At 43.3% G+C, this 118691-nt stretch overlaps 3 protein-coding genes across 5 annotated transcripts; 1 reads left to right on the top strand and 2 right to left on the bottom strand.

Annotated features, from left to right (window-relative positions):
- Positions 1-12913: 12913 nt before the first annotated feature.
- On the top strand, positions 12914-71864 carry PCMT1 (protein-L-isoaspartate (D-aspartate) O-methyltransferase). Of its 2 annotated transcripts, none has more exons than XM_054022161.1 (8): positions 12914-13098; positions 35535-35639; positions 37523-37554; positions 49285-49389; positions 57424-57544; positions 61225-61310; positions 63565-63734; positions 69498-71864. In XM_054022161.1, exons 1-8 carry the CDS (start codon positions 13044-13046, stop codon positions 69508-69510), a joined length of 687 nt encoding a protein of 228 aa, XP_053878136.1. In that variant the 5' UTR covers positions 12914-13043; the 3' UTR covers positions 69511-71864. The 2 variants fall into 2 exon arrangements, with proteins under 2 accessions (XP_053878136.1, XP_053878137.1); XM_054022162.1 differs by having other exon boundaries at positions 12920-13098; positions 63565-63787.
- Positions 71865-75174: 3310 nt separating this feature from the next.
- Positions 75175-117419, bottom strand: LRP11 (LDL receptor related protein 11). Of its 2 annotated transcripts, XM_054023563.1 has the most exons (9): positions 116845-117418; positions 108792-108949; positions 90861-91002; positions 86902-87027; positions 84662-84865; positions 83518-83688; positions 81503-81559; positions 77867-77965; positions 75175-76883 (listed from the first exon to the last, which is right to left on the bottom strand). In XM_054023563.1, the coding sequence occupies exons 1-9, from the start codon at positions 117371-117373 to the stop codon at positions 76729-76731; spliced, it is 1641 nt and encodes a 546-aa protein (XP_053879538.1). In that variant the 5' UTR covers positions 117374-117418; the 3' UTR covers positions 75175-76728. The 2 variants fall into 2 exon arrangements, with proteins under 2 accessions (XP_053879538.1, XP_053879539.1); XM_054023564.1 differs by lacking the exon at positions 83518-83688 and having other exon boundaries at positions 116845-117419.
- Positions 101834-104078, bottom strand: LOC128834629 (myb/SANT-like DNA-binding domain-containing protein 2). Its single transcript, XM_054023565.1, has 2 exons — positions 103399-104078; positions 101834-102460 (listed from the first exon to the last, which is right to left on the bottom strand). Exons 1-2 carry the CDS (start codon positions 103955-103957, stop codon positions 102420-102422), a joined length of 600 nt encoding a protein of 199 aa, XP_053879540.1. The 5' UTR covers positions 103958-104078; the 3' UTR covers positions 101834-102419.
- Positions 117420-118691: the final 1272 nt, after the last annotated feature.

The following is a 118691-nucleotide window of genomic DNA, read 5'->3' as shown; positions in this document are numbered from 1 at the left end:
CCTCACCCAGACGCCCAAGAACATGCGGGGGGGGGGGGGCAAGGCTCCGTGCACCCTGCCACTCCACCCCAGTGGACAGCCCAAGCAAAAGGCTGTCATTACTCTGAACTTTTGAAATGGCCTTTTCCTTCCCTCTTCCCCTCCTCCAAAACCCCACCCAGGCTACCTTGTCAGTTCTCTCCCTCTTTTTATAATCAAATAAAGAATACATGATTTTTAAACGACAGTGACTTTATTTCCTTTGAAAGCAAGCTGTGATCGAAGTGGAAGGGTGGGTTGCTTATAGGGAATGAGTCAATCAAGGGGGCGGGTTTTCATCAAGGAGAAACAAACAGAACTTTCACACCATAGCTTGGCCAGTCATAAAACTGGTTTTCAAAGCTTCTCTGATGCGCAGTGCTTCCTGGTGTGCTCTTCTAAGCACCCTGGTGTCTGGCTGCGCGTAATCAGTGGCCAGGCGATTTGCCTCAACCTCCCACCCCGCCATAAACATCTCCCCCTTACTCTCACAGAGATTTGGAGCACACAGCAAGCAGCAATAACAATTGGAATATTGGTTTGGCTGAGGTCTGACTGAGTCAGTAAAGTGCGCCAACGACCCTTTAAATGTCCAAATGCACATTCTACCACCATTCTTCACTTGCTCAGCCTGTAGTTGAACAGCTCCTGACTACTGTCCAGGCTGCCTGGGTATGGCTTCATGAGCCATGGCATTAAGGGGTAGGCTGGGTCCCCAAGGATAACTATAGGCATTTCAACATCCCCAACGGTTATTTTCTGGTCTGGGAATTAAATCCCTTGCTGCAGCCATTTAAACAGATTAGTGTTCCTGAAGACGCGAGCATCATGAACCCTTCTCGGCCATCCCACGTTGATGTTGGTGAAACCTCCCTTGTGATCCACCAGTGCTTGCAGCACCATTGAAAAGTACCCCTTCCGGTTTATGTACTGGCTGCCCTGGTGCTCCAGTGCCAAGATAGGGATATGAGTTACATCTATCGCCCCACCACAGTTAGGGAATCCCATTGCAGCAAAGCCATCTACTATGACCTGCACATTTCCCAGAGTTACTACCTTTGGTAGCAGCAGCTCAATGATTGCTTTGGCTACTTGCATCACTGCAGCCCCCACAGTAGTTTTACCCACTCCAAATTGATTCCCGACTGACCGATAGCTGTCTGGCGTTGCAAGCTTCCAAAGGGCTATCGCCACTCGCTTCTCAACTGTGAGGGCTGCTCTCATCTTGGTATTCTGGCGCTTCAGGGCAGGGGAAAGCAAGTCACAAAGTTCCATGAAAGTGCCCTTACGCATGCGAAAGTTTCGCAGCCACTGGGAATCGTCCCATACCTGCAACACTATGGGGTCCCACCAGTCTGTGCTTGTTTCCCGGGCCCAGAATCAGCGTTCCACGGCTATAACCTGCCCCATTAACAGGATTATCTCCAAAGCACCAGGGCCCGCGGTTTGAGAGAATTCTGTGTCCATGTCCATGTTCTCATCACTGTCGTCGCCGCGCTGCCGTAGCCGCCTCTTCCTCGCCTGGTTTTTCAGGTCCTGGTTAAGCATAACTTCACGATAATGCGCAAGGTGTTTACAATGTTCATGACTGCTGTCTTGAGCTGAGTGGGCTCCATGCTTGTTGTGGTATGGCGTCTGCACAGTTCACCAGGAAAAAAGTCACGAAACGGTTGTCTGCTGTTGCTTTAATGGAGGGAGGGGTGAGGCTGTACCCAGAACCACCAGCGACAATGTTTTTGGCCCCATCAGGCATTGGGATCTCAACCCAGAATTCCAATGGGCGGGGGAGACTGCGGGAACTATGGGATAGCTATGAGATTGCTACCCACAGTGCAACGCTCCGGAAGTCAATGCTAGCCTTGGTACATGGACGCACACCGCCGAATTAATGTGCTTAGTGTGGCCGCATGCACTCGACTTTATACAATCGGTTGCCAAAAATTGAATTCTGTAACAACTTCTGCTGGAAATAGAGACAAGCTTTTGAGCCACTCACAGCTCTTCTTCAGGTCTGGGAAAGGAACTCCCAGCATCATAGCAAAAGGCAAGGTGGAACAGATTGTTTAGCATAAGTAGTTAGCACATATTGTAAGGGACCATTCAAGGTAAAGTGGCCTTACCTGTTAAGACCTCTGCAGTCATAGGACAAAAGAGGGGGTTAAGCGGTTACAGATTGTTGTAATAAGCCATAAATCCAGTGTCTCTGTTCTGTCCATGATTATTAGCATCTAGCAGCGTAATGAATTTAAACTCCCAGGCTCATCTTCTGAAAGTGTTGTGCAGGTTTCCTTTGAGGATGAGGATTGAGAGGTCAGAGATGGAGTGATTGCTTTGTGAAAAGTGTGTACCCACAGATGATAGGGTGTTTTTGCATGTTATTGTTTTCCTGTTTGAGTTAATTCAAGAGCATAGTGTTTGTATGGTTTCACCCACATAGTTGTGGGTGCACTAGATGAGGTTTACCACATGTTTTAATAGGCATAGGTAGTAACCCTGGATCTTGAAAGCTGTGTTGTGTGGGGTGTTGATGACTGTACCAGTGGAGATATGTCTGCAGGTTTTGCATCTGTTGTTCTGGCAGGGTCTGATGCAACTTTGAGTTGGTGTGTCCTGGTGTGTGGGGAGCTTGCCTATGATGATGATCTTAGAAAGGTTGGGAAGTTGTTTGAAGGCCAGAAGTGGGAATTCAGGAAAGATATCTTCCATGATGGGGTCCCCATCGAGTATGGGTTCTAGTTGTTTGAAGATACCTGGTCTGGGTTCCCATGTGGGGTGTTAGGTATTGATCATTGTAGCAGTGAAGATATGTCAACAATCTGTAACCCACTCATTAACCCCCTCTTTTTGTCTTATGACTGTTAACAGGCCACTCTACCTTGAATTATCCTTTACAATATTGTGACACTGACAGGCCAGACAACCTGTGTATGACCCATAAGAATTTAACAGAAGGCATTATAATTGTAATCAAGGCAATCTACTTGCATGAGAATTTCAAAGAGATGTACTAGACTAGCAATCATCAACTCATTTATTTGTACTAATAGAAATCAAGGATAGATGCTAAGGGTATTCATCTGTGTTTACCTGTATCTTGTTAGAAGTTTAACAATGTAACCAGATTAGTTTGTAGATGCTAATTCCCTTTCACATCTTAATTGCCTTAATTATATATGGGACTGTGTCCAGTTAACTTTAAGATCAAAGATGTAAGATACTGCAGGAAAACTAATAATATTATCTACATTGTCTTCAGTTTAACTATCTCTGTTATAAGGAAGGACTGGTTAATTGCCTTATTTGAATGAGTGTAACTAGTTTACCTGTGTATGCATAGGAAATAGAAGATTAGCTTCAAAGCAAAGGTCGACAGTGCCTATTCTTCTGGGGGCGGGGGGAGGGGGAAGAAGGCCCTGCTGTGACAACGAGGCGTGTCAGCCTGCTAGAAGAGCTATAAAAGAAAAGCCCCAAGCCTAATCCTGTCATCTCCCATCTGCTTAAACTTTGAACAGGGAAAGCATACCTGGTAAAATGGAGATCTTCCAAATAACTATTGGGAATGCCCTGAAAAATGCATGGAAAGACTTTAACAAACTTTACATCTAGCTGCATTTGGATTCTGACCTGTTGGGATGATTCCAGAGAGATTTTTACAAGCCAGCAGTTCACTCCATCACTGCTCTGATCCTGAACTATGAACATTGAAAGTCATTTTTCTGTATATTGATCTTTTAACCATTTGTACCTCTCTTCTTTCTTTTTCCTTTTATTATTAAACCTATAATTAGGATCTTTAGTTCAGTGCAGCTGCACCGCTGTTAGCTCTGCAGTGTACCCATAGCTTAAGACTTCAGAGCTTGGTCCAATGTAAATTTGGCATTTCCTAATTTTGCAATCTAATTTAATGTAGATTTTTTTGTACGTTATTTAGAAGCAGAAATCCTATGTTGCCCTAGTTTAGCTCTCAGTAAGCTTCCTCTAAGGTACACCAACTAAATTCCACATCATAACCTTCACTCACAAAAACCTGTGAAAATGGATGGAGCTTTATGCTACACTCTATACGAATGTTTTCTAATGAAAGATCTTTGATGTTATAATTAAAGCAATGAGTTGATATGCTGATGGATCCAATCACCCTCATAGCCCCTCATTTCCCTCCCACTGTTCACTATTGTCACCCTCTCAGTTTCCAACCTTGGGAGTCTGTTATTTTTTGTGTGGTGTATTTTAGGGCACGTCTACACTGGCAAAGTTACAGAGCCGGCAGTTACAGTGCCACTCAAAGAGCGCAGAACGAAAACCGCTGTTGTGTGTTCACACTGACAGCTGCCTGTGCAATAGCGTGTTCACACTTGCAGTGCTATTTGGAGCGCTGCACTCTGGGCAGCTATCCCACAGAGCACCTCTTTCTCTTTGCCGCTAAGACTTGTGGGAAGGTGGAGGGGGTCGCGGGACATCCTGGGTCCAGTCCCAATGCCTCGTGATGCATTGCTTTGCATCCCAGCAGACCCTGTGCTTCCATCTGCATTTGGTGCCATCTTTCAATGGTTTGTGTAGTGAGCACCCTGCCTCTTCAGGCTGCAGGAATGGATCCCGAACTGTTGACCAGCGTGCTGCTCACTCTCAATAACACGTCATGAGTGGCAGTGGAATTATTTCTTAAACTACAAAGTGAAGAGGAGTGCAACGTTGATCTTGCCACCGTAGTAGCTATGACACGAGATTGCTTGTGGCTTTCACGGAGGTGCTGACCACAGCGCTCCAAATAGTGGAATGTCACTTTTGGCCTCGGGTGGGATCAAATCATGATGCACGTCTGGGATGACGAATAGTGGCTGCAGAACTTTCGCATGAGAAAAGCCACATTCATGGGACTGTGTGGTGAGCTCGGCCCAGCCCTGTAGTGCAAGGACATGAGAATGAGAGTTGCCCTGTCACTGGAGAAGCGCGTGGCAATTCCACTGTGGAAGTTGGCTACTCCAGCCTGCTACCGATCGGCTAACCAGTTTGGAGTGGGAAAGTCAACCATTGGACTCGTGTTTATGGAAGTGTGCAGGGCCATTGATCGCATCCTGCTCCGAAAGACTCTGGGCAATGTGCGTGACACTGTGGATGGCTTTGCACAAATGGGCTTCCCTAACTGCGGAGGGGTGATTCCACGCACATTCCAATTCTGGCAGCAGACCACCTAGCCACCGAGTACATTAATCACAAGGGGTATTTCTCAATGGTTCTCCAGGCGCTTGTGGATCACCGTGGACGTTTCATGGACATTAATGCAGGCTGGTCCGGAAAGGTGCATGACGCATGCATCTTTCGGAACACTGGCCTGTTCACGAAGCTGCAAGCAGGGACTTTCTTCATGGACCAGATGACCACCATAGGGGAAGTTTAAATGCCCATTGTGATCCTTGGAGACCCCGCCTACTCCTTAATGCCGTGGCTTATGAAGCCATACACAGGGCAACTTGACAGCAGCAAGGAGCGGTTCAACAACAGGCTGAGCAAGTGCAGAATGACTGTTGAGTGTGCATTTGGATGTTTAAAAGTCGGCTGGTAATGCCTGTATGGGAGCTGGACATGGCCAATGACAATATTCCTGTACTTATAGCCGCGTGCTGTACACTCCATAATATTTGTGAAGGGAAGGGTGAAAGCTTCACTCAGGGCTGGACCGCAGAGGCTCAGCGCCTGGAGGCTGAGTTTGAACAGCCAGAGACCAGGGCTATCAGAGGGGCACAATGCGGGGCCATAAGGCTCAGGGATGCCTTGAGGCAGCAATTTGAGGTTGAAAGCCACTAATATTTGTGGCTATACTCGGAATTGCAGTGCTTGTAATGCTAGGAGGTGATTGGTGCACATGATGCAAGAAGGGGCCTTAACATAATTGTATGTTGCTTTGCAGTACTCTTTTTGATTTCACTTAATAGAATAAAGATTGCTTTCAAACAAACACAATTATTTTATTAAAAGACAACAACTGGAGGAGAGAGTCAAACAAAAAAATTATCAGCAGGGAGGGGAATGGGGGAAGGGAAGGTATCAAGAGGAGGGGGGTCCAGGGACGGCTACAGATTTGTGTATGTCCAGGGATCATACCCAACCTTCTCCTTTGGAGTACAATGAAGCAGATGCTGTACTTCAGCAGGACCAAACTGCAGAGGGATGGGTGTTGAGTGCAGTGGGTAGTGGGAGTCCACACTGCTGGACTGAGAGGAGGGAGGAGTGGAATGCTGCGGGTAGAGAGTGGAGCCAGGAGGTTGATAACAGTGTGTTGGGGGTGTGGTGGGGGCGCATGGGAAAGAGTTTTGTGACAGCAGCTGCAGGAGAGGGCAGGCGTGGAGCTGCTCGGTTTGAAGAGCTAGTATTGCCTGGAGCATGTCCACTTGGCACTCCATAACGCTTAAGAGCCGCTCCATGGCTTCTTTTTGGTGTGCCACGTTCTCCTTTCGGTCCCTCTTCTCGCTGTCCCGCCACTCCTTCAATTCCTGTTTCTCAGCGGCGGAGTGCATCATAACCTCACGCAGAAAGTCCTCCTTAGTTCTTCGTGGCCGCTTTCTAATTCTGCGCAGCCGTTCAGCCGCCAATAAGGAAGGCTGGCCTCCCAAGGTCATCTCTGTGAAGTTTAAATGCAACATTTTACAGAAGCAGTATTGTTTGCAACACAGACAACACTGATTCGGTCCTTTAAAACACAGCCAGTACTCAAACACCTGTCACTAACTGGCTGACCCCAGGCAAGCACACATGAGCCACAAGACCCCCAAAATGGTGAGTAGCCACAGGGTCAGGGTGAATCACTCTTTCCAGACCCTGCTGTACACTGGGCACATGGCTTTTCGGGAGAGCCAGCACTGTAGGGGGGGCTTGATAATCATTCCTGTCCCCATATTTTCCACAGGATGTGATCATTATGGAAGATATCTCGCTGCTGAGAATGAGCAGGGAATCAAGGAAGGGTCTTCTCCAAGTCTGCGGCTTTCGTCCTGGCCCCTACGCGGCTCACCTGTGTGCAGCAATGGTCCCTTCCTCCCCCGTGACAGCACAGTGGCACGGGAAAGTTACTGTTAATGGGGGAGAAACAAAGCATCTCTGCCGAAGAACCTGTGGCAGCGGATTGCCCAGTATCTCCACAAGAGTTTCCAGAAGATCTCTGAGGGAGATGCCCGTGAAGTGAGGGAGTCTATCTGCCGCTCAGAATAGGCATGCGGTGGGAGACAAGCCTGATTTCTGCAAGTTCCTGCCCCCAACAAATGGCATCAGCAATTCCCCAAATCAGATCCACTTACCAAGGGCCTCCTCTCCTGTTTGCACTTCGCCAAGGTCCAATTGCTGTGACTGGCTAGGCTCCTTCAGGGTAGAAAAGAGCTCCTGACTGCATGCACCTCTGGCCTCCGAGCCATCCTCTGCCTCGGGTCTCCTCCCACTCTTTGTCCAAGATTTCCTTCTCCTGGCTCGGTCCACTCTAGACTTGCACATGAGCCAACGAAGTATCCACAGGGGCCTTCGCAGTGGAAGTGGGGTCGCCACTGAGTATCGCGTCCAGCTCTTTGTAGAACCGGCAGCTCGTGGGCGCAGCACCGGAGTGACGGTTTGCCTCCCACGCCTTGTGATAGGCATTCCACAGCTCCTTCACTTTTACCTGACACTGCAATGTGTCCCGGTCATGGCCCCTTTCTATCATGCATCGTGAAATCTGTCCGTAGGTATCATAATTACTATGACTGAAGCACAGCTGGGACTGCACAGCTTCCTTTCCCCAAATGCTGATGAGGTCCAGCAGCTTGGCATTGCTCCAAGGGGGGGATCACCTGGTGCATGGAGCAGGCATGGCCACCTGGAAAGATGCTCTGAGAGCAAACAGGAAAGGGACTTTCAAATTTGAAAAGGAATGTATGGGGTGGGGATGACGGTTGGTCACCAGAGGGCAGGGCAGTAGAGTTCAAACCGATGACCAGAGAGGTGAGAACAGGCATTGTGGGACACCTCCCAGAAGCCAACTGCAGAACTGTAATCCCCACGGTGTCTACACTGGCTCCGCAGCGCTGTAGCCCCAGCACAGAAAGCTCTACGCCTCTCATCGGGGTGGTTTTTTTAGAGACCTATAACTGCGCAGTTTCTGTGCACTAAGTGGCTTGGCAGTGTGTACACCTCGGGAATTACAGCGCAGAAAGCTGCTTTACTGCGCAGAAACTTGCCAGTGTAGACGGGGCCTATTAACGTAAACTCCTTGGAACAAGGGCTGTAGGCCTTAATCCAATGTCATACCAGTATAAATTCTCAGACAAAAAGTACGTTAAGGTGTAGTTAAGGCTGGGAGTATGTATCAGTAATTTAAGAGTGAAAAAAAAATAACACAGGACTATTGTAATAATCCAAGGAACAAGCATCATGAACTCTGTAAATTCAGAGTTAAGTTTATAAGAAAAAATCCAAACATGTTAAGGTAAAAAAATGCAGTTAGGCATCCAACCAACCTTAACTTTACCCTGTAGTGACATCATGCAATAATCATATGGTTATGGAGGTGTTTGAGGTCCCAGATTAGATTCAACTGATTTCTGTTGACACATTAGTTTTTTTTTTTTACATATTTTTCCCCTTGTAGTATCACTACAAGTCAGCCTTAATGTTATATTCTGAGAATTTCCTTAGTTTTTACAAATATTAAAATTTTCATATATAAACACTAAACTTTTAATTGACAAGGGATACTGGTTACTCTGACACAATTTGCAATTGGATTATTTGTTTAGAGGGCTGTGTTAATGAAACCTGTGTTATGTGAAGGAGGAGCAGGGAGAGCGTATTCCCTAAAGCCCATTTTGTGTGTGTGCACATGCTTTAAGGTATCTCCCATGCACCTACCTCAGTGTGTCTGCTAGTGGTGCCTCAGTGTGTGGTGGGGGCAACAGCAGTGCCATAGTGAGCTTTTCAAATACTCAGGTCCAAATAGCATGCAGCCACAGAATCTTTAAAGGGCAGTGACAGGTGGACCAAGTAATCTATCAATGAGACAGGTTTCAGAGTGGTAGCCGTGTTAGTCTGTATCAGCAAAAAGAACGAGTACTTGTGGCACCTTAGAGACTAACAAATAGGTGCCACTAACAAATCTGCGTTCTTTTTGCAGATTCAATGAGAGAATCTGTCACGTATTTAACCTTCCTCATACCACTCACTCATTACAACCAAATAGAATTGTGGCACACAAATTAGCTATAGAGGATAGGTGGTGATTGATTGAATTACCTCTAATGTCACACTGGCCCCTCTTAAGTGTTACCTGAACAACTGACCTGACCTGTCTGTACCCTATATAATATAGTAATTAGATACAGCAATCAATAATGTAGTTTATTGGCAACCTAATTTATTCAAAAATAGCGTATGTAAAAGATTTCAATTAATTTTAACAATATGGAACATTTAAAGTGTCATTTCATTGTAAAGATCATTTGGGACAAAGAGCAGATGTACACAGATGTTAAATTTTTAAATAACCATTTAAACTTATTGGTTAATTAATAAAATTACTTAAATTCCTTCTGGACTCTAAGAGTAAGCAGTGTACATTTAGGGAGGATATCGTATATTTTTCAGACAACACAAATAAGTTGAATCCTGCTTTAAATGCAAAATGGAACTCAACCTTGACTATGGAGTTGCAAACAGCATTTCCATAATCACATCAGTAATAACTCTACTGAAGTCGGTTGAGTTATATGGGCATAAAACTGGTCAGAGGAAAAGAATCAGAGCCAGTATGTATTTAAAACAAGTCAGGCTCAGGAAACCGGGTTTCTATTCCTGCTAGTGACACACTCTGTGACCTTAGGCAACTCATGTAATCTCTGTGCCGCGGTTCTTGTGAGTGACAACTTTATAGGGGTGTTGTGAAGAAATACATGAACAGGAGGTGCTCAGTGTCACAGTTTAGTGGCACCCGTATTTCCCCCTCTGTGGTCCCTCAACGGCACTCACTCTAGGCTTCTGGCTCCTCAGTTGTAACCTGTCTTGGATAGAGACCTGCATCTCTCTCCCTCCTGACAGGCTGCCAGTTCCCTGCCTATGTTGTGATAGCGTCAGTGAATGGTGGAGGAACAAGCAAATTGTCTTATGTTAATTCTATTGCTAAGTACCGGTGATGGACCTCCTTCAAAGTCATCCTAATTGCCTTGTGTTCCTGGAGGAACTTCCAACTTGTCAAAGAGGACATGAAATTGTGTAAAAGATCCTTGGGAACTGATTCTGTCATCTCAGATCTGCTTAGGTTTCCTCAGGGGAAGTTTGAGTCGCAAGACTGAGGTCCCAGTTATGCTGGTATGCCCTGAATATGATATTTGGACATTGGACTATAACCTATTAACTATTTCTAAAAGAACTCTTTGCAACTACAAAAGCTCACCATCTCTTCTATAAAAACAACAAGGAGTCTGGTGGCACCTTAAAGACTAACAGATTTATTTGGGCATAAGCTTTCGTGAGTAAAAACCTCACGCCCAAATAAATCTGTTAGTCTTTAAGTTTCAGAGTAACAGCCGTGTTAGTCTGTATCCGCAAAAAGAAGAACAGGAGTACTTGTGGCACCTTAGAGACTAACAAATTTATTAGAGCATAAGCTTTCGTGGACTACAGCCCACTTCTTCGGATGCATATAGAATGGAACATATAATGAGGAGATATATATACACACATACAGAGAGCATAAACAGGTGGGAGTTGTCTTACCAACTCTGAGAGGCCAATTAATTAAGAGAAAAAAAAAAAAAAAAACTTTTGAAGTGATAATCAAGCTAGCTGAGTACAGACAGTGTGATAAGAAGTGTGAGAGTACTTACAAGGGGAGATAGAGTCAACGTTTGTAATGGCTCAGCCATTCCCAGTCCTTATTCAAACCGGAGTTGATTGTGTCTAGTTTGCATATCAATTCTAGCTCTGCAGTCTCTCTTTGGAGTCTGTTTTTGAAGTTTTTCTGTTGTAATATAGCCACCCGCAGGTCTGTCACTGAATGCTCTCTGTATGTGTGTATATATATCTCCTCATTATATGTTCCATTCTATATGCATCCGAAGAAGTGGGCTGTAGTCCACGAAAGCTTATGCTCTAATAAATTTGTTAGTCTCTAAGGTGCCACAAGTACTCCTGTTCTTTTTTTAGTCTTTAAGGTGCCACCAGACTCCTTGTTGTTTTTGTAGATACAGACTAACACGGCTACCCCCTGATACTTGACATCTCTTCTATGAATCTGCACCTAAATTAATTCAACTCATTTCTATATGTATATTGATCTTTTAACCATTCTCTCTTTTGTTTTTTTAATAAAGTTTAGTTTAGTTAAGAATTGGCTGTAGCGTATATTTGGGTAAGATCTGAAACATTCATTAACCTGGGAGGTAATGTGTCTGATCCTTTGGGATTAGTAGATCCTTTTGTGTTATATAATGAAAAAAGATTTACAGAAATTTTCATCATATTTGACATGGGAACCTGGATGGAGGCCTGAGGCTGGATCATTTTAAGGGAACTGTGTTGTTTGGACTTCTGAGTAACCAGTAAGGTAATAAAGAAGCTGTTTTATGCTGGCTTGGTAAATCTAAGTATCGGAATATTCACCATCTGTTTGGGGATTGTCTGCCCCATTCTTTGCAGTTCACCCTAATTGAGTGACCATAGCTGGCTCCCTACTAGGACCCTGGTCACACCTTCATTCAGCTTAGTTCTCTGACATTGAGGCTATATCTACAGTACTGCGGTAAGTCGACCTATGCTACGCAATTCCAGCTACGTGAATAACGTAGCTGGAGTCAATGTACCTTAGGTCGAGTTACTGCGGGGTCTACACCGTGGGAGGTCGATGGGAGAAAATCTCCCATCGACTTACTTTACTTTTCTTGTCGGAGGTAGAGTACAGGGGTCGACTGGAGAGAGATCTGCTGTTGATTTAGTGGGACTTTACTAGACCCGGCCGGTGGATTGATCTCGGAGCCTCGATCCCTGCCATAGCGTAGACCTGCCCTGAGAGTCAGGGAACAGGTAATCAGCAGATTATGGTTCTCTCCTTAGGGTGCAGCTTCAAAAGGCTGGAAGTAAAGAATTTGCATTCACCTCCTGCTAGAGATTCCCAGGAAAACCACTTAACATTGTATGTCCCTTAAATTCCTTCTTGTCTGGCACATTGTCAGCACAATCCTTTGAAGTTCATACCACTTCCCAGGGTTCACATCTACCCCCCCAGGCCTGGTATATATAATACTGACCTACAAACATACATAACTTTTGTATTTAGTACAACTGACTCCAAAGATACTTAAACTTAATTGAATCAGGTTTTTCAAGGACACTGCAGGAAATCGCCATATTTGTCACTCAGCTATTGAAACGACAGAAGCCATAGAAAAAGCTACTGTTAACGTGCTATACATTTAATAGCGAGAGACAGGCGAGAACTGGGACCACAGCACTCTGCGGAAGCCTGGCTTTAGGTTCAAACTTCACAGCTGCCCTTTTCTTTAAAACAGGCCTGAACCAACCCTCCCACACATCCCCAAAATCCCAAACACTCCAGCCTTTGCTGAGGCGGCGCTGTAAAGCAGCATGCTGCTTGTGGCTCTCACTGCCTCTGCCAGCTCCCCCCTAAAACCGACTGCATACAGCCTCTCCCCAAACAGATCCCACATATCCTCGCCTGTATATATAAGTTATATGTGTGCGACACCTACAGTGACGCAGCTAGAACGTTGCGACTTCTACTTCCCCCGATCCCGCCAGCCCCCAACGAAGATATTCGACCCCTCTTCCCTGCCCTTCTCTGGGTGCGCATGCGCAGAGCTAGCTGGCGGCCGTTGAGAATGTCGGGCGCGCGGGGCGGTGGGCGCGCGGCCCCTCCCCCCGGCGGGCGCGCGGCAGGGGAGGAGGCGGTGCCTGTGTCGGCGCTAGAGGTTGTGTCGTTCCTAGGCAAGCTTCTCTGCGCAGTCGCGGCGCTGAAGGCGGCTCTCTACCTGCTCCGCAGAGTGTGTCTAGCGATGGCCTGGAAGTCGGGAGGCTCCAGCCACTCCGAGCTCATCCACAACCTGCGCAGTGAGTCTGGGGCCGGCCAGGCGAGGGAGGGGCCCCGGCGCGCACGGCCCCAACAGCCCCTTCCCCCGGCCGTTACCGGCCCCTCGGCAAGACGCACGTCACATTCCGTCCTGGGCTGGGGAGAGACCCACTGTCACTGAGCGGGCCGGGGAGCGCCGGGAGGAGCCCGGCTCTAGGGATGGGTTGTCCGCTGGGGGCGCGGGGCCACCGCCGCCTCTGGGTGTGTGCGTTGGGGGGACCAGCCCCGCCCCTGCGGGTAGGTCCCCGCGCAGCCAGTCTGAGGGCGGCGACTGCCGCTGGGGATGCAGCGGCGGCTCTTCTCCCGCTCCAGGCTCGGCCTGGGCTGCAGCCGCCGGGGTGGGGGCGTGCCGTGCGGCGGCGGCTGTCACCCTGCCTGCCGGTGCTGGCCGCCTCGTGTCCCCTCCTGTCTGCCCCGTGCTTCGGGCGGCGCGTGCCCGGGCGGGATCCCCCACCGGGCCGGGGAGGGCTGTGGCGGGCAGCCGTTGGGTCCGAGTGATAGCGGGGGAGACTGGCTGGGAGCGTTGAACGGCCTGAGGCCATTGCGGGAGGCGGTACTTCACCGTGTCACGGTCCCTTTGTATCGGTGTCGCTGGACGTTGTCCGGCGCGTGGCTTTTAGCGGCTTAAATCCCGGGGGGAGGAGTGGTTGGTTGTGGCCGCGATGCACAAATGAAATCCAGGGCGACGCGCGGGTAGGAGTCCGGTCCTCTCCTCCTCAGGGAGCGCGGGGCTCAGCTGGTGCCTGTGGGCCGTCCAGGTTACAGGCTCCTCTGGAAAGTGCTGCGTGGCTGCTGATATCACCCCACCTTCCCAGTGCCCATCTGAGGTGCAGTTTTTCTCTCACTTTTCCCAGGGCTTGCACTGCTCCTGTGTTGGGTGCGGCAAGGTTGGGACTGATGCCCATAGCTGTGTTCTGTTTTAGTGACCTGCAGCCCAAGGGGGAGGTGTGGGCTGGTTTGTGTGTGTGATCCAAATTGAGAGGAGGTACGGTAAGGAGTTAAGATCAGGAGCCTGGTAGGCTTAAGTTCCATCATTTTTCATATTAGCCTTTGACTGATACATTTGTAGTGCCCCTCTCCTAGCTCCTGGAACGGGAAAGGATCTCTTTCCTCCCAGAGTCTCCTAAACATCGGGAGGCGAGGGTGACCACAAGAAGGACATAATTTTTTTGTAAACTGCGTTAGTAGTTTGCCTCCATTGTTTTACTTCTGTAATTCTGGGTTCTGCAAGGGTGCTTGTTTCTCAGTCACTGTTTCACAGGGAGGGAAGAATGTAGTTTTTGGTAATATCTCCTAGCCCCTTTATTTCAGAGCCCTTTCCCTTTCTCTAGTGTTTACCTTTGTCATTGCTCATCGCTAGGCTTGGCAGAATTTGATTTTTATTATTTATAATTTTGATGGATGTATTTATTTTTAAACACTGTTTCAATTTTCATCAATTTAAACATTCACAGTTCTAGGAAATTATAGGGTTGTCAGGCAATAATTATTTAATGATGATAGAAGTTGATATTCAAAAAGTTAAAAGCTTGTTAACCATTAAAACACAAATTTGCAACATCACATGTCAAAACATACAAAGTAAATATCTTTAAATCAAACTCCAATAAGTTGTCAAGCAGTATTTCCCGCTCTGCAAACTTCAATGATTATTGCTTGAAGTATTTTTTTTGTCTATTAGTAAACATTGATTTCACCATACACACACTGACATTTACTGATAAAAATCTAATCCTTCCAAACCTACTCATATCTTACCCATACTGCATGCAGCACAGTATAGTGCTGAGATTATTTTCAGTTTCCTACTGACTACTGGGCTCTGGATAAAGCCTGTGAAACTGGCTACATTAGGAAGGCTATGGGCAGTTAGAGGCACTGGAGCTGTCTCTTCTGCCGATGCAGTAAGTTAACACTAGGTTTGTTAACATTTCGAAGATTATCTTTTCAATTCTAAATGCTAAAAATGTTTTTAAATGAGTTTTGGCTCTCCAAACGCTGATAGTGTAAGTCTCCTCACTTGTCTGGGAAGGCTTTCAAAGGTAGACATGGATTTTTCAAGCCTTAAAACCATATATGCTCCTGCAGCATTTACTGCTCTGAGAACGTGAAGGTGAAATTGACTTCATTGCTTTGCTCTCTCTAAGATGAGAGAATTGCAAAAATGTCAAACAGCGTAAAAAGTAAATTGGATTTTGAAACTTCTACTTTGAAGAAGTTGGAATAATAGTAATATAAAAATACATATGTGTAAAGAGATTTAAGTTGTACTTCTATTTTCAGTGCTTTTATTAAGATATCTATTTAACACCACTTAAATAGTATTTTTGTAGAGAATCTGAATTATATAGTTGATAATTTATTCAAAGCTATTATGTGCAATGAGGCCGTATGTGCCATTGACTTCATTGTTCTCTGTGCTCGTACAGAGATCTGTCTGAGTGGAGCCAACTTCAGGATTGAGGCCAGAAATTCTAAATAGGAAACAACAATTAAAATAAGTCTTAATATTGTATTGACCTAGCATAGATAAAACAGACTTTAAAAAAAAATCTGCAGAGTCACATACAGTTTAATTCCATTATACACATTTTATCAATAGAAATAACTTAGATATATTTTTCTGATTTGCAGTGAAGGAAAATGCATGCAGGCTACACAAGAAAGGGTTCTAGACATTGCTTCAAAATTAACATTTGGGAAGGAATTCAGCTGTGTATTGTGTTTTTTAAACTTTATTCTTTTATTTGTATAGCTTTGTTATCAATACAATGATGTACCTTTTGTTAAGAGACAGAATGGCAAAACACAAATGATCCAAAAAACTTGATGTTGAGTTAAATTGTGTGTTTATGCATGTATGTAATCCTAGGATAAATAAAAAGAAAACAAATATTACTCTGTCAGGCTAGTGTGTAGTAGCTGAGCTGGTTCTTAAATAATTTTTAAACGGTTAAATGTCAGAACATGCTGTTAGTATGAGAAAACGTGACTTGTTAGTATAATTTTATTCAATTATAAGCTCCCTTACTCAGTTGCGACCTTAATTGTAGAACTGTCATTGGCCTATAATGGTATTAATCATTTATAGTAGGAGATCAGTCCTTGGGTTTTTGCTTTGTGTACTTGCACACTGAATCTGGCTAGAATTTCTTCTGAGGCCTGTCTTACTGGGTATGTCTTCACAGTAGCTTGCAGGTGGGATTCCTAGTGCAGGTAGACATTCATGTGCTAGGTCTGCTCGAGCTAGCGCACTAAAAACGCAGTGTGGCCATGGTGGCTTGGACTAGCTGCCCAAGTATATACACAAGGGATTGGGAAGGATCATACATGAGTGGCTCGCCTAAGCTGCTTCAGCCACGCTTTTTTAGGGCACTAGAGCAGAGCTACTGTGTGTGTTTACCCACGCTGGAAATCATGCTTTCCAGATGGTTTGTAGACATACCCACTGGTTTCATACCTTTAGAAGGTGCAGACTAAAGGGGGAGGGCCCCAGAGACCTGTTTCATATTCGGTGAACAATAGTACGTCTAAAGATGCCCTCCGATTGAACAAGAGACTTTGCAGAGACCAATGCCTCATGCACTGTAAACCTTCAGTAAATTTTTGCCCAGCTAACTTATTACGGTTAGCTTGCTGTACCTTTTGCTTAAAATGTTATGCAGGTTTTCTTTAAAAACAAACAACAGAAATGCTGGTTGTGAACAAACAGATTTCAACTCTACTAAATTAAAATAATTTTTGATGGAACATTCAAAGGCATTTCTCATTGAAGGCTGGTTTTTCCCCATTGTTTTCCCACAGCTCCAATGTTAGTGCCATCTTAAGAAATGCATTTTTTAACCATTATGTTGCCGGCACAGAGGCCTGAGGATAGCAACAGCGGGGTTCGTTGCCCGGTGTGCTTCGCGCCAATAAACACACCAGGGTGGAGAAGCAAACAAAGTTTATTTGCGCTCTCAAAGTGGTGCAAGGAGACAGGCAAGTCTCAGATCAAGCACACCAGCAAAAACAGTTTTCCTCTCTTTATACGTTTTACAACTAAGCCCCCCCATCCCCGTCTTCCCCTCTCTCTACCGAAGGCATGTTTATACATTTAAGCAATTAAATCATTCTAGGGCTATAAGTCTAGTTTGTTAGTAACACTCCTCTAAACTGTTACCTGGTCCTGTTTACCTCTTCAGCCAGAAACATGCTAGCCTCATCATTATCGCTTGGTACCTGGTATGGGGGGGCGGAGGGAGATTGTAACTGATAATCGGCTGTTTACACATTCCATGCATCTAGCTTTCGAGGTCGATTAGAGTTAAACATTGAAGAACTTTGGTTCACTCAGGCCTAGCGATATAAACAATTCCCTCCTTTGAGAATACTCAACAAGCTTTTGGCTGAGTTTTCCCATATTCTGTGGACAAGATACGATTGAGTGCCATGGAGCTGGGGTTCTCAATGAGAAGGTATGCTGGGATTTCTGGGGAACGGGGGGCACAAAGCTTACGAAGGAGCAATTTAAAATAAGCAATCAGGAGGAGGTGACCAGGCACAGTACCACACCTGTGAGGAGGAGACGCACAAGGCCATTTCCCAGTCCTCCTAGGTTGGGCAACCAACTCCAAAGGGAATCAAAAACTGTGGGTTCTCTTTCCTGGGCTTTCCACTGCTCGAAAGCCTGTTCGGCTGACAGGACGTGCTTGTTAATGTCCTGTGAGTTTTCCGGGACATAAGTACAACATTCACTCCCAATAAGGACACACACCCCGCCCTGGGAGGCTAAAACATAATCTATGGCCTGTCTGTTTTGCAGGGACAGCAACCGGAGCTGGTAAAGCTCTGAGTTAAGGCTTTTCTCTATGGCCAAGGTCTCATTGGCATACTTGGTGAGAAACATAGAGAGCCTATGATAAAATCGAGCCAGTCGTCCCACGCCATAGGATGGGAGGAAAATCATACCCAACCTGTCTCCTTCTGTAATGGGCTCTGGGGTGGCATACAAAGATCTGCGCTGCCTGGAGCGGCCAGGGGGCAGTTTAGGGAGGACACAAAGGGGAGGGGCAAGGTATCCTAGAGAGCAGCTTCCATACCACCTATGTGGTAGCCACTTATAGGCAGAGGTACCGCAAATATAAAAGGAGTGGCCATTCCCTACCAAGCCATTATAACCGCTACTCCACCTATTTGTTTGGGTGTCACTAAACGATCCGAACCGGTAGAGTTGGATTTGCCATTAACATAGACAGGGATGGAAGCGTCACTGTCAGGGGACAAATAATACTGACAGGTGCTATTCCCAGCAAACCAAGTGTGATTGCTGGACTTGAACTGTCGATAGCACACCAACCCAAGGGCCACTGACCGCAGATTAATAGGGGAAGGGATATACGTTGTGTTGGCCTGCGGCTTCCAGGGGTCGTCCCTTAACGCATACTGGGACTATCAATGGTACAGTTTTGCGACAAGGGGGTACCCGAGGCATTTTTCCCCCTACTGAACCATCCCCAACAGATATCTGACCAATTTTGGGGAACTAAACTCCAGGGTAACCCTGCTGCGTGGTGCGGGATTTGGGAGCATACCCAGCAGTTAGAGAGGTTAAACTCTTGGGCAAAGCAAACCTTCAGGGACTCATATGTGTTTGTCTCTAAGGCTAGGTTTACACTACCCGCCTGAATCGGTGGGTAGAAATCGACCTATTGGGGATTGATTTATCGCGTCCCGTCGGGATGCGACAATCGATCCCTGAATCGACGCTCTTACTCCACCAGCGGAGGTGGGAGTAAGCGCCGTCGACGGGAAGCCGCAGAGGTCGATTTTGCCGCCGTCCCTACAGCGGGGTAAGTCGGCTGCGATACGTCGAATTCAGCTACGCTAATCGCATAGCTGAATTTGCGTATCTTAAATCGATTCCCCCCACCCCCTCCGTAGTGAAGACCTGCCCTGAGTTAGTAGGGATTCCTTTCCCTCCCGCATGTGCCTGGGGGGAAACGGGAGTTAACAAGTGTCCCTATGGCAAAGAGCACTACTGTGGCAGACCCTGGACCTGAACTCATATTGGGCAGGTGACCCTAGGGCCTAACAATCACAATTCCCCAAATACCCACAAAATAACAATTACCAATAGCAAGCAGATTAAAAACAAAAGGGACCAGGCCACCAGGTTAGGCCGGCCCTGTGAAAATAAACACAACCAATGCTCAAAATTCTTGCGGGGAGTGTGCTGTGACTGTCAAAAGAGATCACAGGGCATTCCCAGCAGACACTATTATCGCCTGAATAACATCTTAAGTCCCAGATCGTTGCTGGCAGTCTTCTCTGCAGGCTGAATGGTCCACCGTTCAGGAGCGGGCACTGCTTTCAGACGAGAGTGATGAATCCAGTTTTTGTGTCCCTCAACCTTTGCTGCTGTATAGGAGACCAGCAGGACGGTGTTGGGTCCCTTCCACTTCTCTTGGAGAGGCTCGTCCTTCCAGGTCCGAACGAGTACGGAATCACCTGGCTGCAAGGAGTGGATTGGGGCATCCAGCGGGAGAGGCTGCAAATCTTTAGTATACCTGTGGAGAGAACAGAGAACAGCAGACAGAGAGCACATATACTGAGATAAGAAGCCACACCCCATTTCCCACTCCCCTGCCAGAACCGGTGTACCATTCATAGGTCATGCCCTTCGAAACATAATCTCGAAGGGACTGAGCCCTAACCTGCCCTTTGGGAGAGCGCGAATGCGGAGCAAAACAAGGGGCAAAGCATCAGGCCACTTAAGGGAAGCCTCTTGGCAAACCTTTGAGAGGTGCTGCTTAAGTGTCTGATTTGCACGCTCCACTGGCCTGCGGTCGCCATGGCGTGTGAAGCTTCCAGGGGATATGTAGGGCATCCGATATCTTTTGAATGACCTGGGATGTGAAGTGTGTTCCGTTGTCAGATTCCATCCATTGGGGGAGTCCGAAGGGAGGAATGATCTCCTTAACAAATTTAAGAGCCACCATTTTGGCAGTGTTCTTACGGCATGGGAAGGCCTCAGGCCATCTGCTGAATCGATCCACCAAGACGAGGAGGTATCTGAATCCTTGGATTCGGGGAAACTCAGTAAAATCTATTTGCCAAACCAATCCCGGGCCTGAGGTAGGCTCCAGAGTGGCTGGCAGCACTGACACTCCTGGTTGAGGGTTGTTCTTTTGGCAGACTAGACATTCAGCCTGCACTTGGGAGGCCAGAGGCCTAAGTCCAGAGGTTAGAAAATATTTACCCATTAGCTGAGAGAGAGCCTCCCTCCCTGCATGAGTGGACTGATGTAGTTTCTGTAGTCCACTGGCCGAATTAGGGCCTTTGGTAGTAGGATCTTTCCTTCCAGGGAGTGGAACCATCCCTCTTTTTCCTGGAGACTGAGCCTGTCGGCCAGGTTCCTTTCCTCGCCAGAGTACTGAGGGGTTGGGAGCTCCCCCACTGATGGGATGAGGGCATGCATATGGGCATCTTCAGCTTCCAGTGGTTCCAGGGTAGCAGCTCACTTGGCCTCCCTATCCGCCCTAGCATTACCTCTAGCCACATCTTGATCTTCCTTTTGATGAGCCTTGCAGTGTACCACTGCTACCGCTGAGGGAAGCTGTACCGCTTCTAACAGCCGGAGAATTTGAAGCCCGTGCTTAACTGGAGAGCTTTGAGCTCTTTGTTTCCATAGACCAGCATGAGCGTGTAGTACTCCAAAGGCATATCTGGAATCAGTAAAAATGTTAACTCTTTTCCGTTTTGACAATTCAAGTGCACGGGTTAAGGCTACCAATTCAGCCAGCTGGGCTGATGTCCCAGCAGGTAAACCCTCTGCTTCCACGGTTTCGTGGAGATTTACAACAGCATAGCCAGCCCTCCTTTGCCCGTTTACAACTGTACTACTGCCATCAATATACCACTCATAATCAGCATTTGGGAGGGGTTGATCTTTTAAGTCTGGGCGGCTGGAGTATTGAGCATCTGTGGTCTCCAAACAGTCTGTTCCTGCTCCTCTGTCTCCGGTAACAGGGTAGCTGGGTTAAGGGAGGGACAGGTCTGTAGGATAACTTCAGGATTTTCTACAAGCTTTGCCTGATACCAAGCAACCCGAGCCTGTGTAAGCCAGAGACCACCCTTAGTATCCAGCAGGGCTTGAACCATGTGAGGGGTATACACTTGCACAATTCTCTCCAGTGTCAGTTTCTCAGCTTCCCCAAGCACTAAGGCAGTTGCTGCGACCGCCTGCAAACATGCCGGCAGTCCCTTGGCAACTTGATCCAGTTGTTAGAGAAATATGCCACGGGACGTTTCCAGGTGCCTAATAACTGAGTAAGCACCCCCAGGGCCACCCCTTTCCTTTCATGCACATACAGTTGGAATGGCTTAGAGAGGTCTGGCAGACCCAGGGCTGGGGCTTCCATCAATTTCCTTTTTAAAACCTTAAATGCCTTGTCGGCTTCTGGGGACCAGTGAAAGGGGTCGTAATCTGCTCCCTTAACACATTCGTACAAGGGTTTAGCCCACAGTCCAAACTCTGGGATCCATATCCTGCAGAAGCCTGCCATACCCAGAAACGCCCTGAGCTGTTTACGATTGCTTGGGATAGGAATTTGGCAGATAGCTTCGTTTCTTTCATTTGACAGCTGACGTTCCCCCTGCCTTATGTAAAATCCTAAGTAGTGTACTTCTGGGAGAGCAATCTGAGCCTTACTCTGTGCTACTTGATATCCTTGGAGTCCAACAAAGTTCAGGAGGCTCACAGTGGCTTTAAGGCAAGAGGTTAGACCCACAGCCGCAATTAACAAGTCATCCACATATTGCAGGAGGAGGACTTTGTCCTCGTTGTCCCACTCCTCCAAGTTTCTGGCCAGGGCCTGGCCGAAAAGGATGGGAGAATTTTTAAATCCCTGGGCCAGCACTGTCCAGCAAAGCTGCTTTTTACCCTCCTTTTGTTCTCCCACTCGAAGGAGAAAATCTCCTGAGATTGGGGGTTGACCAGAATCGTGAAGAAAGCATCCTTTAAACCTAGGACCGAAAAATGGGTATACTGCCCCCCTATAGAGGCCAACCGTGTATACGGGTTTGGAACAAGGGGGGTGCAGAGTCTTAACCCGCTCATTAACCGCTCTCAGGTCCTGGACCAGCCGGTATGCGCCATTGGGCTTTCATACAGGCAAGATAGGAGTGTTCCAAGCTGACTGGAATTCTCGAAGTACCCCACACTTTAGGAACTGGTCTCTAGTTTCCTGCAGTCCCTCTCCGGCTTCCCTTTTGATCGGGTACTGCTTGATTCGCACTGGACCTTTTCCTGGCAAGAGCTGAACAGTAACAGGGGGTTGATGGGCTGCCTTTCCTGGGATCCCTGATGCCCATACCAAAGGAAGAACCCGCTTCTCCCACTGACTCCACTCTGGGGCTTGCATGGTTGAGGGCTCAATTGCAAGGGTCATTATCCAGGCATTCTCTGGAGGTAAGGTGAGGCTTATTTCATCTTGAGTGAAATGCAGGGTGGCATCTAAGCGACAAAGCAGATCCCATCCTAATAGTGGCGTTGGACAATCGGGGAGGTAAACCAGTTTGTGAGATAGAGTTCTATTTCCCAAAGCACATTCCGCTGGGGCATATATTGGGCACTTAGTTCCTTTCCCTGTGGCTCCCACCACAGTGAGAGAAACTGCCACAGGTAGCTGAAGGGGTTGGTTTACAGCGGTTCGTGCATCTCCAGAGTCTATTAAAAAGTCTGTCTGAATCTCCCACCCGCATTTTTACTCAGGGTTCTGGGGGCAGGATAGTCCGTCTCCCCTGACACCCCAATTCTTGATCCTCCGCTGCCATCATAGGGGTACCTTCCCTTTCGGGGCACTCATTTTTCCAATGTCCCTCCTTTCGGCATATGGCACACTGGTTGCAACCCAGAGCCTTTCCTGTAAGCCAGGGTGGCCGTGTCCACGTCCTCTCATTCCCCGGCCCCTTCCACCTTCCTGAAATTTTCCCCTGCCACCAGCCTGTACTGCTGCAACCATCATTTTCACTTGCCTCTTTTCCTTTTCTCCCTTCCTAAGGCTGTAAGCCCTGTTTGCAGTTTCCAAAATCTGTGCCATTGTCAGGCCCATCAAATCCTCCTTTTTCTGCAGTTTCCTTTTAATATCAGGGGCTGCACGGCTGGTAAAGATACCCTTTATAACTGCCTCAGTTGCCCGATCATCGGGATTGGCATTAGTAGTTTGCCTGATGGTATCCCGAATACGCTGCAGAAAAGCAACCGGACTCTCTTTTGGCTCCTGTACTAGCTCATACGGCTTAGCCCAATTGTTATGTCGGACAGCTGAGTGTCGGAGACCATGTAATAGGAGCTCCTTGTATACAGTGAGACGGGTGAGATCCGTCGGCACGTTGGGATTCCACCGGGGGTCTGCTGTAGGGACCTGAACTGGAGCAACAGGGACGTTTACTGCGTTTGCCTCATGTCTAAGCTGTGCCTCCTCCCGTGCCTTAGACAAAACCTGATTACGCTCCACCTCGGACAGCAGGGTCCGCATAAGGACATTACAGTCATCCCAGTCAGGCTTATGGCTAGCCAGACACCCTTCAAAGACCAAGATAAACTTGCTTGGATTCGTAGAGAATTCCCCTGCCTGTGCCTTAAAGGCTGCTAGGTCCACTGGGTTAAAAGGCACATCGGTGTAAACCTGCATTGTAGTGGCTGGGTGATTTTCTGCTTCTGGACGGGCTATCAGAGTCTCAGTAATCAATGGATAGAATCCCACCGAGGGGCAATTTCTGGGACCTGAGGCACCCTATCTTTATATGGTGGGGGTGTTGGAGCCGAAGGGGACACCGACTCTGCCATCACAACCGGGGGAGGGTTCTGGGGACTAACAGTAGTTACTACCGAACCTGTCGGAGTCAAATTACACCTTTGCAAAAGATCTGATCTATCTCTTAACAACATAAACAACTGTACATACATATGTTCATTCCATTTACCCGTTTGCTGACAAAACAGAAGCAATTGAAGGATCGTATTATAATTAAGTGATCCCTCTGGTGGCCACCTTTCCTGGTCCTCTAGCTGGTATTGAGGCCAGTCTATTGTACAGAATCTTTTCAGTTTACTTTTAATCAACGGATCCGATCCAAACACTTTCCAGTTCACCAGAATGCTTTCTAAGGGTGTACACCTTGCCCTGCCTGCAGTACTCTGTCCCTGCCCCATACTCTAGGGAGACACTGGGCATCCCCAGGTCAAAACAGGTAAAGTCCCCACTGGACTGTTCCTACCTTATCCAAGGGTCCGGTTCTGCACCGTCGCCCGCAGCTGCTTCTCCACTACTCGAGCGCGTTGTACCCTCCGGGGTCGACCAAACCACGTCTCTGCCGAGGCCCCCGTTGAAGTCACCGGTGCACGCTGGGCGTCGAACTCTGAGAGGGGTCCGGGCAAGGCTAAATTTCAGCCTCGAGCCCACCCAGGGACGCCAAGACTGTTACCGGCACAGAGGCCCGAGGATAGCAACAGGGGGTTCGTTGCCCGGTGTGCTTCGCGCCAATAAACACACCAGGGTGGAGAAGCAAACAAAGTTTATTTGAGATCTCAAAGTGGTGCAAGAAGACAGGCAAGTCTCAGATCAAGCACACCAGCAAAAACAGTTTTCCTCTCTTTATACATTTTACAACTAAGCCCCCCCCCTACTGAAGACATGTTTATACATTTAAGCAATTAAATCATTCTAGGGCTATAAGTCTAGTTTGTTAGTAACACTCCTCTAAACTGTTACTTGGACCTGTTTACCCTTGGTTTATTACCTCTTCAGCCAGAAACATGCTAGCCTCACCATTATCGCTTGGTACCTGGTGTTGGGGGGGTTGTAACTGATAATTGGCTGTTTACACATTCCATGCATCTAGCTTTCGAGGTTGATTAGAGTTAAACATTGAAGAACTTTGGTTCATTCAGGCCTAGCGATATCAACAATTATAAAAAAAAATTCTCAATTTGTTTTCTTTCTCACTTGAAGTAGCTGAACATTCTTTCCCCAAATGTTCAGAAAACAGTTTCCTCTTTGAACAGAGATCAGTCCTGGACAACTTAAGCCCAGTAAGTATAATTTACTGAAAAGTTACAGTAAACTGAAATATTTTTGAAATAGATATACTTAGTCAATCTTTAATAGCTTTAACTGGCATTTAATTTACTAGTGTATTAAAGCATGTAGTGATCCTAGAAAAAGGGAGAGGAGTTGCATAATAGTTCATAATTCATTGATTGCTGCTTGGGTGAAGTGCTCTTTGTAGGATTCTGAACTGGTTCTCTTCCACTTTTCTCATTCTGTTGACCAATCTGCTATCCTCTCAGTTGCTCAAGCTTATAATGTTGGGGTCATCCTAATTTCCTTCCTATCTTTCATACCCAGGATTGTGTCAAATCATATTGCTTCATGCTATACAACTCTTCCAAATTCTGCCACCTCTTCACCATTTCCACAGCTAAAATGTTGGTCCCTGCCCTAGTAATGTCTCACATAAGTTATTGCAATTACCTCTTTAACTTTCTTCCCGTTCTATCCTCTCCAAGCAATACAGTATGCTGCCACAAAAATAATTTTCCTTGATTGCTTCTTTTTGCAATATGCCACTTACGTGCTTGCTGTTCAGGCCATAACCCACCCCACACATTCTCAGATCCCCACCACTAGTTTCCCATCTGATCTCTCATCAAGCTGCTTCATCCTTGCATTCAAGGTTCTGTCTAATACTGATCTCTATATCTTTGCTTGCTTCCTGTTATTTTCCCTCCTGGTTCACATTTGGATGGTTTTCGTCATAGCACTATGAAATACCAACTTAATTTAAAAAATATAAAATTTAAATGAAAGCTCAGATTCTGGAGTAGCTGATGACACTCACTTGAGAGAGATTTCTGCTTTCCCTGATTGAGTGGATTTTTCAACCCATGCTTTTACCTGAGTAACATAGGCAGGCTGTTGACAATTGTCACTCTGCTCTCAAGTAAGCTAAAGATAACTTATCTGAAGATTTTGTTTCTCAGATGTTAAGCTTCTTAAAATCACTTCAGTGTCTTTTGAGAGCAGCAATTTCATCATTTTAGGGATTCTTCAGTAAAGAACCTTCCATCTTAGTTGCTGGCAGATTTCTGAACATATTTCCTGACTTCTATGGTCCTCTCTTAAGCCTTTTGTGAGGCATATTTTAAGATAATTTCCCATCTGAAGCCACAGATGTCAGATATCTTGATTTTAGTAAGTCTTTTGGCACAGTCCCACATGACAGTCTCATAAGTAAACTAGAGAATTGTGGTGTGGATGAAAGTACTATAAAGTGGGTGCATAGTTTGTTCAAAGACTGTATTCAGTAGTTACCAATGGTTTGCTGTCCATCTTTGGGGACATATCTAGTGGGGTGCCTCACGGGTCTGTCCTGTATCTTGTACTAGTCAGTATTTTCATTAATGACTTGGGATAATGAAGTGGAGAATATGCTTATAGAATGTGTAGATGACATCAAGCTGGATTGCTAGCACGTCAGAGGATGGATTAGTATTCAAAACAACCAGGACAAATTAAAGAATTGGTCTGAAATCAACTAGATGAAATGTAATAAAGAAAAGTGCAAAGTACTACACATAGGAAAAATAAAATGCATTACTACAAAATGGGACTCTAACTGGCAAGGAAGTAGTACTGCTGAAAAGGATCTGGGGGTTATTGTGAATCACAAATTGAATATGAGCCAATAACAGTTAATATTATTCTGAGTGTTAATAGAAATGTCACAGAATGGATTGATTTCAACCATTATTTAAGTCACCAAGTTGAAATTCTTGATTAAAATTGCTGATTTTAATCAAGTTTTTCATTTTTGCTTTTTATTTTCTGAAGAAAGGTACATTCTCATTGGTTGATATAAACATTACATGTTGATTTACAGCTAAATAGAGCCTTTACACTAGATTTGATACATCTTTTTGCGGCCTAACAGGGTCCACTATAAACTATATACATTTATTTAAGTAATTATATATAGCTTAACATTTTCAGATTCTCATTACTTAATTGTATATTTTTAGTATGTTAGAAAATTATGAATGATATATTGCTTATTTACTGGATTAATGTTTTGTTCATCTTTTGTGTCAAGCTGCATTGGAATGATAACTGGAATTTAATTAAACACACAACAGCTATAAAATTATTTTTATTGAACAAAATAAACCCTTAATACACTACATGGCCTATTTTGCCATATTTATAAAGCTTGACCTCAAAAGTTAGATTCCTCCGCCCCCCTGCTCTCCCCCCCCCCCCCCCTTGCGATTCTTTCTTTACATAGAAAAGGAGAGTTTGTTGCAAAAACAAACCGGGCAATTTTTTCATCACTTACCTCTTTTTGTAATCTGCTGCTTCTTATCACAAATATATCTATGGTTGTTTCTGGATGATTTTTTTTTTTTCTTTTTGCTATGGGTGATACTGTGGCTATGTAACATACATGATGTGACTGAAACACTATCATTGGCAGATAACTCTGAAACTATAGAAAATGATGGTGATCTTGAAGGTGGATAGTCTTCAGAATCCTGTATGTTGAGGATGGATTCTTCTAAACAAAATAAGTCAATGCAGTTATTAATTATTATTACCATACTGCTCATTTAGTATTACCCATTGCATTCGCTGACACTCAGTACTACTTTAAAGGTGAAATTGTAAAAGGAAGATCTGCCTATTTCAGCTATTTATTTTTTTTATTACAATTGCATCTAAAATTATAGTACCATAGAGTAACAGCTATATTTTTTGCTCAAACATGAGAATTCAAGAATAGTCCAGAAGGAACATACAGTCCTTAAGAAAGAAGTATGAAATAAAAAAGTTTACCAACCTGAAGATCCTGCATGTTCAGACATGTTCCTTTCATCATCTTCAACGCAGCTTCCTCTTGAGAAGGAACACTTCTCATGATGTTTCATTTGGGCAACCAGGCCTCGCATTTCTTTGTTGCACTGTTTGCATTTTGCACACATGCCTGTCTTACCCACAGGTAGAGGAACTTCATTAAAATATTCCCAAACTGGGTCTCTCTTACGGCCTGCTGCCATTATAGTTTTCCCTTCTAGTGAGAGAATGGTATGGTAGATCTCAAATCAATGAATGCTACACTCAGAAAGACTTCTGGAATATGCTGCTCAAATAGTTTCACTTTTGTTTCTACTGCCTGTCCCTCCCATCTCACATTTATCTCCAGAATTCTTCTCCTTGTCCAGATCTATTCCACCCCCAACAATCTTCTATTCATTGAACTTTTTGAAACTTTGCACTTTTAGAGAGAGGTAAGGGATTGACTCTGTGTACACAAATTTGCAGAGGGACAATAGTGTTGAGGTCTATTTCTCACCTCTCTCTATATATTTAAAAACAGTTTTGCTGTTAACAAGCATATTTTCTCTGGAGACACAAATCCACAATTTGAGAACTGCAAAACTAAGCATCTCTGATGATATCTTCTAGACTGAGCACTGGGTAGATAGAAAGACTAACCTAAATCTATACAGAAGCCCCTGGAACCCCGTAAGATTGGGTCCCTAATCCATGAGCTATTGGAACTCATTTACAAAACTTTTCTTTTAAACATTACATGAATATATTGTCTCATATTATAGAATTAGTATTTATAATCCCTATTCCATGATGAGATACATTATAGCTCAAAGATATCTTAATTAAAACTATCTTTACATTGCTTTTTTCCTCAAAAAGCATTTTATCAAAAAACTCTGATATAAATAAAAAATCCGATTTCAAAAAAAGAATCATTGATTTTTATCCACAATGGCCATTGATGAAAGAAAAGTTAAAGTAACATCAGGCCAATTTAAAATCAACATGTTTTCCTCTTAGTAAGGAGTTCTTCAGAATTTTCATTGAAATCCAAAATAATTTTTTTCTCCAAACAGCTACATCCTCCAAAATATACATCCAGTGATGGCAAATGGGTAAATTCACTGTCTGTGTGGGAAAAAGATAAACAGTGTTATGTAAACCATAATACAGGTCTTAATTATCAAAGTCCTGTTTAAATTATTGTCTGTTAAATATTCCAATACTTTTAAGTGGTTTATACAGGATAATATTGTGGCAAACTCCTTAAATAGATGTTCAGTTGCCTGCTCTCACTGTTGATCATCAGTTCAGATGCTTTGGTTGTTCCTTAAATTGCTTCTCTAGTACACTTATCACATATTAGTTTTTCTGAAAATGAAAACCAATTTGTGATGTTTGAAAAATTTACCTGTCATTTAGCCCAGGGACTAAGCCTGCTAATGTGAGTGAAAAATGTTTGTGCTGCCACATATACTACAGACTACACTCCTGCAATTTAATGGAATGAAAAAGTTGTGTTCTGCCTTTAACATAATCTTACTTAACACATTTTAAAACATGTAACTTACTACTTGGAGTAGCCTAATAGGAAGAAGAAAAAAAGGTTAATATCTTGTTCATCACCTGTGAAATTCATTAAATACATTAATCAAATAAGCTACTAATGCATCTTGTGCTCTTGTTATATCTTCTTCCCCTTTCTTGGCTTAACTTTACTTTTTTTTTTTTTTTTTTTTTTTTTTTTCATCTGAGTAACTTGTTTTATTTGTCCAATTCTTTTGTTGGTTGAATATAACTGAGTGAATATTTGCCAAATACCAGTTAAAGTAATAATATATAAAATACACCTCTACCTCGATATAACACTGTCCTCGGGAGCCAAAAAAATCTTACCGCGTTATAGGTGAAACCGTGTTACATTGAACTTGCTTTGATCCACCGGAGTGCGCAGCCCCGCCCCCCCGGAGCACTGCTTTACTGCGTTATATCCGAATTTGTGTTATATCGGATCACATTATATCGAGGTAGCGGTGTATTTGATTAATTCATGTATACAGTCAACATTTTTCTGCTATTCAACCAGCCTTAGTAATTGCACTTTTCAACGAAAAAATAATAAATGCAATACACAACACTCTAAATACTATACATTTCAGAGTTGTGGCTTTGGGGGCTTTGGCAGCACAGATATTTTTCACCCTGGGTAGCAGGCTTCATTCTTGGGATACTGCATATCAGGAAGCCTGGGGATCAGTTTGGCATACTCTCTTCCCCAGCTCCACTACATATTTTCATCTCCCATTTCTTTCTTCTGCCTCCTCATTTCTCTCTATTGTACTTATATTTTCTGGTTAATTCCATCAGTATGTCACTTGCTTATTCAGGCTTGGGTAGCAACAGTTTTGATACCTGTTTCTGGAGGGCAAAAATTACTAGTCACAGGTCTATATGAAAGCTAGAGGGATAGTAGGTAGAAACTGTTTAGGGGTCTGGAAGAGATGCCAAACCTTTTCCTCCCCTGTTGTATCAGGCTTTGCTTAGGAGGTGTCTGAAACTGAAGCTCCCCAGCACCCCACTTAGAGCTACAAAGCAGCGTTTTTCTCCACTTCCTGTCTTCTGGCTTTTATGAGGATGCTGTGTGTGAGTCTTTACCTTGCCCCTCTGCCAGCCTCCTGGCTGTCATGTTTGGGGGATATCTCTGTTACTCTCCTTTGGCTTTCTGGATGCTGTGAAGATATTTTTACTGTTCTACCTTTCTAAACCCCTCTAGCTTGCCTTTCTTTTGTTTTTTTCTCCTCAGCGAGTAGTTTTAGTACCTTCTGCTTCCAGCTTTCCTAAGTAGGCGTAGAGTGAAACTGACTTCATTCTTGTAAATTTTGTGGCTGCTCACAGGATTCTGTATATACCGTATATACTCGTTCATAAGCCGAATTTTTTTTAGTAAAAGGAAGCATCAGAGAAGGGGGTTGGCTTATGAACGGGTATAGAGAAGGAGAGGTGGGACACAGCCCCTCCCCCCAACAGAGGGGGCAAGGAGAGGCAGCAGAGCCAGAAGGGAAGAAGTGGGGCCAGAGTCTCTCTGCTTCTGGCCACGCTGCTCTCCGCCTGGCCTCCGAAGCAGCTGCAGCTCCGGGGCTGGCATCGCCTGGCCCGCCCACCACAGCATGCTGTGGCTGCGCCGCTCGGCCCCGCCCGCCTGAACACGCTATGTCCGTGACACCCGGAGCAGCTCCGGCCAGGCCAGAGAATCCTCCCCTGGCCCGCCCCAGCTAAGGTGGGAAGGGATGGGATGGGGAGAGTGTGGGGATCCCGGGCTAGTGGTGGGGTCATGTGAGGGGTGGTCACAGGGGTTACTCCTCTGACCCTCAGCTTCTCCCCCTCCCCCCCCCCCCCCCCCCCCCCGCAAAAAAAATTTCCCCACGACTTACTGACACTTTTGTTTACGCTCAAGGTAAACCGTCTCAACCTGTCAGCGGCTTCTCCTGATGGCCCGGGAGCCAAAGTTTGCCAACCCCTGAATTATAGGGTCGGCTTATGAATGGGTCATAAAAATTTTCCATTTTTACTTATCCATCGTGGGGGGAGGTGTTGGCTTATAAATGAACCGGCTTATGATCGACTATGTACAGTAATTAAAAATGACCGTATTCTGGTCAATTTTCTGCATCTTGCAGTTTGAAAAAAGTTATGAACAACAACAGACACATGGGAGCTGTCTGCATAGACAGAGGAAGACAGCACTGTATTAGCTAATACTTCCTGTTTAGAAGTCTCTTTTTCACAACTATAAGAGCTAGGACATTTTTTTGAAATAAAGCTTAGATTCAGTAGAAATTGAAGAGACTTACCTGGAAAACTTTCTTGCTCTCCTTGGGGAAAACTAAAAAAAAAAAAAAAAAAAATCTCTGGTTATATTTTCTTTTCCTTTCTGGTTTCATTCAGCTTCTTCTTTCCTGTATTATTGATAATGGTGTCTCTCTTTTTGTGTTTTTACAGTGTTTGGTTTCTTTTTTTCCTTATACCTGTATTTTCATATTTTATATGACATGAAATATGTCTAATTATAAAAAAGTAAAATCTGTTTCACATCCCAGGGACATATATTAATATCCCTTTTAAAAGGGAAACTCAGTCTAAAATAAAATTTGAATTATTCTACTTCACAGAACAAAAAATTTAATTATAAGTCTTAAATATAAAAAAAAGCAAATAAACTTAATTTGTATATTTTAATTATATGTACTCTAAAGATATAGTTGAAGGAGATTTCCATTCTTGGCTCTGATCTCTTGAAAGAAATCAAAGTGGGAACTTTTCAAGTGCAGTCGCTTCCTGGAAGAAGCACATTATGTCAGTGCTGTAATGCTTTATCCACAGTTGGTGAAGGAGTTCCTGAATTGCTTTGTGCCTGTTTGACTCTCCTGGCATCTCACTAGTTCACCAAAGATCAAAACCTATTCTACATCAGAGTATCTCTTCTTTCTGTAGTGTTTTCACTACCAGTATTCTTAACTCTTTTAATTCTCATCTCTTAACTCTCCAGGAGTTTGAAATCCTGTGTGTGGTATCTTTAAATAGGAAAGTTTATTTATTTATTTATTTATTTAAGTTACTTTAAATATATTTTCATGCAGCATTTATTTCCCTGTCATCTATCTACTAGTTTGCCCTCAAGATTTGGACATTTTATTTTGAGTTGATGTTTTTGACCTTAGTGGCCTTGCTTATTTGTACTTGGGGATGAAACTTTTTCCAAGACAAGTTTTTATTGTATATGCTTTTACTAATGGATTTTTATGGGAGTTCTTTGCTTCCTGAGCGATTCAGGAACTGGTAGGGATCATTCCAGATGGTACTGGGAGTTGGTCACCTTATGGGTGAATGATGGGGGGGCTTGCGTTGAAGTTTCATTATTTCAGAGATGTGTGTCTACTGCAACCAGGAACATGCCTCCCAGCCCAAGTAGACAGACTTGAGGTATCTTTGCTTAATCTGTGAGCTAAAAATAGCAGGTGGATGTTGCAGCTCAGGCTAGCCACCTGCGCTCCGACCCAGAGGGATGGGCAGGCTTGAACTCTGATGGCTAGTCCAAGTTGTGGCCAGGACTGCCATGTCCACACTGGTATTTTTAGCTCACTACGTTGATCAAAGTCAGCACAAGTCTGCCTGCCAGGGCTGGGAGTCATGCTCCATACAGCAGTGTTGGGACACCCTGAGAGGGCCAAAAACTTTAGAGCTTCTGCCTTTCTCTTACTGTGAGCCTGAGCCTCAAGAAAGGGAAATCTGTGATGCCTTCAAAGACTCAGGACTGTTATAAAACCAAAGCTTGTTTTTTCTTAATTATTAATATTGTGGCATATTTCTTCCCAAACTTCCTGCTACTATTACCTGTGGATTAATAAAATCTTTTGACGTGTTACCCTGGGCTAATTATAATACTTACAGTACAGTGGACACTATTTGAAAAAGGGAGTAGCATTCTATTGAGGAATTGCAGGCCATTATATAAATCAGTGTCCTTTTTTATCAAGGGGGAGCATTATCTAGTAGTTAAATCAAGCAGTTTGTGTCAAGGAGATCTAATTGCTATTCCTGCTTCTGCCGCATACTGTCTGAATTTGGGCAAGTCACTTACGAATGTCAGATTTTCCATTTATAAATTGAGAATAAAATAATCAGTGGTGTGAAGTCTAACATTCATAAAGCATTTTTGAGATTCCCCTGAATGGAAGGTGCTGAAGAAATGTAGACTATATTTCTAGTTTGTAGCAATTAACCCTTTGAGTGCATGTGCATATCAGTGTAGATGGCTGCAGCAGACTTGCTAACATTCCATCATTTTTTAATTAAAATAGTTTTATTTAACTGATGACCTTAGCCCAACTTTCTCTAAATTGGAGGCTTCCTGCTCAACCTTACAATCTCAAACAAGAAATCAATAGTTGGGATTTTTCCTGCGCACTCATGTACCTTACTTACATCTCAGAAGCTCCTCAATGCCCAGGCAGTGATGCTGTAGTCACTTGCCATGGAACCCTCTTGATTATTTTGCTTCCCCCTTGCCGTTTAAACAATACCTGAGCTGGTGGCAGTCAATAACAAAAGTGTTAATGAGATTTCAAGACAGGATCTCAGAAGGGACTTGAATGATGGAAAACTTTTTGTGACCTCTAATGGAAAGATCAAAGTACAAATTTAGGAATATTTTTCCTAGTTGGCCACTCATAAAGATTTATTGGATTTCAATTGTCTAATTCAATGGGAATATGGATATTTCTCACCCCTTACCTGTCATTAGTAAATTAGTGTTTTTTGTTGTAGGTTTAAGTTATAATTGATCTATGGAACTAACAGTTTGTTGTGATAGCAGGATAAAGGCAGCTCAGCAAAAATATGAACCTCCATGTCCTTATGGATATTTTGCAGTAATATTCCCAGAATGAAAAGTTGAAAAATGGAAGTAACTTTAATAAGAACAGTCCCATTACAAGCTTAAGAATTTGGGTTTAGATTACTAGATCTTGGGTATAATTTTCAAAAGTGCCTATTGTATGAGTCTAAGTCCCATTTTCAAAAATGGCTTAGGTGCTTTTTAAATTTTTTACTCCTTGTTTAATGTGAATAGCTTCATAGAGCACTTCATTTTTAAAACATTTGTTTTTGGTTTAAACTGCATATCTTTTTGTTATGTAAGTGACTGGCTGTGAAGTATACTGTTTATTCCAGTTGTTTTTAAGATACTTTTGTGATTACATGAATGCTTTTTCGGAACACTAAAGAAAACAAGGCTAAATAATCATTTAGCAATAAAGAACTTGATCACAAGTTAAACAAAAAATTTATTGACTGAACTGGTAATGTACATGAATGTAAAATGGCAAAAGCATTTACAATTCAGTTGGGAGAGCAACAAAGATGTAACTGTTTTGATGTGAATTCTCGTGTGGGCTGGCTAAGACCAAATGTCAGAATCCTAATGATGTAGGAGTTTCTTTTAAGAGGAACATTTTTCTCAAGACAAATAGTGAAACAGCACTTGAAAATAAATTACAGTTTGTCAAATAGGCAAATATATTGTAGTTTCTCACTTGTAAGTGGTCTTATTCCTTCCTGTGTATGTAGAGGAACCATAAATTGTTTGTTAGCAGAACAATGTACTTTATATTCAGTATTAAATGAGAGATTGACAGTATTCTTTCAGGAGTGGCAAAAGTATTCAACAAGCTCCATTTTCCCGGGGGAGGGGAGGGAGGGAGGCAGATCTTTGGAAAATGAATATAAAATCTTCAACATCTTACAAAATTGAAAGCATTTGATAATTTTTAGAAAAACTTGTGGTGTAGCTCAAAATTCAATGTGTTTAAATACTGGTCAAAGCTTAAAATGAAGCATAGTACAGGTTAAAGTATGCATAATACATGATTTCTTGCAATTTATGAATTCATTTATTTTACATTTTGTGTCCTTGCATAGACATATCATTATAAAAAAGGAATTGTGCTTTCAGTTTTTTGTAAATAAAACTCTCCTTTTTTCAGAAAATGGAATAATCAAATCAGATAAAGTATATGAAGTAATGTTGGCTACAGACCGTTGCCACTATGCAAAATGCAACCCTTATATGGACTCTCCTCAATCAATAGGTAAGAGAGCATCTATCTAAAATGTCTATCCTCACTTTTATAACAGAGTATGAGTTTGGCATGTGTGATAAGAATATGAAAGTATTTTATTTTAAAGAAATGCTTGAAAAGTTTTTATATGGGAGGAGTTTTAGTTCTTCACAATTAGCTGATCCAGCCTTTTTTAATTTGAAGATTTGGCTAATGTAGACTTCAGTAGCCCATTTACTTAGTGACGCCTCTTGGAATATATTATAGTCCTCTAGTCAATATTGTCTTTCATTTTGTTACCAGGTGCAGTTAAGGTGATGGCTTTACTGTATAAAACTCTAAATAATTTGATCTGGTTACATTAGAGATGTTCTTTCTCTTTGAACAATACTGCAGTTGAGGTCAGCTGATGTGGGTACTTGACCTAAAAGGTTAAATAAGAAGGGACTGCTGGCAGGGCATTTTTCAGTGAAGGATCGTGAATTCTGGAACTTGCTTGCTCCCACCCAGAGCCTTTAATTATTTTTCTTTTTGGGAAATGAATCAAAGTGAATCTATTTTTTCTTCTCTTTTTCAGCTTTTATTTTGGCTGATGGTGGGATTAGCTAGGGTTACCATATTTTAATTTTTAAAAAGGAGGACATTCCATGGGGCCCCTTCCCCGCCCCAACTCCGCCCCTTCCCCGCCCCAACTCTGCCCCCTACCCTGAATGCTCCACCCCCTGCTCCTCTCCCTCCTCTGCTTCCCGCAAATCAAATGTTTGCGGGAAGCCTGAAACAGGGAGGCAGCAGGTAAGCTGGGGCTGGGGCGGGGTGCGGCGCGGCCCAGTCCGGCCCCCCTGGCCGAGCGCTCCCTCTGGCAGCCGGCCGGCCCAGGCCAAGAGTTCTCTGGCCCCGGCGTCTCCCACCTGGCTTGGCTCGGGCCCTGGGGCGCTGGCCCCCGGCCGAGCACCGCGCCTCCGGCTCCGGCCCCGGCCCCGGCCGAGCACCGCGCCACCCTCAGCCCCGCACTTCCGGCCCCTGCCGAGCACTGCAGGCCCCGGCCCGGTCCCGCACCGCCGGCCCCAGCCCCAGCGGTCCCGGCCGAGCACCGCCGGGCCCTCCCTCCCTATTTTCCCGGACATGTCCGGCTTTTTGGAATTTCCCCCCGGACAGGGATTTGAGGCCCAAAAAGCCGGACATGTCCGAGAAAATCCAGATGTATGGTAACCCTAGATTAGTTATAGTACATTATTCATTAGTCCATATTGAACTTTCTGTATATTCCTACATAAACCAACTTTGTCTTGTGTGCATCTTAAAAATCAAATTAAAAATTGACTTGATGTTCCCTAAGTGTTAATGCATGCAATACAATTCTCCCCCATTCATTCCCCTTATATATATGCATGCTGATTTACAGGCAAACAGACACCGTCCCTATGTCAGGGAGTTTGTAATCTGGTGCAAAAACGCATACAAAAAATTATGAACCAGGATTGGCACATGGGAAATAACAGTGGAAAGGGGAAACACTGCTCTTTGGATGTAAATATTTCATAGGCAGCTTTCATGCAATATAGCTTTACAAAACTAAAGGTTTGTATTAAACTAAAAATAAGATGCTAAATGAAAGAGAGTTTGGAAAGATATAGAAACTTTCCTCTTTCTTAGCACCCGTCATTGCTGTATGTACTGACCAGTTGGGGAAAGTAGCAGAACTTTTTTTTTCACTTTAGAGTTGGGCATGTCAGACCTTCTTGTACCGTGATTTTGAATATAGTACTAATATATAACTACACAGCTAGAGCAGCTGTAGTGTCTCATTTGAGGGCTTGCATATGCGGTGTTTCATACACAAGTTGGATAGGAATGTTATAACACGGATAGCTCAACTCTTACATCAGTAGGTTTACCTCTTTCTTGTTTTACAGGTTTCCAAGCAACTATCAGTGCCCCACACATGGTAAGCATTAGATTTATAACACAGAATGGTTAATGAAGATGATTAGCAATCTAGTCACTCTCCAGAATAAAAGTATACTTATTCCAACAGCTTTCACTATCTATTGGTAGTAATGTTGGAAACTACTGTAATCTTGCCTGTACTTCTGTCTATCATTATATGTGAATTCAACCAGGTGGAATTGTTGTAATTTATTTAATCTTTTTTTTTGTCAAGAGAGAAATTATACTGAGATGTTAGACCTTTGCCTAGTGATTTGAGACCCAGACAGTTCATGGCTGAGTCTTAACAAGTAAACACGAGGAGTTCTTCTTCGAGTGATTGCTCCTGTGCATTCCATAGTAGGTGTACGTGCTCGCCACATGCACTGGTGCTGGAAGCTTTTCCCTTAGCAGTACCTGTACTGGGGGAGCACCACGGCGACCCCTGGAGTGGTGTCTGTATATCGTGCTATAAGGGGAGCCACGGGCTCCCCCCACCCTCAGTTCCTTCTTGCTGCCAGTGAAGGTAGTTGGAACTTTTGTGCTCCAGCTCTGTTGCAGCCCTTCTTCTCGACCTTAGTGGTACCATTGTAGATCGTTCTTCAGTTGTTAGAGTGGGCTTGGGGCATGCCCCTTGCCCCAGGCTTCAAGTCATGCAACTCCTGTCACCGTTCTATGCCCAGGAGCGACCCTCACGCTGAGTGTCTTCGCTGCCTGCGAGAGACTCACACCAGCGACTGTTGCAAGATCTGCAGGTCGTTCAAGCCAAGAACCAAGAAGGAGAGAGACTTCAGACTTCGAGCTCTCCTGATGGAATCGGCGCTGATCCTGACGCTGGTATGGAGATCGGACTCGGTGCTGGCCGCCGCATTGTCGGTACATAGCGAGGCCCCTTCGACTAGTCGGCGCTGCTCTCCCTCCAAAAAAGCAAGGGAACGGTCCAACTTCACAATGCCTCAAAGGCTCCGATTCGTGTGGAGCGGAGCAGCCCGGTACCGTCGGCCCAGGCATCCCCACCAGTATGGATGCCGTCGACACTGGAGGCGGTGCAGGCTGCGAAGGACATTCTCTGCCCGTCCCGAGCTCGCAAATGGGTATGGGCCCTAGGTCGCGAGGCAAGCCCCCTTTGGGTGCCCACCAGACCCCTCCGAGCAGCCGCAGTTCCCGCTCCGAAGATCGTTCCCCGCACCGCTCGGCGCGCAGCGGCCGCTCTTCTGATAGCTCCCAGCCACCCTCGACGCCAGCCAGACCGTCCGGGCCACCGTCGGGATGGGAGTCGCTGGGACCCTCTACGCCGCCTGCCAGCAAGCGTAGGCACCAAGAGAGGCACCGGGAACACTCATCTGCTAGACGTGGGTACTGTAGCCGCTCTCGATGGGACTCACGTCGGTGCTCCCATTCCAGCTCCTGCTCGTCTAGACGTCATGCCAGAGGCTTCCCTCGAGGTACCTCAGCATCAGGGCACTGGGCTTAGGCACATGGGATGCTTCGGACCTCGGCTGGGGAGCCCACATGGGGGACGTGCAAACTCAGGGAGTGTGGTCGGCCCCGGACTTGCCCCTTCACGTAAACGTCAAGGAACTCAGGGTGGTACGGTTGGCGTGCATGGCTTTCCTCATGCACCTCCGCGGCAAGGTGGTCAGAGTCCTCTCAGACAACACCGCCGCCATGTACTATATCAACAGGCAAGGTGGTACTCGCTCCTTAGCCCTCTGCCGGGAAGCCCTGAACCTTTGGGAGTTCTGTATAGCCCACGATATCTCCGTGAGGGCGGCTCACCTCCCGGGCATCTGCAATACGCAAGCGGACCGCCTCAACAGGGTCTTCTCCCCCCAGTACGAGTGGTCGCTCTACTCAGAGGTCACTCAGCAGCTCTTCCAAGAGTGGGGAGCTCCCCAGATCGACCTGTTTGCAACCCATCAGAACCAGGGTTGCCCCCCGGTTCTGCTCCAGGGGAGGGGTGGGGGAAGGCATGATCTGTGACGCATTCCTCCTGAGCTGGTCGGGCCAGCTCCTATATGCCTTTCCCCTGTTCCCCCCTCATCGCCAAGGTCCTTCAGAAGGTGAAGGTGGATGAGGCGAAAGTCATTCTCATAGCCCTGGTGTGGGCCCGCCAGCACTGGTACGGGCCCCTCCTACGCCTCTTAGCGGCCCCCCTGAGGGCGCTACTGCTCCGCCCGGACCTCCTCTCCCAGGACGGGGGACACCTCCTCCATCAATCTGGCAGTGCTTCACCTGACAGCGTGGCTGCTCCGTGGCTGAATGAGAAGAATAGGTGTTCGGCGCAGGTAAGGTGAGTCCTCCTAGAAAGCAGGAAACCGTCCATGCATCGGACGTATGTGGCTAAGTGGTCCAGGTCTCCCAGGAGCGGGGAGTGTCCCCCTCCGCAGCACCTCTCCAGTTTATCCTGGACTATCTCTTATTCCTTACGGCCCAGGGACTGGCACCTGCCTCGGTCAGGGTGCACCTGGCGGCCATATCGGCCTTTCACCCACCGGTGCAAGGCCACTCGGTCTTCTCCCTCTCGATGACCTCCCGTTTCCTGAAGGGCCTTGACCATTCGTTCCTGTACGCTAGGCCACCCGTGCTGCAGTGGGACCTCAATCTGGTCTTGTCCCGTCTCACAGGGCCCCCATTTGAACCCCTGGCCACGTGTTCCTGGTTGCACCTCTCGTGGAAGGTGGCCTTGTGGCAATCACGTCGGCCCGCTCCGCCTTCCATATGGAGCAGAGCATCTTCCTTCCCGTGCTCTGTCCCAAGCCCCACTCCTCTACCGAGAAATGCCATCTCCACACACTCAATGTGCGTAGGGCGTTAGCTTTTTATCTGGATTGGACTAAGCCATTCCGGAAGTCCTCTCAACTCTTTATTGCCTCGTCCGAGCGGGCAAAGGGACAGCCTATCTCCACCCAGCGGCTTTCCCGCTGGATCACCTCGTGCATACACACGTGCTATGATCTGGCGGGGATTCCCCCACCACCGGTCATCAGGGCACGCTGTACGAGGGCTCAAGCCTCATCAGCTGCCTACGTCGTCCATGTCCCCATCCAGGACATTTGTAGGGTATCCACTTGGGCCTCAGTTCACACATTTACTTCGCATTACGCGATCGTCTCCCAGTCTACGGATGACGCTGGGTTCAGCAGGGCGGTACTTCGTCCCAAACCTTCATGAACTCCTACCCACCTCCAGCAGATATTGCTTGGAATCACCTACTGTGGAATACATGGGAGCAATCGCTCAAAGAAGAAAGGACAGTAACCCGTTCCGTAACTGGTGTTCTTCGAGATGTGTTGCTCCTGTCTATTCCCCGCCCTCCTTCCCCTCTGTTGGAGTTTTCCGGCAAGAAGGAACCGAGGGTGTGGGGAGCCCATGGCTCCCCTTATAGCGCAATACACAGGCGCCACTCCAGGGGTCGCCGCGGTGCTCCCCCAGTATGGGCACTGCTAAGGGAAAAACTTTCGGTAGCAGTGCACGTGGCGAGCACGCACACCTACTGTGGAATAGACAGGAGCAACACATCTCGAAGAACGCCAGTTACGGAACAAGTAACTGTCCTATATTTCAGTGTATTGATGATGTATCACAGATACTAAAGTATTCTCAGATCATTTATTTCATTATTTGAAATTAAGAATTAATGTGGGTATATTTAGCCCATATAGTATTTTATTTGCGAAATAAAGTTTGTGGGAAAGTACAGTAAACATTTTCATAGCTTATGCTCCATTTGTCTTTCCCTAAAGTTACCTATTAGAATTCAAAGGGTAGGGTCTAATTCAAACTGTCTATTTTGAAACTTTGGCTTTTTTATATCTGAAAAAGTTAAAAAAAAAAAAAAATTTCAGAGGTGTATACCAAGAAATGAAGAAATCACAACAATAGTACGTATGTTGTTCTTCAAGTGCTTGTTCATGTAATTTCCAATCAGGTGTGCATGCGCTGTGTGCACGGTTATCGGAAAGTTTTTCCCTTAGCACAGGGGTTCTCCAACTGGGGGTTGGGACTCCTTGGGAGTCGTACGGTTATTACATTGCGGGGTCGTGAGCTGTCAACCTCCATCCCAAATCGCCTCTAGCATTTATAACAGTGCTAAATATATTAAAAAGTGTTTTTAATTTATAAGGGGGATCACACTCAGAAGCTTGCTATGTAAAAGGGGTCACCAGTACAAAAGTTTGAGAGCCACTGCCTTAGCAGCTCCTGTCAGGCTGGCTGTGGCGCCCCCTGGAGTGGCGCCTTCATGGCACTCAATATATGACCCTGACGACCTGACCCCCTGTTCAGTTCCTTCTTACCGTCCATGATGGCTGTTGGAACAGTGCTTGCTTGCTCAGCAAGTGCTCCCTTAGCGTTCTTCTGTTAGTCATTACGGTTTATAGTTAGAGTTAAAGTTAATTTAGTATAGTTAGTTTAGATAGTAGGTTGGGAGCAGGATCTCTCCCCAATCCTTAACCCCCCTCGGACGCTGGGCATCCCGTGAGCCCAAGGCTTTAAACCCTGCAGTGCTTGTAATAAATCTATGCCCATCAGTGATTCCCACTACACCAAACGGAAAGGTATAAAATCTGTAGGGCTTTTCGGGCAAGAACCAAAAAGGAGCGTGATTTCTGACTAAAACAACTGTTAATGGAATCTGCTGTCCACTCACAGCCGGCTGCGGACCTCCAGGATCTGGCACCAGGCGCGTGTGTACGGAATGTTCTAGCATCTGTATGCCAGAGCTTTCTCGCAGTCTGATGCTGACTCATACTACTTGAGGCACAGTCCCAGAGGCAACGAAGGAGGGTGCCACCGGCCTGGCAGCTGCAGCCCCTGGCACAGTGGTCCTTTTAGACCCGCTGGGCTTACCATCAGGCCCAGGGTACCTTTTTAAGGGGGTCGAGGTTGGTAGTATCAGAACACCGGCCACCCCACTCTCCTAGGGACAGGCCTACGCTCAGGGATCCGAGGCCACTCTGTCTGAACCGCCCCTTCAGGCTCAAGTCGCAACAGAGGCGACCCCAACACGGGACCAGCTGCAGAGTAAGGCTACACCATCCCAAGCTGTAACCCCCACTAGGGCGTGCACTGACCAAGAGGAGGTCAGGGAGCCGGTGGGGCAGGAGGACCCAGTACCCCCTCTGGCCACCTCGTCCTTTTCCCCTGGTGAAGCTGTGGCGGAGCGTCAACTTCGGCCACTCCTCTGATTGACCATAGGGCACATAAGGACCTCCTTAGGCAGATTGCCCGCAACATGGGGTTGGAAGCGGAGGAGGTGGTCAAGGCCGAGGACCCCATGGTGGACATGCTCACTCCCAAAGTCCATCACGGGTAGCTCTGCCTCTGATCAAAACTGTTCAAAACAATATAAAGACCTATGGAAGACCCCGGCCTCAATTCCGCTGACCACCATGGGTGTGGAGCACAAATACTTTGTCCATTCCAAGACTATGAGTACTTATTCTCACACCCACAGCCATGCTCTCTGGTTGTGTCGGTGGTTAACAGAAAGAGTGTCAGGAACAGCAAGGACCAGCCCCCAAATCTAAGGAGGCAAAAAGATCTATTCGGTAGAAAGGTCTATGCCACTGGGGGCCTCCAGCTGAGGATAGCTAACCAGCAAGCTATAGTAGGTATAACTTCAATTCATGGTCCTCCATGTTGAAGTTCAAAGAGCTGATCCCTGTGGACTCTAGGGCTGAATTATCTGCCATCATAGAGGAAGGGAAGGCGGTAGTGGGAGCCCATTTTTTCCCCCATGTCGAGAAGCTCTCCAACTATGGGAGTTCTGCATAGCCCTCTCCATTTACCTGGAGGCGTCCTATCTCCCAAGAGTGCAGAATGAGATAGCGGATCACCACAGCAGATTGTTCTGCAACCATAAATGGTCCGTCCGTCCAGATGTTCTTCATCCCATCTTCCAAAGGTGTGGATTTCCCCAGGTCGACCTGTTCACCACCCGGAGCAACAAGAAGTGCCCAATGTTCTGCTCCTTCCAGAAACGCAGCCCGGGTTCAATAATGGATGCGTTTCTGCTACCTTGGGAAGACCGCCTCTTGTATGCCTTCCCACTGGTCCCGCTCGTACACAAGGTGCTGCTCAAGATCCGCAGGGACAAAGCGGAGGTGATTCTGCTGGCTCCAGTGTGGCCCCATCAACATTGGTACACCATGCTTCTGGAGCTGTCAGTGGACTCCGATCTGATCACTCAGGACCACGGTCACCGCCACTACCCAGTCCTCCAATCCCTCCAACTCATGGCCTGGAAGCTTCCTGGTTAAACCGCATGGAGCTCCTATGTTCGGAGTTGGTAAGGGAGGTTCTACTTGGTAGCAGGAAACCTTCCACCAGGGCTACTTATCTAGCCAAGTGGAAGAGATTCACTTGCTGGTGTGCCCAGCAACACACACCTCCACTCCAAGTGTTTATACCATTCATCCTGGAGTACCTTCTGCATCTCAAACCACAGGGCTTAGCTGCGGCATCTGTCAGGGTGCACCTTGCTGCTATCTCAGCCTTCCATCCAGGAATGTCTGGATGTTCTGTGTTCACTAACCCCATGGTAGGACGTTTCCTCTAGGGCTTGGAATGTCTATAGCCACAGATTAGGCAACTGGTTCCCGCATAGAACCTTAACCTGGTCCTCACCAGGCTAACTGGGCCTCCTTTTGAACCACTGGCAACTTGCTCCCTGCTCCGTTTGTTGTGGAAGGTGTCCTTCCTGATGGCCATCACATCAGCCAGGCAGGTGTCTGAATTAAAGGTTCTAACCTTCAGCCCACCCTACACGATCTTTCACAAGGACAAGGTGCAGCTCAGGCCTCATCCAGCCTTCCTCCCCAAAGTAGTGTCACAATTTCACAGTGGTCAAAACATTTTTCTACCCATCTTTTATCCTAAGGTTCACACCAGTACCCAAGAGCAGAGGCTGCACTCACTGGATATTCGGAGAGCGCTAGCATTCTACATTGAGCGCATGAAACCGTTCAGGAAGTTGAACCAATTGTTCGTGGCGGTAGCAGGCCAGATGAAAGGACTCCCCGTCTCATCTCAGAGAATGTCTTCCTGGATCACATCCTGCATCCGCACATGTTATGAGTTAGCTAAGTTCCCAGTCCCAACTCTTACAGCACATTCCACAAGAGCACAAGCCTCGTCGGCTGCGTTCCTGGACCAGGTCCCGATACAAGAGATCTGCAGGGCAGCAACTTGGTCATCAGTGCGTACATTTACGTCTCACTGTGCTATCACCCAACACTCCAGAGATGATGCAGCATTTGGTAGGGCAGTGCTCCTGTCACCAATTCCTTAACTCCGACCCCACCTCCGGGGTAGAGCTTGGGAGTCGCCTGATTGGAATTGACGTGAACAAGCACTCGAAGAAGGAAAAACTTGTTCTTCTGTTGTTCTTTGAGATGTGGTGTTCACATCCATTCCAATAACCACCCTCCTTCTCCTCTGTTGGAATAGCCGGCAAGAAGGAACTAAAGGGGGGTCGGGTCAGCAGGGTCATATATTGAGTGCCATGAAGGCGCCACTCCAGGGGGCTCCACAGCTGACCTGATGGGAGCTGCTAAGGGAAAACTTTCCAACAACTGTGCATGTGGCGCACGCACACCTAATTGGAATGGACGTGAACAACACATCTCTAAGAACAACAATTACGAGAAGGTGAGTAGCCATTTTTTCCAGAATCTTAATGTAGATCCATGTTTCTCACACTGTACTAAATTTACCATTGGTGGCACTTGTCCCACAAACAGAGGGCATGGAAGTTTCTTTAAATAGAAAGGTAAATATAATATCAGAATAAGAATCTGTTATAACTACGCTGATTAGAATTATGTAAGTAGCGCACCAAGTATTTCTGAATTCTTAGGTTTCAGAGTAGCAGCCGTGTTAGTCTGTATCTGCAAAAAGAACAGGAGTACTTGTGGCACCTTAGAGACTAACAGTTTATTAGAGCATAAGCTTTCGTGGACTACAGCCCACTTCTTCTTCTTCTTCCACTCTATATGCATCCGAAGAAGTGGGCTGTAGTCCACGAAAGCTTATGCTCTAATAAATTTGTTAGTCTCTAAGGTGCCACAAGTACTCCTGTTCTTTTTTCTGAATTCTTAGTGGAACATTAAGTTTTTAAAAGTTTGACAACAGCTAGTCTGCATAACAGTAAATCAATATCAGTAATTGTCCTTAGTGTTCAGCCTATATTCACTGAGTCCATATTGCCTCTCTAGTCTATCACATAAGCAAGGTAGAAAGTAAAAATATGCATAAAGTGTTTATGTGCAAACTATTCCTTTTTTAGCAGTAGTATCCAAAACTAGGATAGTGCAACTGAAGACCTCTGATGGATTTAAAAAAAAAACCAATATAATGTACTTTGTATACAAGTTTTTAAAAACTTACACATTCATTGACAACTTAAAATTTATTAAACTGACTTTTTTCCCAAACTTACTAAAGGTGCTACTCACATATTTGAGTTCTAATTATACACTTCAACCATTTTCAGCATTGCAGTATTGAGTTGTGGTTAGCATACTTTGGTTCTTGTCTAACTCAATAGGTTGATGGGATTTTGTTCTAAAATCTCCTCTCAAAGGTGATGGAAAAAGGAAAATGTGTATATTTGAAAGTTTTGCAGCGTTAAATAGGCTATTTGCCACCAAGTGAAAATTATAACGAAGAGTTACGATTTGGTATAGGAACAGTAATTATGGTAGGGCACGCTATAGTTAAAGGTCAAGTTATATCAGCCAATAAATGAAGGTAGTGCTCTGGTACACTCTTTCCTGGTCTACATGCCAAAATCGTAGATTTCAGTTCTTACTGTAGGTAAGTAACTTCCCTCCTTTGGGAAAGGAGGGTAGGTTTTTAACAGCCTATACTCTAAGCTACTTTGCTGTTGGTACCTGCTACAAAGTCAACAGAACCATGAAGCTACTTAGAGCTACAAAATAACAGAGTAGTTAAAATTTTCTCCTATGTTCCATACCTTCCCATTTTTTGTTCTTCTTTCTAAATAAATGCTACTTCTGTTTTAGGTCATCAGTTTACTATTAAGACTAATTGATCTTTTCATTGAAGAAAACTAATACTGCTATTGTGACTGGCCTCTAAAAGTAGTTGCATAATTTTTCCTGGGAGTCTGACAGTCTAGGTGAGACATAGCAGTTGCTAAGACTAAATTCAGAGTTGGGTTTTGTGGCATGAAAAATGGGAATGGGAAGGAGTATTCCTTCACTATCAGTATTCCTGTGATGGGGTAGAGAAATGAAAGGACTAGACAGTGATGGATCTTCCCACCCTGCTCCTAAGCTCCTGTGCCGCGCCTGGATGGGGGCGGGGATGGGGATAAATCTGTCTCCTGAAAATCCGGCCCCTCATGCAGAAGAACCACATTAGTTCTGCTTCAAGAAGGCCTTTTACACACATGGAGGAAGCAGAGTTTGTCCTTTAGTGCACAAAACAGAAATTTGACTTGTGAAAAAAATGATTAGTCTTGAAATAATCTTATGCATGTGGGCTGTTCAACTAGATTTCTGATGCGTTAGAACAGGGGTCGGCAACCTTTCAGAAGTGGTGTGCCGAGTCTTCATTTATTCACTCTAATTTAAGGTTTCGCGTGCCAGTAATACATTTTAGCGTTTTTAGAAGGTCTCTTTCTAGAAGTCTGTAATACATGACTAAACTATTGTTGTATGTAAAGTAAATAAGGTTGTTAAAAGGTTTAAGAAGCTTCATTTAAAATTAAATAAAATGCAGAGCCCCCCGGACCGGTGGCCAGGACCTGGGGAGTGTGAGTGCCACTGAAAATCAGCTCGCGTGCCGCCTTTGGCACGTGTGCCATAGGTTGCCTACCTCTGCATTAGAACCTTAACTTAAATGGAGAACATGCTAATGTAAATATAAAAATTGTAGGCTTCTGGAGAAAACTGAAGTTCTAAATATCTGACGTTGTTATTGTGACAATAATACCTTCAGCAAAAGTATTGTTCACTCTCCATGTTGATGGGTAATCTCAAATTAAATTCATACAGTATTGAAAGCACATACCACACCAATTGTAGTATAAATACCTAGATGCAGATTTTTATAACTGGAGTATATATGTTGGTCATGTTAATGATTGCTGAAGTAGAGCCGTAGTCTCTTCTACTTTCAAAGGCTTTTGAAGTCACCTTTTCTTGTGGGCTTAAAATAAAAGAACTCATAGCCTTCAAATTCTTTCTTTTATTTGATTGAATTGCATGTGGCCAACTTAAAAATACAGCTTTGTGGAATTGCATGTGGCCCCAGATTCTTGCGTCTGCTTAGTTCAGTGCAAAGTGAACTGAAACTAATTGTTTGGAGAAACCCTCTAGAGAATTCCCTTCTGTAGTGGGAATCTCTGGTTACTGTAAAACAGGCAGAGCTGGCTATGCTGTCTTTTGTACCTGCTATGCCTCTGCCTTCTTCCACAGGAGTGAACTGCTTAGTATGAGGGGGAAAAGAGGTGGTAGAGGGGGTGGCAGAACAAGGCTCCACTTTTTCCAATTTGCTGCAGTTAACTTTAGGAACATTATGCCAGTAGTATGAATGAATAAAAGCTGCCCCTTTTGCTTTAATTAGAGCTGGTCCGAACAAAATCAGGGAGCAGCAGTTGGCTTCCTGACAGCCACTTCTCTGCTGTACCTCAGCTGTGTACGGATGCTGCAGAGAACTCAGCTAATAAAATTAGGCATTATATGGACCTCTTAATTATGGATTTAAAAACAAATTATAGGATAACATTGCTCATCATGTGATTATCCATAAATGATAGATTTTTTTTTTTTTTGTCCCAGATTCTTTGCTTCATGAGTTTTTGGTTGATACAAGGTGGCGTGTTAGGTGTGTGGCAGCCATCAGGGAGCTCTTTATGGCTTCTTTACGCTGGCTCTGTGTTGGTGCTATATAGGTTAGAGCAGGGATAGGCAACCTATGGCACGCGTGCCAAAGGCGGCATGCGAGCTGATTTTCAGTGGCACTCTCACTGCCCAGGTCCTGGCCACCAGTCCGGGGGCTCAGCATTTTAATTCAATTTTAAATGAAGCTTCTTAAACATTTTTAAAACCTTACTTATGTTACATACAACAATAGTTTCGTGTTATATTATAGACTTGTAGCAAGAGACCTTCTAAAAATGTTAAAATGTATTACTGGCACGCAAAACCTTAAATTAAAGTGAATAAATGAAGACTTGGCACACCACTTCTGAAAAGTTGCCGACCCCTGGGTTAAAGCAACCTATGGGCTGCTTCTCTCGTATTCCAACTGTCAAATAGTTTCCAAGAGACTGTGCAAGCTGAGGATAGCTGGAGCATAGCTTACATTAACCACCACCTGTGCCAGCACACTTCCTTTGTACGTTGCAGAATTCTCAGCTGGCTACATCTTTCTGGCCTCTGTACCATCAGAGTTTTACGAAGGGTCTAGAATGCAGTGCAGAATCTGTATCAATGATTTTATTTAAAAAATAACCATATGCTACAGACCTAAAAATAGTGAGATGGCATAGTCTATATTTTGTTGTTAGAGGAAACAGTTGAGAACAATATGTGTTAAAGTTAGATGGAAAAGCATCAAAATAATTTTCTTGCTGTGGTGCAGAAGAACACTGACGTCAGTTTCCTATAACAACACTGGGTTGTTATGTATAACCTGAAATCTCTGAAAAAGTGAATATGCAGTGGGTAAAATGAAGCTTTAAAATAGTACATGCCCTTTTGTTTTTCTTTGTCAGCATGCATATGCTCTAGAACTACTATCTGAACAGTTACATGAAGGAGCCAAAGCCCTTGATGTAGGATCTGGAAGTGGAATTCTTACAGCATGTTTTTCACGAATGGTGAGCACCCTGTTTTAACTTGAACCAACAGAAATTTTTCAGTCCGGATAAATACTTAGTGTTGTTTTGGTTAAATTTAAAAGAAAAAATAACAGTATGAATGTACAATCTCTTGATTTCTAGCATCCTGATCTTCCTTTAGTAAACTGGATTAGTTTTCATAGGAACCATTGAAATTGCCCTACCATATCAGACAACTGAACATTTAGTTTAGTATCCCATTCTGATGATGGTTAATACCAAATATTTCAGAATAAGATGCGGTAAATTTCATAGTGGACAACTAAGGAATAACCTGAAGGGAAGTTTCTTCCTAACGCCAGTCAGTTAGCAGTTGCCTTATAGTCTGAAGCATGAGGATTTACTCCTGGGGGAATTCTGTGCCACTGTGCATGCACAGAATTCATGTCCCGCACAGATTTCTTTGCTTCCCCTCAGAAAAATGACTTTCTGATGGGGAAGCAAAGGGAAGCCACAAGAGCAGTCACGCGTCCCGTCTCAGCAGCGTGGGCACATTGTTTTGGGTTCCTAGAGTAACTGGCGGAGAGGTAAATCACTGCGGAGGGAGGGGAGACCAGAGGATGCATCGTCCACGCAACCCCCATGCATCCAGACCTTCCTCCCCATTCCTGGACCCCCATCAAGCCTCACCTCCTTCCCTCAACACCCCCCACCAAGCCCCACCCTCCTGCACCTGGCCCTCCCCAGCCCCACCCTGCGCCAGTCTCAGCTGCTAGTCCTGGCTGGGCTGTGGCTTAGGGAGGAGCACACTTACCCTGCATGGAGCGGCCTGGGCCAGCTCAGATTCACCCCCAGAAACCTCCCTGGGCTCTGCACTGTCCCCCTCCACCGCTTCCTGCTCCCATTGCTCCTCAGCCACTGGGGAAAGGGTCACCGTAAGGGGAGCTGTTCCCCCTTCCGACCAACCCCCATGCATCTGGACTTTCCCCATGCCCAGACCGCATGCCGAGACCCTCCCCCCGCATTTGGACACCCCCTCCACACTTGGATCCTACTGGACAGGGCCATCCCTAAACCAAATGGTGCCCCAGGCGAAGAGCATCTTCGGCGCCCCCCTCCATTTGTTAAAAAATAAGGTATTCCAAAGTTTATTGCATGTGTAGCCCATTTCATGTCTTTGCATGATTTGCATGTATGATTTATCCATTATATAAGATGATAAATTTGCGCGTTAGGCTATGTAAATCTGTATTTATGCCATATATAAGCAAATGAAAAAAATTTATTTCCTCTAAGTTTATACAAACTTTTTAATTTAAAAATAACTGAAATGTACTAACATCAAGAAATTGACAAGTTTCAGAGTAACAGCCGTGTTAGTCTGTATCCGCAAAAAGAAGAACAGGAGTACTTGTGGCACCTTAGAGACTAACAAATTTATTAGAGCATAAGCTTTCGTGGACTACAGCCCACTTCTTCGGATGCATATAGAATGGAACATATAATGAGGAGATATATATACACACATACAGAGAGCATAAACAGATGGGAGTTGTCTTACCAACTCTGAGAGGCCAATTAATTAAGAGAAAAAAAACTTTTGAAGTGATAATCAAGCTAGCCGAGTACAGACAGTGTGATAAGAAGTGTGAGAGTACTTACAAGGGGAGATAGAGTCAACGTTTGTAATGGCTCAGCCATTCCCAGTCCTTATTCAAACCGGAGTCTCAGTAGCTAATAATTTAAAACTACAATGCCCACGTGGTCATTTTTTGTGTTCTGAAGGAAAAAGACTTGTGAACTAAATCTTCAAAAGAGATAACATGAAAAATAAGTCAAATTAAGGCTTGCCTTGAAAATGTGTGGAATCTTTATGCCTAACATTGCTTTTTCTTCTCCTGTTACACTGATGTGCTGTTAAGATTTTTTTTGTTCTCCAGTGTACAGTGTTAGCAGATTAATATTTGGTTTTTTTGTTGGTGTTAAATCCTGAAGAATGTGTGAGAATAACATCCATTGCATAGCTGTGGCCCTAACTTTCCCTTCAAGTGTTGGCAACAACAACAAAAAAGACTTCCTGAGATGGCCTTCCTGGAGGTCTGTGGGGTTTAAGTACTGCCCCTCTTGTGAGGGAAGTGTATCTGCTAATGATGGGCATATCAAATGTGTCTACTGTCTCAGGTAATCACACACCCCAAGGAAAATGTGATTTGCATATTTACATCCTGGATCCACAAGGACAGAAACAAAGCTGCAGATTTTTCTGTTAAATAAATCTATGGAGCTGGCATTGGATCCTGGCTGTCTGAATCCCCCTGTACACTCCTCTCCAAAAAGTGCAAGTGCGGACTTACTGCATGGAACATTGTTTTCCACTAAAAGCTGATGAAAATGGAGACAAGGCACTGTGTAGACAGTGCATGGAGTTCTAGTTGAAGATCACTTTCTGACTCTTTGGTGAAGCGATCTCCTCCCCTCCACCATTCTGCTGAGATTTTGTGCCCCATGTGGCTACCATATAAGCTTTGAATGGCCCACAGCACTGAGGACCCAGTGCTGTCTCAGAACCCTGAGGACACTCTCAGGCTTGCACCATCAAAATCCTCACCAGTGCAGGATACAGCACTGACTGCTTCCCGACCAGTACCGATGAAGTCACATGCAGCATAGTACACCCTGCATTCCAGACTATGCCACTAGTGCTGATGGCAGAATCAGCAGTCTCACAAGAGTTGGTATTGTGGGAGGTGGGGTGAGGAGCTGACGTGTAGTGGCACCGAGAGACTTCCTGGTTCTATGGGAACTGGAGTCTCTGCTCCTTTCAAACTCATTCTCACTGGCAGTACCAGGATTCTTGGATGTGGCACTGAGCACCTCATCCTTCCCAGGTACCCTGGTTTCCAGTACCGTGGCCTCAAGGTCCATACCCCTCCATGCCCGTATGGCCCTATTGGGCACCTTGGTTGTTTCATGGGAGACAATACTTCCTGGAATAGGCCACATGTGCCTGAGGCGCCTTCATTCAAGGTGAGTGCTACTCAGGTGGCACCTGAACCCCCAGCAGCTCAGGTCTCCCTTAGCCATCAATAAAAACAGGAGGAAACTGTTCTTCCCCTATTAGAACCCATAGGACTGGTCACCTTGTCATTCTCCTTTCTGGGTGAAGCAGAACTTATTTCTGTCAGGCTGTCTGGAGCAGCTCACAAGTGTGAGTGCCAGCCTCAGGGTAAACTGTCCAGGAACAGAGCACAAATTCCAAATGGGTTGTATGTTCTATAATTAGATTTCTCCAACCAAGTAACAAGTGTAAACTCCTAAAGCACTATATAACAGCCTTAACATGGAGTCACAGACAATCCCCTTGGGCACTCTGGTCTGTCTTGCCACCAAGGCAAGCTTGCCTTTGTGATTGGTGGTCCCTTACACCAAAAATCACAACAATATTCACGTTACTCACAGTCCCAAAGGACCAGTTATTTATCCCAAGTCAAGTGCATTCTAGATCTCTCATGAAAGACAGTGCTTGTAGCCTGTCCTATAATAAACTATCTAAAGGGTTATAACTAAGAAAAGAAATAAGTTATTTACACACACATGAAATACAGTCTTAGCAGCTATCATCTTTTGGAAGCTATAATATGCAAGCTTTATATGTCCTTTAGGGCTAACCCAAGCCAAACAGCTGGGGACCCCTTACTCATGCTTAGAAATCTTTGTCCCTCAGAGTTCAAGCAGCATAGGGATAACAATTTTTCCTTAACAGGCATTTTTATTCCCTTTCCCCAGTGTTTAAGCTGTGATGGGATGAGGGCTTGTGTTGTATCCTCTTCAGGGGCTTAGGGGAAGCAATTAACAAAGTCTTTTGTACACAATGGCTTGTCTGATGTCTGTAGACCTTTTGTTGGGGAGGAGATAACCTCTTGTGGTGAACTAGTATTTCACACTTGGTAATGCTTTTCCCCTGACTCTGGTGGATTTACAGTTTTAGTGAACATTTTTATAGTTAGAGCAAATATTTAAAGATTACTTCATAACATGGGATACAGATATCATAAGTAGGATTAATAGATGCAGCATCATACAAGCATTCTATAAAGTCTAAATACTAAGCACATTCTTAACTCTAATATCTATTTTAACAATACTAACACACAGGTGACCCAGACTGATATCCAGCTATACATTTGTCAGTGTTCAGTGAGGCCTAAGGCCTTGACATGTGCTGGCACCAGGTCTGCCAGCATCAGTGTGAAGACAGAAAAAGCCCTTCACGCTTTAAAGGATTTGAGGGTGCAGTCCTTTGGGGTCTGTACTCTGTGGGCTTATCTACACGGGCATGCTAAATCAGTGCTGCTGCGATTGATGCAGTGGTGTCGATTTAGCAGGTCTGGTGAAGACACGATAAGTTGATGGCAGAGCGCTCTCCCATTGACTTCAGTACTCCATCTTCCTGAGAGGCAGAAGGTAAGACAGCGGGAAAGCATCTCTCGCCGACGTAGCACAGTGTAGACACTGCATTAGGTCGATATAAGCTATGTTGCTCGGGGGTGTGTGATTTTTTTTTTTTTTCCACACCCCCTAAAGCAACTTAACTTACATTGACTTAAGTGGTAGTGTAGACCAGGCCTGTCTTAGTAGGAAGCATTTCAGACAGCAGCTCCCCAAAGAAAGTCCCACTGTTCTTCTACCAGAGGTCCTCAGAGCCACCCAGGAAGACACAGCTCTTCCACAGGAGGAGAGTGGCTTCCTCAGTGACTCAACTGTTTCACCCTTTCTCAAAACACCAGTTTTGATCAGTTGTTTGGGAGATATGGATCCATTTCTTCAGAACCACAGCCAACTCTCCCTTTGGGAATCAACTTTCTCTTTTTTTGTGCTACCTTGGACCAGTGACTGGATACCATTGCCATAACGTTGGGTTACTGTACACAACTTCTTCTGGTGCCTATCCGCTAAACACCTCTTCCCCATTGCTCTTCAGGGACCACTCTCATGAGGATATTCTACAATAAGAGATCCCCTCCTTTCTCCTGGAGCACTAAAGCATTTCCTGCCTTAGTATCAGGGAAAGGGTTTCTCCAGCCTATACATCCTCATCTAAAGAAAGACTGATTGTGACCCATCTTGGATGTGAGACAGCTAAACAAATCTATTTTCAACCTAAAATCCAGGATGGTAACCCTTACCTTGATTATCCCCACTCTGGATCTAGGAGACTTGTTTGCATCTCTCCAACTACACCTTGCTGCTTGCATGGGTGGCTGAAGTTGGCATACTTCCCAGGCAAATATCACCTGGACATGATCCTGTCCATGCCCCCCCTCCTGGCCCAGTAATCTCTGGCATGGTAGAAAGACCTAATGTCTGCCTACAGGGCAGTTCCTTTCACATCTCCCTTTTCATCCTGAACAGTAGTGACAGAGGTATTGCACTTGGGCTGGGGAGCACATACTGAAGGACCTGCCTGCACAAGATCAGTGGACATTCCAAGAGAGACAAATGCACATCAACCTCCTAGAGCTTAAGGCAGTCTGAAAGGTTTGTGACTCTTCCCTGACTCTCATTAGAGGTAAAGACATTCAAATAATGATGGACAATACCTACACCATGTGCCACATCAACAAATGAGGGAAGGGCCAAGTCTTCCCCATTCTGTCAAGAAGCTGTCATGTTGTGGAACTGGTGACTCAGAAATCAAATTTCTTGCTTGCTTGTCCACTTGCTTGGTCGGCAGAACACAGTAGCGGACACTTCTTATCAAATCACAAGTGGAAAGTCGAACACGTCATTCTCCATGACATCTTCTCAGAGGAGGGCTATTATTATCTTTAGTCACAAACAGGTCTATTTGAGAAAGTGCCATAGCTTCTTATAAGGAGAACTGAGCCTGGGCTCCCTGACAGGTGCCTTTCTGATCCTGTGGATAGGGACGCTTATTGTACGCTTCGCCTGTGTCGCTCTGTTCCCAGCATGCTCTGCAAGGTCAAGCAGATCTCAGTGAGACTGATTTTAATTCCCCAGCCTGGCCCAGACAATTCTGGTTCCTGGCTGTTCTGAGGCTCTCTAACTGCCTGATCCAAGTTGCTACTGCTGGTAACAGACCTGTTGTTGCAGGCCAAGGGAAAGATCCTATATCCAGTCCTCTATCCCACGGCCTGGCTACTGGATGGATATTAATCATAGAACATTGTTATTCCTCTCCTATTGGAGGCATCCTAGTTTAATAGTAGCAAGGTCTCTGGAGGACAGATTTACTGGATGAAGTGGACAAGGTTTTCTTACTGGTGTCACTAGAAATCTCTGAAGCCTCAGAACTGATAGGTTTAGACTGTTTCAATTTTATCAGATAGTCTAGAATTATCTCTGAGTTCAATGAAAGTACACCTGGCAGTGATCTCAGTGCATCATGCAACTTTAGACGGTCAGTCTTCCTTGTGGCACTTGACTGTCATAAAATTTCTAAAGGACTTAGTAAGTGTGTTTCCACCTAACAAGGAACCAGTCTCTCCATGGGATCACAACTTCATTGTGAAGTTGTCTAGACTATTATTTTAAGACATTACATTAGCACGTGTTAACAAACATATTTAAAGATCTAATATGTGCTAAACAGATCAAGGCTTACACTAAAGTCTGTATGCTTTTACACTAACATATGCTAATGTTTTAAGTCTGTATGCTAATATTATACCTTTTTTAAGGACTTGCCAATTTCCCCATGTAGACATATCTATAGTGGAATAGTTATGCTATGCTGGTATAACTTCCCAAGTAGACAACCTCTATTCTGGAATAAAATAAAATAAAAATAAAAGTATTCCAGAATAATTACTCTACTTTAGGAAGACACTTTTTAATTCAGGAATAATGTTCACATACGGAAATTATACTGCCATAGCCATAGCAGAATAATTATTCCGCTGTAGCTATGCTACTCAGTTTCCCAGTGTTGACAAGTCCTAAATCCTCAACAGCTACATGTCACTGGATCACTGGAACTGCAAACCTCAAGAGTGAGACTTTCGAGTGCAAGGGACAGAGCTTTAGGCCCATGACTGTCATCCTGGTCTCTTTCAGAAGCAAGCTCAATAAAGAATCTTGGCACTTCAGAGAAAAATGCAAAACCTACTACTTCAACCTGGCTTTTCTGCAATAACCCTATAAAAAAGAAAAATATCCTTGCAACTGGAGGAGTAGAGAAACTAGTGTATGTTAGACTTAATAAATTTGTGGGATGCTCAGATACCATGGTGATTGGCTTGGTAAATAAATTTAGATAGTAGGAACCAAAAAATCAGATTTAACCAACTTTTGGTAGCTTTGTAGCTTTTGTAGCTTTTGGTTTTGACTTAAAATTGTTCTCTAGAAAGTATTAATCTTCCAAGAAAGATACTGGACATAGCAAAACGAGGTTAGAAATTAAAGCCTGTTCTTGAAATTCTTGCTGCCAATAGTAGATGATATAGTTGTGTATGGTAGGACTTTAGCTGTTTAAAAGTGAAGGGAAAAATCTGTATTAATGCTCTAAGATACCAAACTTAAACAAAATCACTTTTTAAAATATTAAAAAAAAAAAAAAGCTACAACAAAGAAATTAACTGATATAAAAAGTGTGCCAATACAGTTTTATTATGCATTGGTTCTAGAAACAGAACTTAGTGGTTCTGAGCAGTAGCTTTATTAGGAATGGGCTAATATATTGCTTTACTAACTGAGCAGACTTAGGGCTGGTCCACACTAACCCCCCACTTCGAACTAAGATACGCAACTTCAGCTACGTTACTCATGTAGCTGAAGTCGAACTATCTTAGTTCGAACTTACCGCGGGCCCACACGCAGCAGGCAGGCTCCCCTGTCGACTCCGCGTACTCCTCTCGCGGAGCAGGAATACCGGCGTCGACAGCGAGCACTTCCGGGATCGATCCCAGAAGATCGATTGCTTACCGTCGGACCCGGAGGTAAGTATAGACGTACCCTTACTTAAAGAATTGAACTGGCTTCAGAAAATGGAAATCATGACGTTTAAAATAAAACAAATCTAGCAAACTATTCAACTGTATAATTTTCTTCCAGGTTGGTCCCCAAGGACGAGTTGTAGGAATTGATCATATCAAAGAGTTAGTAGATGACTCAATAAATAATGTCAAAAAGGATGATCCTACATTACTGTCTTCAGGAAGAGTGAAACTGATGGGTAAGCATCAAATACTTTGGTATACCAATTAATTAAATTAATATTCTGACTAAAAGCTGACTGCAAATGACCTGAATTTGGAAACCTGATTGGTTTAATTTCTCGGAGGAAGATTTTCAAAGATACAAAGGGCGTTAGGTGCCCAACTCCAGTTGAAAATTTGAAGACCTAACTCACCTTTTAGGCCTTTGAAAATCTCTCCCTTCCCTTTGTATGATTTTGATTTTCTAGCATTTAAAAAAGAAAAAAAAAGTCAATGCACTGAATGCATTTTTTTGACATAATAGTATATTCCTGTACTAAAACACAAACTGAACAAGAATTCACTTAAGTGTAACACTTTTTTAAAACCAGGCCTGTATTTACTGCTTCCTTGTATGTGTGCATGAACTTGCTTACAAAATTAGAGCATTATAGTACAGGTGCTCTGTGCTTGTGCAGTAATAGTTAAGACTTTACTGGCAAAAAGTTGCAAAAGTGAAAAAGTACTAGAATAGTAAAGTGCACTAATTAAATTAATCAGCTCAATTAGTTCTAAAATGTACTGGCAGTGTCTGTATTTTCAAGGAATTGGTAATATAAATTGATACCAAAGCAGTATAATTAAATCAGTGTCAATGAGGGAAGGATGCCCATCATAATGTTTACTAGACTACAGATCTGAATTTAACTATTGCGATGGAAATATAGCAGGAAAAAGCACAGTCTCAATTATAAAAAGCAATCTGTGTGTGTGTGTGTGTGTGTGTGTGTGTGTGTGAAATGGTTTGGTGCAGGGTCACTAGGTGCTTCTGTAAGAAAATTGCTAGTAAACTATTCACCTTACACTTACTATTTCTACTCGGCCCCTATAGCTGAAGTCCTTTCTAAAAATTTCTGACTTGTTTCTCTTCTCCAAAATGTGGGGACATTCCAGATCTTTTCCAAACTAGAGAAATTATGGGCTAACCACCATGTGGTTGCCCTATGACAGCTTGCCTATACATACACCTTGCTTCATATACAAGTGCTCCCCGCGGTGCATCACCAATTTATTTAGACGTTCTTCGACCAAGGTTAGTTGTGGTGTTAACTTTCACCATGTTAATCTCCATTGATACAGTGCCAGAGTGCATAGATATCACTTTTGTAATAGCCTTAAGAGTGCAAATAGTTTTCCCATTACTGTCATTCAGTGCATCAGTTGCTGCTTGGGTGGCCTACCTGGTCTATTTTCTGCACTCCACTGCACAGGTGTCAAGCTCCTTGGAATTCACTTCACTATATGAATATAGTGATGTACCACCTGATGCAGCTCAGCTATATGTTTTCACGGCATCCAACATCTTTTGTTTCTGCACCTCACTGGTTCTGTCCCCAAAATATCTCTTAAGAAGACTATCCTACTAATGTGCTGCTAGCTATGTCAAAGCCAGATTGCAGGCTCTGGGGTCCATCACTGGACATCTAAGGCCATCCAACTGTCATATGTAAGTGCATGACTAGTAGTCAAATGATTGGCAATGATGGATGGTGCCGTGAGATGATAATAGGACTGATGGCTTATAATGAGCCCCAGGACAACAATCACTCAGGGTAGAAAATGTGCCCATTGTATGATAATCTGGATCCACTATTTTGGCTTTTACCAACTACCTAGTTGATTTTGTTATTATAGATAGTACAACAAGTCTTGGCATTCAAATTATGAGGGACATGGAGGACATGGGGAAACAGTGACTCTATGAAATGGGTGGACTTAAAAAAACAGAACCAAGTCAGGAGTTGTTTGATACAATGCTGGGATTTTGGGATCACTTTGGGAGAGACCCAGGACTCTGAGAAGGCCATGGATACAGTAGAAAAGATGGTGGTTGCTGGTGGTTGCATTGTAATAAATTCAGAAAACTGGATAGTTAGTGCTTGTGGAGAGTCAGTCTTCTGGAATATCCTCCACTGCTTCATCATAGCTGCCTTAGTTACTTCATGACTGCTTATCAAAAGTGCCAAAAGAAATGTTTCTTGCCGAGCAAGGAACAAGAGTAAAGTGTTTAACTTGGCCTCAGAACAACTTATAAATGGTGCCAGCATTGCCAGTGGACTTGTAGGATTGTCTCACGTTATTTGAATTTGACCTTGAGCCATCACAATTTCCACAGGGCTTCCAGAAGGCCTTTTTGAAATCTCAAAGGTCATTGATTCAAGGTCTATGCTGAGAATTATGGGATAGGTACCCAGAGGGCATTGCAACTACAGTGCAACAAGAATATAGTTTTAGTGTGGAAACAGGGCAGAATTACTACTTTTATGTACCCAAAACATGTAGTTATTTGTAACAGTTCAAGTCTCTAATGTAGACAAGGCCCCAAATAGTTAACCTAAATTGGATATTCAAGTAGGAGCCTGGGAAAGGTGTAGAGCAGGGGTCGGCAACCTCTGTTACGCGGCTCGCCAGGGTAAGCACCCTGGTGGGCCAGGCCAGTTTACCTGCCGCGTCGGCAGGTTCAGCCGATCGCGGCTCCCACTGGCCGTGGTTTGCTGTTCCAAGCCAATGGGGGCAGCGGGAAGCTGCAGCCAGCACATCCGTCGGCCCACACTGCTTCCTACAGCCCCCATTGGCCTGGGATTGGCTGAACCTGCCGACACGGCAGGTAAACAAACTGGCCCGGCCTGCCAGGGTGTTTACCCTGGCGAGCTGCGTGCCAGAGGTTGCCGACCCTGGTGTAGAGATTGGTGTGAGTTAACCTCTTTTTTTGGTAAAATGTATGTGGTGAAAAGCATGTTTCATCTCTCAGTAACTTTTAATATTCTCCCTTTAGTAGGCTTCACGTAGCCAGAGCTCCATATTGGCTGATAGAAGTGGCTATTGAAGCGACATGAGGGTCACATTCTTCCCCCACAAACGAACTGAGCATGCTCTTCTGAAGAGCTTTCAGGTGCTCCAGCCCAGAGACTGAGCCCAAACTCAAATGTGAACTCTTGTTTCCCACTGGACATTGAATTAGGGAGTCAGGCCAGCCTCGGTTAACTTCTGTACTTAAATACACAGAGAGATGCTGACTGCAGAAATCCAAATGTTTCTAAATTTTTTTGGAAGTAAAATTTACAGATGCTCTATTGTGTTGCTTAAATTAAAAAAAACAAACAAACAAAAAAAAACCTCTATTAAAAATATCAGTTGCAAATCCAAATACCAATATTTGAAATAAGTTATTCTTTAGGATACTGTTATAACCTTTGATTAGAAGGTGCAAAAATGATTCATAAAATTATGGTACTCCACTCTTAAATTGTAGAAAATATAAAGCCTGTATCTGATGTGGTGGCATCCATATTCTCTGTAGTCTGGATGCTCCTTATTTCTATTTTTGTATTGTATCACAATCAGTTAATTTCCTTTAGCAAATGGATTACTTTCTTAATTTATATTGAACATCCTGTGGTTTCTAGTGCTCCAATAGTTCTTCAGATACTGTGTGTGTATGTATTCTTCATACATAATGTATTCTACATACATAATGCAGTTAATACGACATTAAAAAGTGACTTATCACACATTCTTATGACAACTCAGTTTTGTCCAGAACTTCAGTTTAAAATGGAGGTTAGCCCCTTTTTTGCAGCTGAATATAACTTGAAAATGTTCAGCTCAGCTGTTGCGCATCCCTATGAAAGGGTTAAAAGGTTTTGCTTTCTTTCAGTGGGGGATGGAAGAATGGGATATCCAGAAGAAGCTCCCTATGATGCTATTCATGTAGGAGCTGCAGCCCCGGTTGTGCCCCAAGCAGTAAGCCTTTTATGTTTGTGTGTGATTCATTAATCTCTCTATGTTAGCTTCTTAATTAAAATGCTGGCTGGTTTATATAGTTGGGATATCCACAGGCATAATGTCTCTTAAAAAAAAATCCCTTTCATTAAACTTCCAATCAGTATGAAAATGTTGCATGTTGTAATACTTTTTCCCTAAATAAGAATATTTTAAATGGGTTTTTCACATATTGGACTTTCGTTATTTTTGTTTTGAAAGTCTTTGGCTCAATAATCTAATAGAGCCCCTTGGTTTTTATCAACTATTAGAGTGTAAAGTTTAAATACTTGTCTGGTTCCTTGCTTCCTGGGTTGGAAAGGATTGAGAGGTTTTGGAGGGTAACGTGCTCTGCCCTTGTTGGGAAAGGGGAGTGACTAAGGAGTGAAGTTTATGATATTAAAAAGAAGTCTCATTCAGTTCTTGCCAGAAATGATGGTGGACAATACACAGACTTAAGTGAGTATAAATGGTGGGAATTAGGGTTCTGAAAGGGAAACTTTTCTCTCAGAGAGTGGTGAGAAGTGGCAGAGTTAAACACTGATCTAATGTGAGCTTCGGAAAGGTAGTGGTATGGTAAGTGCTAGTTAAGACTTTCAATTTTAAATGATTATTGAAAACCTCTGTAAACTGCAGTAAATGAGTTTTTTAGGGTGGTGTTGGGAGGTTAGCTATCACGAGATAGTCATTGATACTTTTGCAATGGAATGCTATAGGTATTGGCAGATGGAAATCTTACATTTTTAACCTTATGGAACAATGAAATTGTGCAAAAATGCATAGTTTAATATTTTGGTAAAATGATTCCATTCAACTTTGTAAGAAACTTCTTCGTTCCATAATGTGTCAGTGAAAATTAGACACTTCATCCCTATTGCTGTTTCTGCTAGAAACCTGTTGTGCTCATAAAAATAGCACATTCCCTCAACATTGAAAGAGGTGGTATTTTAGGGAAGAAAGGCTGTTAAGCAAGAATTGCCAAGTAGTTAAATAGTGAGACTATCCTTCTGTAACTTACCATTTTATTTAAATATTTTGCTCTCTGGGATAACTTTGTAAGTTAAGATCAAATGGTCATGATGGCTCAAGAACGTCAGCAGCCCTACAATGTTAGGCTATTGCTACATTACAGAGCTTACAGCGGTGCAGCTACATCAATGCAGCCCCTGTGAGCGGCGGCGACTATGTTGGCGGGAGAATCTCTCCTGCCGACATAGTGCTGTCCACACTGGCGATTAGGTCAGTGTAACTTACGTATCTCAAGGGGGAGGCTTAGTCAGACCCCTGAGTGACATAACTTATACCGACTTACACTGTAGTATGTACATAGTCTTAGACTGTACCCTGTTCTGACTCAACAGCAAATAATGTGCTGTTAAGTTCAGCAAGTTAGGCTATGTCTACACTAGCACTTTTGTCGGTATAACTTATGTCGCTCAAGGATGTGAAAAAAAACACACCCCTGAGTGACATAAATTACACTGACAGAAGCACCAGTGTGGACCAGTGCTATGTCGATAGGAGACACGGTCCCGCTGACATAGCTACTGCTGCTCATTGGGGGTGGTTTAATTATGTTGATGGGAAAGCTCTGTCCTGTTGGCGTAGAGTGGCTACATGGGAGGTCTTACAGAGGCGCAACTGCATCGGTACAACTGTGCTGGTGTAAGCTCTCTAGTGTAGACATGGCCTTAGTAACGAGTCTGCTACAGATTACCATTAAACTGAGTTGTAACCATCTTCAGGTAAATTTTCTGCTCTTATGAAGAAACCAGAATTACAAAAACACAACTAACTACAAGTCACTATTTTATTTGCAGCTGGGATAACTGATAATCAGTTAATTACATTTCAGGCAATTATTATAAATAGTCTAAAATATCAATAGCTGTATCATCCTGTTCAAATACAGTTGGATTAAAAAATAGATTTTGGCTTTGTAACTCAGGCCATTATGTATTGCATAACAGTTGAAATTGCGCATTCGTAAAAAACTTTTTCAATCTATGCAGTTTGATTAACCAGGATAAAATAATGTAGAACTGTTTACTTTGTGCAGTGAATAAAGTCTGGCTTCTCTAAGATGGATTGCTATACATATATACTCTAAAAACAACAACAAATTTATTAGTCTCTAAGGTGCCACAAGGACTCCTCGTTGTTTTTGCTGATACAGACTAACACGGCTACCACTCTGAAATATATACTCTAATTATCTTTGTATGTTATGTTCTAGCTCATAGACCAATTAAAACCTGGTGGAAGATTGATATTACCGGTCGGCCCTGCAGGTGGAAACCAGATGCTGGAACAATATGATAAACTAGAAGATGGCAGTGCCAAAATGAAGCCTCTGATGGGAGTGATATACGTGCCTTTAACAGATAAAGAGAAGCAATGGTCCAGGTGGAAGTGATTTTCTGTTCCACTTTCTTCTTCCACAGATACACGCATACAAGGTGAAAGGGTGTGGATTTTAAGCAGATAGACTGCAAGGGCTGCCTTTGCTGGTGTCACTGCTTTCTGCTCTTCCATACCATGGAAAGTGACCTTCTCTGTATTGTTACATCACTATGAGGAGGTTCTGCTAAATTTTTGAGTAAAGTTAAAAGCAGAAAAAAATGTTGCATGGGTTGTGCTTTGTTTCATTTGAACTCATGGCTTCTTGAGGTTTTGTGTTGGTGCTGAAGAGTGTTTTCTCCATTGTCTTGAACACAATACTTTCTAAATTTAAATATCTCATCAACTGTAACTTTTTTTTGGGGGGGAGGGGGGTAGATTTACACAGGTAGCTAAGATAAAATATAAAAGGATACTTTAGATGAAATGTGAGTTTGCACTATGCTTCATTGAGCTGCTGTTTTTATCAAGTAGATCTACCTGTAATAGGTCAGGAAATAATTGAGAAACTTACACTTTTACTGCAAATTTTTTCAAGACTCCATAAGTAAGGAAAGTCCTTCAGGATCCTTATTAGGAAGCCGTATAGCTAATCTTCTAAACGAATACTTAATTTCCTGGGCCTAAAAATAATAGAGAGTGAAGAGACTATAACTCCCTTCTTTCTCAAACAAACAAAAGCCAAATGGTTGTTTTAACAGTATTCTCTAATACAGCAAGCTGCCAATGTTGTTCACTTCTAAATAAGTCTTTTTTAGGAGTAGACAAATGAATGTTTGTTATTGGCTCCCTAATCCAGCAAAGATACAACACAGCTGTCATCTTGAAAAACATACCAGGCATTAGTATGCAAATGAATAAATCAGCAGTCCCCCTTTGCCTCCTGAGTAGAAACGCTTATGAATGTGTTAGCTTCATTAACTGAAGTGCACACATGCACACTGAGCTCTGCAAATAACTTTCAAGCTGTTTGACTTTTTAATTGTGTTCGATAAATAATTTTTTCTAGTTACTCTCAGTTATCTATAGCATGTATTGTAAGTGTTTTGACATCTAGCATTTAAGTTATAGAAATATATATACAAATAAATAAAGCAATTAGTTTCATTTGACTGCAGCTTATTGAAGCCTGACTTTAATTTTTGACTCATTACTCCATAGTTGACACGTATAGTAAAGCACTGTAGAGTGAGTTTAATGAGTTAGTGTCTACCGGTAGCTAATAGCTTGTAAAGCTAATTTAACACTAATTCCTTGTCCCAGCAGGTACGCAGTGCTCTGATAGCACTGTACTGATGGGTTTCCTGCTTTTGTCCCATGCTTTGGAAGTTTCCTTTTTTGCCAGCTCCCGCTGTTGGAATGTAAAATTTGGCTGGCTGTGATTTTTAAAGTAGCACCTACTTAAATTAGGATCCCTTTTGTTTTATCTTCTGAGGACTTTAGTTACTAGTAATATGTTCACATGAAGAGATAATTTAAAAGGATTTAGGGGATAATAAAGCCTTAAGTACTAAATGGTTTGAGTCTGTATAGCAGGCTTGGCTTTGGTTTTTAGTTAATGTATTTTGATGGAAATAAGCATTCTAGACTTTTAAAGAATTCACATTCAAAACTGAGTAACTCATAAATGAGAAATAAGACAATGAGACAGTTTAATTTCCTGCTAACTGAGTGACAGCAGAAGTGACTTCAGTGGAGTCAGGATTTCACCCCAATTGTGCAACATGTTTAATTACCTTTTCTGAAAAGGTTAATAATTTTACATTTGTCTCTGATTAGAGAAAGAAGTTGATGATTGTAAATGCCTCAATGAGCTTAAGGGAATTGGGTGCCCAGGTTCTATGGAAATTCAGTGAGATGTGTGTGTTTGATTCCCTTAGGCTCTTTACACTAGTGAGTGAGATTAGGATTTTCAATCAAGAGGAAAGGGAATTTCCACAGACAAAATATAGATTTTTTTTCAGTTTAATAAAAAAAATCAGTGGCTTAAGCAAGCATACATGTACTGTATCTGTATCTTGACTGGTCTAGTAGATGAAAACTGATTTTATAAAACACTGCATTTTGGGGCCAATTCAAATTGGCTTGGATATGAGCACTGTCACATGGATTGAACATTGGTTGAAGAGCTACAAACGAAGGGCAGTGACAAAAGGCAATGTTTCAGGTTGTGAGATGCTTCTAGGATGCTGCAAGTATATGTGTTGGGTCTAGTATTATTTATCATAAATAATCAAGAAGGGGGAAGTAATGACAACTTAATGAAACTTGCTGAAGATATTAAATTAGAAGGTGGTGTAAACATCAATTAGGACACAAATGCAAAAAGGGGTCTAGAAAGGTTAGAAATAGAGCAGAAAAGAGTAATATTCAACTAAGAAAAATGCAAGATATCTAGGGAAAAATAGTCAAACATTCTGTGGTAGGAAGAATAGGAAAGCACTAGTACCGAATTATCAAAAGATCTGAACTGCAGATTTGAAAGAGCAAATGTATACCTGTGAAGCTTAATTTAGTTAAAATTCCTCCCAGCACATGAAGACAGATCATTAAATCCTCTGATTTCTCTTCCTTTACACATCAAGGCTAGCTGCATCTCAGATTTCAGTTGTTTCAGGTCATTGTTTCCAACTGTTATGATAGTTTGTGCTTTCCTTAAATCCCCAGGTGGGAGAATCAGGTTATTTCCTGATAATCTCTGTTTTCATTTAAAAAAAAAGGTTTTAGCCCTTACGGATGCAGACAAAAACTTGAAAACATGAACCATAAATACGCCAACACTAAAAAGGCAAGCCAGAAGAAACCAAAACTTATTTTAAAATCTCCGGATTTTTAGCCAATATCATTTACTACTTTTTGAGGTCCTGCTCAGGACTTTTGAATGCTTGGGAATTGGCAGAACTGGTTTCAGTATGTACTCATTTTCCAGTCTCCTCAAAAATTCCAGCACTTAGGCCAACACTACCAGTACCCAGGGGCTGAAGGAGGAGACTGTTTTAAAGACAAAAACTAAATATGTATAGCTTGGCTAAGCAGTAACTAGTGGGGGAGATTGGGAGACGTGTAAATGCCAAAGATGGATAGGATTTGTCAGCACTGTACAAGGGTTTCATAGTCCGCAGTAATGTGTAGGGAAGAGAAAGGTCTCTCTGATTCACTTAAATTTCCATTTCTAACAGATCTAGAAGACTATAGAATAGTTTATCAAGGAAAGTTGGGAAAAGTCTCCTTCCTTGCAGGGATAAAAACTAGACATAAAAAGACTCAAAGGAAAAAAAAAGTTCTGTTGCAGGACCAATCTGGCACTGTTCAGGGGGTATACTAAAGAATTAGTTCTGCAGTTTCAGAACTTCAGTTGAAACCTGATACTCTACAAAGTCCTTTTACACTTGAAGTTTAGACCAACTAATGCTGTTTTGATTATGTGCAGTTAAATCCACAGGTTTAAGTTTGCTTTAAATGGAAAGTTAAGAACTAGTGAATTGTTACCTGATTAAACAGGCCTTAGTTTTATAATTTTTGAAATACTTAATTCAACAGGACACTATATAGTCTACTCATCAACTTCTTGTAATATTGGAAAATAGCTAGCACAATTCAAATGTATAAAATATCATGTCTTACTATGAACTGGTATGAACATTCTTTGATTTGGACACTGAAGATCAAGAAAAACTCTGTAGAGACCAGCTGCTTCACTTTATTCAATTAATATAGATTTTAATATGCAGAGATATGAATAATAGTACTAATTTTAAAGGGTATTTTCATGCTAAAATGTACTTGTATTTACAGGAAGTTACATTAATCTTTTTTCAGGATGTGCTTAACATACACAAAACTAAAATAAAATGGCAAATTACTTATACCGCAGTATTCCATTTGCCATGAATTTGAGTACTAAGAACACATTAGTATTGCTAAGCAAAATAACATCAAATTAAATATGCTCAATGCATTAATAATAGACAAAATCATGCCAAATTACATTGGTGGGGGTGGGAAATTGTCTGCCACTGTCAGTGTTTGAAGACCGAACATTTTTTCTTTTCTTTTTTTTAATTACAAAAAAAATTTCTTCTTGCCACAGTTAATGTCAGGCTTAATATGTTGTAATACTGCCTTTGTGCCTTGATATTGCAGATCTTTCAGTGTTGAAATCCCATCAACAACTAGGCACAGGAAGCTTTGCCAGAATGCTAGAATTATCTTTACTTTTTTTCTGTTGTAAATATTAAACGAAATAGCAGAATTTAGCCAGATGATCAACATTGTCTATAATTGCACCACTAAATCCATCTGCATTGCACTTAAAATGTTCCTCTGAGACCCAAAACTAAGCAGCCAATTACCTTAAGGATTGAAGCTGCCTGACTGCTTTAGGAATTAATAACTTCAGGAGAAAACGCAAACTTTAAATTCTGGTCTTGCTAGGTAAAAGCCTTTCAGTTGACTTTAAGAAGTTGTGTATGCTGTCATTCCATGCTATGACTCCAAATGCATCCTCTTTGGGATTTGAACACTCTTTTGCTTGTATGCATGTAGCCATATATTTTGTGGGCTGGCTTGCATTAGTAGATTGATTTGAAATACTATTGTATTCTTCCAAGAATCACATTAGTGAAGTTGCTCTTAATAAAAACTACTTGTGCCTTTTCTAATATTAATGAGGTAGACTACTCATAACTGGGGCAAATGTTTTATCATTATACGGAGCATTTATTCTCTGAAGGTAAAGGCAAACTTACTTCTCTGTTACAGTAATTGAGCTTCCTCATGATGATGGAATTGTTCATAACTATCAACTTTGACTAGTAGGAAAATACTGGATTTAAAACTAATGCTTTTAAAAAAAAAAATTTTTTTGGGGGGGTATAGAATTCAGTCACTAATGTATTCTAGTTTCACAGTTGGAATATGGGTTCTGTATTTCACTGTTTAAACCTACATTAATAATAGAAACCTTGATGTTCTGGGGTCATCCTAGTCATCAAAACATGATTAGAGAAACTATTTTGTTACTTCCTTTTCATAGAATCATAGTACTGAAAGGGACCTCGAGAGGTCATCTAGTCCAGTCCCCTGCACTCAGGGCAGGACTAAGTATTATCTAGACCATCCCTGACAGGTGTTGGTCTATTACTTTAGTCTGAGTCTTTATTCCTCCCTGGTTTTAATCGCACCCTCAGTAGCTGAAGGCATGCATGTAGCCCTGGCCTGAGTAGTTTCTTCAGGAGCTGATAAAGTTGCTCTGTGACATAAACAGGCATAACATATAAATAGTGCCAGATTCTCTCCACTTCTTCATCACTGACCAGACACTGCAACTAAAGTTTAACTTTGAACTCAGGTTTCACATTTTGCAGCCTTTTGTGCAGGTAACGAGAATAATTGGACCATAATTTCAAACAAGTCTCTCTCCAGTAAATTGCCCAATGTGTAAGAGAGTCACTTCTTCAGACAACAGGTAGTCCATGTTTTTTTTTTAATCTGTTGATATTTTAATTGACTTGTTCGCGGAAGTAAATGATATACTTTAAAGAGAAGGAACAGGGACCCATATTGCACAGTAGATCAGTATTTCACTTAGTAGTATGAGGTGCTATTGGATTGCTGTTGATTTTCCTTGTGGCTTAAATGCTTGAAGAGTTTTCTGAAGTTTTGCTGCTGTATTTGAGCACTGTGGCATATTCATTGATTAAATATCAAAATTGCAACACTGAACTCCTTGGGGAGAAGAATATAACTGCATTTATTTTCTTTCTGCAGGGATGAATTGTAAAAGCTACATCATCTTGACCCAAACATAGTGTTACAGTGGACTGCCCATCTCCAGTTCTAAAAGCTTTTTGAAAACCAACAGCATTGCAGCTTGTTTTGGATTTTGTTATACTGTTATCAGCATGGAAAAGCGTGGTGTTTTTATTTCATTTTTTTAGAGGCTTAAGGCAGATCTAGCAAAGAGTTGATGGAAAGTTTAAATTTGGGCTGTTTCTTTTTAACATGCCTTTTTTACTTTCACCTGGTTAAAGAAATGAATTTCTGCAAAAATGCAGACCTACAGTTTGTGAACTCTTTAATTTTGATGGCTGATACTTTTTGAACACTTTATTTCAGCTCCATTGTTCCCTGGTAAAATTGCTTCTGTGCACCTTATAACACTACATACACAATGGCAGGTTCTCTATGTTCAGATGTCTGCTAAATGTTACTAAGAAAATGAGATGAACTTCCTTTTTAAAGCTTGTGACACGGTGTCATAGACTAGCATGTAATAGATGCAATCAGCTGCGTTATTACCTTAAAAGTGGGCATTTGTGTATATATATTAAACTTCAGGACATCAGAGGTGACAGCTCTTGTTATAAACTCTATGGTTCAGGTTGGACATAACTGACATAGTTTTTTCCTTCCTTGTCAAAAAATTAGAGGAAACTTGTAGCTCAGTATTGTTTTGTAGCTCACTGCTGATATATATATGAATTTAACATAACAAATGCTGTGTAAGCTATGTCCTAATCACTGAACAGTTTATGCAGTGCTGCTTTGCCAAATAAAGTTAAAAGCAAAAAGGGTTTTGTGTGCTTCTTGTATGGGAGATCAGGATCAGTATGTTAAATATAACTGCTTGAAATGCAGAATACTGTACTCCAATAAAATTAATATCCATATTGTTTAAAAATTAGCTGCTTTTGACATAAAATCTCTGCAGTATTATCTACTTTTTTCTTCCACCTACAGGTAGTGATGGGAAAAAATTTGTATTAATGTTTTAGGGGAACTTCAATTTTTATAAAAGAGGGAAAAAAAGCTGATAAATACTGAAGAACGGATGGATCCCAAAACCCTGACCAAATAAATATATTTGGGGGGGGGGGGGTGAGTGTGTGTATAAACACTACAAATATCCATTTAAAAGAGTAATTTAAAGGCTTTTTTTTTTTTAACGTTCTCAAGACCCAGGTTTTATGTTCTGTGTTTGCTGCAGTTAATGACATCAGGAAAACCCAAAGCACTTTAAAAACTGTATAGCTCTTGGATTGCTTTAGGGGGGTGTATGTATTCTTCCTAGCATTTGAGTGGTAAAATACATGTTAAGCTCTTTGCCTTTTTTACTACAAAGAAGCAGAGCTAGATGAATAAGAACCTGCATGATTTGGTTCAAAGAGGCCACTGTTTCTTTTTGAAAAATATTCAGCCTGCTTTTGTTAGAACAGACGTATTTTCTGAGATGGACTTAATCATTGAAAGTATGAAGGGTATTATTGAAAGGCCTCTGAAATGTGAAAGAACAAGTAAATTACCTTCATGTGAAGGTCAGTCTCTCCTGTTCCTGTGTAAAATATGTCATATCATTAATTTAGACATTTAGGAGGCTAATATACCCCCCCCCCATCTTTCAATTGAAGCTTGGGAGCACATACACAATATTAATCCTGTAAAGGAGACTAATTTCAAATTAAGAAAGTCACTTGATTACTTAGTGCTTGTTCTAGAAAATACAATGAAGAAAAATGGGTTTGCATCTGATGTCAAATTTGTGCTAATCGACAATCAACTGTGAATATATTCTTAGTATTGAAGTGAAATATCTGAAATGATGCATGCAGCAGGATAAAATATCTCAACAGATAACACCATCTTAATCCTAATTTTTAGCCTTTTGGTCACTGTCATTCTAATTTACTGAGTTCTTAACTTTGCCTCTTCTCACTAATTTAATCAGCTAAATTAAGAATAAGAACGCAAATGTATCCAAATTCTTCTCTCTAGACAAAGCTAGCAAAGGTAACAAGCTACCTATGTTGGATGAGGTGGTAGACATGATCCAAAATTTTCTGTGTAAAAGACCCACATTGCAGGAGCTATAAGACTTCTGAGACTAAGGCTGTTGGGGGTTAATATGCCTGTTCCATAGGAAGGGGTGATGCTTGCCACATTACTGTCATCTGAATCTAGGGGTAGCAATGAGAGAGTCTGAAAGTTGAGATTCCTCCATGGTGAATGAAGCAATGGTTTTGGTCTTAAGGCTTCTTGGAGAAGAGAAGTTGAAATGCAGAGGATTTGAAGAGCTTGAATAAATGCGGTATCTGAATTGCTACTTTGCCAAATAAAATTAAAAGTGAGAGGAACCCATATGAGTGTTTTTTTTAATTTTCTCTTCAAAGAGTTTTGCATCAAGTCTCACTGTCACATTCTGATCACTCTTGTGTCCACAAAGAAATATAAAGGCCACGTAGATATTATATAGGTCTTCATTTAGGACATGACCAGAAATGTGTAAATTTGCTTTTGGCTTCACTTAATTACTGACCTGATTTAGTTGTACCCAGATACTTGAGATATTAAGCCTGATCATGATTTCACATCAGCTTTATATTGTGTTAATTCCTTGTACTGATGTTGATTGTGATTTCACACATCAATCAGTTCAGAATTAGGGTTGTAGACTGGGTCCAATTTTGTTGTGGGATTCAGTTGAACATCAGTGCCATTAGGAGAGTTATCTTGAAGATTAAACAGGAAAAAACTGAGCTAGCAATAGCATTGCTGCCAAGAGGAGAAAAAACCTTGGCATTAAAATAGAGTACCTACCATCATTTCTCAACTGAAATACTCTGATTGTACTTGCTGGCATGCTCAAGACCTCTGTTGCTTACACCATAGGTAGTAGAGAGTAATTTAAGAAATGGGATGTGCACTTCTTAAAACACTGTTTGGATCTGTGGTTGCAAGGATATTTTGGCTCCCTTTTATACATTAGTGTGTTCTAGGATGGTCTTCCATATTGTTTCTTAGTGTTGAAAAGTGTGAGCTTTATAGAACAAATAAAGGTAACAATCCCAACTTAATTCAGACATGACGGAGTGAGAGAAACAAACTCTGAAGTGGTGGAGCCTGGGGTGAGAGAAAGGACATAAGAATGGCCATACTGGGTCAGACCAATGGTCCATACAGCCCAGTATCCTGTCTACCGACAGTGGCCAATGCCAGGTGCCCCGGATGAAGTGAACCTAACAGGTAATGATCAAGTGATCTCTCTCCTGCCATCTATCTCCACCCTCTGACAAACAGAGGCTAGGACACCATTCCTTACCCATCCTGGCTAATAGCCATTAATGGACTTAACCTCCATGAATTTATCTAGTTCTCTTTTAAACCCTGTTGTAGTCCTAGCTTTCACAACCGCTTCAGGCAAGGAGTTCCACAGGTTGACTGAGCTCTGTGTGAAGAAGAACTTCCTTCTATTTGTTTTAAACCTGCTGCCCATTAATTTCATTTGGTGGCCCATAGTTTTTATGGGACCAAGTAAATAACTTTTCCTTATTCACTTTCTCCACACCACTCATGATTTTATATATCTCTATCATAATCCTCCCTTAGTCTCCTCTTTTCCAAGCTGAAAAGTCCTAGCCTCTTTAATCGCTCCTTGTATGGGACCCATTCCAAACCCCTAATCATTTTAGTTGCCCTTTTCTGAACTTTTTCTAACGCCTATATATCTTTTTTGAGATGAGACCACATCCGTATGCAGTATTCAAGAAGTGGGCGTACCATTGATTTATATAAGGGCAATAAAATATTCTCAGACTTATTCTCTGTCCCTTTTTGATTGATTCCTAACATCCTGTTTCCTTTTTTGACTGCTGCTGCACACTGCGTGGACGTCTTCAGAGAGCTATCCACGACGACTCCAAGATCTTTTTCCTGATTAGTTGTAGCTAAATTAGCCCAACCATACATACAATATGATGGGGGGTTATTTTTTTCCACTGTGCATTACTTTACATTTATCCACATTAAATTTCATTTGCATTTTGTTGCCCAATCACTTAGTTTTGTGAGATCTTTTTGAAGTTTTTCACAATCTGCTTTGGTCCTAACTATCTTGAGCAGTTTAATATCATCTGCAAACTTTGCCACTTCACTATTTACCCCTTTCTCCAGATCATTTTTGAATAAGTTGAATAGGATTGGTCCTAGGACTGACCCTTGGGGAACACCACTAGTTACCCCTCTCCATTCTGAAAATTTACCATTTATTCCCTGTCTTCTAACCAGTTCTCAATCCATGAAAGGATCGTCCCTCTTATCCAATGACAACTTAATTTACGTAAGAGCCTTTGGTGAGGGACCTTGTCAAAGGCTTTCCGGAAATCTAAGTACACTATGTCCACTGGATCCCCCTTGTCCACATGTTTGTTGACAAGGTACTAAGTTATCGTACTAAGATCTCTTGCTTAGCTTTTGATATGTATGCATCTTTTATAGTTCCTTTCAATTTATTTTGATCTGAAAAATATCCAACCCAAGAGGGACCCATCCAAAGCACCATGTGACCTTGACATGCAGGTTAACACAGCATTTTTCCTCCCACACTCCCCAGCTCTACACCACCCTCATTGCCAGAAAACTATATATAAAAACAAAACAAAAACATTGACTTTTGTGGTTAAGTTACAAAAAAAAGATAACATGACCTATTTCTTATAAAATACTTTTCATTGGTAATTTCAAAGCACTTCACAACACCCCTGTGAGATAGGAAGCATTATTATTATTCGGGGGTCTTTACTGTTGGAGCTGTTCCACTTTGTATACATTAAATATTTTAATGAGTAGGAACTTTAACATCTCAGATGAGTGCCCCAGCAATTAGTCATTGGAAAAGAGACTTTCTATAGGCCATTTAATTAGTTATACAAAGTGGAACAGCTTCAGCAGGAGAGATTAAGATAGCAGAGTGTGATGGTAGCCTGCTGGTGCAGTTAGTTGCCTGGGCTGTAACAGACCCAGGTTTAAGCCCTCTACTCTGCCTAATTCCGAGTAGTGACTTGAAGTTGGGTCTCCCACATGAGTTCCCTAATCATTTGTTGTTCTGTGGTGGCTAATGCTCTGTGTGTGTGTGTTTTGGAAAAGTTCAAAAGGTCTCTGTTCCATCCAAATAGAGGTTGACACAAATCACACATAAAAAAAATCAATCTAGTAAATAAGGAATGCATGATTCACCCTTTCCCAACATAATACAAATGTAAAAATTAATTTGAATAAATTAAGCTATAAAATTGTTTAAATGTGTATTGATATAGTGCATCCTTCTGGTTAGGAAAAAGAAGCACCAAATTTAATGTAAATACTGTATTAGGTTGCAAATCAACATGGCTTAATGCTTGCTTACTGATAAAAATCAACCTTTCTTCAGGAAAATAATATGTATAAATGCAAAATATGATTAAAATCAATTATTTAAATTGCTTTGATTGAAATTAATCCACTCTGGGAAATAAAGTCTTCAGGCCCTTTTAATGCTGTTTAGGAAGGGGGAAATAGACTACTGACATGATGGTTTGATCTCTCCTTCCCTCCAGAAAATGCAAGCTGTCTGGTAAGGACAATGTTAACATGAGAATTTAAACTTTAACTGCTAATGAATACAATGCAAAAATTTAAGAATAAAATAGGTTTATTATCGCTATTATTTTTCATAAAGGTAATCAAGACTTGAACATCATGGGCTTTTTGATTAGTGATTTGTATACCACAGCAATATTCAAATTGACTTTAATTCCTTGAAGTACAAAGGACGACATACAAAAAGATGCATACCTCATCTGTCTTGATTTTTTTACTGGGACACTTGATGGATGTGACACCCTTGCACGTTCAGACAAACAGGATAAGCAGCACAGTATATATTTAACATGTATTGAACACATTTTACTGTTAGCACATTTTAAATTCATTCACACATCAATTACTTGCTCTAGTTCTAGGAAATTTTTATTGGGATAGCCACTGAAGCTTTGCTGGGAGCTAAGGGTTCAATTGACAAGATTCTTAAATTTCTCCAGAAGCAGGAACGTCTCATCTATATTTATATGGAAAGTTTAGTCCTGAGTATCAAGCCCACTGAAGTAGAAGCCACAGTAGCACTAATTGTATAAGACTGGCTGGAACTAACTTCACTTATTACCGACAACACTGAATAGAACAAATCCTGTCCTCTCTAACAAAGGTATGACCAGGCTAAAGCACAAACCAAAGTCATTGCATGTATCTCTTTAGAAATTCTGTGTGTTGGGTTAGGGATGGAAAAGGTGAACAAGCTATGAGCTTTGGGGGAGGGGACAGTCCCATGATCTCACATGTGCTGTTGGCACTGAGTAGGTCTAAACATGTGCTGATATTTTTCATTGGAATGTTACGTGTTTGCATTTTTGAGTCCTAGCTGTAAAGGGATTTAAGCTATGCAGAATGGGGAATACTTTTTAAAAATCAAAACTGCAATTCAAAAGGTGGCACTTTGCTTAGATACAGATTGCTATTAATTAACAAAGACAAAAACTTCTGACAAAAATATTTCCAGTGCATAAGCTGCATTTTTAACAGGTGCGCAAATCTTCCTCAGATGGTAAATTAACATGCTGAACAACAATGTTTATATTTTAGAGGGCAACTCTTCTGACACCAGTGAGGAGCAAGGCAAGGTGTTGACTGACACTGTAGCTGCTTTCCTACACAGTTCTGTCAGCGTATCTCTGTCCTGATTTGCTGTATCCCAATTACTCTAATCCTGGGCTACTGTCAGACATGAAACACAACTATGTCCAGCTGTGTTCCTGGATGGGAGTAAATGAGGTGTAAGACTAAGATATTCTGCCATCCGGTGGTGGCCTCTCCAACCTGCAGCATTTTCTGCATATGATAAAAACATGGTTATTTTCAGGCACAGCCTGCATTGATTTTTTTTTTTTAAACCACAGCAGGATTTAATCCAAATTACTAATTGGACTTGGTAATTAATAGAAAAATCCTACTATATAACCAAAGGGGGCAAACATATTTCTCACCTTGCAGACTTTAAAGAGATATTTCTAGAAGGTTTGTTTTTGTTTTTTTTTTAAAGCTTGAAGTCTTATTAAAGAGAGAGTCATTTGCTGGAGGCAGAGGCTTATGGAAAACTGTGAAGTGGATAAAACAAGCAACCTAAATCCCATCTTTATAGATACATCCCATTTATGAGGTAGTCAGACTCCTCAGACGTAATGGGGCGAGCTTTTTTAAGTTTCTGTCTCACCAAACGCAGCCGACAGGCAACCATAAGCAGCAGCAAAGCAGTGATGGCCAAGCCTAAAGCCAGGGGTAGCACAGCACCTAAAGAGAGGTTAAGAAAGTTTACACTTTAACATACCAAAAATGGGACGGGGAAGAATTACAGTTTTCTTGCCTTTTTTAAGCAATAGGACCCAGCCTGGTTGAAGTAATGCAGAACTATCTCGTGCACCTTACATTGAGAAACTATGAGATACACCTCTACCCTGATATAACGCTGTCCTCGGGAGCCAAAAAATCTTACTGCGTTATAAGAACATAAGAACGGCCGTACCGGGTCAGACCAAAGGTCCATGTAGCCCAGTATCCTGTCTACCGACAGTGGCCAATGCCAGGTGCCCCAGAGGGAGTGGACCTAACAGGCAATGATCAAGTGATCTCTCTCCTGCCATCCATCTCCATCCTCTGTCAAACAGAGGCTCGGAACACCATTCCTTACCCATCCTGGCTAATAGCCATTAATGGACTTCACCACCATGAATTTATCCAGTTCTCTTTTAAACGCTGTTATAGTCCTAGCCTTCACAACCTCCTCAGGTAAGGAGTTCCACAAGTTGACTGTGCGCTGCGTGAAGAACAACTTCCTTGTATTTGTTTTAAACCTGCTACCTATTAATTTCATTTGGTGACCCCTAGTTCTTGTATTATGGGAATAAGTAAATAACTTTTCCTTATCCACTTTCTCCACATCACTCATGATTTTATATACCTTTATCATATCCCCCCATATAGGTGAAACTGCGTTATATCGAACTTGCTTTGATCCGCTGGAGTGCGCAGCCCCCCCCCCCGAGCGCTGCTTTACCGCGTTATATCCGAATTCATGTTATATCGGGGTAGAGGTGTATAAATCACATGTATTAGCAGTATTGTTGCTAGGGTAGCATATTACTCCTTTCCTTATTATTTTTAGCTGGGTCTGTCAGACCTTCCTGAAAAATACTAGCTGAGCTGATGATGATCTGATTTTAAAGATCAGAAATAACAAGAGAAAATCTGTAGATTAAAATATATATCAGTCTTACCTGTTTCTGGGACTGGATGCCCCCCTGTAGCCTGATCACTTTTTGACACAACAATGCCATTTTCGTTCTTATCTGTCCTTTTCCCTGAGGAACTATTAGCTGCATAAAATCAAGCAAGAGAGAGATCAATATTACAATTCAGTGACTGAGGAAATAGATTCGTCTCTGAGTCATGTGACAATCTACTCAAGGTGCAAGTGGATAAATTTACCATACTCCAGGTTAAGAGCTGCTGATCCATATATGTTTTGAAATAATTTTTTAAAAACTTAAGTTACAAAGAAAAATCCCCCTACATCATGCACCAACTACAACAAACTTCAGCCATGCATAGGTAATTTCACTATGTACTGGCTAGGAGCTAGTTATACGTTCCAAACAAAAAAATTCACTAAGATGTGGTTAGGGATGTAACCAAATATCAGTTAAAACACCACAAACGAGAGCTATAAATACTTGAAAACCAGGACATTTCTAATTCAGGTTAAAGTTTTGAAAAAAATCATGTTTTGTAAGTCAGGAAATTCAGTTAGGTCCCACCAACACCCTTAACTCTGACCCATCTCCGTCTCCAACATCCAAATCTTATAGTACTATATCTAAATACTTTCAGGAGGTTATAAATATGTGGGAAAGGTATTCTAAGGAGGGTGGATGTGTTGATTTGGGCTCTTCAACTTAATGTAGAAGAGCTGCTATAAAACTGTGTTCTTTCTAGACTGTAAAGGGAAAAGAAAGCACATGTTTTATTGCTGTTAAGGAACTGTTAAAGTTGAGGAGGTGGGTGGCCTATTCCTAATAGCAGATTTGCTTGCACAGGTTCTACAGAATTCAGCCCATAGTCTCCTCTCACGGCTTTGCAATTTTATGTAATCTGTGATGCAGTAGCAGGGTGACTTAATGAAAGTGACAGGCTGCAGTTTGGTCTACACTTACAACTTACACTGGCATAGTTATGTCAGTCAGGGGTGTGAAAAAAACCACAAGCTATGCCGACAAAACCCCCGCGTAGATTCAACTATGTCAACAGAAAAGTGCTTCAGTTGGCATAGAGACTGTCATTTGGGGAGATAGTGTTCCTACAGCAGCAGAAAAACTTCCACTAGTGTGGGCTGTATCTACACTAGAGGGCTATGTTGCCATAGCTAGGCTGATATAGACTCCATAGTGTAGATGTAGCCTAGATCCATCAACAGCCTCACTTTCGATCTAAAGGATGAATATTTTCAAATTTCTATCACGCCAAGACAATGCAAGTTTTAGCGCCAACAGCTTATAGAGGTTCGTCTAGCAAACATGGCTGAATGTGTATGGACAAAAGTGGGAGAATTTGGGGGAACAACACAGACCCATCACAAAACATGTTGTAGGATCATTAAGAAAATGGCTATTAATATAGGCTGGGCAAAGCCAATCAAAGCTAATACTGCTTAGTGTCCATATCTGTTGTGGGCTGGAAAAAAAGACGAGGCAACTCCAAACAGGTTTTTGAACAAGATACAATGGGCAACTGTAGTGCTTTCATACGAAGTGTATGTGTAGATTTTTGAAGAATAAAGGAATCTGGTTTTCCTTTGAAACAAATCATTCACCCTAACACAGTCTCTTCCTGGGTCTTGAAATGCATTCCCCTGAGTCCTGCATGGACGAATGACCCTGAGCTAACAAGCTGGGTGACAGTTTTGCTGAGATAACTTAGGAGCACTGAGTCTGAGCAAGGATTTTTTTTCCTGATGTGACATAATGTGTACTTCAGCTTATTGCTTGTCTAGCTGTACATTTAGTACTATTAGTCTAAAGCCTGTCTGGAGTTAACATTTGTACTTTATGACTCTCACCTTATTTTTTAGCGTGTGCCCAATGCAGTGTGCTTTTATATAAGATAAATTGGTTATAAATTTAAGTTGTGGTTCCTGCTGTTGTGTGCCTCAGAAGCATAGTAAAGTGCTTGGGGATTCAATCAAGGGTTGTAATTCCCTCACCAAACAGTGCAGCAAGGCAGTTGGCATAGGCCAGTTGGGACACAGTGAGAGACACTAAACCTGAGGAATGCAAAGTTTTTACGGTGACTTATACACCCAGAATCCTGGGAAGTGAAAGTCTTGGGGGCATTCCTAAACTCAGGCCTCCTACATAGACTGTGATTGCTAGAGCTGCTGTTGCTGCTCACAGCCAGCTTGCCATTCCAATTTGCTTAGCTGCAAGCAAACTTTTATGACACTACCTCACAAATGTAATAGCACCACAATAGGCAGCCAATTGTGAGCACCACACTGGAAAGCAGCTTTAGAACAGCAACTTAGCTGCAATGCAGAAGTGATGTGTTTGGTCTCTTGAGGAGAAGGTGTGTGAATTACACAATTCAGAGGGTGTGTCTACAGAGGGAAAGTTATCTCCTTTTGACCATTGTTCCCAGCCAGTCCCCCAGAATTTGATCTCAATGACAGTGAAAATGTTTTGGGCACTACTGTAGACAGAGCCAAGCCATGACCCTGTTACAGAAAGTGTGCTCTTTGCACAAGGTGTCAAATATCTTTTTTATCACAAGCTTTGTCTATTTTGTGGTCTAACTATTTCCAAAACCAATTGGGGAGGGAGTGTAGGGACAATGAGTTAGCCCGTGGTTAACAACAGGTAATTCGCGTAGTGTAGACAGGGTCCTAAATAATCCATACCACAGTTAGTCCAGTCAGACACATTAATTAAGAGTTTTATATTGCTGTCCATCACTATAGTATCTGAGCACATGTAGCAAAGAGATTCATTTATCCAATATCTTAGTACCCAGAGGCAAGTTCACTGATAGGGAGCTCACTAGTGGAGGGGAGAAGGGAAGGGTGACATGTCCCCAGTAGTGTTGTTAACAATCATTGTAATTTAAAGGGAAAGTAAGAATCTGCTTCCTGCAACCTCTTATCACAAAGAAAATCTCTTCTCTTCATAGATTAAGATCAGCAGGTGCCATTATGATTTCCAGGGCTGACCTTCTGCATAACACAGTCCACAGAATTTATCCCAATAATTTCTGCATCAAGTCCATAACTTATGGTTGAACTAGAGCAGTGGTTCTTAATCTGGGGTGCACGCACCACGTGGGGGTGTGAGATGTCTTTTCTGGGGGTGCGAAACATGCCAGATTTTTTTTAGAAGGTAGATCATCGAAAACACAAATTAAACACAGGCACATAAGTACAACTACTTTGTTTCATCAAACATATGTATTTATTAACATTATACATTTTTTAATAATTTCTGTAATATACAAACAAAAAATATATCTAGGTTTAAAGAACTGATCTACTTCAACGATTTTTGATAAGGGGTGCGAGAACATATTTTGAGAACCAAAGGGGTCCAGGCTGCAGTAAAGTTTAAGAACCACTGAACTAGAGCATACCACTGAAGGACTGCCACTCTTGATGTAAAGATTCAAAGTGACGGAGAATGTACCACATCCTCATGTAAGCTGTTCCAATAGTTAATTACCCTTGCTATTAAAATTTGCACTTATTTCTAGTTTGATTTTTGCCTAGTGTCAACTTCCAACCATTGCATCTATTAAACCACTTCATTTACCTTCCCTTGCCTATAATTTTGTGATAATATACAAAACAATTATTTAAAAACAAGTCAAACCTGGCTCTGAATTGGATTGAGATGACAGATCCGTTGCAGTCTGTTGTGAAATTGCACCTGTTAATGAATACATTTAAAAAAATCATATTTTGCAAAGAAAGTCTCATTGGTTGAGATTAAGACTTCATTTTAATATATTTTTGAGGCACAGTGGTTTATAAACACTACCTTTGCAACACCTGGGAGACATACTGTCAATTTGATTGAGCTCACAAGTAAAATTAGCTTGGTGGGCCTCATCTAGTTATTCGCAGGCATATAAACATGATGTACATGTGGACCAGCTGAGAGAACCACTAGAGAATTTGGCATGCCAACTCAGGAGAGGACCTATATTAAAATGGGAGTGTTGTTTATTACACAGAAGTACATTTGTAGATCTGTGTGAGGAAGCCTGAATGGCTTCTACTCGTGCTATCCTTAGCTCTCCTCAGTGTTAGTACTTTTTTATCCTCACTGAGGACTTCTTTCCTTGATGGGATTTACTCCTTTAACCCTGCCTGTGCCAACACTGAAGGTACAATCTTTCAAGCAGAGGACTGAAGAAGTTTCCTTGAAAGCTTAACAGTGCCACTCATCAGGTGGCTGGAGGGACCCTATTGTGCAATCAAGGCACTCTCTTCAGCCAGGAAGGACACCAAGCCCAGAAACAAAATTTACCATCATTCCCCTATATGACATCACCACAAGGCTGGTCAATATTGGGATTTTTTTTAATAAGGGACTATCATGTAGTTGATTCTTCTCACTAAACCAGTAGAAACACATCAGTACTAGCAAACACAAAGTAGATTAGACTATAAGTTTCAGTGCTTTGAGTTTGCTACCTAGGACTTTAGGCCCAAATTATTTGAGGCTGAGATGCTCACACCACACAGCTTCATGTAAATATTTTGTGTCAGAGTATTACTGGATTTATTCAAAATTCTTCAGAAAAAAGCAACACTGTGTCTTAAAGAAACATCTCATCCTAAAAATGTGTACTTGTCTGCCAAGCCTGTATTTCTTACAGGTGCAATAGTTGATCGTTTTTTATAATTGATGTTTTTAAGCCCCAAACCCCAATGTGCTGAGATTTAGATTTTTATCAGTACCTCATCAGCACAGACTTCCCAACATGGGACATAAAGAGATACTGCAGAACCTTGCTAACTGTACATGAGTGCCCTGCAAACCCATTGTTATTACTAATCCTTGCGTAGTAGGTTTATTTGCTTCAAGACTACTTTATCACAAAATGTACTTGCTTTCAATTATTTTGATAAGTATCATTTAGTTATGTTACTCTTATATTAGCATACTAGTAAATGTGCTGTAGCATATGCTGTGAGAGTGATGAAGTCTGGCAATTTACGCTATTATAACAATGCTGAGATATGGGCAGAGGTTACCATGGTTTTAGTTAAAAGTACTGGGTTAGTGGATCAGTGAGATTCTATTCTACAAGGAAATGTTTAACTTTAACTGAAATGAGTTTAAATTCTAACTGAAACTTATAAAAAAGTAATGGTAAAAGCACAAGAATTAAAGAAAGACATAATCAGCTGGAAATCTTGCCCACTTAAAAAAAGTGAGTTAAAAGTAGTTTCAAGTGCTATTCCTGCTCCTGACTTCCCACACCAATTTCTGTGGTTTTATAATCAGTTTCCCGTTTTTAGAAATGTTTTTCCATTTCCTCTTTTTGTGTGTGAAAGGCACATGCTAATATGGGAAGCTGACCAAGAAACTGATTGGGCAGAGGTAAACACTGACACTGTCAATACAGAAGTGTGGACAATAGCACAAAGGAAACATACTGAATAAAAGCTACCATTCCAGTTTCCTCTAACTTTCAGTTATAATCTTCGGTGTTAGTAATAAATGTAAGAGGTAAAAGGACTTCAGGCAGAATAGCGAATTTTAAGTTATTCCTCTAAAGAGCCTTTGTTGCAGAGTTCATTTTACACTGCTGGAGCAAATATAAATAAATAAAACCCTATATATATTCCCTTATTCCCAACGGAGGTCATTTTTACCATGAATTTCTACACATTCACTGAGGCAGTCAGATTCTTGAAGGAAGTTGTTTTCATTCCCTTTGCAGCCACCATAGATGAAATGTAGGCAAGTGCCTGAAGAAATATCAAAGTGCCAGCGAGGGAAGTGCCCTTTACAAGGGCCAGCAGCGGGGGGCACTAAGCACTGCTCTGTTGCAACAAGAAAAGAAAACCATATTTCTAATCAGATGTATCTCTGGAAGCTAAGCTCACATCTAAACATTAAAAATCCATTAAAATGTGAGGGTCTTGTACTCTCTGTGTAGTTGTAACTTATTCTTTAATAAAAAGCTCTAGTTAATTTCATTTGTTAACCGTATTGGATTGTTTCAGCTTCCTGGCAAGGGAACTACCTATGCTTTGACTACATTGAAAGGTCTGATTTCACTGCAGCTTCTGTAGCTTTTGCTAAGATAGTGTTCTGTAACTTCCAACAGTGATATTCTTCTTCACAAAAGCCTCTTTGCCCACTAAGGCAACAGTATGTGGGGTCTGGGTTTTTTTTGTTTTGTTTTTTTTGGGTCTCCACTGTTAAAAATACAAAGGTGTCACAAAAGACTGTGCTACATAAGACACTGAACCTTCTCTACATTTACATCAGCTAGTCGTATTCTTAAAAGTGCAGTTCTAAAAAGGGAAGAGATCATAACATAAAGAATTTCCTTCTCTCAGTTCACATCAGGGCAGATACTATCACCCTTCCTCCCACGAAGTAGTACCTTCCTATGTATGAAGTCCCATTGAAACTATTTTCCTACATGCCTGTAAACTGCCTAACACGTTGATGTTGCTATATAAATAATTAATAACAGCAGAGCCCACAGCAGAAGTTTTCCATATTTGCTCTCTTTGAGTGTTTTGTACTGTTTGCCTCTAAACTGGTTAGACTATATTTCTAGCATTTTGGAATTTTTCTTTTCTTTTTACCAACTGCTAGAAATGATGCCTGGCAAACTTTAAAGGTAAATTTTTAGGTATAATTATTAACCTCCTACAATTTCCCCCACATTACCTACATTTGCAAGACTTTACTTTTGACTAGGTGCCATCTATAATAAAAGGTGCTTTTTTTGGTTAATAAAGACTGACTAACTGAAACTATTTTTCTTTTTTTTATTCTTACCTGGCATAAACCCACTGATTTGTTTCTTTGGTCCCTGAGAGAGTGATTGGTTAGACTTGTCTGCATCAAGTGAAAGTAGTGGTTGATTTCTTATAGTGTTTTTCTGGGTGTCCACAGAGTTGTCTGCATCTTTAGTCAGTCCTACGATCCTTTGCTGGGCAGTGCTGATAGCTGCATGAGTTACTGTCTTTCGGCCAGGACTGACTGAATTAATGGAAATAAAAACAATAATTATTTTTGTATGGAATTAAAGTGAATGGGAGTTTTGTGATAGTAAAAATGGCAGAATTTGGCATGGGGGAGTTTTAATATGTTTATCAGATTCTGATACCACTCAGCATTCAGACCCCTATTATATGACAGTTTTTCTTTGCCTTCTGAGATGCTGACTCTAAATTTTCAGAGTTACAGAGGATTTAGATGCATAGCTCCCACTAGATAATCCCTTGAAAGAGTTATGTTCTTAAAAGTGACAACTCAGAGTGAACAATGTATAGCTACAGCAATGAATCAAATGGGGCTTTCCTTAATCTCACCATTGTCATTACTGAGCAAATCTGCTACCAACAATAACCAATTCTTTGGATTTAGGATTCTCTGCTCTCCTATGTTTTCTGCTAACCTCTCCTTAAACTGAGAAAACATCCCACGGGTCGCCCTGTGATGTGATATAATTATAAAATTAACTTTTAATCTCTGTTTTTGCAGCGCTAGTATATAAAACTAAAATACAATAATCTACATGTAATGATCATGCTTTTCACTTTATTGTAAAATGTAGATTAAGACTATAGAAGTTTAAAGCTACTAGCATCCCATAGTCAACTTATAATTATTTCACAAAATGGGTAGCACATCTCTGAAGAACTGTCTAAGCATTTCAGCCACAAAAACCACAACAATCAATCAATCTTAGGTACTTATATGACCCCAATTACAACAGTATCTGAGCTCCACACTAGTACTATCCCCATTTTACAGATGGGGAACTGAGGCACTGGAAAATTAAGTGACTTGCACCCATGTCTCCAGAATCCCAGGTTAGCATCTAACTACTGGACCATCCTTCCTTCAGTTACCCATGTGTTGAGAAGGTGCAATCATTCCAATTCAATTAATAAAAACACTCTCCACCACCACTACATAAAACTGAGAGTGGATAGAACTGACAATTTAATGTACCCTGGGGCTATATTCCTTTCTAAATCTTAACTACGCTCCTAATAAACAATGTACCATATCAAGAAGAGAGAGCATCTTACAGCATATTCCCACTGCAGAACAAAAGGGCATAAAGTCAAAGTTGTGTGAGTGGTGTAAACTGGGTTGGGGGATGCAAGATACAGGGCCGGCTCCAGGCACCAGCTTCTCAAGTAGGTGCTTGGGGCAGCTGCTCCGGAGAGGGGCGGCACGTCCAGGTATTCGGCGGCAATTCGGCGGACGGTCCCTCACTCCGCTTGGGAGCGAAGGACCTCCCGCCGAATTGCCGCCGCAGATCGCGATCGCGGCTTTTTGTTGTTGTTGTTTTGGCTGCTTGGGGTGGCCATAACCCTGGAGCCGGCCCTGGCAAGATAACAAGGCAGTGGGAATTGGCTGGATCCCATAACGGATCCTTTTTAAACATCCCAACATTTTGAATTTTTGAAAGGTGTACAACTTTTGTGATGTGTACTCTGCATTAGATGTTCAACCTCTCAGCTGTTCCTTCCGATGAAAATAAGAACCCTGGCCTTGGAACAAAAGTGAAGAAAGAACTGATCTTTCAAATGTTTTGTTGAGAACTATTTAATATCTGTTACTCTGGAATCTCCAACAGTTCTAAAGTGATTTAAAAAAACATTTCAGGTCATTTTTGAATACCTAATAAGAGGACAGCTACCCTGTATACCTGCTGTTTTCAATTAAAGGCTGTAAATAACTATTCTGATTAGATTTCAGAGTAGCAGCCGTGTTAGTCTGTATCTGCAAAAAGAACAGGAGTACTTGTGGCACCTTAGAGACTAACAAATTTATTAAAGCATAAGCTTTTGTGGACTACAGCCCATCCGAAGAAGTGGGCTGTAGTCCACGAAAGCTTATGCTCTAATAAATTTGTTAGTCTCTAAGGTGCCACAAGTACTCCTGTTCTTTATTCTGATTAGAGAGAACTAACTGTGCACTGAAAGAGCACATTACCGCATTTCTTGTCAGAACCCCCAGCCATTGCTTCCAAGACAAAAAACAGTGTACTATGCACTCACAGTTCTGACAGAAAGCTTCATCAGATCTATCCGGGCATTGTTCCACTCCATCGCAAGCAAAGGTGATGTCAATACAGCAGCCATCATCACAGATAAACTGGTAGCGAGAACAAACTCCAGTACAGCCTGTGGTAGAACAATTCTCAAATTACAAGAAGGGAAGCCCAAATACTGGATACTAAATCTAAAGAGGTATTAATATTTTAATGTTATAGCAAAACCCACGAAAGACAACACGTAAAATAAAATGCTGCAGAAAGACTAGAACGAAGCAGCTGTTTCACATTATGTATGTTGACACAGGAGCTATAAAGAAGAGTCAGACCCTGCACCCTCTTCGCTATTTTGGTAGCTTTTCTACAGTAGGAGTTTGGGAGCTGGGGGTTGTAGCTGCCAAGAGGTCTGCAACACTTCAAACTCTGGGTAAACATAGCCCCTGTACTGAGGGAGATCAAGATACCCCTCCCTCCCCGACTTTTTTTTACTCAGCTCTGCACTTCTGCTCCTTTCAGTGAGTGAGTTTGGGAAACTCTCTAATTAAGAAAAACAGAGCCAGGTTGGGGGCTAGATCAGGGGTCTCAAACTCAAATGACCACGAGGGCCACATGAGGACTAGTACATTGGCCCGAGGGTTGCATTACTGACACCTCTCCCCCCCACCCGCCGCCCTCGGCCCCGCCCCCACTTCACCCCTTCCATGAGGCCCCACCCCTTCCCCGCCCCCATTCCAACACCTTCCCCGAAATCCCCACCCCAACTCTGCCCCCTCCCTCCCTGCCCCTAGGGGGTGCAGGAGGGGTGTGGGGAGTGGTGGGGGCTCAGGGCAGGGAGTTGGGGTGTGGGGTGCAGGAGGGGTAAGGGGTACAGCAAGGGGTCAGGGTGCAGGGTAGGGCAGGGGGTCGGGGTACAGGAGGGGTGCAGCATGGGGCTCAGGGCAGTGGGTTGGGATACAGGAGGGGTGCGGGGTGAGGCAGGGGGTCAGGGTGCAGGAGGGGTGCAGAGTATGGCGGGGGTCGGGGTGCAGGAGGGGTGCAGCATGGGGCTCAGGGCAGTGGGTTGGGATGCAGGAGGGATGCGGGGTGAGGCAGGGGGTTGGAGTGTGGGGTGCAGGAGGGGTGCAGGGTATGGCAGGGGGTCAGGGTGCAGGGTGCGGCAGGGAGCTCAGGGCAGGGGGTTCGGCTGCAGGAGGAGTTCGGGGGGCAGGATCTGGCCTGGCGCATACCGGGGGCAGGCAGGCTCCCTGCCTATCTGCCCTGCCCCCGCAAGAGGCTGGAACATGGGGAAGGGGGGGCGGAGGGGCTGTATGTTTCTGTTGCTTGAGGCATCGCTTCTAGCAGCTTCCATTGGCTGCGGTTCCCTGTTCCCAGCCAATGGGAGCTGCTGGGGGCATGGCCTAAAGTAACAACCACATACAGCCCCTCCACCCCCCCTTCCCCACGTTCCAGCCTCTTCCCGGAGCTGCGCAGGGCAGGGCAGGCAGGCAGGGAGCATGCCCTGCTCCCGGTGCACGTCTGGCCGCTCTGGTAAACACTGGGGGAGGTTGGGGGGGCTCGCAGGTCGCAGAAAATCACCCTGCAGGCCGTGTGTTTGAGACCCCTGGGCTAGATAGTGCTGCTGCTATTCAAGGAAGAAGGAAGTTTTACCCTGCACTCAAACAGCAGAGGGAGCACAATATTGGCTCCAGTAGCGAGAAGTCAGCAGTTGGCTTCCTTCCTGTGGGCTCTGCACAGCAGCTCTTAATGGTGGGAAGCAGTTTGGTTTCTACAAAAATCCAGAGCAGCAAATACCATGCTTCCTGGAGCACTCGCCCAGACTATCAGTAGGGAGTCTGGCTTGGGTTAAAAAACCCAGGACAGGTCCTAAAGTCAAATAAACAGGAACATTTTGAATGATGGGGCTTTAATTCCATTTGCCGCACACACCATTTCATATTTAGTTAGATATTTATTTCCTGTCTGTGAGTGTATGTTATTTTACATGTGCACATCAGGGCCGGCTCTAGGATTTTTGCCGCCCAAAGCAAAAACAATTTTGGCAGCAGCTGAGGTGAGCTAGGGCGGCTGGGGCACATTTTTAGGGGCAGCATTCTGGCGCCGGCCGTGCCGCCCCTAAAAATGTGCCGCCCCAAGCACCAGCTTGTTTTGCTGGGGCCTAGAGCCGGCCCTGGTGCACATACATACATACAAATTTTGTTTTTAGAGCTGTGTGCCTTCCTTCTTTGTGTTGTATTTTGTCAAAACTGATCAAAGGACAAATGAAGGACATGATCCTGCATCCTTTATTCATATGAGTAGCCCCAGTAATTTCAAATGTAGCATGTACATGAGTAGCATTGAGCGTACATACTTGCAAATGACCTTAATGGGAAAAAACTGGATTGCTGCCTGCCCTAATATTTAGATTTCTCTGGTAATGAGAATGTCTATCTCTGGACACCTCAGCATTGCTGTTAAATATTAAAGACTTTCTTGCAACACATTTTGACCTTGCAATTATCAGGTGTTTACAAATCACTTTTGCAGCAGTTCTCCCAATGCCAACATGTTTCTTTGGTTTGTAAAACGCTATTGACTCCAGCGTTTGGATAAGACTGTAAGAGCAAACCAGTGTGCGGGAGCAACTCAAATTATTACACTGCTGTACTCTATAACAACAACTACAGTTAAAGTATGGTATGAATGTACACTGCCAGCTAAAAACCATACTTGGAAAAACACAGTTTATAATGGTTAGTGCTAAAAACACCATAGGCCCTGTCTGCGTTAAGGAAATCTGTACTAGTGTAACCACATCAATATCATTTGGGTTGCAAACATTTGTGGGAAACATTTAAAAGGAAACCTCATCCCCTCTGAAAAAACACCCTCTAAAGAAAATTCATGAATACATTTATATAATTAATTTTTGGAGCATACAAGTTATTAATTGATTCTTTTCTACTCTTCTGCTCATCCATTTATTAACATTAGTGCAAACACCTAAAGGAGAAGTGCTGCACTGGTGCAGCTTAATCTGGTAACATTTCAAAGTATGCTCTACCAATGTAAGCCCCACTTTGCACAGTAATCATAGATGCGAATTTCCTTAATGTAGAAAGACTCTATTACTAAAACTGAGAACTTCAAGAATTGAAGTTCCTCTCATCATTCATGCTGCTTGCCTTCCCCCGCAGTCTCGGTTTCAGAACTTGAAAATACATAGTCACTTTCTAGCCAATTTCAGTTTCCATTCATGCACTAGCACAATGTTGCAATAACTGGGCTGTAAACATTTCAGAAGAAAGTTTAAAAACATTAAAAAAAAAATAAACAATCCAAACCTGATTTACTCTGAATAAAAATTCACAAAGAAATTTTTATCATCATTGGTCTGTGGATCTTACACTTATTAATTGCTTCTTTAGTGGTCTTTCACAACAGCATATGCCCTGCCATGTTCTATTGATCCTGCATTGAATGTACAATAGACCATCATAACATGCCTGATACATATGGCAATTCCAAAGTTCTACCCTGCATGTTCATCTGCAATAAAGTGATTAATTATTCAAACACATAAAAGGATGTGTTGGGAAGGGATAGCTCAGTGGTTTGAGCATTGGCCTACTAAATCCAGGGTTATGAGTTCAATCCTTGAGAGGGCCACTTAGGGATCTAGAGCAAAATCAGTACTTGGTCATGCTAGTGAAGGCAGGGGGCTGGACTCAATGACCTTTTGGGGTCCCTTCCAGTTCTATGAGATAGGTACATCTCCATATAGATAGATGGTTTTCCTTCCTTCTTCCAAAAGTGTTTTTAACCACTTCCCCATTTGAAATAGGAATACAAAAGGAAGAAAGCTATTATTAAATACAAAATAACATTATGATATACTGCTGCATTCCGATCTACCCCAAGAGTCTTTTTAGGTATGCCACACTGCAGCAGTCACACAAACTGTAATTTCAACCATTTTCTCACCTAATGCAGAGTGAACCATTGGAAGAACAGTCACAGAGATATTATCTGAGCTCTTCTGACCAGCAGTGTCTGTCACAGTCAGTTGGAAAATGTATACACCTTCTTGCAAGTGAGAGAGCTTCAATGTTCCTGGCTGTGGTACCTGATAAAAAGAGAAGAGTCAGAAAGTTCATTTTTGAAATTCTAATCCTGGCTACTTTACCATTAACTGACATAGACACATTAACAAAATCGGACCAGTCATACATTTCTACAAATAGTGAAAACACTTTTGTATGCTGCTTCTCAAGGAGATAAAATATTTCTCTTTCAAGTCAGACCAAATCAATCAAACGTAGATATCATTTCATAACATTTAGATCTTTTGATGCCTTCTACTTGAAAATACAAAATGTTTAGCTTTCATGCACTGGTTTTAGTAATAATTCTCTGTGCTCAATTATCAGGTGCTGCAGCTGTAGATATTAAGAGAACAAACAGGATATGTGATCGTCTACAATATCTACTGGGATGATGGGTGAAATCCAATTTGACAGCTTATTTTACTTCATTCTTCAATTGTAAAAAATATGTAGCAACAATTTGGCTAGAAAACTGGGTTTTCATGTAAGTGATGGACAGAGTATTTAAATAACTTGGTAACATTCCACAATGCTGCTAGTGTGTGCTTTAGAAAGAGGTTCCCCACATTTTGCCTGTAGCCTAGGTTTATCTCACAATATGCAGTCACATCAGCCTCACTACACCTAAAAGAAAGTTTTTCTGAGTCTAGAGAGGCTATCCAAACTTCCAAGGGAAGTAAGCTCATATCTCAATGTACACCTCTACCCCGATATAACGCAGTCCTCGGGAGCCAAAAATCTTACTGCGTTATAGGTGAAACCGCGTTATATCGAACTTGCTTTGGCCTCGACCATTTCCATTAATAGTCAGCAAATCATTTTTGTTAGAACTAACACGGTGTATGCAGTATCCTGTGCCTCCCCAAACAGCCTGGCCCCGCCCCCATCCGACTCCCATCTACTTCCTGCCCCCGACTGACCTCTCAGAACCCCTGACCCATCCAACCCCCCCGTTCCTTATCCCCTGATTACCCCCTCCAGAGACCTCCCTTCCCTAACCACCCCTCCCAAGACCCCACCCCCATCTAAGCCCCCCTGCTCCTTGTCCCCTGACTGCCCCCTCCAGAGACCCCCCCGTCCCTAATCACCCCCAGGACTCCCATGCCCTATCCAATGCCCCCATTCCCCATCCCCTGACCACCCTGCCCCCAGAACCTCCGAACCATCCAATCCCCCCTGCTCCCTGTCCCCTGACCGTCCCCCGAGACCCTCTGCCCCTTATCCAACCCCTCGGCCCCAGCCCGGCACCCTTAACACGCCACTCAGAGCGGCATGTCGGAGCCAGACATGCTGATGCGCTGATCTGCCGGAGTGCATAGCCCTGCCCCCCCAGAGTGCTGCTTTACCGCATTATATCCGAATTCGTGTTATATCAGGTCGCGTTATCTCGGGGTAGAGGTGTATATCCAGCAGGTGATATACATGATGGCAGGTGATGCTGGAATGTATATCCAGCAGGCGATGCTGGCAGGTGAAAACCTCATAAGCCTAATGGCTGATTTTATTATCAAAATTTGCTTTATTCTTTACAGCTTTATTCCATAAAGATTCAGTCTGAGGCAGCATCTGGTATGAAAACTGTCAGCCCAAACTGTTAAAGTTTGGTGAGGGTATGAGCAACTGAAAAAAGCATTTAATAATGGAAAGTGTGGAGCAACTTGAATAGTAGGAAGGGCTACCTACCCCGCCTATAGTAAGTCAATATATTAAATATTAAAGTAATCTCTGTATATATATATTTCTACAAGCCCAATAATTTTGATGGTAAAAAGACAAAATATTCATATAGCTTTCCTCCTCACACTGTGAAACTACTTTTCTAATAATTGAAACACTGAATTATGTTGGGAGGAAATACCATTTGATTCACAAATTTGTGTTGTATTGAGAGAACATATTATTTAAAACTTCCTAAGATATTTTCCTGGGTTTCTAAATATTCTTAAATTTTGTTTTACAATTAAAAAAAAATTCAGAACTACCACCTTTTTTTCAAATGTATTTAGCACCATCCACCAAAGTAAAAAAACCTATTCTTTTGTCTTGTGTCCAAATGCAGTGCGGGTGTGATAATCTGACTATTCTCTGAGGAACAATATGTACAGTAACACAGCAATTTAAACAGCTCATTTTGGCTTCAAAAAGTAGCTGTTAGTAAACTGCAATTTGGCAAGAGGCAGCAGCTTAAAGAATGAACAGCAGTTTTCACTAGGATATGAAATTTGTACCACTGATGATCTAATGACTTTCATAACTCCCTTGAAATTTTCATCAGGTAATGCACTCATGCTACTCAAAAATGTTTTATCCCATTAGAACTCAGTTTTCTGTCTTTGTAAAATTGGCCTATATTTGTGTGATCCTAGAATTCTGCTAGACTTTCTCTTTAGGCTCATTTTTTCTAACAATTCTACATTACGAACGAGTGGGCTTGTTTTGAAGAAGTAGGGCAAAAATAGTACTGAAAGCACAGGCCCAATTCTGCAGGTCTTACATGCATGACCAGTCTCACTTATAACCTTGGAGATCTTTTTATTTCTTTCTGAACATGTACAGCTAGAGCAGAAGCAGTACAAGTTTCCCTCCTCCCTTCACAACCCTCATGAATAGAGGAGGCAACTCTAAGGACAATTTTATTTTCATGCTGGTTCAGTCCTTATATTCTGTTAAGACTACCAACAAAGACACAAGTCACCACCAACTCAGACAGTGCATTTTGTGTTGTGGATATCTACTGCCCCGGGGAGCTACACTGAAGCTACCAACTCATTCACAAAGAGACTCATCAGATGAATGACTTTTGTTCATTACTGTCCTGGGCTAAATTCACACTGGTGACCAACCGGTGAAAGGCTCTAGGCTCCTATTACAAATTCTTTGAGCCATCAACTCCCTGAAGATTCTTTTAAATTTCAGAAGCCTGCTTGTTTCACTCACAAGAAGAGAACAGCAAAATCATGCAATGAGAACATACTAGTACCCTGCATTGTTTGTTGGTGCATCTCCTGCTGGGTTGAGATTTTCAAAATATTGAAAATGTCATTTTGGAAGTGCTCTCTTTTTTCTCAAGAGGACATTAACAAAGAGAATTCATTTTTGTGGAGAGGAAAAGATTAAATTATAGCCCTTTCCACCCTACTTTACAAACTAATTTGGGAGTGAAGAGTTTATAAAATCAAAAAGCTCAAAAAAATCGAACACTTCAAAATGACAGCTGGTATGGTGCATAAGTTGCAGTATGGTGCACTGCATTACTTTCTTCTCATGCTTCAAATCACTTCAAAGTGATTTCCAATACACTGACGGCATCAGAATGTGAAAGGGTGTCAACTAGTTCTTCATCAACATCACTTTTTTTATGTGATTTATTTTGTGGTTTGTATTACTGGTCATTAGTTAGACTGAGTTTCATAAAATCCAGATTCCACTGTATTTAACAAATAGTTTTCCCTTATTTGATTCATTTGTTTGACCAGTAAGTGTCTGCAGCCTTGGAACCATAATCTAAGAATGATTAAACACTTGCCAAGCCTCTTCCAAAGCCCACAATCTGTCAGTCTGTCTCAGGAAAACACCACAGTTATTATACAGGAAATTCTATTCACATCTAGTTATAAATTACAGTAAGGTTATTCAATACAAGGGGTATCCTCCAGTGGTACAAATATGATATAGATGCTCCCCTTCCCTAAAGAGGAAAAGGAGATGTGATCAGAGATAAGGAAGGGTTGCTGGGACATCCGTGCATCATATTGATCATTGGCTGTGGATTAGCCTCTTGGGGCCATTTGCAGCTGGTGTATCTCTGCGCTGAGGGTCTTGCCCTGAACATAGCCAGCACCAGGGGAGTGCAAATGTGAGCTTTACACCACCTTTGCACATACATCCCCTGACCTGAAATCTCTGCTGATCCTTTGTACTTCAAATATTATTAATGCTTCAAAGTGTACGTTAATATAAAATGATAAATAATGTATTTTAAAAAATAATCTCTAAGGCTTCCATCCAAATGAGGATCCAGCAGTGGAATCTCATTGCAATTTGTAGGTAGAAAGGATGTTTACCTATGTTCTGTAACCAGACTAAGCCTTGAACATGTCCCCTAATACACTTATAACACAAGTGCAATTTGTAGTGGAAAAGGAACCTTAATCTTAACCCCAGGGCTTTAACTGAGTTATGGAACATGTTTAAAATCCTGTCTACACTACATATTGCAACTGTGTGATACTTAGGACCTCTGACTTGGCAATACTTGAAACATGGATGGAGCCAAAGAAAATTGAGACGGAGGATACTGGAGAGCCAGTGGAAGCTGAGAGAGCATTCTGGAGCTGCTTTAGGAAACTACGGGTATATCTATACTTTGAGCTGGAGGTGTGATTTCCAGCTCAGTTAGACATACCCATGCCAGCTCTGATCGAGCTAGTGCGCTAAACATAGAAGTATAGTTGTGGTGGCACAAGTTAGCCTCCCCAAGTTCTCAGGCAGAGTTGCACTCGGAGTGGCTTGCTCATCCTTCAGAAGTGCCTTGCTGCAGCTACACTTCTATGTTTAGCGCACTAGCTCCATCAGCGCTAGCGTGGGTATGTCTACCTGAGCTGGAAATTACACCTCCACATCTAAGTGTAGATTACTCAGAGGCAAAGTACTGGAGTTATCAGGTGGGAAAAAGGAAGGAGAACCAGAGTTTTAGAGTGGGCTAGACACAGATGACACAAAAAGAAGAACAGGAGTACTTGTGGCACCTTAGAGACTAACAAATTTATTAGAGCATAAGCTTTCGTGGACTACAGCCCACTTCTTCGGATGCATATAGAATGGAACATATAATGAGGAGATATATATACACACATACAGAGAGCATAAACAGGTGGGAGTTGTCTTACTAACTCTGAGAGGCCAATTAATTAAGAGAAAAAAAAAAAAAAACTTTTGAAGTGATAATCAAGCTAGCCGAGTACAGACAGTGTGATAAGAAGTGTGAGAGTACTTACAAGGGGAGATAGTCAACGTTTGTAATGGCTCAGCCATTACAAACGTTGACTATCTCCCCTTGTAAGTACTCTCACACTTCTTATCACACTGTCTGTACTCGGCTAGCTTGATTATCACTTCAAAAGTTTTTTTTTTTTTTCTCTTAATTAATTGGCCTCTCAGAGTTAGTAAGACAACTCCCACCTGTTTATGCTCTCTGTATGTGTGTATATATATCTCCTCATTATATGTTCCATTCTATATGCATCCGAAGAAGTGGGCTGTAGTCCACGAAAGCTTATGCTCTAATAAATTTGTTAGTCTCTAAGGTGCCACAAGTACTCCTGTTCTTCTTTTTGCGGATACAGACTAACACGGCTGTTACTCTGAAACTTGTCACAGATGACACAGAGTGCCAGAAAGGGCCATTAGGGCAGAGGGATTATGGCACATAACACCGAAAGGCGGGGCACAAAAATGTGCAGGAAAGTACTTGTGATGGGATGGGAACTGAGACAGATCAGCAAAAGGACCAGGGCAAGACATAAATGGAGTGGTCCATGGGAACTTTGATGGCACAATAGGGTATCTGGGAACAAGGTAATTAAGGAACAAGGTAAAGATCAGAGAGGATCAGCAAGTGTGCAGAATGGGTTGCCAGGTATAGTGTCTAGACAAAATAGTACATGTAGATTTGCTGTCTCCAGTCACTGCTTGTTTTGCTCTTGCACTTATAGCTAAAGCTACTTATTTTGTTTAAACACCGTAATACAGGGCATCATCCAATAACCATACGATAACCAATTTGTTGCATTTGCATTAGGGATTGTCAACAGGAGAAAACCAATGGGGATACTATTCTTGATCAAAAGTCACTTGTACTCCCTAATAATTACTGGGCTTCTAAAGCAGAGTAATTATTCTGGAATAAAATTACATCTATTCTGGAACAGCTATTGCAGAACAGCCTATTCCACAATAGCAAATTCCAGACAATTTCCCCAAGTAGACCAGCTCTTAAGAGTATGTCTACACAGCAGCTGGGAGTGAGCTGCCTAACCCAGGTAGACAGACCCACACAAGCTCTGCTCAAGCTCATGTGCTAAAAATAGCGGGTGGCAGCTTGGGCTAGCCACCCAAGCTCAGACTCAGAGGGTCAGGTGTTCTTGGACTCAGGCAGCTAGCCTATGCCTGCTGCTGTCCATGCCAGAACATCCACACTGCTATTTCTAGTGTGCTAGCTCAAGCAGACCTAGCACAAGTCTCTCTTCCTGGGCTGCGAAGCACACTCCCAGCTGCTGTGTAGACATATCCTAAAAGAACCTGGACTGAAAATGCTCAACAATATGTACAGCAATGCTGTAATGAAAATGATTAGAACAATGTCAAGAAAGAAAGAGATGTTAGTTCAAAACCACTGAAATTGTTGTTTATATAGCATTAACAGTTAACAAACTAACCAAAAACTAGCAAAAATAACTACAAAAAAAGAAGAACAGGAGTACTTGTGGCACCTTAGAGACTAACAAATTTATTAGAGCTACTCTGAAACCAAAAATAACTAATATTACATAGTTCTGGGGAAAAAACATATTTAGATGAGCAAGACAAATATTTGAGGAATGAATTAAAATGTTTTTTGAATAGCTGTGGTTGAATTGTAATCTTGGCAAGTGCGTATGCACACAAATCCAGTTAATAGTGTAGTGTGCCTAACTCCCCCCATATGATCACTGAAATTCAATTCTTCATGCCTGCCATGTTTAAAAGGACTCAAAAGCCATTAAAATTTAAAGGAATTTCAATAGTAAAAACAGTAAATAAAGAAAAATGGCAAATTTTAAAAATCACTTCACTACAGAAAGGGAAATATAGGTCCACGTAACGCGCCAGAGAGGTATAAAGTGACACTGGTGTAACTAAGAATCAGGCCTCTTATCTACAGTATATATTTACTCACCTAAATTTTTTGGCACAATGACTCTTTAGTAATTTAAATAATATTTTTTTTTTAGCATGTTATGTATAGAGTAGTTCACCAGTAGTGACTGCAAAAATGGGCTTTCCTTAATGTGTGTTAAATATTTAAACTGAAGTTTTTTTATGCTTTTATAAATTGTATAAGATGCCCAATGTTTCACCTAGGCACTTCTGATCATTTGAAATAAATAAATATTAATAAATATTTATAAATGGCATTGGAACATAAATGTTTTTAAAAGGATATCTTACAGTTAATATTAATTTAAACTGCATACAGAAATTACGGTTACCCTATAAACGAATGTAACAATAATTAAAAAAACAAGTACAAAATGACAGTTTCTATAAAATGTGGAATGGCTTTTTTAATTTGCACCAATTTCTACTCACCAATTCCACATACTAACCATGGACACAGTAACATGTACTCCAGTATTTAGAAAACAGTAATCTACAAATCTATGATGAATTTATACAAATGAAGAACGCATGGCTATTTAAAGATAACCACAAGTCCCCCGTGCATCCTGAAGCACAAACTGAAGACAAGCATCTATCACACCAGAGAAATGCGGTTATCTTATTGTAACCATATTCCCTAGAGTGTGATATTCCATTTTAAAAATTGTATAATTGAAAAAAATAGCAAGGTTAAGTAATTTTGAGACATGAAGAGGTTCTTCCATATTTGGACTAGTTGAAAACTTAGGCCTCAAATGAGCAAGTAGCTCTGCGTGGGTAGACCCTTGCACTCATGTGGATCTTCTACAGTCTACCCTGAAATCAGTGGGACCCTACACAGATTTGTTCATTTTCGAAGTAGAACTCTTACTGTATAAATCTTCCAAAACCATATCTGTAGGTCATGACTTAAACTTTCATGCATGTGCCTATTTCAAAGTGTTACTAAGTATTTGCTACTGAATGATGATGCTTGTTACCGCCATGAATGTTCTAGAACTTTTTTTCTAAACAGACTTGGGGTGCTGAGCACCTTCTGCAAAGTGTGACGTGCTCAACATGGGAGTTGAGGGTATACATGGTAGATAAGGGGGGCACTGAGCACTTTACAGTACTGAGCCCAATGTAAGGAATGCTGAACCCTAATAAAAATGAAGAGAAGTTCTGTGGAATTCTTTCATTTTATCGAATTACAATTATTTTTTAAAACCTAAAAGACCTTAGGAGTTTTTCATCACAAATGACAGTAGCACTGTAGAATTAATGCTTCCTTTAGAACATGGTTTATTGATAAATTCACTTTTCTCTTCTCATACAATTAATCTCCCTGATGTTACTTATTCTTTTTCTGGAGCAGGGTAGTTTGCTCCATGGGCTGGAGAGCCTAGGGCTAACCTAATCCTGATTACAGGATGAGCCTCACTCAAGTGGGATCAAATAATTCCCTATAAAGGGCAGCAGGTGGCTACAGGGGGGAAGAGATCAGAGACGGCTAGGAGTGGGCAGACTCCAGCAGAGTCCTGGGCATTGAGACTAAGGGTATGTCTACACTACGAAATTAGGTCAAATTTATAGAAGCCGGTTTTATAGATATCGGTTTTATACAGTCGATTGTGTGTGTCCCCACATAAAATGCTCTAAGTGCATGAAGCCGGCAGACCGCGTCCACGGTACCGAGGCTAGCGTCGACTTCCGGAGCACTGCACTGTGAGTAGCTATCCCACAGTTCCCGCAGTCTCCGCCGCCCATTGGAATTCTGGGTTGAGATCCCAATGCCCGATGATGCAAAACAGTGTCACAGGGGGTTCTAGGTACATGCCGTCAGGCCCCTCCCCCTCCGTCAGAGCAACGGCAGACAATCGATTCGCACCTTTTTACCTGGGTTACCTGTGCAGACAACATACCCCGGCAAGCATGGAGCCCGCTCAGCTCAGCTCACCGTCACCATATGTCATCTGGGTGCTGGCAGACGTGGGGCTGCATTGCTACACAGCAGCAGCCCCTTGCCTTTTGGTAGTAGATGGTGTATTACGACTGGTATCCATCGTCGTCGTACTCCAGTTCAATCATAGGCACCTGGGCAGACATGCTTTGTCTCCTGGAGACTCAGTCCTGCTGGCAGTCCGATTGAACTGTCTTGACGATGATGGCTAGCAGTCGTAGTACAGTATCTTCTCCCAAGCACCCAGAAGATGCTGAGGGCTATCAGTTATGCTGCACCGTCTGCTGCCAGCTTTAGATGTAAAAAATAGATGTATTCATTTGCTTCCCCCTCCCTCCGTGAAATCAACGGCCTGCTAAACCCAGGGTTTTGAGTTCAATCTTTGGGGGGGCCATTCTGTGTGACAGTTGTTTGTGTTTCTCCCTGATGCACAGCCACCTTTGTTGATTTTAATTCCCTGTACCTGTACGCCATGTCGTCAGTCGCCCCTCCCCCCCTCCATCAGTTTCACGCCTTTTTTCAGACCAGAAGCCATAGCACTGGGATCATGGAGCCCGCTCAGATCACCGCGGCAATTATGAGCACTATGAACACCACGCTTATTGTCCTGGAATATATGCAGAGCCAGGACATGCCAAAGCAAAACCCAGACCAGCCGAGGAGGTGATTGCAGCGCGGCGACAAGAGTGATGAGGAAATTGACATGGACACAGCCCTCACACAAGGTACAGGCCCCAGCAATGTTCAAATCATGGTGTTACTGGGGCAGGTTCATGCCGTGGAACGCCGATTCTGGGCCCAGGAAACAAGCACAGACTGGTGGGACCGCATCGTGTTGTAGGTGTGGGACGATTCCCAGTGGCTGCGAAACTTTCGCATGCGTAAGGGCACTTTCATGGAACTTTGTGACTTGCTTTCCCCTGCCCTGAAGCGCCAGAATACCAGGATGAGAGCAGCCCTCACAGTTGAGAAGCGAGTGGCCATAGCCCTGTGGAAGCTTGCAACGCCAGACAGCTACCGGTCAGTCGGGAATCAATTTGGAGTGGGAAAATCTACTGTGGGGGCTGCTGTGATCCAAGTTGCCAGGGCAATCAAAGACCTGCTGATATCAAGGGTAGTGACTCTGGGAAACGCGCAGGCCATTGTGGATGGCTTTGCTGCAATGGGATTCCCAAACTGTGGTGGGGCGATAGACGGAACCCATATCCCTATCTTGGCACCGGAGCACCAAGCCACCGAGTACATAAACCGCAAGGGGTACTTTTCAATGCTGCTGCAAGCCCTGGTGGATCACAAGGGCCGTTTCACCAACATCAACGTGGGATGGCCGGGAAAGGTACATGAAGCTCGCATCTTCAGGCACTCTGGTATGTTTCGAAAGCTGGAGGAAGGGACTTTCTTCCTGGACCAGAAAATAACCGTTGGGGATGTTGAAATGCCTATCGTGATCCTTGGGGACCCAGCCTACCCCTTAATGCCATGGCTCAGGAAGCCGTACACAGGCAGCCTGGACAGTAGTCAGGTCCTGTTCAACTACAGGCTAAGCAAGTGCCGAATGGTGGTGGAATGTGCATTTGGACGTTTAAAAGTGCACTGGCGCTGCTTACTGACTCGCTCAGACCTCAGCGAAAAGAATATCCCCATTGTTATTGCTGCTTGCTGTGCGCTCCACAATATCTGTGAGAGTAAGGGGGAGACATTTATGGCAGGGTGGGAGGTTGAGGCACATCGCCTGGCCGCTGATTACGCGCAGCCAGACACCAGGGCGATTAGAAGAGCACAGCAGGGCGCAGTGCGCATCAGAGAAGCTTTGAAAACAAGTTTTGTGACTGGCCAGGCTACGGTGTGAAACTTCTGTTTGTTTCTCCTTGATGAACCCTCCGCCCCACCCCCCCACCTGGTTCACTCTACTTCCCTGTAAACCAACCACCCCACCCTCCCCTCCCCCCTTCGAGCACCGCTTGCAGAGCCAATAAAGTCACTGTTACTTCACATTCATGCATTCTTTATTAATTCATCACACAACTAGGGGGATAATTGCGGAGGTAGCCCAAGAGGGGTGGGGGAGGAGGGAAGGAAAAGGACACACTGCAGTTTAAAACTTTAAAACTTTAACACTTATTGAAGGCTAGCCTTCCGATGCTTGGGCAATCATCTGGGGTGGAGTGACTGGGTGGCCGGAGGCACCCCCACCGTGTTCTTGGGCGTCTGGGTGAGGAGGCAATGGGACTTGGGGAGGAGGGCTGTTGGTTACACAGGGGATGTAGCGGCGGTCTCTGCTCCTGCTGCCTTTCCTGCAGCTCAACCATACGCTGGAGCATATCAGTTTGATGCTCCAGCAGCTGGAGCATCGACTTTTGCCTTCTGTCTGCAAGCTGACGCCACCTATCATCTTCAGCCCGTCACTTGCTCTGTTCATCCCGCGATTCAGTCCGCCACCTCTCCTCTCATTCATATTGTGCTTTTTTGTAGTCTGACATTGACTGCCTCCACACATTCTGCTGTGCTCTTTCAGCGTGGGAGGACATCTGGAGCTCCGTGAACATATCATCCTGAGTCCGCCGTTTTCTCCTTCTAATCTTTGCTTAGCCTCTGCGAAGGAGAAACATTTGCAGCTGGTGGAGGAGAAGGGAGAGGTGGTTAAAAAAGACACATTTTAGAGAACAATGGGTACACTTTTTCACGTTAAATTTTGCTGTTCACATTACACAGCACATGTGCTTTCGTTACAAGGTCACATTTTTCCTCTTATATTGAGGGCCTGCCGGTTTGGTGTGAGAGATCACTCACGCGGTGCCAGGCAACAGAATTTGGCTTGCAGGCAGCCATGGTAAGCCACAGTCTTTTGGCTTTTTTAACCCTCATAACATGTGGGAATGGTTTCAAACAGTAGCGCCCTTATTTCCCATACCAAGGACCCATTGGGTTGGCCATTTAAAATGGGTTTGCAATGTAAAAGGAGGGGCTGCGGTTTCCGGGTTAACATGCAGCACAAACCCAACTACCCTCCCCCCACCCCACACACAATTCTCTGGGATGATCACTTCACTCCTCCTCCCCCCCCCCCACCGCGTGGCTAACAGCGGGGAACATTTCTGGTCAGCCGAGCAGGAACGGGCACCTCTGAATGCCCCCTTAATAAAATCACCCCATTTCAACCAGGTGACCGTGAATGATATCACTCTCCTGAGGATAACAAAGAGCGATAAGGAATGGATGTTGTCTGCATGCCAGCAAACACCGGGACCATACGCTGCCATGCTTTGTTATGCAATGATTCCAGACTACGTGCTACTGGCCTGGCGTGGTAAAGTGTCCTACCATGGCGGACGGGATAAGGCAGCCCTCCCCAGAAACCTTTTGCAAAGGCTTTGGGAGTACATGAAGGAGAGCTTTCTGGAGATGTCCCTGGAGGATTTCCGCTCCATCCCCATACACGTTAACAGACTTTTCCAGTAGCTGTACTGGCCGCGATTGCCAGGGCAAATTAATCATTAATCATTGAACATGCTTGCTTTTAAACCATGTGTAATATTTACAAAAGTACACTCACCAGAGGTCCCCTGTGTGCCCTCAGGGTCTGGGAGCACGCCTTGGGTGAGTTCGGGGGTTACTGGTTCTAGGTCCAGGGTGATAAACATATCCTGGCTGTTGGGGAAACCGGTTTCTCCGCTTCCTTGCTGTGAGCTATCTTCATTGTCTTCATCATCATCATCATCTTCCGCGTACCCCGAACCCGCTTCCCTGTTGCGTGTTTCTCCACTGACGGAGTCAAAGCACACGGTTGGGGTAGTGGTGGCTGCACCTCCTAGAACGGCATGCAGCTCCGCGTAGAAGCGGCATGTTTGTGGCTCTGCCCCGGACCTTCCATTTGCCTCTCTGGCTTTGTGGTAGGCTTGCCTTAGCTCCTTAATTTTCACGCGGCATTGCTGTGCATCCCTGTTATGGTCTCTGTCCTTCATGGCCTTTGAGACCTTTTCTAATATTTTGCCATTTCGTTTACTGCTACGGAGTTCAGCTAGCACTGATTCGTCTCCCCATATGGTGAGCAGATCCCGTACCTCCCGTTCTGTCCATGCTGGAGCGCTTTTGCGATCCTGGGATTCCATCATGGTTACCTGTGCTGATGAGCTCTGCGTGGTCACCTGTGCTCTCCACGCTGGGCAAACAGGAAATGAAATTCAAAAGTTCGCGGGGTTTTTCCTGTCTACCTGGTCAGTGCATCTGAGTTGAGAGTGCTGTCCAGAGTGGTCACAATGAAGCAATAGCTCCCGGAGGCCAATAACATCGAATTCTGTCCATACTACCCCAAATCCGACCCGCAAAGGTCGATTTTAGTGCTAATCCCCTCGTCGGAGGTGGAGTAAAGAAACCGGTTTAAAGGGCCCTTTAAGTCGAAAGAAAGGGCTTCGTCGTGTGGACGTGCCCAGGCTTAATTCGATTTAACCCTACTAAAGTCGACCTAAACTCGTAGTGTAGACCAGGGCTAAGATTCTAGCCAGAAAGAGTGGGAGTAGCCTGCTAATGCAAGATGGACCCTGACCAGGTAAGGGAAAGTGCAAAAGCTCCCCAGGCAGGGAGGCCTGGGAGTCAGAAGAGAAATGTTTGTTTGTGGGACTTTAATGTAGCACTTTGAGTTTTATTTTGAGTTATTTTCTGTGAATAAACCCAGTTACCAGGGAGAGTTTTTTTGACCTCAGAAAAAAGCATGTGGAGTCTGTATAAGGAGGCCTTTGAGGGAGACATTATTAGCAGGATGCTGCAAAAGCATTCGTGGCCATAAGGAGATGCATGGGAGGTGACCAGCCCTGTTACAAGCCTTATGACCTTTTTTTCCACCTTCCACTGGGATTGGGTCCTGGATCTATCTTGATTGTTCTAATCCTTGGCTGAAACTAAACAGAAAATTCCCAGAAAATTATAATAAAAAGCCACCTATCACATACTTCAATGGCTACATTCTGTAGGCAGCAATTTGACAAGCAAATTATCCTTTAGCTAAATTATCATGAAAGAGAAGTTTCTTTCTACTGATTGCCGTTGCAGGATGACAGGATCTGTTTATAATCACCCCTATCTCCCCCTATGCCATCTACTTGCTCTTTTGTACGTAAGTGCAATGTAACAGCTGTCTTTTATCTTGTTTAAACACACAGCCCCAGACTCGGTGCTTTTGGATTTATGTACCATTTTTAAAATGGACAATAAAAAAGTCAAATATCAAAATAATAAAAGTCAAGGTAAAAAAATGGAATACTTGTATGAATAATTATGACTATTAACTAAACTCTAATAATGTGGTCTCTGCTAATTATCCATTAATGGGTGAAATCCTGACTCCATTGAAGACAATGGAAAAACTCCCACTGACTTAAGTGCAGCCAGGATTTCACCTATTAAGGATGAATTTGTGAAAAGTGTTTATTTTTATTAAACAGATCTACTCTTTCACAGGTATTTACTTTGGCTCCAATACTGTGGTTCTTTCACACAAAACTACCATTGACTTTAATGTGACTTTTCCAAGCTTACATAATTCCAAGATTGACCTCTCCATGTTATTGATTATCCTTTGGTTTGAATCAAAGATAAAAACATTTATGCATATTGTTTTAACATGCAAACTTAAGATTTAGATTTTTTTTTTGGTGTTCTGGAAGCACACCTCCATAGTGCATATTAATTTAAAGGAACGTTCTTAAAAACACATTTTTGGTTTTTGTATAACAACTAATTCCTTTCATCACTATTCTATAAAAATTATTTAAATGTAGTGATCCTGAAAGGTGCCTTGATAATGAGATATTCAGTTTATTTACAAAATAGGTAAAAGGTATTCTTTGAATTTCATTCAACTCTCCTATGGAGAGTGCATACCTAATTAATGCCTTCCAGACCTTCTAAATTCTGCATCAACAAAACATTAAATTAAGATAAACAGACTAGCAATGATACACTGACATGTGACAGACTCAAGTTTTGAAATCACCTCTCGTCATTTAGCACTGGAATGATTGGAAATGGGCTCACTTGTGTTTGCAGTTTCGGTGATATAGGTCCAGTGATAGCAGGTGAGATTTTCACAACTGCTCAGCACTGGCTTAACTAACGCTGAGGGTTTTTGAAAATCCCATTCTGTATGTTCTGCAAGTAGTGTGGCAATAGATATATAAATTCAATGACTAGCCATCAGAGAAGTCCACATGCTTTCTTATCAGTTTATAAAGAAGCACTTCTTTTAGCTGTGATATGGGGACCTTTAGTAAGAATCCATATGCAAATACAGTAAAACTTTAAATTATTACCCAAGGGACTAAAAATCTTTGTCTACACTACAAAGTTTTGTTAGCAAAAGTTATGCCACTTTAATTAAAGCGCTGTAATTAAAATCGCTGTTGCATGTCCACACTAGCTCTTTGTGTCGGCAGAGCGCATCCACACTAGCAGCTCCTGCATCGACACAGAGAGCAGTGCACTGTGGTAGCTATGGGGGGGAGGGATAGCTTAGTGGTTTGAGCATTGGCCTGCTAAACCCAGGGTTGTGAGTTCAATCCTTGAGGGGGCCACTTAGGGATCTGGGGCAAAATCAGTACTTAGTCCTGCTAGTGAAGGCAGGGGGCTGGACTCAATGACCTTTCAAGGTCCCTTCCAGTTCTAGGAGATGGGATATCTCCATTAATTAATTTATTTATTTATTTATCCCACTGTGCAACTGACCACAGGGTGCTTGGGAAGGGTTTGCATGCCTCATGGGACAGGTACAGTGTCACGTGATGCAGGTTTCTCAATCCCATTGTTCCAAGGGCATCCTAGTAGATTTTCAGTGGCTTTTTCAACTGAAGCATGATGGGGGAGGGAGAGGAGAGTGGTGCGTCTGCGGCAGGGGAGACAGCAGGCTGATCGATCTATCCTGAGGCAGGGGGAGTGGGACACCCCCCTCACACATCAGGCCCGGCTCTGTTCGGCACAGCAGTCTCTCCCAAAGCAGCCCGCTCTACCTGCCTGCGTATGGTTCTGTCTGTGATTCCTTCCAAGTTCTCCCACCATCTCCTCAGCTGCCGGGAGCGGCATCCTGAGCAGCTCTGTGAGCTCTCCGTGCTGAGGAACGTCAAAGCAGCACAGCAGTACCCTGCCCCCTCCCTGCAGCACCAGTCTGCCTGTCGCTGTATTCCTAGTGCAGGGCAGAACAGGAGCATTCCACGCTACTCTTTGTTTACTCTTTGTTCCCCAAAGGAAGCCGCACGCTCAGCTGTCAGATACTTCCCGGAGCCATAGGTGCTGGCACTAGGGGTGCTGGGGCTGCTGCTGCACCCCCTGGCTTAAGTGGTTTCCATCAGATACAGGGTTTACAATTTGGTTCAATGGTTCTCAGCACCGCCTCTATAAAAATTGTTCCAGCACCCCTGCCCGGAGCTTTGAAAGGGGAGGAGTGCATGCCTGCAGGGCAGCAGAGATCAAAAAAGTGAGCAGAGCATCATGGCAGGCATTGTGGGATACTGGCGGAAGCCAGTTCTATCAACAAAACAAACAGCAGTGTCTACACTGACGCTTTGTCGCTTTAACTTTGCAGTAAAAGGCTTTATGCCTCTCACTGAGGTGGTTTTATTTAGTTGGCAAAAGGCAGCTTTTGCTGACAAAACTTTGTAGTGTTGACAAGGCCTGATTGTCAGCTGTGGGGCCACATACTGCTCTCAATTACACCATTTCAAATAGAGAGTGACTTCACTGAAGTCAACAGAGTTAGTTCTGATTTGCTCCAGTCTAACTGAGGAGAATTTGACTGTGTGCAGCACAGCACACACAAGTGCAACCCAGGGGCAGGGTTGGCTAACCAGATGTCTCGATTTTATAGGGACAGTCCCGATTTTTGGGTCTTTTTCTTAAATAGGCTCCGATTACCCCCCACCTCCTGTCCCGATTTTTCATACTTGCTGTCTGGTCACCCTAGCTAAGGGGGCATTTGTGGCCTCCTGATTCTGGGCTGTTTCAGGGATCAGTATCTCTGCAGCATTATGTGCTGTGGCCCATTCCCTCCTATCCCTGACATCCCCTCGGCTGAGTTTCAGGCATGCCTTTTAATATGAAGATATACCTATCTCATAGAGCTGGAAGGTACCTTAAAAGGTCATCGAGTCCAATCCCCTGCCTTCGCAGCAGGACCAAGTACCATCCCTGACAGATTTTTGCCCCAGACCCCTAAATGGCCCCCTCAAGAATCGAACTTACAACCTTGGGGGTTAGCAGGCCAATGCTCAAACCACTGAGCTATCCCTCTGCCTATGCGCCTACTTGTGAAGAGTCCTGGGTAAGGCCACTACTACAACCTTATGCACTGTCTGCCCCATGGGAAGTCTCTCCAGCCAGCTAAGGGTCTCTTCTGGTCCCTTTTTGCTGCCACGGCAGTATTCAGGAGTTGGGCCTGGATGTGGTATCCCTACCTTGGCGTTTAATTTCAAGTCAAAACAAAATTGTACTGGAAACCTTCAGAATAAATTAATACGGTCTCTTAAGATTGGTGTGGCCTACTGAAGATAGTCCTTAGTGTGACTTTCCTTCAAGCTTCTCTGAGCTCTTCCAATAAGTTGTTGGTGAAAATACCTTGTTGCTTTAATAACTAAGTTACTGAGGTACCCCTATCCTGGATCTTAGAAGCTGAACAACTGCCATGAAAAAGAAGCTAACATGTATGGAAAAGAGAGAATAAATATATTAACAGAATTTTTTAATCTACTTATTTGATACTAATTTCTCATACCATTAATTATACAACTTGATCACTACTGGCAAGTCAGAAAAATGAGTCTGTAATCATTTTTACTATTTATCCTAACTTGATCACGAACCACATCTATGTGAATAGACTGACATTAAACATCTACATTTACAACTGAACTGAATACAATTAGCAGGCAAATAACTGATTTTTGCATGCAATACTATATGTACCTTTATATCAACTGATGAGTCACCTTGCAGCAAAGTCCACTCATACTGTATGATTCCATGGTCATCTAAGCTTTCTCGGCCATCCAAAATCACCCAGTCTACTGGTGACTGCAGCACAATATCTTGTCCTGCCTTGCTGTGTGGAGGCTTGTCATTTTCTTTAAAAAAATAAAATAGCTTAATTATTCATCAGAGGAAACAGAATAGTTCATAGCTAACTACGGAATAAACATTCTACGTAAGACATTGATTTATTACTCTGCCTTTCGCCGATTTGAGAACACAGCTTTCAGCACTGTTAGTTTCCTGTCCCTCAAAATCTGAGTTCCTATGTTTTTGCCTGTTCAACATTAAATAAGTTCAGTGTGTTTGTTAGTTGAACATGCTCTGTCAGAAGTTTATGATTATAAGCAATCCAAATTAACATCATAGGCTGAAGGAAAAAAATATCCATGGAAGTTCTCCAAAAGCTAAGATTTAATTAATTAAAAACACACACAGAGGCTTTTAAAACAGCATTTACAATGTAAACTAATGCCATGCCCTTTTGAATCTTGAGAGACAGAAGCATGCATCTTAGGGTGACCAGACAGCAAGTGTGAAAAATCGGGACAGGGGGTGGGGGATAATAGGAGCCTATATAAGAAAAAGACCCAAAAATCGGGACAGTCCCTATAAAATCAGGACATCTGGTCACCCTAATGCACCTTAACTTTTAAATGCGAAGTTTAATTATGTCTAAGTGGCAATACTGGTAAACTGCTGCATAATGTCTCAGCTTCAGCCAGGAAGAAAACTGGTATATCTTCATGTTATGAAACCTCGGCTGCAAGCAGGGATGCTTCAGCTGAAACAATTATACAGCAAGTAGGATGGCTGGAAGTGGTTTTTATTTAATTTAGGAGGACCAATGCCAACATAAATCTTATATAAAATACACATGCACAACATTCAATGTGTGGTTCCAGGGCTTTACATCTTCCAGATCCAACAATGAATACAGGATTATTAATTTCCTTGTGGCCTTTTTATGGCACGCATCACTCTAGGAACTGAGGACTCTATAAACATTAATTGACTCATTTTCAAACAATCTCGTGAAGTGATATTATCACTAATTTACAGATGGGGGAACTGAAGCACAGAGGAATTAAGGCCAGAAAAGTAACACTAATTTTGAACGATTAACTTGGGACATCTAAAAATATTTAGAATTTTATAGCACTCTGTGTTCAAAGCACAGTTACCACTGACTTCAGTTGTGAGCACTCAGCACTTCTGCAAATCAGGCCACCAGGCTCTCAAGATGGGCATCCAGAAAATGAGGTAAACAGCAGGCATCTTAGAAAACAGTGGTTTTGATGACTTGCCCAGAAACATACACGAATTCTGTGGCAGAGGCAGGGACAGATTCTAATGCCCAGGGTAACATTCAAGTGCCCCAACTATGGGACTGTTCTTTCACTTCTTGCAGTTCCCTGCCTCATTCACTGCCTTCTCTAGCTGGCCAGAAACTGGAGAATTCCCATTCTGTGGGGAAAGTCCAAATTCATTCTGTTTTGAAACAAAATAATTTTTTTTTTTAAATCAAGTTTCCCACAGAACAGGATTGCCCAAATTTCATTTTTACAGAGATGAAATGACATTTTGTCTTGACATTTTCAAAATGTTTCCAAGGCTCCCTGAGAGGTGTGGAACCCTCTCAGCCTACCCGGCAGGGAGCCAGACAATTTGGGAGTCATCTGGGTTCCTGAGAAGCCGAGACCCGGGAAGCCCTGGCTCCAGAGCAGTCCACCTGATGGGCCGCCAAGGAGTCGAGAAGCCCTGGGAGCCACAGCTCTGGAGCATTTTGCCTGGAGGGCTGCGTTGGAGCTGAGGAGCCTGAATCCCCACGTCTGAGGTAGCCTACCAGGCAGGCTGTTCCAGAGCCAGGCTTCCCAGCAGCCCACCTGTTTAGAAGCAAGGGAGCTGTGGAGATGGGAATGATTTTCTGATGGAAAAATCAAAACTTTCCAGCAAAACTCAATTTTCCAAAGCCCTTCTCCCAGTAAATACATTTTTTTCTTGAAGGCCCAGATTCAAGACTGTGTTACTCTAGTTTTACTTTAATATAAAACCATTGAGTCCATGGAGTTACATCTCCATTCAGCTGGAGTAACACCATGGAGAATCTGGACCTTAATATACTGGGATATTGTATTAGGTAAAAACAGAGGGCCTACTGTAATTCCTCTGACTTCAGTGAAATTACACAAGGGATGCAATTGGACTGAAAAGTCTAAATCTGCCAATAGGTGCTCTCAGAATTACAAATACAATTTAGGTTGAGGTTACTGAAAATTACTCAAAGTATTTAACAGTGAAACATTAGAGATCACCATATTTTAGGATTATAAAGATGCTGTTTTTTAAAAGACATCTTTTAAATATATCTCAAGAAAATGAAAAAAGTAGATAAAAGAAGATTCAATGTGCTCTGAACCCAGGATTCATCACAGAACAGGAATAGGTAAACTGTGTTTCTAGTATGAGGAAAAATCTTGAAATGTAAAGCTTATTATTGTAAAGCCAGTGACAGCATGATATGTGAGGAGAGATGTCTTCATTTTCATGCACCACATTAGACCTCAATTTAACAATCTTCAGTTTTTCTTTCCTGTCATAGCTGACAGAAATCTGAATAAATGGCCTTTCTGCCTCACAGCTCTGCTTCAACTCCTACCTAATTGTATTAAGTAGTTATAATCCCATTTATGATATCACAGCCAACCCACACAGAAGCAGATTGAGGCTAGGTAATAGCAAGACACTGAGCACCTCACAGGTTTGGGCCAGAAGACAAATTTCTATCTTCATTCTAAAATCATGAGCAAAAACATAGGTTGTGAGGAAGTATAGACTAGATCAGATATTATATGCCTAATTTTGTTCCCACTGATTTCAGTGGAAGTTTTGCAAATTATGTCTATGGAAGCAAGTGCAGGCCTGACATTACTGGTACAAATTTTTACTTCAATGAGTTCAAGATCACGCCCTTCTTAATTAGACATCCTGGGGTAAAGAAGACATAAAAATATAACTGGTGAAGAGTATAAATTGGAGATCAACTTATCTAAGTTTTCATATTGCTATTAAAATTGCATTAACCATGACAGTTACCTTTTAAGAAAGATTTTAGATTGATTTTTTAATAGAAAAACAATTTAAAACAAATTAGTTAATCATGAAACCTGCCACATGGGGTCACAACAGTGGTACCCCTAACCCACCCAGCAATATCATCAATCTATCCAACTACATACTCAGCCCAGCAGAAGAGTCTGTCCTATCTCGGGGACTCTCTTTCTGCCCTGCCACCCCCACAAACATGATACAGTTCTGCGGCGATCTGGAAGCCTACTTTTGCTGTCTCCGACTCAAAGAATACTTTCAAGATAACACTGAACAGCGCACTGATACACAGATACCCTCCCACCAACAGCACAAGAAGAAGAACTCCACATGGACTCCTCCTGAGGGTCGAAATGACAGTCTGGACCTATATATAGAATGCTTCCGCCGACGTGCACAGGCAGAAATTGTAGAAAAACAACATCGCTTGCCTCATAACCTCAGTCGTGCAGAACGCAATGCCATCCACAGCCTCAGAAACTACCTGACATTATAATCAAAGAGGCTGATAAAGGAGGTGCTGTTGTCATCATGAACAGGTCTGACTACCAAAAGGAGGCTGCCAGACAGCTCTCCAATACCAAATTCTACAGGCCACTTCCCTTAGATCCCACTGAGGAATACACTAAGAAACTGCACCATCTACTCAGGACACTCCCTACACTAACACAGGAACAAATCAACACACCCTTACAGCCCCGACCGGGGTTATTCTATCTACTACCCAAGATCCACAAACCCGGAAATCCTGGACGCCCCATCATCTTGGGCATTGGCACTCTCACTGAAGGACTGTCTGGATATGTGGACTCTCTACTCAGACCCTACGCCACCAGCACTCCCAGCTATCTCCGTGACACCACTGATTTCCTGAGAAAACTACAATGCATTGGTGACCTCCCAGAAAACACCATCCTAGCCACCATGGATATAGAGGCGCTCTACACAAACATCCCACATACAGATGGAATACAAGCTGTCAGGAACAGTATCCCTGATGATGCCACAGCACAACTGGTTGCTGAGCTCTGTGACTTTATCCTCACACACAACTATTTCAAATTTGATGACAAGATATACCTCCAGACCAGTGGCACCGCTATGGGCACCCGCATGACCCCACAATATGCCAACATTTTTATGGCTGACCTGGAACAACGCTTCCTCAGCTCTCGTCCACTCACGCCCCTTCTCTATCTACGCTACATTGATGACATCTTCATCATCTGGACCCATGGGAAGGAGACTCTGGAAAAATTCCACCACGATTTCAACAGCTTCCACCCCACCATCAACCTCAGCCTGGACCAATCTACACAAGAGGTCCACTTCCTAGACACCACGGTGCAAATAAGTGACGGTCACATTAACACCACCCTATACCGAAAACCCACCGACAGCTATGCCTCCAGCTTCCATCCTGGACACACCACACGATCCATTGTCTACAGCCAAGCACTGAGGTACAACCGCATCTGCTCCAACCCCTCAGACAGAGACCAACACCTACAAAATCTTCACCAAGCATTCTCAAAACTACGATACCTGCACGAGGAAATAAGGAAACAGATCAACAGAGCCAGACGTGTACCCAGAAGCCTCCTACTGCAAGACAAGCCCAAGAAAGAAACCAACAGAACTCCACTGACCATCACATACAGTCCCCAGCTAAAACCTCTCCAACGCATCATCAGTGATCTACAACCCATCCTGGACAACGATCCCTCACTTTCACAGGCCTTGGGTGGCAGGCCAGTCCTCGCCCACAGACAACCCACCAACCTTAAGCATATTCTCACCAGTAACTACACACCGCACCATAGTAACTCTAACTCAGGAACCAATCCATGCAACAAACCTCGATGCCAACTCTGCCCACATATCTACACCAGCGACACCATCACAGGACCTAACCAGATCAGCCACACCATCACCGGTTCATTCACCTGCACGTCCACCAATGTAATATACACCATCATATGCCAACAATGCCCCTCTGCTATGTACATCGGCCAAACTGGACAGTCCCTACGTAAAAGGATAAATGGACACAAATCAGATATTAGGAATGGCAATATACAAAAACCTGTAGGAGAACACTTCAATCTCCCCGGACACACAATAGCAGATGTAAAGGTAGCCATCCTGCAGCAAAAAAACTTCAGGACCAGACTTCAAAGAGAAACTGCTGAGCTTCAGTTCATCTGCAAATTTGACACCATCAGCTCAGGATTAAACAAAGACTGTGAATGGCTACCCAACTACAAAAGCAGTTTCTCCTCCTTGGTGTTCACACCTCAACTGCTAGAAGAGGGCCTCATCCCCGATTGAACTAACCTCGTTATCTCTAGCCTGACTCACTCTTGCTTGCACATTTATACCTGCCTCTGGAAATTTCCACTACATGCATCCGATGAAGTGGGTATTCACCCACAAAAGCTCATGCTCCAATACGTCTGTTAGTCTATAAGGTGCCACAGGACTCTTTGCTGCTTTTACATGAAACTACATTAGTTATAATTTTGAACTAATAGTCATTATTCAATATTCATTGGCTTCAATCAAGTTGTAGTGGCATAAAACTGGTGCAACAGAGTGGAAAATCAGGTCGAAAATCAGGTCCAAAATCTCCACCCCAAGTGGCTGTCCTGTTGGGCAAATAGTATTAGGCTTTGTCTACACTAGCATGTTTGTCGGCAAAACTTTTGTTGGTAAGGGGTGTGAAAAAAACTGCTCTAAATTACACCATTGGGAGTGGCTTAATTATACCGGCATGAGAGCTCTCTCCCACCGGCATAGAGAGGCTACACAGGAGACCTTACAGCAGCACAGCTGCAGCAGTACAGCTGTGCCGCTGTAAGGTCCGTAGTGTAGACATAGCCTTAGATGCTTTCTGAGAGTTCTTCATTCACACCTATTACTAGGTGTTTTCATGTTACTTAAATGTCATGCTACTCAATAATGCACATACACTAAGTGTTTACTTGGATAGATATACTGAATTCCTTGAGAGGATGTATAGGAAATATTTATACTTCATCAAAAGGTTCTGAAACCATAACTAACCTTAATAGATTGTCCTTTAAGATATTATTTTCTAATAACAGGTCACATTTGTAGGAGGGTGAAGCAGTGAGTCAAAGAGCTTTGCTTCAGATGTCAGGAATCCTGAAGAGAACAAGTCTTGAATGCTGGATCCTCAGACATGTTTTCTTCTAGATCTCATTTGTTTGGACTACTTGCGCTGTGTTATGCTTCAGAGATGCTCTGGAAGCTGCTTCTCTTTATGTGGTTGATTCAAGATGAAGAGTACCACCCATACTGCTTATTTATCTCTAGGCTATCCGTGGAGCCTCTTTCTCTTTTTTTTGCTCTTATAAGATCTGACACTGAAGTTCTTAAGCAGGCAAAACTCTAACAGAAGAAAATAGTGTTTGGTTCCCTGTCATCTTCCTCCCTGGGTTTGCTTTGTAGAAGTGTTTTCTAACAATTTTGTTTTTGCGTGAAGTCTATCTTGCTCAGCCACTGTACAAATCCTTAAACTCTACGATCCTAGATTCTACCATTATGGGGCTGAATTTTAAATGTGCTAAGGACTCACAATTCCACACAAGACCCTATATAAATATGATAATCTACTTTATTCTTGCAAGGAATGCTGGGCTCATGAATGTTTTAACCCAATTCGTTAGCTCTTCACTGAACTGCCATCTTGAATATTGGGTACCAACCTTCATATTGAGGCAAAGCTACAAAGTTTATTTTCCTCATACTCATAATTACTGCAGAATGGGCCACATCATGCAAACACCTACACACATGAGTAAAGTTGCTCAGTTGTTCCACTGACTTCAATAGAACTATTCATCTGAGTAACTTTAGTCATGTGAATAAGTAAGTTCAGGATTTTACCCAGAGTTTGTATATAATAAGGATCTTTTTCTCCCACAAACTCTCTTCCCTTACCTTGGTATCTATTTATGATATCACCAAAGTAACAACAGCCATGGAATTAAGTGTGATCTCACTAATACGGCTATGTCAGTGGGACTAATCAAGACTTGAAGGAAGCCACATGCTCAAGTACCTTGCTGAATTGGGGCCCATGTGCCCAGGCTTACTGAGTGATTTAAGTAAGAGTTGAGGTGCTTAGCACCTTGAAGAACTGACCCTTCAATGAGACTGTTCTACATATGGGACAAAACAATTACGATTAGCTGCTTCATATGTAGACGCAGAGCCAACAACATCTCCTGTAAAATTCTCAGAAAAAGAGAGGTGCAATTAGTACCACAACCAAGAACTATCCTATAGCTCCTTGCAATCTGTTTGTTGGTTTATTAACCACATTACATATAAAACAAGCCACCTCTGAGTCTCCTGTTTATTTAAACTCTTTTATAAACAGTGACAAAACTGTGCTATTTAAAAAGCTGCCCTGGGAGCTTTTATATCACACTCATCCCCCTAACAGATTGCCCAACCCTCTGCTTATCAGACAACAGCAGCTTGAATTCTCTGGAAAGGTTCTGGCCTTATTGTCCCTGTGAACAGCCAGCTAAGGTGAGCAGGCACAGGCAGTGCTGCCAATGTAAACTCTTTAGGACAGAGCCATTGTCTCGTTGCAGGTCTGGCACAACCGGACCCTGATGGGGGGGTCGGCGGGGACCGGAAGCGGGGGATGGCTGAGAGCTGCTGTAATGGTAGAAATGTAGGGAGCTCAAGCGCCCATCTCGTCCCCAGGACCGAACCAACCTAGACCAGCACCTTAACTTGTCCAGCCTATACCCCAAACTCTCCAGCTCGCCGAGGGGCCCCAGCACAGTGTTACACACACCAGCCCAATGTAAGCAGCGATACCCCCTGTGCTTTGGCCCCTTACCTGCTGCCTGGGTGAGGGCGGGGAGCGGGCTCCCGCGGGGGCCGTGGGCGAGCAGCTGGGTGAGGTTGGCGGGCCCCAGGCTGTAGCTGCTGTAGCCGCGGTGCGGAGCGAAGCGGCAGACGGCGCGGCCGCGGTAGGTGCAGTTGAAGAGGTAGCAGCTCAGCGCCGCCGGCTCGCCCGGGGGCCGGGCTCGCTGCACCACGGCCAGCGAGCAGCGCGGCTCGGCGCAGCAGGCCTGCAGGCACTGCCTCCAGCCCGCCACGGCGGCCGGCGCCCGCAGGAAGGTGGCGCCCGCCGCCAGCGAGTCCTTGGTGCGGATGATGGCGTCGGGCCGGGCGGAGAAGGCGCCGCCCCGGCAGCGGCCCCCGCCGGCCTCGTCCGGCTGCAGCTGGCGGCGGAACTCCTCCAGCAGCGACTCCACGCCCGAGATCTGCGAGCGCAGCTCGGCCAGCGGCGCCGCCACCTCCCCGCCCGGGGCCCGGCCGCACAGCGCCGCCAGCAGCAGCAGCCGCAGCAGCCGGGAGGCCATGGCGGGGCGAAGCGAAGAGGGCCCGCCTGCCGCAGTCACCCGCCGCTGCAGCCCGGCGGGCAGGCGCGGGGCCGGGCCCGAGCGGGAGTTGGCGGCTTAACGCGCTGGGGCGGGCTCCCCGGCGGCGGGAGACGGCGGCATGGCCCGGCCCGGCCCGCCCGGGGTGCGCGGGGAGGAGCCGGATGCCGCAGAATCAAGGGGCGAGCAGCGCCGGAGCCGGCTCAGCACCAGCGTCCCTGGACAGCTCCGGGAGCCCCGCCCACCCGCCGGGCCTGGGGCGGGGCCAGAGTAGGCCCCGCCCACCAGCTGGGCCCCATCCCGCCCCTTTCCACGTCCTGCTTACTGCGGATCCTCCGCCCCGCCTCTAGTGTCGATCCCCCCCGCCTCTTCCCCCAGCATTACCCTCAGCCGGCCCCTATGAGGGTCCGAGGGGTTGTCCCACTGACACAGGGGCGGACTGTATGTGATCCTTTTCCCTCTGTGTCATAGCGAGGCCTGGTATAGGCAGGCAGAGCACCGTGCTGAGTCCCAGCCACCTGGGCTCTGGTCCCAGCTCTGCTTCTGTGACCACGGACCAGTCACTTCATCTCTCTGCACCTTGTTTTCTCCATCTGTCAAACAGGGATAAAGATACTTGCCTTCCTCTGTGATGCACTTAGAGAGCTATGAAGGAAAAGCACAATACATAAGAACGGCCATACTGGGTCAGACCAAAGGTCCATCTAGCCCAGTGTCCTGTCTGCCAACAGTGGCCAATGCCAGGTGCCCCAGAGGAACAGAACAGGTAATCATCAAGTGATCTATTCCCTGTTGCCCATTCCCAGCTTCTGGCAAACAGAGGCTAGCAACACCATTCCTGCCCATCCTGGCTAATAACCATTGATGGACCTATCCTCCATGAACTTATCTAGGTCTTTTCTGAACCCTGTTATAGTCTTGGCCTTCACAACATCCTCTGATAAGGAGTTCCACAGGTTGACTGTGCATTGTGTGAAAAAATACTTCCTTTTCTTTGTTTTAAACCTGCTGCCTATTAATTTAATTTGTTGACCCCTAGTTCTTGTGTTATGAGGAGTAAATAACACTTAGAAGAATCACTTTCTCCACACCAGTCATGATTTTATACACTTCTATTATATCCCTCTTTAGTCATCTCTTTTCCAAGCTGAAAAGTCCCATTCTTATTAATCTTTCCTCATATGGCAGCCGTTCCATACCTCTAATCATTTTTGTTGCCCTTTTCTGAACCTTTTCCAATTCCAATATATCTTTTTTGAGATGGGGCAACCACATCTGCACGGAGTATTCAAGATGTGGG

Source organism: Malaclemys terrapin, chromosome 3, assembly GCF_027887155.1.
Source record: "Malaclemys terrapin pileata isolate rMalTer1 chromosome 3, rMalTer1.hap1, whole genome shotgun sequence".
Classification (NCBI taxonomy): Eukaryota; Metazoa; Chordata; order Testudines; family Emydidae; genus Malaclemys; species Malaclemys terrapin.
Note: the sequence above shows the minus strand (reverse complement) of the source record. Positions and strands in the feature narration are given on the sequence as shown.

Excerpts from the sequence above, each read along its gene's own strand:
- LOC128834629 (XM_054023565.1), bottom strand. The coding sequence starts at position 103,957 with ATGATGGAATCCCAGGATCGCAAAAGCGCTCCAGCATGGACAGAACGG. Across the intron at positions 102,461-103,398 it reads GGGCACACAGGGGACCTCTG|CTGCAAATGTTTCTCCTTCG; the intron begins GTGAGTGTACTT and ends CTCCTCCACCAG.
- PCMT1 (XM_054022161.1), top strand. The coding sequence starts at position 13,044 with ATGGCCTGGAAGTCGGGAGGCTCCAGCCACTCCGAGCTCATCCACAAC. Across the intron at positions 49,390-57,423 it reads CAGCATGTTTTTCACGAATG|GTTGGTCCCCAAGGACGAGT; the intron begins GTGAGCACCCTG and ends ATTTTCTTCCAG. Across the intron at positions 61,311-63,564 it reads CCCCGGTTGTGCCCCAAGCA|CTCATAGACCAATTAAAACC; the intron begins GTAAGCCTTTTA and ends GTTATGTTCTAG.
- LRP11 (XM_054023563.1), bottom strand. The coding sequence starts at position 117,373 with ATGGCCTCCCGGCTGCTGCGGCTGCTGCTGCTGGCGGCGCTGTGCGGC. Across the intron at positions 91,003-108,791 it reads ACTCATCAGTTGATATAAAG|GTACCACAGCCAGGAACATT; the intron begins GTACATATAGTA and ends TCTTTTTATCAG. Across the intron at positions 77,966-81,502 it reads TCAATCCAATTCAGAGCCAG|CTAATAGTTCCTCAGGGAAA; the intron begins GTTTGACTTGTT and ends GATTTTATGCAG.